A 144,179-nucleotide genomic window follows, 5' to 3' on the forward strand; every position below is an offset into this window, starting at 1 on the left:
TCAAATTTAACACGTTAGAGCTAGGTAAAAGTGAAGTTAAATTTATTTTTGGATTTATGTTAAATTATGGTACTGAAACACTATAAAATTGTGTGTTTCAGTGGAAAAGAATACCGGAACAGAACCCGAGCAGTCGAGTCAAGGCCAACAGGTGACTCATTTGAGGTTTGTGCACAACTAACTCTTTTGTTGTTTTTCAATTCCAAATTGATTTGAAATAAATTATTATATGATTCATGATTTTTGTTGTGTTGAGAATTTTAACTTATGGAATGAAATTGTATAATTTGAATATAAATTTTCTTATGCATTTAAGGATTTATTGCATTGCTTTGATGATTGTAAATATTAAGTTTGATGTGTTGCCAACCTTGAATATGAATTTATGATGATTAAATATGTTAATGATTTGTAAACACTTTGTAAATAAAAATTGTTTTGAATATGATTTGAAACCACAGTTGACATGACAAAATATGTTGTGAATTCTCATTAGCTTGTCTAGTGAGATAACTCCTCCACTTGATGGGGCGAGTTTCTTCCTCTCTGGCTTGCCAGTTGGGGAATGATGTGAATGAGTACTCATATATACTAGCTAGTCTTTGTTTCTCCCTTTTAGCCTCGGTTATTGGGAGAATGTGAAATGTCGTGGTGTACAACACGGCATCTATTCGAATTTTGGGTCATGGGTTCGACTGTGTGTATTGTTGGCAACGCCCTTTAAATTATGCATGATTTGATAAATTGTGATTGAAATAAATAATTTGTCAATGATTCAAAAATTTTTGCATTGTCTCGGAATTTCAAAGAAATGTAAATAAATAGTTACTATTTGATCAAAATGTTATTCGAATGAAAAATTTGCATAAATGAAAATATTGATTTCTGAAGGTCATGGATTTTGAAGAATTTAGAAATTTTAAAATTCTATTTGTTATGAATTGTCAAGCATAAATTGTGTTAAGTTTTAAATTGTTAGTTTGTGCACCACTGAGTTCACCACTCAGCGATAGCTTTGTATGCTGTCGCAGATATAGGGACTAGAAGAGCAGCAGATTGAGCTGTTGAGGACAGGGGAGTTACCTGCTAGAAGCTATCGGGTATAATTTATACCCTGACTGTAAATACTTCTTTTGATGTATATATTGCACATAAATGTATGGACATGTAAAAATCGGTCTTGAGCAGCTTGTATAAAGTTTGTATAAAGCTGTAATAAATTTTAGTTTGGATTTTCTTAATGTAAATTTCTTGTAATGATGTATCTAAATTGTTTTGTTTCTAAGGAAATATGAATGATATTGATTGACAGTATTTTGAGAATTATTGAACTTGTGAATTTGAGAAATTGGTTGAGATTGGGTATGAATTTGAAGCAGTGGTTAGAAAATTATTGGAAGTGCTTTTATTTCAGGTATTTGAAGAACTGGTTTCTCAAAATACAGAGGGAACTCTGTCAAAATTTTTATAAAATTTGCTTAAAAACAAAATGGACCAAAAATATTAATTTGATTTACTTTTAATCATATGTTTTAAATACCTATTGGAAAATGCTCACCACTTATCAAAAATAAGAAAATTGTTTTAAAATCCCTTGTAGGGTACTTAATGAGTTATCGGTAGGTGAAGTTCGGTAGTTCATTAGGTATTCTATGGGATCATGTTATACCTTACAGAGGGGTAAGGTGTGACATCCATGCAATCTGACTATTTCTCGAATGTAGAGTCGGGCGTACTGTGCCACAGAATATGTAGTCTTCACAGGCAAAAAGTGAGCTGATTTGGTTAGACGGTCCACAATTACCCATATCGAATCATATCCTCGCGTGGTACGAGGCAACCCAGTCACAAAATCCATAGTGATCATTTCCCACTTCCATTCTGGGATAGGGAGCTCTTGCAACTTCCCTGACGGTCTCTGGTGTTCAAACTTCACCTTTTGACAAGTCAAGCACTTGGACACAAAGTCTGCTATGTCTCTCTTCATGCCATTCCACCAATAACTATCTTTCACATCATGGTACATCTTGGTGGAACCTGGGTGGACACTGTACAGGGTATAGTGTGCCTCTTGCATGATTTCATTTCTGAGATTGTCCACATCGGGCACACATATCCTAGAACCTTGCATAAGGGCGCCATCATTGGTAAACCTGAACTCACCACCTTCACCTTGCTGTACTTTTTCTATGATCTTCATCAATTATTAGTCTCTGTGCTGGGAAACTCTAACTCTGTCTCTCAAGTCTGGCCTCACTGAAAAATGAGCCAGCAATACCCCCTCATCTGAAAGATCTAGGATTAAACCTTGATCCATCAACTCATGTACTTCCTAAATCAACGGTCTCTTCTCTGCTGAAATGTGCGCCAAATCGCTGTAAGATTTTCTCGCTCAAAGCATCTGCTACTACATTGGCTTTCCTGTGGTGGTACCGATGGTGCAATCATAGTCTTTCAGAAGCTCCATCCATCTCCTCTGTCTCAAGTTTAAATCCCTCTGTTGGAAGATGTACTTCAAACTCTTGTGGTCGGTGTATATCTCGCACACTTTACCATACAGGTAGTGTCTCCAAATTTTTAGTGCAAAGACTACAGCCGCCATTTCCAAATCATGGGTGGGGTAGTATTGCTCATGCCTCTTCAGCTGTCTTGAAGCATAAGCTACTACTTTTCCATTCTGCATCAAAATACACCCTAGGCCAACTCTGGAGGCGTCACAGTACACGGTGTATCCTTCACCACTCATAGGTAGTGTCAACACAGGGGTGGTGGTTAGACACTCCTTAAGCTTCTGGAAGCTCTTCTCACAGTCATCTGTCCAAATGAATGGAACATTCTTCCGAGTTAACTTAGTTAGGGGAGCCGCTATGTAACACCCTAGGCAAATCCCACATCGACAAAACACGGGAGAGATGCTGGATTTATAAGTTGGTGGTTCATAACCCCTAGTGAAGCGTTTTAAAACCGTGAGGGCTTCGGCCCAGAGCGGAAAATATCACTAGTGGGCCGGGCCGTTACATTTGTGGTATCAGAGTGCTCCGCGTGCAACCTTGAACAATGGTGGGGCAAACCTCAGCGAGGACGCTGAGTCCCATAAGGGGGGTGGATTGTAACACCCTAGGCAAATCCCACATCGGCAAAACATGGGAGAGATGCTGGGTTTATAAGTTGATAGTTCGTAACCCCTATTGACGCGTTTTAAAACCGTGAGGGCTTTGGCCCAGAGCGGACAATATCACTAGTGGGCCGGGCCATTACATCCATGAGGGCTTCGGCCCAGAGCGGACAATATCACTAGTGGGCCGGGCCGTTACATTTGTGGTATCAGAGCGCTCCGCGTGCAACCTTGAACGATGGTGGGGCAAACCTCAGCGAGGACGCTGAGTCCCATAAGGGGGGTGGATTGTAACACCCTAGGCAAATCCCACATCGGCAAAACATGGGAGAGATGCTGGGTTTATAAGTTGGTGGTTCATAACTCCTAGTGACGCATTTTAAAACTGTGAGGGCTTCGGCCCAGAGCGGACAATATCATTAGTGGGCCGGGCCGTTACACGTTCAAATGTAACGGCCCGGCCCACTAGTGATATTGTCCGCTCTGGGCCGAAGCCCTCACGGTTTTAAAATGCGTCAATAGGGGTTACGAACCACCAACTTATAAACCCACCATCTCTCCCGTGTTTTGCCGATGTGGGATTTGCCTAGGGTGTTACAATCCACCCCCCTTATGGGACTCAACGTCCTCGCTGAGGTTTGCCCCACCATCGTTCAAGGTTGCACGCGGAGCGCTCTGATACCACAAATGTAACGGCCCGGCCCACTAGTGATATTGTCCGCTCTGGGCCGAAGCCCTCACGGTTTTAAAACGCGTCAATAGGGGTTACAAACTATCAACTTATAAACCCAGCATCTCTCCCGTGTTTTGCCGATGTGGGATTTGCCTAGGGTGTTACACGCTATCCTGGAAAAATCTTGCACAAAACGCCTATAGTAGCCAGCTAAACCCAGAAAACATCGCACCTCAGTGACTGTTGTAGGCCTAAGCCAATCAGTTACAGCTTCAATTTTCTTAGGATCCACTTGAATGCCGTCACTAGAAACCACATGTCCCAAGAATGAGATGCTTTCTAGCCAAAATTCACATTTCGAAAATTTGGCATATAGCTGGTGCTCCCTCAAAGTCTGCAATACCATTCTCAAGTGCCACACGTGTTCTTCCTCGGTCCGAGAGTATACCAAAATGTCATCTATGAATACGATGACAAAACGGTCCAAAAATGGCTTGAACACCCGGTTCATCAAGTCCATGAAGGCTGCTGGTGCATTAGTGAGTCCAAAAGACATCACCAAGAACTCATAATGACCATATCTTGTCCTGAATGCCGTTTTGGACACGTCCTCATCCCTGATTCTCAACTGATGGTAGCCTGATCGCAGGTCTATCTTGGAAAAGAATCTAGCCCCTTGGAGCTGATCAAACAGATCATTGATCCGAGGAAGTGGATACTTGCTCTTCACAGTCACCTTGTTTAGCTGTCTGTAGTCAATACACAACCTCAATGACCCATCTTTCTTTCTTACAAATAGCACAGGAGCGCCCCAGGGTGAAGTGCTCGGACGTATGAAACCTTTGTCCAACAGCTCCTGTAGTTGCTCCTTTAACTCTTTCAATTCTGCTGGGGCCATCCTGTAAGGTGGCATTGATATGGGATTTGTACCCGGAACAACATCAATGCAGAACTCTATTTCCCTTTCTGGTGGCAACCCTGGAAGCTCTTCAGGGAAGACATCCATAAATTCCCTGACAACAGGAACATTTTCCATGCTGACACCTTCTACAGATGTATCTCTCACCAATGCCAAATACCCTTGGCATCCACGCCTCAACATTTTTCTAGCGCTAATCGCTGACACCAAATTATATGGAGCCACGCTCCTGTCACCATCAAAGCTAAACTCTTCCACACCAGGTATGTGGAAATACACCTTTTTGTTTCTGCAGTCTAAGGTGGCATAATGAGTTGCCAACCAATCCATCCCCAAAATTACATCAAAATCCATTACTGGTAGAGGAACCAAGTCTGCTGGGAGGATCTTCCCATCCACTACCACTGGGCTACCCGGAAAAACCATATCTATATCTATGTTGTCGCTAAGTAGGGTAGCTACCGACAAAGGGCATTCTAGAGTTGTAGGGTTTCTACCCAATCTCATGGCAAACACAGGGGAGACAAATGAGTGCGTAGCACCCGGATCTATCAAAACATGAGCCTCATGGGAACAGACCAGAAGAATACCTGCCACAACTGCATTTGAAGCTTGAGCATCCTGGTAGGTCAGGGTGAAAACCCGAGCTTGACCCCTACCCTGAGTGACAGAACCTTGATACTAACTTCTCCCTCCTGATCTGCCCCCAAATCCACGTCCCCCTTGTCCTCGGCCCTGTTGGCCATCGAATCGATTGCCGCCATGCTGGAAGCACCCGGATACAACTGACGAGGAACATTCGCAACAGAACCCTGTGACCCCATCTGTGGCTCGCTGAACACGGGGCATTCCCTAGCAAAGTGACCTGGTTGGCCACACCTGAAGCATACTCCTGAACCCATCAAACAAGGTCCTGAATGTCCTCTTCCACACTGTGCACAAGGTGCCAAGGAGGATCCTGAACTGCACCCAAAAGCTGTACTCGAATCGTGACCATCGCTAGATCCGTATCCTGGTCTGAACCCTCAGGATTTGTGTCTAAAACCACTCCTCTTATTCCTGCTTCTTCCTCTGTAAGTAGTTTGGCCACCACTATCCGTAGTACCCATGTGGGGAACACCTGAAGAACCCTCTGCTCTGTTTTTCTTTGCTCTTTCGCTGTCATCCGCAGCATAGCTAATCTCTATCTGTCTGGCTCGATCAACTACCACATCAAACGACTGATCAGACATCATGGCCAGGTTTGCATACCTCCTGTCAAGCCCCTTTAGGAATCTTTTCACCTTCATAGTCTCTGTAGATACTGCTGTGGGGGCATACCACCGCTCGAGAAATTCTCAGAGCATACTCATCTACAGACCTGCCATTCTGTCTTAAGGCCTCAAAGGCCCACTGCTTTTGATCCCTGAAGCTTTCTGGTACAAACCGGTTGATGAACAGTTCCACAAACTGAGTCCACGACAAACCCTCCATCCGAGGTAATATGTAGTCATTCATCCATTGTCTAGGCATAGGCCCCATGACATGCTGCATACACTCTATTAGTCTTCTATCAGCCAATCGCACTGCTCTGCTGTCAGGAATCCAAAAACCGATATGCATCGTCTGACACATCATAAGTACCAGGCACTAACTTCTTGAAATTGATGATCTGTTTGTAAGGTTCCCCTCTTGGTATAGTGGACTGCTGCTGCTCTGGAGGATGGACCATATACTGCACCATCATATCAATGGTCCTCTGCAAACCAGCTAGAGTGGCTGCCATGGGGTCCATGGGACCCTGTGCTATGAAAGACTGATCCTGAACTTTTGGCAGCTGCTCTTCTACTTGAGCAGCTCTAGGCCTCCTACCCCGCCTCCTTGGGGCAGGCGCCTCATCCTGTGCTGACACCTCATCAGGCACATCTGGTTCTGGTGCAGTGGCAGCTCTCCTGCTTCTACGCATTTTTCTGAAATTCAGCAGTATTAGCCCACAAAATTCAAAACTGCACGTTATATAGCTCTATAGACTCATATTTACACACAATATATGAAGCAGAAAATAGAAGCAAAGATGAAAATGCAAGACGAATGTGGACCCTATTTTTCCGCATGTGACTCCTAGTAGACTCTTCCCAACACTTTAGATGAACATTCCCTAAGAATCTGGAGCCTAAGCTCTGATACCACATTTGTCACGACCCAACCCATGGGCCGGACCGGCACTAGGACCTGGGCCAACCTAAAGCCCCCGAGGCCCGTAGTAAGCCTAACTATTCACTTAACCCAACTCTAAGGCCCATTTGGGCCCAATTTCAAGAAATCAACCGGACAGAGTCCGGCCATAAAATGGACCTACCAACGGGGAGTTTATGACTCACCCGCAGTAAATACTCAATTGAGGAGCTCAGCTCACCCTTCACATACTCATCAGCATAAAAATAAATGGGAGCTCAGCTCCCTCATCCAATCCATCAAACATGCATAAAATATTAAGTTTACAGACCCAAATCAAATAAACATTTCTAACACATGCGGAAATTTTAAGATTTAACAAGTTTATACAAACATTAATAATCGACCTGCGAGGGAGAAAGCAGGTTAGCCTCAAAAATATCTTCCTGTGGCCTGGAAAAATATTGAACAGGAGTGAGCGTTCGACTCAGAGAGTAAAATATCAATTTTAACCATAATCTCTATAACTATCTAGAACTAGTGCACCCTATAGAGTGAAATGCAGCATCAGCAATAAATTCACATCATAACATCAGAAAGGTAATTTGGAGCACTCCCGCATCCAGCAATATCAATCATATATATATGGGAGCTGATCCTATCTGACTCTCTTTATTCCAATCATGCGTGAAGAACTCAGTTCGGACTTCCACTTAATAACCAAATCGGGGTTCCAGCGAAGAACTCAAGCCGTGTCTACCCCGAAGGACCGGGTCCCAGCGAAGATCTCAAGCCGTGTCTACCCGTCCTATCCATAGTCCACACCACATCACACGCACGCCAACGCACGCACACTGCTCCAAATTACCACAACAACATACATGGCACTTTCACAGTTATGAATGCAACATAAATCGTGCCTAAAGTTTATCTACATAGATATATACATATAAGTGATGCATGGGCATGCTTGAACATATAATAATAGTGAAATTACAATTAAAATTAATATTTTACTCACAGACTTGACAACGGTCACTGTGGCGGCTGGGCGGAGGAAGAAGGCTGTCCCGGCTCACCTGATAATTACATTACAATTATTTAATACAAATGACTCAATACAAATCAAGAAAAGACCAAGTACGTCCTAAGTCGTGCCGAAAATCCGGCAGAGTCTCCCCTATACCTAGGACCTACCCAACCTGCAAAAGGGCTCAAAACGCACTTCTATATTCACAATCCATATATCCACAACTCAATCACATCACACAGCCCCTCCTGGGCCCATCAAATCAATCATCCATCACAATATGTAAAATTTCAATTTAGTCCTCATAATTGATCATTTTTGCAAAAACTGCCCAAATAAGCTCTAAAAATTCTAAAACTTTGCCCCGCGGTCCTTAGCAATATTACTAGGCTATTGCAAAAAGAATCGTAATTTTCTGAGCTACCACGAATATTTTATGAATTTTTAATCCTATTTAAGCACTAAAAAATTACGAAAAAGCAAGGTTCGGGTTTACCTTTGCCAATTCCGACTTCGGGAACGCGATCGGGATGTCTGACAATGGGGGGTAGCCAAAACCTCGGTCCAATTCGGAGACTTTTCCGGTAACGGGTCTGTCTGGCCCGAAATTTGCAGACCCGGTCAACTGTCGAATTTCCGCGAATTGAGGATACCTACACGAAGCCCACAACACGAGAGTTAGTACATAAATTTTTCAGAATTTTCTAAGCTCATTTAATGCTTGGAAAAACACTGCGAAGTTTCATGGGACCCACCAAAAAACGGTGTCGGAAAAATTTGAAATTTATGTCGTCGCGAAGCTCTCGACGAGTGGAGCGCTCTGGTACTCTCGGTTTTCTCGTGGGATTCACGGTTTGCGAGAAAATCTAGCCCGAAAGTCAAAATGGACTAAAACTTCCCGGGCAAAAATTGGACAAACCGCTCGATGGATTTCGGCGTTCTTGGTGTCTATGGAAAGCTCTCGACGAGTAGATGATTTTAGACACAAGACCCGATCTGATTGGTGGCCGGATCGGCCGGGAAGTCAAAACATCGCGCTCACGAGGGAGGGACGTTCGCGGGCGTTTGGCCGCTGCACTGGCAATGGGATTGGGGCCTGCAAAGTCGGGAGGCAGGGAGGTGGTGGCCGGTGGTGGAGGAGAGAGAAAATGGGAGAAAGAGAGAAGGGGGAGGAGACGCGCGCGGGAGGAAGAAAAAGGGATGGGAGCCGGTCCGATTCGACCGGTTCGATTTGGTCTGGTTCGATTCAACCGGTTCGATTCGAAATACAAAATTTTGAATTTTTACTCTGCCTCGAGACCGAAAACGATGTTCAAAAATTCCAAAAAAACTCAAAAAAATACATAGACTCCAAATATATTTTTAGTTTTGCTACGTGGTCTTTAAATAAATTTTTAAAAATTATCAAAGTTTATATTTTCGGAAAATCGAACCCGATTTTTAAAATCCGAATAATCTCAAAAAAATTCCTAAAATTTAAATAAAATTAAAATACCAATAATGATCATAAAATAATAAAATTTGAAATTTTGGGGTGTTACAGATAATATTATATCTTACTTGGTTACTTGATTTAAAATAAAATAAAATTACTTTATTATGATAAATAGAATGATTTAATGAAATTTTATCATTTATTTTATTAATTTTGTTGTAAAATAATCAATTATAAAAAATTTATTAAACGAAAAAAAAATATTTAATTTTTTAAATTATCATATTTTTTACAATATCTTAAATTTTAATCAAAATAATATATGTTAAATGTGAAATATAAAAGAAGTGTATCTTATTTATTTTTTATAATATTTTTTAATATTATCAAAAAATATTATATAAGTTCTTTTAGGTGAAGAATTTCTTTTTAAAATTAATAAATTTTTCGTAATTAATTACTTTATAGAAAAAATATAATTTTATAAAAATTTAATGAAATGGATCATAAAATTTTATTAAATTACTTTATTTTTTATAATAAAATAATTTTATTTCATTTTAAACCAAGTAATCATACAAAAGAAAATAATATGTGCTAATATCAAAAAGTCAACGACTTCTAACGGCAATTTTAGGGAGATTAACTGACTGAAAAAAAAAAATGCTAAAATAAAATAGGAATGATTCTTAAGTAGATTTAATTTACCACTTTATTTATAGATTTAATTCATTCATATATATTTATAACTATATAAATATTTAAAATTTTAATTATATATTTATTTATAATTATATTACTATAAAATGATTTCATTAATTTAATTTTCTAATAATCTAAGTTTCTCTTTGTGGCTGGCAGTAGTTATCTAGAGGAGGGTTGGAAACTTTGGAAAAATAGACCATATATGACATTTACTGCTCATTCAAATCCAGACAAATATGTTACCGGATCTGATAGAAACACATCCAAACAAGCATGCCATTAAAGCTTGCATTCCGCGCGGAGGAAAGCTGCCTTACAGCACCCTGTGTAATGGAGACTTCTCTTTCTTTCTTCCCCTATCATCTCCTCACTTTTGTCAAAGAAATGAAAATGACTCAATTGATACACCTAATTAAAAATTGTGCTTCACCAATTGGTCTATTGTAAATAAATAAATAGCCACCTTTTAAGGTTCAAATCTTCATTTTCTGATTCATTACATAAGAGAGAATAGGGAAAGAGAGAGACTTCGGAGGTATGAAAGAGATAATAATGTTCTCCTTATCTCCAAGAGGTTATTTGTAGAAATTTTGTTGCATCAACAAACCAATAATTTTCTTTTTTGGAAGAAAGATTCAAGAAATTCTATTTCTGGATCGGCCAGCCAACACATATGGAAACCCCACTTGTTTTTCCTTGCCAAGATTGAAATCTCACATGCGAATTTTCAAATCCCAGTGCGTTAAGTTGGTGGTTGGTCTCTCTTCATTTCAATCACAAACGTTTATCATATTTTCCGGCAAAAATTGAGAGAAACTTGATATCCAGCCCTGTTACCTCTGGAGAAGAGAAAATAAGAGCTTTGGAAGATGGCAGGAGGAGCCCTAGCGCCGGCCGGTGTGGCCAAGGAGAGAGCAGAGCAATATCAAGGGAGAGTTACCTTATCTGTGATCATTGCTTGTGTTGTTGCTGCTGTTGGGGGGTCAATCTTTGGATATGATATTGGAATTTCAGGTACTTTATCATTTTTCATTTCCCTTATGCAAATTGAAGTTGATAGATTAATTCTTCAATTCTTCATTGTTGAATTTGATGATAACTATGTTTGAGAGAATCTACCAAGAATCTACTAGTTAGGTGTTGAATCAATGGAAATTAGGTGAAAAGTTGTGTCAAAGTTGATGAAAAAATAAAAGGCAAAAAAGGCAAAAGAATATAGCAGTCGCATTGAATTTTTAGAGTGGGTAGGAATTGCCTTGATCTTCTTGTTCATCAATCATCTGTGCATGTTAATTTTGGATGTAGAATTGCTAATAAAATAGAAAATCAGTGACTGACAAGATTAGATAATATTTAGAAATTAAGTTATATGATAAACTCAGCAAAGGGAAAAAAAAGATGGTAATATAGAACTGTTAAGATGCTGGATTCCTTACAATTGTATTACTTCAAATTCTGCTCCAAAAATGAATATTCAATTATTAACAGGAGGAGTGACATCAATGGATGAATTTCTTCGGAAATTTTTCCATAGGGTATATTTAAGGAAGCAGCATGCACATGAAAACAATTACTGCAAGTATGATGACCAAGGGCTGGCAGCTTTTACCTCTTCTCTATACCTGGCTGGTCTGGCTGCATCTCTGATGGCAGGTCCTGTTACTAGAATATATGGACGACGTGCGAGTATAATTTGCGGAGGAATTAGCTTTCTTATTGGAGCAGCACTAAATGCCGGAGCTATTAACCTGGCAATGCTTCTCTTAGGCAGGATTATGCTGGGTATTGGCATTGGATTTGGAAATCAGGTATCCTGTTATGTTTCAAGTTAATTTTTTTAACAGAAATGTAGACTGCAGTAGTGTTAGGCACTTGGGCTGACCATATAGCTCTTCATTGCATTTGCTTTGAAGGCTGTTCCAGTATATTTATCGGAGATGGCACCGACTCACCTTCGTGGAGGACTAAACATTATGTTTCAGCTAGCAACTACCACTGGGATCTTTACAGCAAACATGGTCAATTATGGAACACAAAAGCTTAGACAATGGGGATGGAGGCTTTCCCTGGGACTAGCAGCAGTCCCAGCTCTATTGATGACCGTGGGAGGGATATTTCTGCCTGAGACACCGAACAGTTTAATCGAACAGGGGTTTAATGAGAGAGGGAGGAAAGTATTAGAGAAGATCAGAGGAACCAAAAATGTCGATGCAGAATTTGAGGACATGCTAGATGCTAGTGAGCTGGCTAAATCAATCAAGCATCCCTTCAGAAACATCCTGGAAAGGAGGAACAGACCACAATTGGTTATGGCAATCTTCATGCCAACATTCCAGATCTTAACAGGCATAAATTCAATTCTCTTCTATGCTCCAGTGCTGTTCCAGAGCATGGGATTTGGAGGAAATGCTTCCCTCTACTCCTCAGCTCTGACTGGAGCAGTGCTCTGTTCCTCTACCTTCATCTCTATATTAACAGTTGACAGATTGGGTAGAAGATTTTTGCTTATCAGTGGTGGGATACAGATGATTACATGCCAGGTATAACATTTATTACTGTTAGCTTCTCAAATTGACTTTAATCTCATATAATCATTCCTTAACTTGCAATGGTGAAACAGGTAATAGTGGCTATAATCTTGGGGCTGAAATTTGGAGACAACCAGCATCTATCAAAAGGCTTCTCAGTGTTGGTTGTGGTTGTGATTTGCCTCTTTGTGGTAGCTTTCGGATGGTCGTGGGGTCCGCTTGGCTGGACGGTGCCAAGTGAAATATTTCCACTCGAAACACGATCAGCTGGGCAGAGCATAACGGTAGCTGTAAACCTTCTCTTCACTTTCATCATAGCACAGTCTTTCCTTTCCCTCCTTTGTTCATTGAAGTTTGGGATCTTCCTCTTCTTTGCTGGTTGGATTACTGTCATGACCATCTTTGTTTACTTATTCCTGCCTGAAACCAATGGAGTTCCCATCGAAGAGATGATATTTCTCTGGAGAAAGCACTGGTTCTGGAAGAGAATAGTGCCTGGGGATCCAGCAGAAGTTGATGACAGCAGGCAAAGACATTACATGGAATTGGGTGAAGGTGTTACTAGCACAGCTATATAGCCGATGGACTGATACAATAAGCAATTCAGCTCTGGAGATATTTCAATATTTACACATCTGCTTTTCACTTCACAACTCACAACTGATGTACCCAGATAGCTGATGCGTCAAGAAAGTGTCTGAAAAGGCCTCAGCCATGTATATTAATGGTTCCATCAACAAAAACTTCCGTAAGTTTGAAATATACTGTAGAGTTCCAACTTCGACGCTAGCTCGCCTCACATGACAAGTAATCAATACTGAATAACAAAAATAACCAGTAAATATCAACCATGACCTCCAGCCCAAATGGTAGATGGGCATTCCAAAACCATTATGGCTATGCTGTCCATGGAATTCCCATACGTCACCATCTCTGGGCATTAAGATTACAATGTTTGAGACTAGGGAAGAAAATAAGTAGAAGAGAGAATTCCAGCATCAAGCATTACTCACAAATTCACAATGTGAAGGCAGAGGAAATTGGAAAATTAAGAAGCGCACAAATAAAATTTCCAGGTCGATTCCATGGATCCTAAAAATTTTGTGGAATTCATTTTCAATTTGCTTCTCTACGGTCTTCCAGTCAGGTCCCCGTTGAGACGTGTATCCCAAATCAGGATCTGCATTCTTTTCTATCTTCAGCCTCGGCTTCCCATTTTCCCTCAAATTCAAATTGGTGTCTGCTTGTTGTTAAATGCAATTAAATTATAAGCTGGCTTATATGAATATGCCTAATTCCATCTCAAATGAGTCATAGTGGGAGGTTGGCAATCCATATATATAACACCCAAAAATTTCAATTTCCCTGCAAAACTGGCGTGAGACGCATTATGACTTACATAGCCAGGCCAAGCGGCGCATGATGATGCTTAATTAATTAATAGAGGTGAAAAGCAGGTGGTTGTAGGTGATTTATAGGGGCATCTTTGTGGTTAGAGATCTGAAGGTACGTTAATTGTTAGGGCCATTATTCTGTTATCATGAGGAGCTAATTATGTGGCCTTTAACACGTGAAATAAAAAGAAAAGCAAAGGCAAGCTGAAAAAGGCATTAATAATCATAATATAAAGCAGAAATGAAAAGTCAGTGGCTTTGGGTGGGTGCGAAGTAAGAACAGTCCATGGTTGGACAAATTACAACTATTTTAAATTTATAAAATTATAATATCATAATCTTTTAACTTAAAAAAATAATATAACTTTTTTTAAAATTTTATATAATAAAATTTCTCAGTTTTAATCATCAATTTCTCAGTTAAACGTTGATATAGACAAATCTAACACCTCTCATATCACATTCAATAAGACTATCATTTAATTTTATTTGTTATAATATCATTATTCTTTAATTTTATTATTTGTAATGTCGTTGTCCTTCAATTTTATCATGTGTAGTACTATAATCTTTCAATTTTATCATTTATAATACAATTATCTCACAACTTTATAATAATATAACACAATTATCAATGTAACACTATTGTGATTCAAAACCACATTTTCATGACCCTATTCAATATAGATATACTATAGTTAAAATTTTTAATCTTAATTTTTTTATTGAGTAATAATATATATTTTTAATATATTTTTTAAACTGTTGTTAATATATATAATTTTTTTATATATTTTTTTATTATAAATAGTATATTCTTAAAAAAAATATAGAGAAACTATTGTTATATTTAAGCGAAGGGATTGTAATGTTATAATCATGTAAGATAAGGAACAATTACAATTGTTAAAATTTATTCTTTAATGTATGCTACATAACATGTACATAATATTTTTTTTTCTAGATCTTTCCATATTAAACTGAATTTAAAAAAAAAATACATGTATGCTAAACACAGAAGCACATAATTACAATAATTAACAATTAATTCTAAATTTTAAATTAATTAAAATTAATTATATAAATTATTTTTCATCGTTTAACTCTGCTTAGATTAGTTTCACATCATAAAAACCATTGCAGTAATTGAATAATCTATTATATAGATAACATCTACACAAGATGAGTTAATATGACTTTTTATTTTTCCATTCATTCGGTGTTTTTGTTTTGTTTAAATTTCAGTACATGTAAAAATATGTTGAAAGTGTCAAACAAGAATGTAAACTTCAACAAAAATAAATTCACATTCACAGATGGTATGCCATTTTCTGCAAGAATTTGCATATTATCATCTCAACCAAGGATGTGTTTCGTAGATAATTAAAAAATTAAGAATTAAATATTACTTTTATAAATTTTAACTTTTAAGAAGAGTAATTATTAACTTACGCTCTTCAAATTTAACATTTAATCTTTGTATAAATATTAATGAAGTGAAAAGTAACATAATCTTTTTTAAGTATTCAAATAACATTAATGAGAGTTAAAAGTTACAAGGGTAATAATTATCCATATTAATCTCATACCAAATAACCGACTATAAAGTTTGTTTGTATCTTAAAAAAAGAGTGTATTTTATGATTACTTGATTTAAAATAAAGTAAATATTATTTTATTATGAAAAAAGAGGTGATTTAACGAGAGTTTACAACTCATTTCATCTAATTTTTGTAAAATGATGTTTTTTTTTTTACTGAACTCTAATATGATAAGTTTGGATAATATATAATTAGGTTCTAATTAAGTTTAAATTTTATATATTAAGTATCTGTTATTCGAACTCGTTTATATAAATAATTAATTAAATATAAAATATATTTTTATAATAATATTTATAAATTTTTATATATTAAATAGAATTTAAATATTTTATAGAATTATTAAATTTTCTAAATATAAATTATTAATATAAAATTATATTTTTATATAAATTATTAATTAAAATATATAAAATTAAAAGAATTTAGGTATTTTACTAAAATAGCCAAACAATAAAGAAATATTGAAATAATGGCCAAACAGAGAAGGTTTTTTTTTATATATATATATATATATATAAAAGAGAAGGTCATTGAGAGAGAGAGTTTTTGTCTTATGATTGATGAATCGAATGTGTCCTTACATACAGAAAAGAGGAAAACCAGAATCTTCTGATATGCTAGCTGTCCCATTAATAAGGGGAAATTATATAATAAAATAATTATTTTATATAGAATATTTTACATATAATGACAATAAAATAATGAGTGTATATGTAAGTATGTGTGTATGAGTGTGTCTCACAATTTTATAATTATTTTACAATTTTTTTTAAATATAATCATATTTATATATTTATCTAATCACTAGTGATTTACTATTTCATATCAAATGTTAACGTGAAATTACTATAACATTATATAATTTCTTAGAGAAAAAATTACTAGCTCACAATAAATCTCTACAACAAATGTTTTTGTGCTCTCTCTTAATAAATTATATTGTACAATCATTTATAATTTTTTTGGATAATAAATTTTTGAATTGGTACGGGCTCAAGTAGTTAAAGGTAAATTTTAATCAAGTTTAAGATGAATTTAAATATTATTAATAATAATTGAGTTTAAATTGTCTGAAACTACACTTAAACTATAGTAAAGAGTCATAAATTGATGAAATAAATGTTAAGAAAATATAGAAAAAAATTTAGAGAAAATAAAATAAAATTTAGAGAATTTATTAATTGGTACAAAAATAAAAAAAATGCCCGATATGCACTATAAAGGGCATTTTGGTCATTTCACCCTAGAAGTGAATTTTAACCTAAATGTCAAATTAAAATTTGAGAGAATTAAAATAATTAAAATAAATCAAGATTATAAATTTATGAATTTGAATTAGAAAAAAGAAGAAGAGAAAAGAAAAAGAAAAGAAAAGAAAAAAGGCTTATGAAATTTTAAAAATTTAAGTACAACATATAGGATATATAAATACCCATAAGAAGACAAAACCCCACTAACCCATCTTCTTCTCCACTCCACTTCTTCTCTCTCCCTCTTTGAACCGGCTGCATTGGTTCCTCCCTCCACCATTGTTGTTTAAGCTTTGAGCTTGAATCCCACCTCATTTCCTCACTAAAACTCTTAGCTCTCTTCATAAAAAAATCCTCTCCACTTCATAAGGAAGCTCTAGATATCTATAAGAAGAAGAAAAGTTGAAGTTTGAAGTTCGGTCACAAAAGGTTAGCGCATAATCTTCCTTTCTCCCTTTATTAATCATTGAGTTAAGGTTAAAATGAAGTGAAATTTGTAAGAAACTAAAAGAAATTGGTGAGTTATGAGGGGAGTGAATTTTCGGTACCCATAGTAAGTGATGGTCTTTGATGACTTTAATGTATATAAAGTGATTTAGTGATGTTGGTTGATGCTTTTATAAGTATTAAAAGTTGATTTACATTGAGATTTCATGAGGTTGAAATTGTGAGTTAAGGTTTGACCTAACTTTGGTACTTTGTATTATACCTTGTAATTGGGATTGTTGAGATGTGTTGATGATATTTAGAAGTGCCATAAATATCAAATTGAAGTAAGGGAGTTGGAGGAAATTAAATATTTGGGAGTGCCATTTTCTGTAGGGTTGGGATATAATGAGTCCAGTGTGTTTGATGAATCATAATTGAAATTATGTGACTCAAATTGATATGAGGCCAATTGAAGATGAAACTAAACCCAAAATAGCCCATTTTTCATGAAGAAACTATGCCCAAATTCTGTCCAAAACTTGACCTAAACACTGCACATATCTGGATGACCCTGCATAAAATTTAGAAATGACCAAATGAACAGTACATATTCATTTGGTCATAACTCCCTCTATACTGGTCCAAATGACCTGAATTTGATACCATTGGAAAGCTTGGATATAAGACTACAATTTTTATGAAGACCACTGAACCCATAAATGTCAAAAACCAAATCAAATTGCTGGCCCAATTTGGGTCACAAAACCGCCCAGAATTAGGTTGTCTAGAAATTACTGGATATAAACTTACCAGACCAGTTTTGGAAAAATGACCATAACTTGGTCTACAAGAACTCAAATATAATGAAACTTGTAACACCCCTATTTGTATAACCTGGTATATTTCACTATTCCGATGACCGGAGTCTGTCTGGACAATTAAGGGGATTAGAACCACACTTAAGACAACTAAATAAGCTATAAACACAAATAATTAGTAATTGCCAATTAGTTAAGTATAAATAAGAAAAACAGAATATAAAAAGTTAAACGAGCCGAGAGTCACAGTGATGGGTGACATTCTCGGGAAGTATTGCGAGGTCGATTTAAACTCAAATTTCGAACAGTAAAATGTGACGCCGCGGTCCTTAGGACTATTGTGAATACAGTGGAAAAGAGAAAATCATGAAAAAAAATTGTTAAGTCAGTCAAATAATTAGGTCAGGGAGCCGGAAAAAATATTGAATTATTTATAAATCGGGTTGAACCGGTGAGGGGCAATTTGGTCAATTGACCCCGAGAGCTGACTCCTGACCTAACTGTCAAATAAAATCAGAGAAAAGAAAATTTTGGAGTCGGGAATTAATTAAAGAACTAAAGAAAAAAAAAGAAAGTTAAAGCAATTGATGACATCACCTAAAATGACCTAAGCAATGACCTCATAATTAATTCTCATTTAATTAAATTTTGACTAAGTCAATTGAGGGGATAAAACAAAAGAAATAAAAAAATCAATTTTTTATTTCTTCTTCCTCATGTAGCCGGCACCACTTCCTCTCCCAATTCTCTCACTATACACCTCCTTGGAAGCTTACTCTCAAGCTTCTTAAACCCCAAAATTAACCATAAATTTCACAAATTCCTTCATTAAACTTTGTTTTTGAAGCTTAGTAAAACTATTGACAACAAAAAGAAGAGGAAAGAAAGGAGATTTGAAGAGGGAGAAATTCAACAAAAAAAGGTTAGTAATAAACTCTAAATTATTTTTTCAAATTTCATATAAATATGCTTAAAGTAACTTAGAAATTAAAGAAATGAAATGAAATTATTTGTTGAGGTACCATGAGTGAATTTCTGCCAGCATGTGTATGGGGGTATATTTGCATGGTCTAATAGATTTAAAAGTACATGTGATCTTATTTGAGATGAAGAAACATGTATATAGGCATTGAATCAATCAAATGCAAAGAATTAGTAAACTAGGGTTTGGACACTTAGGGTTTTGAGAAAAAAATGTGAGAAATTGATAAATAATATATTTGACCTAGTTTGAAATGGGAAATGGTCAATGGTGACCAAATGAAGTATGTTGAAAGTGTTGGAGTTGAGATTAAATTCGGATTGAGTGTGGTCATGCTGCTGGCAGCATGACCAAGGTTCCTTTGAGGGACCAAAAATGAAAATTTACAAGTCCAATTAGTATGAGACCAATTGAAAATGAAAATAGACACTAAATGACACAATTTTTATTTAGGAACCATGCCCAAAAAGTGATCAAAACCTAGTGAACAAATTGACCAAATCTGGAAAATCTTAGTCTGCCCTGTATAAACTGACCAAATGAACAATTCATTTGGCCATAACTTGAGCTAGACAGGTCTAAATGACCTAAAATTTTACCAGTGGACAGATAAGATATAGACCTAAAACTTTTATGAAGAACACAAACTCAAATTATGCCATTAATTAAGTCATTTAGCCACCTAAAATTGGTGACCTAAAACTGCCAGAATCAAAATTTGCCCAGAATTCCGAGTTAAGTCCAATCCGGAAGCCATGGTTCAAATGGCTATAACTTGAGCTGCAAAACTCCAATTGGAGTGATTCAAAAAGGAGAATAAACTTAAGACAATAGGAAACATTTTCTGTGAAGAAAGTTTTGCCAAATTCTAACAGTAAAATGACCAATGGAACAGTGCAACCTTAGACACAAAAACTGAAAATTTTCAAATTTGCCTAAAAGACTTAGAATTTGAGTAAACAACCAAAACCAATAAATTTAGTGACCAAAATGTGGTATGTGGGTGAAGTTGGAATTCTCATACCTATTAAGCCTTAGAAAGTCAATAATTTGACTTGAATAGTATAGTGAATAGTAACCCTGAAACACAAAATTTAAAGAACATCGAGTTTAGCACATTAGAGCTAGGTAAAAGTGAAGTTAAATTTATTTTTGGATTTATGTTAAGTTATGGTACTGAAACACTATAAAATTGTGTGTTTCAGTTGAAAAGAACACCGGGAAAGAACCCGAGGAATCGAGTCAATGCCAAGAGGCGACTCGCTTGAGGTTTGTGCACAACATATAATTTCTGTAAATTATTTTCTGCATATTGTTTTGAATAATTTGAAATAGTGAATTTGTGACATTATTTATGATGCTTTGATTTGAATTGTTGAAAGTTAATTGTGTATATTTGAAATGGCAATGTTTAGCAAATTGTTAAGATAAGTTTTGAAACCATAGTGTCATGATCATATATTTGAATACCTCACTAGCATGACTAGTGGGGGTAATCAGTTTCGAATTTTGATTCCTTCTTTGGATGAAGTGTTGAGGTGTGCTAGTAGAAGAGGAATTTGAATGGATATCCATATATTTGAGCTAGCTAGCCTTGTGATGTGATTTCTCCTTAGCCTCTAACTATTGAGATTATATTTGTTTCGAATAGCATGATTTAACTGTGGGTTTTATGAAATGTGTTTTGATACCTTGAAATGAGATTGTTTGGATTAAAATCTCATAATTCATGTTCAGTCCATTTTTCGAATAAATGTGATTTAAATTCTACATAAAGTTTATTTTAGTATGTTGTGCACCACTGAGTCCTAGTACTCAGCGATAGTTGTTATTGTTGTCGCAGATATAGAGATTAGAGGAGCAGCAGATTGAGCTGCTGAGGACAGGGGAGCTACCTGCTTGAAGTATTCGGGTATAATTTATACCCTGACTGTAAATATTTATTTTGATGTTTGTGATTCACATAAATGTATGGACATGTAAATTCGGTCTTGAGCAGCTTGTACAAAGCTTATATTAAGTTTGTAATAAATTTTAGTTTGAATTTCTCTCAGTGTAAATTTTTACAGTGATGTATATAAATTATTTTGTCATTAATGAAACATGAATGGTAGTATTTTATTTTGAATTGAATGAAATTCATTAGTGGAATTTGATGATTGTTGAATATTGAAAATGGTGGATTTGATTTTTGGAAGTTGAGAAATGAGTTGAAATTGATTGAGATTGATTGTGAAATTGAAGAAGTGGTTAAGAAAATTTATTGAAAGTACTTTTTACAGGTATTTGAAGAACTGCTTTCTCAAAATCCAGATGGAACTCTGCCAAAATTTTTATAAAATTTGTGAAAAAATAAAATGGGCCAAAAGTTTTAACTGATTTTTAACTTTAATTAAATGTTTTAATATCAATTTAGAAACGCTCACCACTTAACAAAAGTAAGAAAATTGTTTTAAAATCCCTTGTAGGGTACTTAATGAGTTATCGGTAGGTGAAGTTCGGTAGTTCATTAGGTATTCTACGGGATCATGTTATGCCTTACAGAGGGGTAAGGTGTGAATGTCCACTAGACACAGACCTACAAAATTGATATTTTGACCAAAACCCAGAAATTAAGAGAACTAGGTCAAATGTTAGAAAAAGTCACTGCATCAAAACTTGGAATCTAACCAAATTTCATTTGACCCCAGAATAGTCTTTTAGTCATATCTCCCACTAGGAAAATCCAATTGGGATGAGTCATACCTTTCCAGAAACCTAAGAAATATGGCTCCAACTTTGTTTTAGAAATCTCCCTCAAATTATACCTATAAGAACCTTAAAAATTGACTTGCAGTCATTGACCTGAACTGAAATCCTGTTGACATAGGGTGCATGAGCTCAGGTCAATTAATTGGCCATAAATAATTCTAAAAAACTTGAAAAATTTGTGATACAAATTTCTCAATGATCATAAGACATAGGACAACAAATATCTATAAAGATCACCATACCTAAAAGTGACCGCAAAATGTTCCATTAATTAGGTAAAATTTAAGTCCAAAAGTTGCCTAGTTAAGGAACCAGAATCTAGAAATGAATCAGTTATGGTTATCTGACCATAACTTGAGTTCTAAATATCCAATTGACATGATTCAAAAGGGAGAATAAAGATAAGGCATAGAGGAACAACTTCCATGAAGGAAATGCGGTCAAACAATGGCTACAAACTGATCAAATTGATAGGTAAAAGTTAGTGCACAAAAACTGGAAATGGCACAAGTGACCATTAAACCCAGCATATTCATTTAAGCATATTTCCCACTAGAAGTCTTCAATTAAAATGAGCTATACCAATATGGAAAGCTAAGAAACAGACCTAAATTTTAGACATCATTCTCAAATTATAAATGTATGAAGCCTAAATTTAAGGTCAAAAGCTGTTGACCTAAATGAAAAGCATGTTAATATAGGCTATTTGAATTCAAGCCCATAATGTGACTATAAATAATTTCATAAGGCTTGAAAAATTTTAATTAAAATTTCTAAATGACTATAAGACATAGGGCAATAAATCCTATGAAAAATATTAGGCTTAAATATTACTACAAGCTGTCCAAATAAATTGTTCAAATTGATTTGCAAAAATTTAGATACAAAAAAAAAAAAAAAAATTTGAACCTAAAGAAAGGTTCTTGAAATAAATTATTTACTTATTCCTAATAAGTTAATATATGCCAAATCACATAAAATAGTTATGTGTGACTCATTTTCCCACCATACATAGACATATAAATTCTGTTAAATAATTATTAATACTTAATTGCCAATAGTAAACCTAGACTTGTAATTATATAGTTGGATCGATTGGTATACCAATTAGGGACTACAGATAGCAGTACTGCCCACAGAGAAAATCATGAACTGATAATATATGTCTGGTATGATTGTTCTACAGGCTATATGCCTACTTATTGGCCATTGTGCCTAACTTTATTTCTGGCTTTACAAGCCTAACTTAATTTCTGGCTTTACAAGCCTGACAGCTGGCCTCGTGCCTGACAGATGTATACCGGGTAGACATATGGCTGTCTAACCCGTAGATTCTCATGTATCCAGCATTATAGTTTATTATAGGTTACTTGGGCATAAATATACGGATATGACATGAAATACACTGATATGACATAAAATATATTGATATGATTCCAAAGACTCTGATATGAGTTTAAAAAAGCCAGAGAATAAAATTGATACATAGAAAAGATACTGATAATTAATTTATTTCCAAAGTACAGAAAAATCATAAATAACTTGGACTATATAACAAATGAACAGAAAGATACTATTAAATTTAACTGTTCCCAAAGAGTAGGAAATTTATAAATGTCTTAGAAGTGATGACAAATTCACTGAAATGAGTTTAAGGAGACTGAAAAAGAAATATATACATAGATAAGATCCTGATAAATATGTTGATTCCAAAGTGCTATAAAATATGCAATTGACCTAGAATTATGAAATTACACATATTATTGCCATTTTAAATCATTTAGTTATTCTGCTTTAAGATTATGCACCACTAAGCAATTTGCTTAGTACGTTGGATTTTCCATCGCGTAGGTATTGGAGACTAGACCCACCAGACACAACAACAGCCGCTACAGTAGTGTATCGACTACACGCTGACCAGATCTGTCACACCTTATCCCTCTGTAAGGCATAACATGATCCCGTGGAATACTTAATGAACTACCGAACTTCACCTACCGATAACTCATTAAGCACCCTACAAGGGATTTTAAAACAAATTTCTTACTTTTGGTAAGTGGTGAGCATTTTCTAATAAGTACTTAAAACATTTAGTTAAAATTAAAACTAGTTAATATTTTTGGCCCATTTTATTTTTACGCAAATTTTATAAAAATTTTGACAGAGTTCCCTCTGTATTTTGAGAAACCAGTTCTTCAAATACCTGTAAAAAGCACTTCTAAAAGTTTTTCTCAACCACTACTTCGATTTCACAATCAAACTCAATCAATTTCACAATCATTTCAATAAATTTCTCAAGTTCAAAATTCAATAATCTTTAGCATACTAGCAATACATTTCATTCAAATTAAATAAAATAGTTCCACTCATATTTCATTAAAGACAAAACAATTTATACACATCCTTACAAATTTATATCAAAAGAAACACAAACTAAACTTTATTACAAACTTCATACAAATTTTTGTACAAGCTGCTCAAAACCCATTTACATGTCCATACATTTATATGCAATACATACATCAAAAGAAATATTTACAATTAGGGTATAAATTATACCCGAAGACTTTAAGCTGATAGCTCCTCACACCTCAGCAGCTCAGTCTGCTGCTCCTCTAGTCTCTGTATCTGCGACAGCAATAGAAGCCATTGCTGAGTACTAGGACTCAGTGGTGCACAACATACTAAAATAATCTTTATGCAAAAATAAAATCATATTCATTCAAAAATTTGACTAAACATGAGCATTAAACACAAAACATGAATTATGAGATTTTAATGCAAACCACGTTCATTTCGAAGTATCAAAACACATTTCATAAAACCCACAGTTAAATCATGCCATTCGAAACAAATAGAATCTCAATAGCCAGAGGCTAAAGAGAAATCACATCACAAGGCTAGCTAGCTCAAATATATGGATATCCATTCACATCCTCTTCTACTGGCACACCTCAACACTTCTCCAGAGAAGGAATCAAAATTCGAAACTAATTACCCCCACTAGTCGTGCTAGTGAGGTGTTCAAATATATGGTCATGACACTGTGGTTTCAAAACTTATCTTAACGATTTGCTAAACATTGCTATTTCAAATATACACAATAACTTTCACAGTTTAAATCAAAACATCATAAATAATGTCACAAATAAACTTTCAACATTTCCAAATCACAAGTAAAATACATATTTCGTTCACTTTATCAATGAATTTTAAAGCATGGAGATGTTGTGCACAAACCTCAAGCGAGTCGTCCCTTAGCCTCGACTCGGTTCCTCGGGTTCCTTCCCGATATTCTTTTTAACTGAAACACACAATTTTACAATGTTTCAGTACTAGAACTTAACACAGATCCAAAATAAATTTAGCTTCATAATTACCTAGCTCTAACGTGCTAAATTCGACGTTCTTTAAATTTTGTGTTTCGGGTTACTATTCACTGCACTATTCAAGTTAAATAGTTGACTTTCTAAGACTTAATAGGTATGGGAACTCCAACTTCACCCACATACCACATTTTGGTCATTAAACTTGTTGGTTTTGGTCATTTTCTCAAAGCTTAGGTCATTTTGGCAAAATTGCAAATTTTCGGTTTTGGTTCTCCGAAGTTGCACTATTCCATTGGCCGATCTACTGTTGGAATTTAACAAAACTTCCTTCATAGAAAATGTTCCTTATTTTCTTAAGTGTATTCTCATTTTTGGATCACCTCAATCGGAGTTTTGTAGCTCAAGTTATGGCCAAAATAATTTTACTGTTCATACTGGTATTTTGGGTTCTGGCAGATTTTGATCCAACTTTGGTCAGTAATTTGATTAAGTTAAGTTCATAATTTGGTCTAACTTTCTTCATATGAAATGTTCTACTATGTCTTAGGTTTCCATCGGTTCAAGAATCGCCTAAATCGGAGTTTTCTAGAGGGAATTATAGCCATCCAAACATTGTCACAAGACCGAAAATTCTGCAGAGTTGCAGGTTTAGTAACCTAACTTTGCTCAATAATTTGAATGGGTTAATGGCATAGTTTGGGGTGATGTTCTTTATGAAAGTTTTAGATCTATATGCCCTCTAACCCCTGGCCAAATTTCAAGTCAATTTGACCTGTCTAACTCGAGTTATGACCAAATGAACAATTACTGTTCATTTGGTCAGTTTGTGCAGTGGCAGCCTGCTCTTATTTCACTTTGGTCAATTGGTTCACTAAGTTTTGGTCAGTTTTTTGCCATGGTTCCTTAATGAAAATTGTGCTATTTTATGTCTGTTTTCATCCCCAATTGGTGGCATATCAATTGGACTTGTAAAATTTTCGTTTTGGTCCTTCAAAGTTGGCTTGGTCATTCTGCTTGCCCTACGAATTTAACTTGCATTCTCACAATTTCCACACATCTCTTTTGGTCATTTTTGATCATTTTTCATCTCACAATAGACCAAAGTCATCATTTAAGCATTTCTCCAAAATTTGGTTCACAAACCCTAACATTCAAACCCTAACTCATCCATCTCATGCATTTAATCACAATTAGTGCACTTAATCTTAACCATTCAACTAATCAAAGCTTTTAAACTCATTCTAATGCATCAAACCATACAATTTCATACTCCCCTCAACCAGGCCGAAATTTCAGTTTGGTCCTTCTCCCATGTTTTTATTTCATTTCATAAATTCTAAACTCATTTCAATCATTACATATGCATTTAAAGAAGTAAAATGGTAAGTTAGCACACTAACCTTTCTTAAAGCTTCAAGACCCTATCTTTAAATCTTCTTTCTTCTTGTAATCTTCTTCTTAAGTTGCAATAACAAGCTCTAGGGAGGTTTTTAAGGGAGTTATTTGGATTAAGTGAAGAAAATTAAGCTTAAATGTAAGCTTAAATGGAGGACCATTCATGGAGGAATTTGGGAGGAAAGTGGCGCGGCAAGGAAGAAGAAAGAAGACGAGATTTTCTATTTTTTTTTTCTTTTGTTTTCTTTATTTATTTTAATTATGGAAGACCACAAAATTTCTAATTAATTAGTTTAGTTATGGCATCATGCATGAGGTCATGTATGATGTCATCACCTTTTTACTTTTTGATTTTTTTCCTTTTTTTTATTAGTTCTTTAATTTAATTATTGATTCTGAAATTTTCTTTTCTCCAATTTTATTTGACAGTTAGGTCAGGAGTCAGCTCTCGGGGTCAATTGACCAAATTACCCCTCGCCGGTTCATCTCGGTTTGCAATTAATTCCATATTTCTTCTGACTCCCTAACCTAATTATTTGACTGACTTAACAGTTCTTTTTCGTGATTTTCTCTTTTCCACTGTGTCCATAAGGGTCCTAAGGATCGCAACGTCACTTTTTACTGTTCGAAATTTGAGTTTAAAATGACTTCGCAGTCGTTCCCGAGGAAGTCACCCATCGCTGTGACTCTCGGCTCGTTTAACTTCTTATGTTCTGTTTTTCTTGTTTATACTTAATTAATTGAACATTACTAATTATTTGTGTTTATGGCTTCTCTAATTGTCTTAAGTGTGGTTCTAATCCCCTTAATTATCCGGACCGACACTGGTCACCGGAACAGTGAAATCTACCAGGCTATGCAAACGGGGTGTTACAAAATCTGCTACAGTTACAGCTCAGTGTCCATCTCAGCAGTGTTTTATTTTGGTAGGGCCCATGTAATTAGGATTTTGCATTTTGTATCATGTACAGTCTAATGTATATTTAGTTTGAACTTTGTAATAAATTATAATTATATTTTGAGACTGTGAATGTATGTATATAAATTCCGATATAAATGGATGAATGAAATGTATATTCACTTGAAACTGTATGAGCAAGAAAAGATATGTCATATGACAAGATGAACATATATGAAATTGTTTTTAACAGGTAGCTAGTGGAACTAGCTAGATGTTAATAAAATAAAGGGGACTCTGTCTGGGTTTCCACAGAAATAAATTATGATGAAAAAAAATTTTCACATGTTTTCTATAAAGTTTAAAATTAACAATGGACATGACAGGATAAGATAGGGTGCTCCGACACCAAATCTGGCACTCCTCACTCGGCTACACTGTAGATGGGTGAGGGGTGTTACAGCTAGGACTTGGGCCAGCCTAAAGCTCTCGAGACCCGTAGTAAGCCTAACTATTCCTTAATCCAATCCTAAGGCCCACATTGAGCTCAATTTTAAGAAATTAACCAGACAAAATTCGACTAGTGCAAGCATATATTCTCTCTAAATTCTTAAATTTCACTATTTAAAAAAATTTAAATTTAAATTTTTAAGATAATACTATTTATTAATGCTCTTGATATTAGAATTATCAATTGTTTCTAAATTTAATCTAATTTTTTTAAATTAGTACTCCCGATATTAGAATTATCAATTATTTTCAAATCTAATTTAATTTCTTCAAGCTTAATTAATTTTTCTTGATCTCATACCAATTTCGATATTGTGCGGAGTGAACTGTAGCAAATCTCCTAATTTGCTTCACATAATAATATATTATTCTTTTTTTATTAAAAATAGTTTATTTTTATGTATTATATTTTTTACCTTATATTTTCTATATTATTAAAAGTAGGCGTAAAGTTTGGCAAAAACTCACCCGCCCCGTTAGTCGGCAAAAAGTCTCCACCCAACCTCAAAAAGTTTCCACGTTGTCATTCTCGTATACAGTAATTTTCCATTGGAACGCACACGCCATTTGACCCCACGAAAACGACTTGTCGCCTTTAAGCTTAGACCCTGTTGGCTGTTGGTATTAGTTGTCAAGCTACTCAGGCAACTAACAATCGGAGACAAACGACTGTCATCTCTGCATCCTTCCCTCTCTCAATACTTCCGGATTTGAGTAAGCCCTAACTGACCCTGTGATTAAAAATGGAAAAATCTATAGAGGCTAACACCACCACGGAGGTCATCGTTACGAAGGCTGCAGGAGGCGAGACATCGGAGAGGGATGGCTCCAATGCTAGCTCTGGCAGTGCTGGTGCTCTTCTTGATGACAAGGAGAGAGGGATTTTGGAATATTTTGGTTGGGTTTATCATTTAGGTACCAATTCTATTGGCCATGAGTATTGTCACCTCAGGTTTCTGTTTATAAGAGGCAAATATGTTGAGATGTACAAGCGTGATCCTCATGAGAACCCTGTCATTGTAAGCACTTTTTCATCTTGAATGCTCTTCTTCTCTGTTTTCTGTATTGCATTGATTTTACCAATATCAGAAACGTCTAAAAATATATGGAAAATTTGTTCTATGTGTAGTCAAAAGCGCCTTTGAGAAAAAAAAATTGAGACATTTAAATGAGTTAATTTGTTAGTCTCTTGGAGCTGTAATTCTAGCTTCAATTTTTATTCTGATAGTTTGAAAGCCAATTCAAATAAAGAAAAGAGAAGAAAAATAAGTCCAATTTTTGCTATTGAATTATTTGCCCTTTTTTTTTTTTTATGGGAAATGGGTGAATTCAAGCTACGAAGCCTTTAAATCACAGATTTATGATTAAGTCAAGATGAAATTGGAGCATATGTTATTGTAGGAAGTTATGGATATTCTGCTTAGCGATTCCCCCTGGATTTCTCATTGGTGATAGCTATCTGACTATGATCAGGAGACATATCTGGCTGTAGAACTCTCTGGACATGTTATATGCAGAAATAGGTGGTAACTTAAGAAAGCTAGGATAATTTTCTAGAGCGTTTGATAGCCATACTAGGTTAAGGCCTTAAGCAATCTGTGAGTTATAGTGAGATGTTATGAGTACTTGGAAACTTGTATTGTGCCAGTAGTTGTATTAGGTGTTGTGAACTGTATTTTTCCCTGAAAATTTAAGGGGATTGGACCATTTATTGCATCCAGCATAAGCATGATAACTTGAAAGGGGCTGCTGCATATCTGTGGTTAGGAATATTGTGCAAAATGTCTTGTGAAGTGCTAATCAGGGATACATTTTGGTTTGAATTCAATTGTACTTGTATTGTTGACAGATGATTTAGCTGTAATTTGTTTGTTTGGAGATTGATGATGAGGGTTTAACTTGTCTTGGTTAAGGAGGTCTTTAAATTGCCTCATTCTAAGGGCCTGTCTACTAATAGCTTTAGAAGAGAAGAATAAATAATTTATAATAAAATAACAGACAGATGCAATGCAATTATGCAATTATATTGAAATATGATTGTGCAAATAATTTATTTTCTGATAAGTCGTTTGCTCTTCAGAGAATTTCTTGCACCCTACTTTCTTCCATGCACATGGGATTTCATATTTTTGAGGCGCTTCACTCTTTGGTTACTGTTGCTATAAGGCCTTTGCAAACTGTTGCCCTTTCTTTCCATTTCTCTTTTCTTATCCTTTAAGCGGAAATGATGTCTCCCTGTTGTGTGCTGTCTCTTGTAACTGCTAGTCAACTAAAGGAAACAATAATAAACTTTCTATAAAGAATAGAAAGGTAGAAAAGCTATTATGCTTTATGGGGCTGAAAGGATACAGAGAGATGAGAAGGTAAATGAGGTGGCAGCTAGAAGAGGGCAGTATAAGGGAATGACAGAAGTTGATATTATTGGTGGATCGCCGATATTTATTTTCTTTTTTATGAGTAAAGCTATTAATTGAGATCAATTCAAAAAGTATCAGATTTTAGGAATGCACATTCGGTTAATCGAACTGAACCAAATTTCTAACTAAGCAATTTTTTTTGGCACTTCTAAAATACTAGTTGAACCAACATTTGATGGACAACCAATTATAACTGAACTGAAATATCTGGTTCAGTTTTCGGTTTAATTGAATTAACAAAAAGAATATAACTTATATATTGTTTGATATTAATCTATAAATTTATAGAAAAATAAAATTATAATTATATATTTTTAATAAAAATAATACTAAATCTTTATCATTAATAACAATAATTATAAATAATGTTATAATTTATATTATTAATTAAAGAAATTTGGTTAGTTCAGTAACCATTTCAAAGGTAATTGAACTGAACTGATAACTGAATACTGAAATTAAAAAAAAAAAAGACCAAACCTAACAGAACCAATAACCGAATTAACCTTTACCAAATAGCCAAATTTGGTCAATTTGGTTTATTTTTTTAATTATAAACAAATAATAAACCCCTACCAGATTAATGTGAATTTGACACTTTATTTGACTTCCAGTAACAGGGATATTTATTGAGTACAAAATGAGTTTGTTTTAAAGCAAAATTATTAATTGAGGTGAGCCAAATTGTTTGTTGATACATTTGTTCTTTCTCCCATTCTTTCTATCTGTTTATGCACCATAATTATTCTAGAATGAAGGTGTTACAAGTCTATTGTTCATCATTGTATGATATCTTCTTATTTAATATTACAACATTGAACAAGAACATAGTTAATGCTTATTTTGTTGAAGTTCTTTGTGCAATATGGAGTCAGAATGCTATTATAACTATTTTATGGTGTACAAAATTGAGCTTTTGAAAAAATGTCTAATTTGTCAGAAGTTTGAGGCTGGCGTTTAATTATATTGCTTGTAGGCTAGAAGCTTGACAATGTGGTTTTGTGCAATTTGAATGATAATGGTGTGTATGATTCTTTTTTCCCTCAATATTTAGTCAATGCCAACAAATCAAAAATGGATTTTTTTTTTGAGGTAATGTGATTTGGGCTTCCGTCCTTGGTTTATTCCTGTGCAAAATGAATACCTTTTCAATGTTATAACATTGTTGATCTTGGACCCAAATTTGAAAAGCCAATGTTTTGTTTATTTTGTGAGTTCCACCATGCTTGTAATTGTTTAATTTCTTTTATTTACATTTAATGCTAAACTTTTGTTCTCCAGAAACCTATTAGGAGAGGTGTAGTTGGGCCTACAGTCATGGTGGAGGAACTAGGGCGTCGAAAGGTCAATCATGGGGTGAGGCCCTTGTTAATCTATATTTTATGTTTATTATAATATATATCAATTTTTTTGGATTCTTGTACTTTCAGATGTTAGATTTGATGTTTTCTTCCCATGCAATGAGTCTTTCTCTTTCCATGTTAAAATGATCCTGATCACAAATAGCTTCTTATTATTTCCTTTCATGATTTTTATAAGCTTCATTCTTTTTTTTTTTCCTTTGAATTTTTTTTGTAGGACGTTTATGTACTACGGTTTTATAATCGATTGGATGAGACAAAAAAAGGAGAAGTAAGTTGCATCTCATTGCAATTCAGTTGCAAAATTTTTACTGCCTGTGATCTAAGAAATACCAGCAATCATTATAGGTCCCGATATTCTCATGTAGTGGATATGACAATTCAAGTGAACTAATAAGCATTGTTGGCTTGTTCATTCATGCTACAAATCATGCTTGTTTTGCTTGTAGACAAAATGCTGGTGCAATTGAAATTTTTTACTTTGTGTCCATTTGTTATCAAATCACAAAGAGCATTTGGTAGTAGTCAGCATGAAAGAAAGATTCATTAACTATAGTAGTTGAAGGAAGATTCATTAACTATAGTAGTTGAAGGCCTTAACAAGTCTGGACTTGAGCTGATAAAAATATTCGCAAAGCACACACTAGGAGGAGATCAAGAATTGCATGAAACCAAGCATTTAACAAGAGAAGGAAGATCAGAGCTAGATTATCTTGGCATAAGTAATGTTTCTGTTGTAGAGTCTAGATCTAGAGTTAGCTATTCGCAGAACTTGATATACATTCATGATGAGCATTGCCATAATATCCATACCAGCAGCACTATTCTTCTTGTTACCCAGCAAAACTCTCCTTTCCTGGGTTGCTATTGTGCATAAATGGCAGAACCTTCCATGACTTTTTGTACTGCAGAACTAATCAAACCAAGGCATCTTAGCTAAAACCACCATTATGAATGGCCCCCAGGAAATATTAGGCCTATGCAGTATTTGGTTCAATTGGTTTGGTTTTTCAGTTTAAGCGGTTCGGTTTGGTTTTGAGTTTTAGATATTTTTGGTTTTCAATTTGGTTCAGTTAATTCATTGAAAAAACCGAACCAATTTATTACTCTTGCATATGTGCTGTTGTTTTTTTTTCCCTTTAAAAAGAAGCTTGAAGCTTCTAGACCTATGTCTACATAGTCCCTCATTTCTCAGAGTCTCATATGCTGGTCCCTTCTCTCCCTCACATCTCTCAATCCATCTCCCCTGTGATTGGAGATTCCATGGCTCCACTTCTCCACCTTGTGTTGAATCGATGGTTGAAGCATAGAGATGTTGTGCGTGTTGAATCGAAGGTGACTTTGAACTCATATTAGACAATAAAATGGCATACACCAGAGAGGCAAGTGTAGGAGACATCTGTGTCTCTGAATTTGACCAAGATGGCACTGCAATATGTTTTAGAGTCTATGCATTAATGGGTGCTTCTTGACCCTTTCAATTGCAATATGGGTTTAGTGTGTTTGTTTATTTTTAATTGCAATTATTCCTTTCAAGCTTTTTGGGTCTTCTCTTCTTTAATGTGATTTTGAAATTGTTACTATGATTGTGAAATTTTGAAACTATGATTGTGAATGAAAATTGGAAATAGTTTCTGGGTACAGTGTGTGTGTTTGATACTTATTTGATTTAATAGGAACACCTACTCTTTTACTTCCCAGTTATGTTTAGATTTTCTGGAAAAGAATTCGTGTGAATCTGCATATTATAGCACATAATCGGAACTACCATATGATTGAGAAATTAGAAAATGATTCAACTGTTGGTCCGTTGTATAAAGGAATTCTAGACATTTGCAAACAGGATTTAGAAAGCAAAACATTAGATAATTGGAATTAAATGGTTATCACTTATTAGGAATGAGTGGAGTCTTTGATTGTGAATTGTGAATGTTGAGAATCTTTGATCAAGAGAGAAAACTGCATTTGAGTTGAAAAATGAAAATGGCAGTTAAGGTGTGTTGTTCATAAATTTGGTTTGCTTTAAACCGAACCAAGCTGAATTGATATTTGTCGGTTTGGTTCGGTTCGGTTTAAATTTTTTGTTAAATTCCATTTTTAGTTCGGTTCGGAATTGAACCGACCATTTGCACATCCTACCCAAAATGTCAAACCTTTTGTGGTGGAAGTGTACTAGATCTGTTTAAAAAGAAAAACAGTCTCTTGTATCTTGAAACTCCTCAAGGACCATGCTAATGAAGAATTCTATAGTCCTGATTCAACAATGTTAATATTGCCTAACAGTTCCTAAATATCCTTTAATATTGCTGGTTTAAAATCTTTATATCTGAACCAGTAGGATAGAACTGTATGCCATTGTGATTTAGTGCAAAATTGTGTGACACCTTGCAAATGACTGGGACTCTGGATTTGACTTGGAAGGATATCAGTGATTCTACTTTTGCCATCCATCTAGTATGTTCTCTCCTACACATAAGAATGGTTTGTGGAATAAACTATAAAGGCAATGAAGGAAGATAATATCCATGGCAGAAATTACAATTTAGATATGAGTTGCTCTTAGTGAGTGAAGACTCAGAGAGAGAGAGATAGAGAGAGAAATAGAAGCTGATTTGTTAAGAGGAAAGGACTCTTCTTTGAACAGGAAAAAAAATTGTTACAAAAAAAGGACCTTTATAAGTATTTGCACAAATGCCTGTCCTACTCATGTGCACTGTTTTATGCTCATATGCATTCATATTCTAATATCCTGGCTTTTAGATCATATATTAAATCTATGATTTGGATTGTATGTACCAACTACCAAGTATACAGAAATTTTTTTTTTAGGTTTTCCTGCATTCATATCCCTATCAGTTTTCTTGTTGAACAATTTTATATTTTTCCTTCCATTTCTGTTCTTGCTTTTTTTTTTTTTTTAATTTAGGGGAGGATAGCTTACCTACCTCTTCTAATTATTAATTTCTTCTTTTTCTATATGTAAATTCTTCATAAAAACAACTTATAACTAATTCCTTGTTTCTTTTCAAGATTGCTTGTGCTTCAGCTGGAGAAGCTCGGAAATGGATGGAGGCATTTGATCATGCAAAGCAACATGTAATAGGAATCCACTCGAATATTGTGAATAAAATGGTTTCATGTTGAATTTATATAGAAATGCATCATTTGATGTATTTTATCTTATTATTTTCTTCAATCCTGACATCCAACAGCTCTATGTGATTAGCTATTTTCAATAATATAGGCCGTCCTTTGTGTTAAAAATGGAACTTCATGTGTGTTTTAAAAATGTAGCACTTAATGGAGATTAATGTTTGATTTACCAAGTTTTTCTCATGTTTATCTCAGTAACATTCTTCTTTTTGACAGGCTGAATATGAGCTCTCAAGAGGAGGTAGTACCAGAAACAAGTTGAACAAGGAGACTGAGTATGTGCCAAACATGTGGATTCTATCTTATAAATAATTCATACTAGTTAAGTCTATCTGCTAAAAAGCTTTTCTTGGAAAACCATGTTAAACTATTATTTTGAGGATTTGGCAGAAGCAATCTGTGAAAACTAGGTAGATTTTGTTCTGTTAAAATTAAACAAAATATAAATTCTGCAAACTAACTTCAGGAAAAAATTTTTTGTTGTTGGAAAAGGTTTTCTGACCATTTTAACAGACTAAAGTGTCCAAGTGTTTTTTTTGTGTTGATAAAATTAAATTTCTTGTAATAATTTATGTAATAAAATTAATATCTTATTTTTGCTTAAAGAATTGTTCTTTTCATTAATTTTATTATTTGTCTTGGATTTGCTATGTTTTGTTCTTGATTCTTTTAATTAACAAATAGAGGTAATGGTTGATGTGGTTGGGGACAACCAAAATATGGCTTGGCGGTTGATGCTTTTATTCTCTATTCAAGAATATGGGTTTTAACACTTGTGAATTTGTGTTTATTTGAATTGGAAGCTGAGGCAACTAATCAGGTTCAGGCAAGTGTACAATACAATCTGTGGACAACCCATGGTCGCATTTGATTAATTTGTGCATTAGTTGACTATACTCTAAATCTGTGAAACTGGAGTTGGATGGAATTCTTCTCTTTACTTTTTCTTTTTTCTTTTTCCATCAATATTTTTTGGCGTAACTAAAAAGGCATATTATTACTTGTCTTCTATGTAGTTTATTTGTTTTTATGTGTGGCTTGACAAGTGAAATTCGGATGGACTTATAATTGTTTTCTATTTCATTATGTATTGGAAAGGATCAATCTAGAAGGACATCGGCCTAGAGTGAGGCGTTATGCACATGGATTAAAAAAGCTTATAAGAATAGGGCAAGGTGAGGTGGTATGCAGTATGCACCTGTCTTATTTTTTGGTGCTTGTAAGATAAAATCTTAAGAAATTTAGTCTATATTGTTCTTTTTTTTTTCATAAGAAATTTTGGATACTCATCAAACTAAGATGTAATAATTAGGAAAACATGAAAGGACAATGCTAAATGAAAATTCTAATCCCTATAAATACTTAAGTGTATATATATTGTATTTGCTATCCACTAATTAGAATATTGTAATTTGTAAGTTATTAGAGCTATTCTAATGATTTTATGAATTATTGAGGACTCTATGCCTAAAATTTTTTTAACACCGAGCCACTTTAAAATACTAATCATTTTATCATGTGCATTTTACGCGATATTTGATGATTTTTTAATGCGAGTAATGCTATGTTATAAAATAATATAAATATTTTTAAAATTGTATTTTTTTTGTAGTTTAATCATTTTTCTTTGCAGTATCAAAATAATATAATATCAAGTATCAACAATCAAACAAAGAGTGTGTGTGTGTGTGTGTATACATCTATAAGCATATGTATTTTCCAAATGGGCAATCAAATAGCGGATGGGATGGCTAATCAAGCGTTCTTTTTTACCAGTGGATATCTTTTATTTAGAATAGTCACTTAGAAAAACTAAAAAAAACATAGAATCCAACAACTAAGCCTTGCATACTTGATGAGTTAATTATTAATCCCCTAGGAAAAAAGGCTAAGCCAATTCTAAACTTTGTTGTTCTTAACTCCGTTAACCCACTTTCTTATAAGAAGTAGCTAGGGCTGTGTGATCATATATTTTCTTTTAACTATTAAATTATGTCTTTGTTAGGTGAATAAATTTCATTAGTTAGTTCAATAATATAAAAATGAGTTCTTTTTTGTCCTATCAAAAGTTTTCCCCTCCATGGTTCTTCTATGTAAATATAGATTATAAATTTATAAGTAGGTTTTTTTTAACAGAAAAATTCACCTAAATTATATATAATAATAACATAGAATATTAAGTAGCCTTATTTTGTGTTCGAATTATAATACTTCATTGTGCTTTTTCGTCCCTTCAAAAGTTTCCCCCTTCTGTGTACTTTTATATATAGTGTGGATAATGTGGATTTGTTATTTGTTAACTTGTAATACTATATGTCCTTGATTTAAAATACCTTTTCAACCAATTTATATATTGATGTTGCTAACTGTCTAGTTTTCTTTTATCTTTTATAGGTCCAGAGATGCTGTTGCGTCAAGCATCAGCTTTGCACACTACTGCCAAGTCAGATACATATTATGAGGGGGAGAATGGAGATGCAATTGAAGCACATGAATGGAAATGTGTTCGTATGATAAATGGTACTTAGTTGATTAATTGTAGCCTATCAATTTTCATTTCTCATTAGCATCCATATTCAATATCGTCTATATCTGTAGTCTTCAAAGCTCTTTCTTTCACCCTTTCTCACTTACGATTTATTTAAATAGAACAGTTTAACTTGTTGCTTCTGAAGATGTAGCCCTAAATTAAGTAGTGAAATGAATGAAACTGATCTATATAACTGGCCCCAATTAGTTTGGGACTAAATCTTAAGAGAGCTGAGTTTATATTGTGCCTGATCTTAATTTTGATAAATATCTTTTTAAAATTTGGATGTCTAATTCTCATAGGCCATTCTCATGATGGTGTCCACAAAGCTTTATTTGCTTTTGAGAAGAATGACTTTTTTGGGTTTAGTCATCCAAAAGATCCTGAACTTTACCATAGCCTATACTTTGGGAATGCCAATTTTAGCCTATACTTTTAACTATTGTGTTTAATCATGGCCAGGCACTACATCTAAAATTAACTTGTAGAAGGAAAAATTAAGCAAAATATGATTAAAAATTTAGTGACCGCTGACTATGGATAGAGTCTTTTTATTGGCATATATATTCTTCTACCATGGCTATATTAGAAGCAATTTACTTATAAATTAATGAATAATAGTTTTCAATTGCTTGGCTGTGATTTTACCTCATAAAATATGCACTATGATTGCAAATTGGGTAAAAGTTAATGGACTTTTTTGTGATTATCCTATGTTTTACTGTAGAGTATGTAATGCATTTTTGGTTGAGTTTGGAAGAAAAATATTATTATGTAAAATTTTGTTTCTTGGGTAAATTTATGTGAAAAACAACAGATAAGTCGCAAAAGGTTAGGTTGGGGCAGTTTGGCATTTAATCAATTATACATATATACACACACAAACAAACTTATTGATAACCACTCAGATGGTAGGTCAGTGAACTAGGAAAGAAGATTAAACTTCTTTTTGCATTGAGAAGTAGCATAAACTATAATGTATCCTTGCTCATAGCTGAGATTCTGTTTGTTTTTGATGCTTATTGGGCCTACAAGAACCTGCAATAAGTAACTTGTGATCACTTATCACCTAGATACTTTATTGTCATGTTGTTGTCTAGCACAATAACATGATAAGAAAAATTGCTATGGTCCTTTTGATATACGTATTAGTAATAGATGAGGGAAAGAAATAAATTTCACCTTTTAAATAATTTCTGTTCTGTTGGGTTTCAGGCGTTCGAATCTTTGAGGACGTGTCTGATTCCAAGGTATTTGTAATTATTTGTTTCATACTGTTATTAATATTGTAAGCATTGTGATGCTTGTGTCTAAAAAGAGAATAACCTGCTTCAGGAGATAATTCTTCTATGCATGCTAGTGTGCAAGATAAAGAGCTTTTGATTGGGTTAACATGGAGCATGCAAGTTGTTCAGATTGGGCGAATCCAATTACATTACCTTCTTTTTCTGATCAACTAGGAGCAACCTCACATATCAGAATAGAAAGCTAGCCGTTGATTGTATAGGTATAGGCTTGCTTTAGAGTACCATAGTTTTCTAATGGATGAATACCCATGGAGGGTGCACATTAGAGTTTGGAGTAGATAAGCAAGTGAATGATTCAATTCAACCAAGATCTTTTGCATCCAATGCCAAGAATGCCAATTTCCAAAATCTCTATCCAATCATGATAGAAAAATTTCCCCTTCTGCCACTTTAGGGCTTATATATATATATAAAGTTGTTTGGTGAACCAATTTTTTGGATAATATGTCATCGAGAAGTTCAAAGGAATCATATTGTGCATCATCAGTATCCATATAGTTATTGAAAGAACAGCAGCCACACAGATTTTCTCTATATCTTTATTTTCAGTAATGATTCAAATATATATATATATATTTTATAGAGAGCTGAGGTTAGTATGAACAGGAACTCTAAAAAGAAAAAAGTGCAATGTTGATCAAGGACCCTCTATTTGTGTAAATGTTTCAAGATTCCCTCCCCAGGAGAGGGGAAAAAAAGAGATGAATTTCTTGCTTGTAGAAGAGATAGGTTCTGCTTTCCAGTCTTAGCAGTCAGCACTAGTGAGAACGAGGAGTGCGGCATGGAAAATGTTATTCCTTTCATAATAAACTATTCCTCGGTTACACAAATTTAATGTTAAAATTGTGTGGGATAACAATTGCAATTTCATTGTGTCCTGATATTCCAATTCCTTTGTTTAGCAGGTTTTTATTAATAAAATTGCTGAAGTTGTATGATTCATGTGAGTTTATAAATATCTATTTGGATTTGAATATAGGCTATCCTATTTATTTTGCATCTTAACAAGCCATTTACCCAACTCATTATGGATTTCCAGTGAATAAATTTTGACAATTGTCCCTGAACTTATCTAGTTGTAACATTACAGTCCCTCAACTTAAAATTGTAACATAAAACTCCCATCAACTTTCAAATTTTGCACAATAAAATCCCTCTAACCTCCAATTACCTGTTTTTCAGTTAAACACTGACTTGGACAGTTTCAATATGGAACTTAGTCAGTATTTCTCTTTTCTCTCTCAAGTCGTGTAAATTGAATCCTTCTTCTCTCTATAGACAGAATAAATTTTCACATGTAGAGAGAATAATTTTACACTTTGCATAAGAGAGGAGAGAGAAATGTTGACTAAGCACCATACGGGAGTTATTCACATCAGTTTCTAACTGAAAAACTAGAAATTGAAAGTCAAAGAAATTTTACTGTGCAAAATTTAAAAGTTTAGGGGGTTTTATGTTACATTTTAAAATTGAAGAACTATAGTGTTACAGCTATATAAGTTCAAAGACAGTTGTTGAAATTTATTCGATTTCCAGTTTTCAAGAAATTGTTTGTGTGACTAGATGCAATTAAGTTGATGCAGTAATTCCTTATTTTTTGAAAAAAATCAAACAGCATAAAAAAACATGCAGTAAAACCAACAATTAGAAAAGTAACATAATTTAACCCAACAATAAGTATCCCCCTATATTCAAGCTAAATAGTACTTAAAGATACTGCTTTGAATATCCGTTAAATTAATCATTAAAAAAATATATGGAACAAACAAGAACCTTAAAACACAGTCTTCCAACATGATAAATTTGTACGAGTATACTTTTATTTATATGCTTGTGAATTTCTTTGTTTCTTTCCATGATTATCTGTGATGCTTGTATTTTCGGATAAATTTTGACAACTGTCCTTAAACTTATCTAGTTGTAACAGTACAGTTTCTCAATTTAAAAATGCAACATAAAACCCCATCAACTTTCAAATTTTACACAGTAAAATCCCTCTAACCTCTAATTACTAGTTTTTCAGTTAGACGTTGACCTGGACAGTTTTTCAGTATTTCTCTTTTCTCTCTCAAGCCATATGTAAATTGAATCATTTTTCTCTCTATAGACAGAATAATTTTTCATACTTAAAGAGAATAATTTTACACTTTGCATAAGAGAGGAGAGAGAAATGTTGACTAAGTGCTATGCTGGAGCTATTCATATAAGTTTCTAATTGAAAAATCAATAATTGAAAGTCAGAGGGATTTTAGTGTGCAAAATTTGAAAGTTTAGGGGGTTTTATGTTACATTTTAAAATTGAAGAACTGTAGTGTTACTACTATATAAGTTCATGGACAGTTGTTAAAATTTATCCATGTATTTCTGATATCATTTTCAATTGAACTAAAAGTGGAACTCTTATTCATTCCATGAAGAGCCTCAATTCCTTCTTTGATAAATTTGTAATATTTGTAGAATAATAGAGGTGTTCTCGTAAAGGCTGTTGGCGTTATTGATACCAGTGCTGATACCATTTTTGAAGTCATTTTAAGCATTGACCGGCATCAAAGATACGAGTAAGTTTCCTAGAGCTCTCTAACATGGTCATTACATTTTAAACTACTCTAGCTTCTTCTCATGCACATTTCACATGATCCATTGTGATTTTTAAGTCGTGAAAATATATATTTTTATAAATTCTACATTTATTATAGAGAAAAGTACAATTTAGTACCCTGATTAAGCATTTTGTCAACTTTTAGGCTGCGGTTATTTTCGTGACAAATGGGTACTTGTGGTTGTCATTGTTAGCAAAATCAGGACAAATCTCTAAGCATCGCCTAATTTTTAAAAATTTTTTAAAAATTTGTTATTTAAAAAAAAAAAAAACCCTATTTCCCCAAATGCCCAATGCCTCACCCATTCTCTGTTTCAAGAAAAATTCTTGGGCGGTAAATGGCAATGTTGTTAAAATTTGGAGCCACCGGAAACATAGTTTTACGGCATCATTTTCGTTTGGTAAAGTAAAAAGAAACCTCTATGAGAAAGTGATTGCTTTATTTAGGGATGTTCTATTTCTTTTAATTTTGTTTTTTGTTCTTTGCTTTGTTCTAAACTTAAAGAAAACTCAAAAACTCCCCCCACTCTGACTCTTCACTGTTCAAAATCTAGGAAACGACTTCTCTCAAGACACCACTAAATTCAACGTTAATTCTTCAAGTTTAATCAAAATTCCACAACACAAGACACTTTCAATCAAGCTAGAATCATCCAAATTTCAGAAGGAAACAAAAAGCCGCAAAAAAAGAGGAAATGATGAGAGAAAGTTTGTAGTTTTAACAGACAAAATCAGATTCTTGTTTTAGTATTCTTAAAGAACCAAAAGAAATAAAAATCTCTGCTGATAAAATCAGAATTCTGGATCACAAGAAGATGGAAGTTTTGGGATTTTGCAGATATGATCATTGGGCAAATTTTGGGTTTTCCTCTAGGTCTTGAATAGGAAACATTGGGATTTGAATTCTTAAAAATTTTAGAGATTTCTTGAACCTTGGATTGAAATCCATGAGGATATTTCATCAGGATAATTGATTTTGAAGTCTCGGTGCTCAAATCCATAGGGAAAATTGGGGGATAGTACAAAAAGAGAGAAATTTGGAGAGAATTCGGTTTCTTTGATTGATCGATGAAATAACAATGAATGGGGAATAGATGAAGAAGGGAAAAAGAAAGGGAGAATGTTGAAGTGGTAAGAGCAGAGGGTGGGGAGGGAGGTGTACAACTCTAAAAATTTTTTAGGGTTTTTATTTATTTTAATTTGTGTGTGGGGCCCACATACTGACATCAGATTTTTTTTTATAATAAAAAATGACACATTAGCAAAAAGAAGAAGGTGTTAGTGATTTTTCCTGATTTTGGTAATGGTTTCAACTAGAAATATCCATTTATCACTAAAAAACTACATCCCAAAAGTTGAAAAAAAAACGTAACCACACGGTACTAAATTGTACTTTTTCCTTTATTGTAATTAGTAATTCCATGATGAAATTATAATTTTCTAATATAGTTGTATTAAATCGGTTGGAGATTGTAGAAAGAGATGATTCTCATTGATTTCAATTAATCTGTACATGGGTATATATATACAATTGATTCCTATAATTGTATTCTACTAATTAGGAAGAAATCCTAAATAAGAAATCCTAAATAGGAATACAGAATACAGAATATACAGAGAAATAATATAGTGATTGACTTTCCATAATATAGTGATTGACTTTCCATAATACTCCCCCTCAAGTTGGAGCATAGATGTTAATCATGCCCAACTTGTTACAAATGTAGTCAATCCTAGCTCCATTCAGAACTTTTGTGAAAATATCTCCTAACTGCTCTCCAGTTTTGATGTGTCCTATTGAGATGATCTGTTGTTGAATCTTTTCACGAATAAAGTGACAATCAATCTCAATATGTTTGGTCTGCTCATGAAACACCGGATTAGAAGCAATATGAGGAGCAGCTTGATTATCACACCACAATTTCGCAGGCAGGGAGGTCTTAAAACCTGTCTCATCTAGTAATTGAAGTATCCACATTACCTCACATACTGATTATGCCATGGCTCTGTATTCGGATTCAGTACTAGATCGAGAAACTACACTCTGCTTCTTGCTTCTCCAAGACACCAAATTTCCTCTAATAAAAACGCAATATTCAGTAGTTGATCTCCTGTCAATCTTAGATCCAGCCCAGTCGGCGTCTGAAAAACATTTAACATTCAAATGCCCATGATTACCATATAGCAAACCTCTTCCTGGAGCGCCCTTCAGATAACACAAGATTTGTTCCAAGGCTTCCCAATGAGCAACAGTTGGGGAAGACATAAACTTACTTACCACACTAACGGCATAAGCAATGTCAGGACGAGTGACTGTAAGGTAGTTCAATTTTCCTACCAATCTCCTGTATCTCTCTGGATCTTCAAACAACTCACTATCCCACTACTTGATTTGTAAAGTTGGAGTCATTGGTGCGCTACAAGGCTTAGCACCTAATTTTCTTGTCTCTGTCAATAGATCGAGGACATATTTTCTTTGAGACAAGAAAATACCCTTCTTACTTCTCATAACTTCGATATCCAAGAAATACTTTAACAATCCCAACTCTTTGGTCTGAAACTGAGTTTGGAGGAAGGTTTTAAGAGATGAAATACCTGCAGAGTCACTCCCAGTGATGACAATGTCATCCACATAGACTACCAAGAGAATTAGACCAGCCTCAGATTGCCTATAAAATACTGAGTGATCACACTTACCCTTTTGCATACCAAATTCCTGTACTGCTTCACTGAATCTCCCAAACCATGCCCTAGGATTTTGTTTCAAGCCATAAAGAGACTTCTGAAGCCTACAAACTTTACCCAACTCCCCCTGAGCAACAAACCCAGGTGGTTGCTCCATATACACCTCCTCCTGAAGATCACCATGAAGGAAAGCATTCTTGATATCCAATTGATGCAGGGGCCAATCATATGTAGCTGCTAAAGAGATAAACAAACGAATAGAAGTAAGTTTAGCTACAGGAGAAAAAGTATCAGAGTAATCAACCTCATATGTCTGAGCATATCCTTTTGCTACAAGGCGTGCTTTTAACCTAGCCACAGAACCATCAGGATTTACCTTTACTGTAAATACCCATTTGCAACCAATAGCTTTCTTATCAGTGGGCAAGGGTAATAGTTTCCATGTACCATTAACATCTAAAGCCTCCATTTCCTCTTTCATAGCATCACACCAGCCAGGATGAGACAATGCATCATCAACAGTATTAGGGATAGGAACAGAGTCTAAAGAAGTAACAAAACACCGAGAACAAGAAGACAATTGATTATAAGAAACAAAAGAAGAGATAGGGTAAGTACATGAACGTTTACCTTTACGAAGAGCAATGGATAAGTCTAGATCAGAATCATGGTCAGTATGAGGTACAGGATCTCTCAACGAAGTAGCTAGTGGAGGATCTGAGTCAGGAATCTCCAATCTCCTGGAATAAACATGAACAACGGGAGGTCGAGTAGGTCTAGAGACAGAAGGAACAGGCTGTGGGAGAGGACTAGACATTGGTTGGACAGTATATATTAACAGATCATTCTTCTCCCCCTAACTCTCATACACAGATGATGGAGGAAAAAATGGAGTGGACTAAAAAATGTGACATCTACAGAAACAAGATAACGATTAAGAGTAGGAGAGAAACAACGGTACCCTTTTTGGAGCCGGGAGTACCCAAGGAAGACACATTTGAGAGATTTTGGATTCAATTTAGCAACCTGTGGACGAACATCACGCACAAAACAGGTACAACAAAAAATACGGGGTTTAATAGGGAACAAAGATTTTGTAGGAAACAAAGTAGTATAAGGAATATCCCCATTAAGGACAGAAGACGGCATACGATTGATAAAAAAACATGCCGTAGAAACTGCATCCGCCCAAAAGTGTTTAGGTACTTTCATCTGAAAAAGAAGAGCACGAGTTACCTCAAGAAGATGACGATTTTTTCTTTCGGCCACGCCATTTTGGGATGGGGTATCCACACAGGAAGACTGATGAAGAATGCCATTTTGTGTCATATAAGGCTGAAATTGTGCTGAAAAGTATTCTTTGGCATTGTCACTTCTTAATATGCGCACAGAAATATTAAATTGAGTTTTGATTTCATTATAAAAGGCACAAAAAATAGAAAATAACTCAGAACGATTCTTCATTAAATATAACCAGGTAACACGAGAGTAATCATCAACAAAAGTAACAAAATAACGAAATTCAGTTTTAGATGTAACAGAACAAGGACCTCAAACATCATAATGAAATAACTCGAAAGGGGATGAAGCTCGTTTGTTGACTTTAGACACAGAAGGCAAACGATGATGTTTTGCAAACTGACACGACTCACATTCTAGTACTGATAAAGACTGAAATTGAGGACACAGCTTCTTCATGGTAGACAAAGAAGGATGACCCAATCTACAATGAGCTTCAAGAGGTGTTAAGGTACTGGAGCAAACAAGCGACCGCGGTACATGATTTTCCAAAATGTAGAGACCACCTGACTCACGTCCTCTACCAATAATCTGCTTCGTCGTAAGATTATGAAACAAACACTGGTCAGGAAAAAAGGAAACAGAACAATTTAAGGTACGAGTAAGTTTGCTAACAGAAAGTAGATTAAAAGAGAATTTTGGTAGACACAAAACAGAAGACAAAGAAATTGACGAAGCCGAGTTCGCAGTTCCAGAACCCATGACACAAGAAGTATAACCATCAGCTAAAGTAACAGTAGAGGAAGTGAGATTAGACTGAAAAGCAGATAGAAGACTAGAATTACCTGTCATGTGATTTGTCGCACCAGAATCAATAACCCATTTGGATGAAGAAGACACAAGGCATGTAGTGGATTTACCTGACTCAGCGATCGCAGTGACAGGGGAACTAGTAGGCTTTAGAGATGCATGATACTGGGAAAATTGTGCAAATCCTCTGCAGATACCAAAATAGTTTTCTCAGAGGAAGATGCTGTGGAATTCTCTGCTGCCATATTTGCCATCTGTGATCGCTGATTTTTCCTCTGAAGTTGCGGACAATTATATTTTATATGGCCAGGCTCATGGCAATAATAACAAATGACTCATCTTGAGTCCTGATTAGAACTAGCCTCTCCATTACGCTGATTACTTCTGTTGCCTGTAATTCCTCCTCTACTTCCTCTTCTATTACCCTGTTGTCCATTTGGATTACGGCTAATAAGAGCACTACTGGCAGGCTGTGAAGATTGAGTACTCTCTGTACGAAGGACCCGTGTGAATGTTTCATGCAAAGAGGAAATCTCAGGACTGGAGAGAATCTGAGATTTAGCAGTCTCATACTCTGAAGGAAGGCCTGCAAGAAAACTCATAACAGCCAGTTGCTCCCGTTGGGCCTGCTGAACTTTCACATCAGGACTAAAAGGCAACAATACATTAAGTTTCTCATATACCCGTTTAAAATCCATAAAATAAGCCGTAAGAGACTTATCCTTTTTCTCAGCACGGTAGAATCCCTTACAAACATCATAAATACGGGAGATATTTCCTTTACCAGAATACAAAAAATCTAAGTAATCCATCAATTTCTTAACAAATTCACATTGATTAATTAAACTAATTACCTCACTATGAATCGAGTTCCGAAGCTGCAAAAACAAACGAGCATCCTCCCTTAGCCAAGTTTGTCGTGTATCATCAGTGGGTGAATCTTTAGTAAGGTCATCATCCTTATCAATGCTACGCAAATAGACCCTAATAGTCTTACTCCACTCCAGGTAATTCGAACTATTAAGTTTGTGTTCCGTGATCTTAGTCATCACCGGAATCACATCAGAAATAACATTTTTATTGTCTGCCATTTGTTGAGACAAAAAAAAACTAATCGAAACACTAATCCAAAGTGCTTATAGCAGCAAAATAACCCAAAATCACAAATCAAGCAAATACCGAAATAGGATCTGAGAGTCAAACCTCAGAAGTCCTTTAATGTTATACTGGATCAAGCAACAGCACACAGTGGTGGAATGAGGTGGTTGAGGCGACGCCGGCGATGTTGATCGGGGTTGAAACGGCCTGTCGGCGGCCAAGGTCTCTCCTGAGCTGGGTAGTGAGAACAAATAGTCACCCTAGATTGATGACCTGCTCTGATACCATGTAGAAAGAGATGATTCTCATTGATTTCAATTAATCTGTGCATGGGTATATATATACAATTGATTCCTATAATTGTGTTCTACTAATTAGGAAGAAATCATAAATAAGAAATCCTAAATAGGAATACAGAATACAGAATATACAGAGAAATAATATAGTGATTGACTTTTCATAACAGAGTGATTGACTTTCCATAATAGAGATGATTGATATATATTGGTGCACCAATTTTTTATTTATTTGCAGTGTTTGTTATTTTAAGATGATAATTTTTTTATATATATTTGGTATAAGGTGCTATTTGTTTGTGGTGAGATGATACCAAGAAAATAAACATATAATGAAAAAAGTTGTTGATTGATACAATAAAAGGAAGAAAAAGAAAAATAAGATCAATAAACGCGCCAAAAGCAAAAGAGTGCGTTGCAGTTGTGAGTGGTAAATAGTATTCAATTCACCTTGACTTGAACTATTGGTCTTGACTGTTTTCTAATCACCATAGTCTTAATTCTTTTGCATTTCAACCTGTACCCATACAAAATAGCCCTACTATTAGAATGCTGGCTATGATGAGTATTGTGATTGAGTGAATTAGTGTTGTGATTGTGTGCTGTGTTTATGCCTGTAAATGTGCGTATAAATGTGTTGTAATTGTAACATACCATTTGTAGTTTGTGTAATAGTATATATACCTAGAGGCTGCAGGAAATGATCAAGCAAATTTTCTCTCACACTCTCTTTTCGTTTCTTCTTCTTTTTCTACACCTACTAACTACAAATCAAATAAATGCCAAATACGATGTACAAAAGGTTGGATTTTTTTTTTTGTTAATTAGGTCTTTTATCCCAAAAATAAAATAATTATTAATTCTTCCATGTCACCTTGCCACATTTAATGGGGCGCACACCTTTGGGAACCCACCGACACGATGGTTAAAATTGAAACCAATCTTAAACGTTATAATTTTTTTTTGTCATTTGCCCTAGAAAATTTTATACTAGTTTTTAACATCTAATTCCTGTGATTGGATTCCTAATTACTTTTAATATATCAAAGCGCAAAACACCTATCACATGACCATGTTTCAATAGAAAATTTGAAAAAAAAAAAAAAAGAAGAATTAACAGAAATAGATAGAAGAAACTTAGATGGCCTAACAAGGTACTAATTGTGTACAAAAGAACTATGAAACAGTTTTGGGTTTAAGGCAAATATGTTACATTTTTGAGATAAGGAAACAAGAAGAACAATAAAGGCAAAAAAGACACAGTGAATATGTCTCCAAGAATGCATAGTAAATAATGACAAAATAAATTGACCTTTATGCAAATTATCAATTTTATCCAATCCTTTAATATTATTAATTTTACTATTAGCCGTTAGGATTGGTGTCAATTCTTGCATTCAATTTAAAAAAAAAAATTATTGTTGAGTTATATATATATATATATATATATATATATATATATATATATAGTTGTAGTGACAATTTAGAACTCTCACTCGGTCATTCCTTCCCCACCACGCCCTCTTTGTTGCATGTGTTCAAGAGTAAAGGACAAAATGCACCCTGAAAGCTTACCTCAAATCCATGCGCATGTAAGATCAGTTTATTTCATGATTACTATCATTTGCAAATCTAACTGAGATTTCACATAGATTTTTAATGATCTCATATCCATAGGAATTCTTCCAGTGAAGAAATTTTGAAAGTGAAGAAATTTTGGAATGAAAGATAGGGTGAGAGAGAAGGGGAGGGAGACTGAGCATGGAAGGAGTATAAGGGGGAGAGAAGGGAAGCAACTAAATTGTCATTTTGGCTTAAAATTAATATTTATTTGACCCAGTAGTTAAATATATATATATATATATATATATATATATATTAAATTGGTTGCTAAAGTTGAAGCGAATCCTAAAGGTTGAGGTTAGAATTGATAAGTTTAAAATTTTAATTCAAGCAAAGGTGATGGTGTTTTTTTTTTTTTTTTCTTCCTTTTATCATTATTCTTTAGGCCTTTACTTTACAATAAAATTTCCATTCAATTTTAGTAACTCTTTATCTCATAAAACATTATTTGCTAGAAACATGGCAGAGTAGCGTTATGAATTTGATTCCACGTGTTTAGAAATATTAACTTTTGATATATATATATATATATATATATTAAATTGGTTGCTAAAGTTGAAGCGAATCCTAAAGGTTGAGGTTAGAATTGATAAGTTTAAAATTTTAATTCATGCAAAGGTGATGGTGTTTTTTTTTTTTTTTTTTTTCTTCCTTTTATCATTATTCTTTAGGCCTTTACTTTACAATAAAATTTCCATTCAATTTTAGTAACTCTTTATCTCATAAAACATTATTTGCTAGAAACATGGCAGAGTAGTGTTATGAATTTGATTCCACGTGTTTAGAAATATTAACTTTTGAGTTTAATTTAGCAGTATGATATATTAAATAGTCCTCCTTTGTCAATTCTTTAATATTCGATTATACTTTTGTGTCTTTTGAAAACTTTCCTCTTTAGATGTCATAAATAAATATTTCTTTACATTTGACTTGTTAAATGAAAATTAAAAAAAAAAAATCTTTACAGGTGGGATACTTTGGCAGGTGACTTGGAGCTGTTAGCTTCTTATGATGGACACTATGATGTTGTCTATGGGACATATGATCCAAAATATCTTACTTGGTAATGTTGATAGGCAAGAATGACCAGTTCTTTATTTTTATGGTATGCCTTTTAGTTGTTGGTGTTTTTGTGCTTTGCTGCCTAAGTTGGTATTACTTTCTGTTTGATTTGGTTGACTTTAAAGTGTAACTACATTTAAGTTAGTGGAGATGCATTGTTACTTTATTTCCACTTTTATTTTGATGGCCAAACTCCTAGTAAAATATCAAAATGTACCTTTTTTTTATTTGAGTTCCTATGATGAACAGCAAGTTGGGGGTTACAATTAGGCTTTGGATTATGAAAGTCTTTAGTTTTAATGAGAAGCTGTAGGTAGTTGAATAGTTTTGAAATTATAATGGGAGTTAATGTGTAAAACCTAAAATGATTGAGGCTCTTGATATCTGGAGGAAAAAAAAAAAAGAAAATTTTTGAATTATTCATGAAAGTGTTCTGCTTTCCTACAAATACATGAAACTTCCTTGGTTCAAATCTGTTATATGTTGTCTACCAACAAATTTCATTACAGCACTTCAATTGGTGGTACTTAGATCCTTATTATTTTCATTTTCATCTGGAATCTGGATATAAATGTGTAACTCATCAATAAATGAAAGGATAAGGGGAAAAAAAAAAAAGTTTTGGTTAAACACTGATACCCCTACTTGCTAGAATGCTGCTCAGCCTCATGTGTTGTCTCCAAAGTAACAATCTTGTGATAATTGTGCACGTTGTACCATCATTATACCCAATGCAAAAATGGTCAAGCAAATGTGCTAGCCTGTTTGGACAGGTAATGTGCTTCAAATAATCATTATGTATCACTAATTCACTATATGTATCCTTCAATTGCCCATACCATTACTAGCTTTTGCATATTATAGCTTTCTTTTTACTTTGTTTTTGTCATCATTGTTTAAAGCTTAAATGTATGAAAACTTTCCCTGTGTGTCATGTTTTAGGTTTCTTGAAGATCACAAGGCATCCGTTATTGAATCCTTACTACAATGAAATTGACTTTAACTTCAGCTTGTTCCTATCCTATGTCATTTTTCTTTTCACTTGACTGACAATGTCTTTCTCAGGTGGCAATCCAGAAGAGATTTTCTCTTCTCAAGGCAATGGTTTAGCAGCCAGGATGGAACATATAGTAAGCAAACATCATTATATTGCTTAATTTATGATTACTTCTTAACATCAAGTTACATGCAATGCAATATCCTGTGAACCTTTTGACGCTAGGTGGATTAGCTTCTGTCTTCTCAGTGTCAGCACCACATATACTTTTTGTGCCAAACTTTCTGTTGCTGAAAGACAGCTATGGTAGTACTGATCCTATTACAGTGGCATAAAATACTTGGATCATTTGCAATGGTGCTTGGTTGAAGTTGGTTTTGAAGACTTGGACAGTCTGTGGGACTGTAACCTTGGCCCATAGAGGCGCCACTGATGTATACCAAACATCAGCATAGATTAATTTGCTCACACGTGTCACTACATGTATGCAGAGGAACAGCCCACATTACAATTGCAATTCAATTGGGCAACATAGTATTTAGTTGTGTGTCTGTTATCTCATCAATTTTTTTTTGGCCAATATTTTTTTATACTTCTCTGTGGATTATTTCAAGGATTAAATTTGCCACCTATGTGGTTAGCTGATGCACATTCATTTATTTCTCCAGCCATCTTGCAATTTCCAGCTGTACATAAGACACGACCTCCTAGATCTGGATATCGACGTACAAAAATCAACCGTAAGAAGATTCATTTTCTGAACTGGAAAATTTCTTGAATATTAAAAGCATTTATTATGTCCTTAATGCTTACTGCTGCACAATTTATATACCCTTTTTTAAAAAGCAAGGAAAATATTATTAAAAGATTAAAAGAGTGAGGGTTAGAAAACCACTCACAGAACACTAGAACAAAGAAAACCTAATCAAAACAACCAAAATCTCTCTGCTAAAACAAACAGCTAAACTACCAAGAGAAGAGTTCTGAAGAAATCAAAGAAGTTAAAAAATAATGGGATACACTATGACATATTTGGCTGGAAATAGGATTTAAATGTTTAAACCTGGCTCTAAATTCCTAATTAAAATGGTACTTGAAAAGCTTGCGTATCACTTATTTCTCTCTCCAGTTTTCTCCTATAAACTTTTTTGGGATTATGGGTCCATTTTTCAAATGTTTGATGTGGATAATTCAATTATGTTGCTAGCATGGGTGTTTATACTGTCTTGATGCATGTTTATATGTGTGCATAAAGAATCTTCTTTGTATTGATCATCTCTGATTTCAGTTTATTAGATATCAATTTTGAATGTTTTATTCGCATGGTGAAAATCAATTATCTGCTTGATATTGAAAGCTCTCCATTAAATGCATGATATTTTACTTACTGACTTTTTTTTTTGTGATTTTGACCTGTAGCTTCTACTTGGGAGATTAGAAATTTAAACACACCCTTGGATTCAAATACTATGAGATGTATTGTGACACGAACGTTAGAGATACATCATGCAGGATGGTGTAGATGGAAGAGAAATCGCTGCTCAAAGTTTGAAAAGACTCTTCCTTACGCATTGTTGTCCCAAGTGGCAGGTTAAGTAAAGTATTTATTATCCCTTTTTTTGTACATTACGTGAAGCTTTTCTACGGGCTGAAACATTAAATATTGGTTGCCTTTGAGACCATCAAATGTATATTATTTGATCCAAATGAGGTTGGTGATCTGTTTCAGAAGTTTTTATTAGTTTATCAGAATTTTGGACACTTGCCGGGGAGTGTATCAGCCAAGCAACTTTCTGGGTCTTAGGACCACAATTTCTACAAAAACTAATCTGATATTTGCAGCCCATTTGCCATTTATCACTTGATTTTGCGTTATACATTGTATAAAATAGTTGTCAAGTTAAGGAAAATTACATTTTCGTTTGGAGCTTCTGTTGTGGTGTACTGGTGTTATCTTGTCTGACAAAATATCTGGGAAGCCTCATGCACAGGCACCCTTTACCTTTTGATAAAATTTGCTTTTTGAACCTTATTGGTATTATTCCTTAACAAGGACTCTGTTTGTATTGCATAAATAATTTGTGGAGAACTTTTCTGAGAAAATGAATTACCTGTCATTTGGTTTTAATAATTTAAATTATTTGGTAATTATTTTCTAGTGTTTGGAGTACTTTGGAAAAATTAATTTCCTTTCAATGAAAAAGACAAATGAGAATGTGAACCTCTAGAGCTTTTTTTTTTTTTAATTTTTGTATTTAGGGTGGTTGACAAGGTCAACGATAACTAATGATAGCTGATAGTAGTTAGAGGTGGACTTGGGTGTATATATCTATGTGTTTCTTCGCTAGGAATTTTTTCCTTTTTCCTTTATATGTTTATGAAAGTTTGGCAAATAATTTTCCCTTTGTTACAATAAACCATTTTCTATGAGAACATCTTAGCTTTCCCTTTACCAAGGAAAACATTGTCTGTTAAAAATTTTCCCGGGCACATTGAAACACTGGAAATGCTTTCTAGTAACATTTTTTTGCTAAACAATTGCAGTCTTGGTGGTGGAATCATATGTATTTGTGGTTTTGTTTGGACTGATTGGGCCTGCCTGCCAACATATTCCTTACTATAAATTACTTTTTAAGCTTGTTTTCTAAATTTAGAAAGTATTGCCTTGAGAATGGAAAATGGAGGAGAAGAATATAGTCATGTTGTTTGTAGATGGCTTGTGATGATGACCATTTAACTAGAAGAATAACATGCTTTTATATTACTGTTCATTCTCAGGGAAAATAAGAATTTTGAATATGAAAATCTGGATGTGATTTTTAGGCACATTTTCAAGAATTACTATATTTCTTCTACATGACATTCTTTAAATCCTATGAAGTTGTTTATTCTTGGTTTATTGTCAATCAGGTTTGAAGGAATATATTAGAGCGAATCCAGCTTTGGAATCTAAATATGCCACTATTGTTGTCCATTCCAAAGATTTTGATGATTCAGTCTCTAGTAGTGAATATGATGATGCAGAAGTAAAGGATGAGTTCTATGATGCGATTTCTGCTGATTCATCATCATCTGAAGGGAGTGATGATGAAGATCATCTAAAGAATGAGGTTGTTCTCTTTTATTTATCCTTTTATTTTTCTTTGCCTTGTTGGCATTTGAAAATAAGTACTATTAGGTTAGTAAACCTCTGTTGTGCCTTGTGAATTTCTTGTATAAAATCTAGAGTGCTGGCAGTGGCAAAGGGAAGGGGAAAATGGGAGCATTGGCCCCCAAACACTTGTAAAAAATCTTTAGTATGTGTATTGGAGTGAAGGGAAGAGAAACAATGACTTGAATAGATGTAGCAAATTTTAATTTTTTGTTAATTGGCCCCTCAAATTTTCTATTAAACTTTAATAGTTTATAATTTATTATGATTTAAGTTGAAGCATTATAATTATTTGATTGTCATTAAATAAGTACAAAAGTTGAATTAAAAATTAATTATTTAAACTTTTATATTTTCAAATTAAAATTCAATTGGTAGTTGTTATTTGAAAGTTAAATACAAGTCAATGTAGTAATTCCCTATTACACCATCCCAAATCAAATGGGATTTCTTAATTTAGATTTTTTTCCCTCTCTCATCCTATAGGTATAATACAATTTTTTTCCTTTGTCTCTGCTTTCATTTAAATCGTCTCTCCTTCATGCCGTTCAAACTAAAAATTTACCTTGTATCTATACAAGTATACAAAGCTAGTGGTGTTAACTAATATAAATTTTGGATTGATCAACTTAAATGTACATTTATCTTTGTCTTACATTTGCTATTAAGTTGTTAATTACTTATTTTGTTGTTTTACTCTAATTTTTCATGTCTTTTTAATTTGGGCAAAAGGTGCTTGTTATTATTTTTTTTTTTAAATTTATACGATTATGCTATCTAGTCTAACTATTTGGAGTTTATGTTAATGATTTTGCTTTTGATATGTAAATTTTATGTGTAAATTTTATGTTAGGATTTGGTATAATACTGCATGAGGGTGAAGCTTTTAGAAAGTAGCAATAGATATAATAGGCACTTCCAAAGGTAGAGGACCACGCCTATAAGAGTTTTAGTGGTGGGGCAAGGAGGTTCAAAAAGCTATTAAGATCGAAAGATAATGGTATTGAAATTTACCTATAACAAAACATGGGGATGCCTTTGAGAACTATAAGTTGGCAAGGAGATAAGCTAAGGAAGCGGTTAGTGAGGCAAGGAGAGTTTTTTATCTACTTTTTAATGTGAGTCATGGGGATTACTTTACAAACTTTAATCTTTCTCTGACAAAGAATAACCTTAACTACACTCTTAAAATCAAGTTTGTTGAAATTAAAGCGGCCATGAAGAATCTAAAGATAGGGAGAGCTTATGGCTAGATGTTATCCCTATAGAAGTATGGAAGTGCCTTGGGAGGTTATTGTAGCTTGGCTTACCAAGCTATTCAATGGCATATAAAATCTGGAAAGATGCCAAATGAGTGAAGGAGTAGCACTTTGGTTCTTATCTTTAAGAAGAAAAGAGACATCAAAAGTTGTACAAACCTCTGGGGCATCAAATTGATGAGTTACATAATGAAGCTATAGGAAAGAGTAACATTACTGAGGTATTAGAAGGCCAATTTGGCTTTATACTTGGTAGATACAACAAAGCTTGGTAGATCTACAACAAAGCAAGAATATTAATGAAAATTTATAGGGAGAGGAAGAAGTATCTCCACATAGTATTGCTCATTGACCTAGAAAAGGCATATGATAAAGTATTAGGAGAAGTTATTTGGTGGGTTCTAAATAATAAAGTAGTCAATCTCTAATATTAAACGTCATTAAGAACATGTATGAGTGGGTGATTACAATGTAGAAACAATGGGAGGGGATACAAACGAGTTCAACATAATAGTGTGTTTACGTTAAGGATTATCTTTGAGTCCATACCTATTTTGCCTTAGTTATAGATGAGCTAACCATCCGTATTGTCCCATGGTTCATTTTATTTGCAGATAATATTGTCTTAGTGGATAAAATTAGTCAATGAGTTAATCAAAAGTTAGAATTGTGGATAAACACTTTTGAGAGTAAGGGTTTTAGGTGAAGTAGAAGTAAGATGTAAAATATATGCATTGCAAATTTAGTTCTCATGAAAGGAATGGAAGGGAGGTTCAATTGGATGGGATATTAGTGCCAAAATGCGACCAATTCAAGTATTTAAGTTCTATCTTCCAAAAGAACGAAGTAATAGATGAGAATGTAACTCATAGAATTAAAATGGAATAAAGGAGTGTGATGGATGTGTTATGCAATAGTAAAATCCTTTACAAAGCAAAAGTTTTATCGAACTAAAGTCATGATGTATAGGAGTGAATGTTGGGCATGTAAAGTACAACATATCTATAAGATGAGCGTGGTAGATGTGGATGTTAAGATTGATATCTAGTATTACGATAATGGATAAGATCAGGACTAACCACATTTGCCCGATAGTACATGTAGAACAAATCAAGGATAAAATGAGACAGTATCAATTAAGATGGTTTGGTCATGCCCACCGTAAATAATCAAATGTTTTAGCACAAAAATGTGATAAATTAGTGATGGGAAGTGGGAAGAGAAAAATAGGGAGGCCTACAATGACGTGGAAAGGAGTAGTGTTAAAAATTTACAATTTTTGAATATTGATATGGAATTGGTCTTAAATAGAGCTAAATAATAAAAAAGGATCCATATAGCGAGTCAAACTAGTTTGTTATTAAAGTTTAGTTGTTGTTATTGTTAAATAATGAAATTTATATTTTAAAGTTTTATAATAATGGAAACTATATCATGTAATACCTATTATAAAAATTTTGTTATAATTTTTTTGAACTAGTAAAAAATTCTTATTCTTTGATATTATGTGTTGTCTTTATTTTCTATGTATTTTATGCACTATATATATATATATATATATATATATATATATATATATATTAGAGTTTGTAATATGAATAAATGTTTTGTTGATGTATTATTGTTGGCTTGGCCCCTGCAATAAAATTTTTTGGCCTTCGCCCCTAGTACTGGTGTCTGAATCAACACCCTTTTTTGTGGTATCTGATTGAATTCATCTCTTTTATTTATGGAAAACAAAATAAATCCATCCATTGAAAACTGTTGCATTATGTAACAGGAAAAGATAGTGAAATTGAAGAATGTTTCATGGGCCATCACAAGCTTGGCTTTGAGGCGAACTTCAGGTCTTTTCTCGCCTTGATACATGTAATTCAATCAATCATTATTTATGTAATGGCATATTAATATCTTTAATTGTCTTGTGATACCATTTGTTTTGCATTGGTTTTTTGGTGTTCTAATGTTATTAAGGGTTCAAGCCAAAGAAGTAGCCTCAAAGGTAGGGGGAATGTTGCATACATTGAACCCTCTACAAATCTTGTGAAGTGGGAAGTCTTGTACACTAGGACACCCATTTTTATTAGATAAAATTTTTGTTGATAAAGTATAAGTAAAGCACAAACTTTGAGGAGTAAAAATTGTATATTTGCATTTGGTCATATGTTTTGCCTTTTCTTTGTTGACATGCTTTGAGAATCAATGTGGTTTACAAAAAATGAATGCTTATGCATGGATAGGTCGTTAATGATAAATCTATTGACCTGTAACATCCAAAATTATAGGTTTATTGTTGTAGTCATTCCTAGAAAGGGAAACCTCTTGCCACTACGACTATATCAATTAATGAGAGTTAATGGCCACTATTGATAACTTTGAATAAGTAGCAATAGTTGACAAAACATTTACAGTTTTCTATTTATTGGCTGTTAGACTAAATAATATTACATTGTTATTTCCTTTTCCACCATCTAGTTTCTGTACTAAATTATTGTGGATGCAGTTCTGGATGTAAATAAGGAATTGGATCCTTGTGAAACTCTAATGGATATTGATCTAAGCCAATTCCATGGCTCCCTACCCAAAGGGAAGGATGAGAAGGACTCAAATTGTTGGACCTCTCCAAGTGGCATGGGATTTATGATTAGAGGAAAGACTTACCTAAAGGATAACTCTAAGGTTTGTTTTTCTTTCTAAAACATTATTTATGGTACTTTATGTATCACATAGCTCCAAGGTGTGGTTCTCTTAAATTCATTTGTTTATGGTACAATCAGTATCTTATTGCAATACCAAAATGAAATATCTTGCTCCTTATTTTGTTATGGTACACTGAAAAATGTACTGCAATTGCATTTTTAACTTGTGCTTTATATACAACACCAATTACTATTCCAAACTAGTCCAAACTAGTTAGAGCTGGCTATATAGATCTTTTTTCACCATTTAGCTATATTTGAGATTAGTTCTACATTAATATTAAATTTTTTTTAAATTACTTCCTCCATGAGGTTAATTGCATCAACCGTCTCTTAATTTAGGTAGTTGTTTCATTTCAGTCACTCAACTTAAATATGTAAAAATAAAATCCCTTAGCTTTAGTTTTGTTTCAGAAAATGTTCCCATGACTTGCAATAACAAGTTTTCAAGTAAAAAATGAAAAACTACTATTTTATCCGTTTCCCAAAAATAAAATCACCATTTTATCACCTTACTCTTTTCTTTTTCCCTTCTCTTTCACATTATTAATTTCTTATGGTCGAATTAATTGCTACTTATGTATCAATAAAATTATTTTATTTTTAATAAATTATTATTTATTAAATTTATTAATAAAATTATTTATTAATTTATATTTTTTATTTGTTATTAATTTTTATTAAACTTTAATTGAGTTCATTAATAAATAATTCTATTTGCCCCTTTAATTTTAGAACACTATTTTCTAAAATTCTTTTGTCAATTAAAAAATTTAATTCAAGTGCCAATTAATTTACTTGGCCAATTTAATTTTAAAAAATAATTTTCTAAAATATAATTTGATTTAAACAATTAAATTCAAGTCTCAATTTAACTAGGACTATAATTACAATTTCAGTTTGTTTTAAAACAAAATAAATTAATATTTAAACTTTAATGGCAGTCATATAATTAAACCATAATGGCAAATCCATAAATAATCTGAATTAGGGTTTAGGGTTTGCCATTATGTTTTAACTACATAATTTCCATTAATATTTAAATTTAATTTATTTTGTTTTAAAACAAACTAAAATTGTAATTATAGTCCTTGTTAAATTGAGACTTGAATTTAATTGTTTAGTTCAAATTATTCTTTAGAAAAAAAATTTTAAACTAAAAAGAGCAAATAAATTAATTGGGGCTTGAATTAAAATATTCAATTGAAATTAAATTTTAGAAAATAGTGTTTTAAAATTGAAGGGCAAATAGAATTATTTATTGATGAACTCAATTAAAGTTTAGTAAAATTTAAATTAATGAAAAATAGAAAATATAAATAAATAAATAATTTTATAAATGAATGTAATAAATAATAATTTTATTAAAAATAGAATAATTGTATTAATTTGACCATAAGAAATTAAGAATGTGAGAGAAAGGAAGAAAAAAAAAAAAGGAAAGGGAAGAAAAAGATTTTTTTTTTTTTTATAGAAAAGAGGGCTAAAATAATAATTTTTTTTTTCTTTTTTACTTGGAAACCTATTATTGCCAGTCAGGGGAACTTTTTCTTAAAAAAACTAAAGGTTAGGGATTTTATTATAACAAATTGAAGTTAAGTGATTGAAATGAAACAATTACTTAAGTTGAGGGACAATTGGTGTGATTAACCCCCCCTCCATGTCATTTTAGGTCTCCACCTTTTCCTCCTTGCTCCTGTCACTACTAATTTATTACATTTCCATACAAAAGCATTGGAAATGACCAAATTATCTTAAATGAGACTTTCATTTTATCCGAATCATAGTTATCAGATTTGTTGGATCCCTTGAGTTCCGCGTTCTAGTTCGTCCTTCCCAATTCGTAAGGGGACGCGACCTAGGTTGCCAAAATAAGCAAGTCCAAAAGTTTAAACAGAAATTACAGAAAAGAAAGTTGATAGAAGAAGAAAAAGAAGAAGAAGAAGTCAAAAGCAAAAGAAGAAGAAGGAGAAGTCAACAGCAGCAGCAGAAGAAGATAGCTTTCTTAGCTCTTCGTCCTCGGGAGACTCTTCTGCTAGTTGTGGGTGGAACTTCGACTAGAAGAGTGAAGAACGTCTTCTTTAGAGGAAGAAGAAACATCTGCATGTATTTTACCCAAACGCCAAATATGATGGTTTAGTGAGATTTAGGGCTTAATATAAGGTCTATTAAAACAATTCATAAAGCCTAAATTTGTATAGCCTATTAAATTATTAAATTTCAGTTAAACTCCTTTATATTTAAGATATTATTATATTTTTAAATTTAATGGATAAAAATTGATAGTATATTAAAAATAGATTTTTAAACTTTCTTTTTGTTAATACTAATCTTACAAAAAAATATAAATTATAAAAATAATAATATAAAAATAAAAGAAATTATTATCTGATTGGGTTTTTTTAAACTTGGGATTATACAATTGAGCATAATTCAAGTAACATGAACCGAATTGATACAATTCATGTACTGATGTACCACATTCTAAATCGACTTATCAACTAAACCTACCCCTACGTATCCTATAACTAGCTAAGTGGCATTCTGCGTACCTATACTCATACCCGTACCACAACCCAATACGTACCACGATCTATGTAACCATGATCTCAATATGTGCTACTTGCGCTCTTTGTTGAGTGTAGTCATTCTTAACTATTGAATTTTGAAATCAGGAGTGTGAATATCAAATTGGTAGGCTTCATGCTGAACTGGGCTCGGCTTCATGCTGAACTGGGCTCCCTATCACCAAAATAGCCATTTTGGTTTGGTTTGCCAACATTTGTATACCCTTAAATTTTCTGGTACATTGCTAATGTGGGACTTATTCCCACAAGTGATATTCCAACACTAACTTTATTTATTATTGTATATTAGGCATCTATCTTAAAATCAAAATCTTTGCCACTCTCATCTTGTGAATATGTTGATACACACACATACACACGTGCGCGCGTGTATATTTGTGCTTTAGAGTTTAATATTTTTTCTTCATTTTCTTGACTACTTTGTAATTTCACAAGAAGCTGAGATAGTTCATATAATATATTATACTGTATTTCTATAATTCTATCCCTTGTCTTCTGTATACTTCCCTATACTTGAGTCATAATTTCTTTTACTTAACTGGACAAGTTGGCCAAAATTCACCTCTGAAGGTGAAATGACCAAAATGCCCTCCGTTTGGCTTAACAGACTAAAATTATCTGTACCGATTGAAAAATTTTTCTAAGCATTTTCTTGGCATTTTAATGCCATAGAAACCTCAATGACCCTTCTCTGGAGTCTCAAAGATTATTTTATGAATTTTTCCCCGGGTTTAGGGCTCCTAGTTGCGAAAACCGCAACTTCCCACCGGGTTACCCATCGCTAGGCACCGGCCTGCTTAACTTGGTTGTATTTTATTTCTAAAATTTTTTCTAAATTTTTCTTATTAATATTTGAGTTAATTATGATTCCTCGCTTTAGTTTAGCATTTTTTTAGTATTATATTATTTACAAAAACTTCAAATTTCTTTATCCTTTTTAGATTGTGTCAAGGGTGGCCATTGTTTTTCTGTTGAATTGTGCATAATTTTCATAGGAGGTTGGCAGATCAATTCTTAGTACATAGATTGTTTGATTTTGTGATTTGCCTCCAATTGGCTTTTTTTTTTTTTTTTTTTTTTTTGAGTGGCTAAGTTTTTTTATCATAAAAAAGTTGAAACTTAGCACTTGGAATTTATGGATTCCATTAGTGCACCTTGGTGTTCTTTATGTTGTGGCTCCATTTATTTTTCATGTGGTTTATGAAATGTTATATTCTCGAATCAACAATTTCATAACATTTTTTGGGAACAATTTTCCAATGTGAATTCCTTGTAATCTCTAACTTAATATTAACAAGTGCATCGCTGCCCCCACAACACCACCCCCTTCTCTCCCCCCCTCCCAACTTCTCTTTTTTTCTCTATTGATGTGAATTTCATCATTAGCCTTTTTCAGGTAATGGGTGGGGATCCCCTTCTCAAGCTCTTAGCTGTTGACTGGTTCAAAGTTGATAGTCCCATGGATAGAGTTGCATTGCATCCCGAATGTCTAGTGCAGGTAAAATCATAGTTTGAGTTTCAATTTATTTCAAATTGTAGGCGAAGATGTGAAACAAATTATATCCTAACCTTTCTATTTCACAATTTACTTGTAGTGCTCCAAAATTGGCTTTCATTTTCAGACAAGTCCTTTGTTGTTTGATAGTCTGCTATACCTTGTTAAGTAATTGTGGATAGCTGTTCTAAAACCACTATATGTGATACATAGAATAGCTTGCATCAAGCTATATGCTCTAATTAGGAACTTGGAATTTTTCATAAATGAGGTAGTATATAGAACCAGTCTTCCATGCTACACGATATATGGCTTCATTTGTTTCAGAGAAGAGATGCCTTTCAGAAATACTCTGTAGAATGCATTTTATGAGTGAATTATATTCTGTTGTTTGATTGTAACATTGAAAATGGGAGACTAATTTTTGGTGTTCAGACTTCAGAGTACAGTTGAAAAATTGATTTCCTTTCAAGGAGAGTAGGAGACCATGAGAAAAATCTGGATCTATGAGGTCTATTTTTTTCTACTTGTTTCTGATAAACTTGAATGAATTAGAAAATTGCAGAAAAAAGGGTTAAATTGTGACTGACAGCCAGTAACAGTAGTTAGTGATGGGCTGGCGTTGTAGTAGCGGCTATATGACAATTGTCTCTTACAGGTTCCCTTTCCTTTTCACAAGTTGTATCAGCCCACAGAGAACATCCTGCTTGCAACATGTTAAACTCGTTTTCCTAGAAGTGGGCTTAGTTATTTCTTTGATTAGGAAAACTGTTAGAATAGGAATGTAACTATTGTGTTTGACTTATTAGTGCTGTAATAGGAGGTTAAATCCCTAAAATTAGGGAATTCCTTGATTAGGGTAATCATGTGTAGTTTCCTATTTAGGTTCATTGAAATTGTATATATAACCCCACAGGCTTGAGGGAAATAATCAAGCTATTTTTCTCTAAATCTTTGTTTCTAAATTTCTACAAAATCGGGTTGTCACGGCTGTTACAGATGACAAGTCTTTCACTGTGATTTCAAAATCCACATCACTGGGTGTAACAGAAAATAGGCAAAAATCTGTTACATATTGATCGAGATATCACCAGAGACAGACTTTTACCTGTGAAGGAATGTTACATAGTGGCTCTTTTGTCTCAAAGCAGAAAGGGAGAACAGTGGACTGAGTAGTAGCGTGCTTGTTATTTGTCTATTTCTTCATTTTTTTTCCAAAAAAAAAATAGAAACTCAATTTTGAAAATCCAACTCATATTTGGGCTTCTTTTTTTTTTTTTTTTTTTTTTAAATCCATGCTAACGGGTCTTCTTGTGAAGTCCCATTTAGGTTAAGTTTCGCCTGCCCATTTATGTGAAAAATTATGTTCCACAAAGTTGCTTTGTAATTGTTTTTTGAAAATTTTAAGATTTTTTTTTGTCATTTTTGTAATGAAGGCTTAATAGTTAGTTAATTTAGAACATTTTCATTTCCATATGAACAATTTTTTACCACTATTAGTCAATTATGACTAGAAAATCATATTTATTTGGATGTTTAATTAAATATATATTAAACTATGAATTTCAGTGATTTTTTTACTTTAAAAGATTCACAGTAGCATCAGCAACTTCTATACTCTGACCAATATTGTTGTTTAAATGGTAAGGATTAGAGACAATAGTGAATGTCATCCATACCAAACTTATGAAGTTTCTTTTTATTAAGTATATTTTTACTTGCTTATTTAAATATAAATGGAGACATGTTTCTGGAAATTTTCATTCTTTAAAAATCTCAATGATAGGGAGATGGCAAATATTACATTAGTGAATAATATGTTTGAGTTTTTTCATGCTCATTTAGTCCAATTGGAAAGTTTGGACTCAAGAGGCTTATAGAACATATTTCACGGTCGTCTTTGTTCACATTTTCTATTTGCTTTCCGGATGTCTGCCCATTTCTATTAGCAAATATCATTTGAAAGACCACGATTCCATCCCAAACTAGAGCCATTTATGAGGTCAATGGCCCTCCATAATGTTGCAAGTTAGTGGACTAACAACATGATTCATAAACATGTGTATTGTGCTAAAGAGATAGCGGGTCTCACGCTTAGCTCTTGTATGTTGTCTTATTTCTTATTTGATATGGGATTAGCAATTTGTTGTTTTTGAAGAGCATTAGGATTTTTCCAAGCGCCCACGGAGTTTTGATGCTCATGAATATAGGGCTTCTTGTATGGGTAACAAGGTTAAGAGATGATCTCAGTTTGCTAAACTACTTGGAACATTGTGATATTTGGCTAAAGAAGAATAATTGGAATTAGGGTTAAGTTTTACCTGTCCTGATTTTGTTTTGGGATGAGATTATTAACCGATGATGGGCGTTTGCTTTTGGGGCTTTAAGGAGCATCTCTTGCTACTATTTAAAATAGGTTGGGGAGCCATACTTTTTTTTATCTACTCCTTGATTCATGTAGAGTAGAATAACTTATTCTCCCCCCCTTGTAATTATTACTTTCCCCTCTTTTGTTTATAAATTTTTCTTTTATATTTAACAAAAAAAAAAAGAGTGGATTTTAGGTATGAATGGACCTCTCTATATCTTCTCATTCTGCAAATTAATCCTGTTTGGTTTATCCATTTTATTGTCATCCTAACTATATTGCTAGATCATATGTCTTTTGGTTTCTGTAGGAAAAGAATCATGAATTGTTTAGTGCATTAGATTTGCATGGTACCTCTTTTACCTTTGAAAAAGGCACATTTTGTACTATTTGATCAAAATACTTGCAGTTTTGTGTACTTTGAGTAGCTATATATCCTTTAACTGCATATTCTGAATTTCAGACACAGGCCGGGAAGAAGCTTCCATTTATACTTGTCATTAATCTTCAGGTATGTAGATGGATGCATTTCAATTTCCTTCAATTTGACATGCTTTGAAAGGGTGAATGACCTAGGAAGTCTGAAAGCTTTTTTTCTCTTTTAATTGTGACTACCTCTTGCAAAATTATCATTAGCATCCAGGAACCTGTTGCCACCCTTTAATTTCTCTTTCTACAGTATGTGCCTTACAGAACGGTGCACCGACATGATTTGAATAATTTTTTTAGATGAATGAGATCTAGCTGTGAAAATGAGGGAAAACAGAATTTTTTTTTCCTCCTTCTTTCAGTTATCCTTATCTTACTCAAAAAAATTCCACTCAGCTTTATCTCATTCTAATCAGCATTAAGAATTACTAAATTAAACCACATTGGCAAGCAATTTTAGCAGGGCACATCTTAGTGAGATAAACTAGGCACAGGCTTCAATTGCTTCAATGTCTAAAGCTTATAGTCCCCATTGATAATTTTATAAGTGTTCACAATCGAAAAGTGAGTAAAATCTTGAGTTTTTCTGTCATTTGTCCTTTTATAAATGCAGATTCAAGTCAGAGGCGGATGCACAAAATAGGGTTTTTTTTTTCTTCCTTTTTTTTTTTTTTGTTTTGGTGGGTGTGGGGCACGGGGAGATGTTTTTTTAATTATACTATAATTATTTTTATTCTAGATCCTTGGCCGCCCCCCCTTCCTTTCCTCCTAGGCCCAAATTTTAAAAAATAGATAAATATATTGTAACCATAATACATTGCCTCTAAGATAATATTATTAATAATAAAAATAATAATGATAATCAGTTTATGGAATTTAGACATTATTATGCAAAAGAAATATTTTAGAAGTGAACGGAATAATAATAATAATAATAATAATAATAATAATAATAATAATAATAATAATAATACTAAATGTAAAGTGTGAATATCTATTTAGAATGCTCTAGAAATAAATAAATAAATAAATATATATATATATATATATATATATATAAATGAAGATATAAAAGGAAAATAGAAAAGGACAATGGAAAATGGCGAGGGGAAAAAAAAAATAAAGCCTCCAAGCTTCTTATATCTTATTTTGTATTATGAAGTCTTTGTGCCATGATTTTTCATTTAACATTTTGGATGCCAAGTTTAGTTTATGGTTTTAAGTGTTAGGTTGAGTGCATGGAGTGTATCCACTAACTTGGGTGTGACATATACCTTCTTTGTTAATTTTTTTTCTGGTTATTTAAAATTTATAAAAATATGATTTATATATACAAAATGAACGCTAATTATTGTTTGATAAAAGTTCTCTTTGCACAATTTTATTCATTATAATAATTATATGATTTTAAATTTTGGCCCCTTAATATTTAATCCTGCATCTGCCCCCGATTCAAGTGCTTACAAGGAGTTACTGCTTACTCTTTTTTAATTGTCCATTTGTTTTATGTGAGAATTCATTTTTGTTTAACATTTAACAGCAGAACTTATAGTTTTAATGTTTGTGGAATAAAGATTTGAATTTCCAAAATGGATGAAGTCATTTGAGAGATGCAATGAACTTTATACTAAAATCATGGATGAAAATATGCTTCTTGAATGTTTCACATGATAATTGTCATTAACTGGAACTCCAAATATATTTGTGCAATAATGGAACCATCATTATTGGTAATAATGTGAATTAATTCATGCTACTTACAAGTTACAATGTGAGGTTCTTGGGTGAATGAGAAGGCAGGAGTGTAATTTTATCTTCCATTAAAGCCAGTAGTACTTTGAGGAAAGGAGGAAAACCACTTTTGAACATTAGAACATGATTCATGCCATCATGCAAACCCCAAGTTTCACAAAACTTGAGAAGGCCTGCTACATTTTATGGTAGAACTTTGACATAGCCTCTATTTATGCTTGTCTGAACTTTATGCCAAAGTTAGTTTTTGTCAGTCACATGAATCCTTTTTCTTTCATCCCTATTCAGAACCATATTTTTTATTGAGATACTTAGGTTAGGAATCACATCTGAGTCATCCATGTTTAAAAGACAAAGATATAAAATATACCACAATAAACTGCAGTTTTCATTTTATCTGATTTTACATACATTAATATGCAGAAAAAGATTGAATTACTTCCTGAGTACCCTAAACAAAGTAGCCTTTGGTCCTGCATGATAACGCTAATTTGTTGATTAGGTTGTTGATGAATGGGATTGAGAGACATCATTAATCTGATATCTTAAAATATTACTTTGTATTAGAAGTTTCATCTGTCTTCTAAAAAAGAATATGCATGTCATAATTTTTGTTTCAGATTCCAGGAAAACCAAACTACAGCTTGGTACTCTACTATGCTGCAGAAAGGCCAGTAAATAAAAGTTCTTTGTTGAGTAAATTTGTTGATGGGACAGACATGTTTCGGGATTCAAGATTTAAACTAATTCCAAGTATCATTGAGGTATCAAACACTTTTAGAATAATATTAGATTGTGGGGAACTTAAGTGACGTTCCCCCGTTTTGCCTTTGATGGTGCAGAGCAGCTTATTTCTCTTTAATATTGACAGGGATATTGGATGGTCAAGCGTGCTGTTGGGACAAAAGCTTGCCTTTTGGGGAAAGCTGTATCCTGCAAGTACCTCAGACAAGACAATTTTCTGGAGGTGATGCTTTTCCATTATTACTTTCCCCCTTTATAGCAGCCTTGCTAGTGGTCTCCTCGACTTTTTATATTCTCAATTTGAAAAGAAGCACTATCATTTTGGTAGTTTTCAGGATTTAATGTATCCTGGTGTGGAATTTATCTTATATTTATTTTATTGGTAGGAATCCGAGTGAAAGAACTGGTGGTTAAATAGTACTAAAATTGTTTCTCTTTTTTTTGTGTTTCTATAGATATGTTCCATTTCTTCTTTTGCCCCCTCTATTATAACATTGAATTGCATATTCTCTAATAAATAGTCTAGCATGAGATTTAACAGTGCACTTGGAAATTCTTTGTATTTCTAGAAACATGATTTCATGAAAAAAAAAAGGAAAAAATGTTATAAACCATTACTGCAATCTACCAATCTCTCAATATTTGCCTACACCATTCAGATTAGTAAAAGTCATTCAGATTCGTTTACTTAATTTTGCTAGCAGGTTGGAGATTCAGAACACTTAGTTGTGCTCCTTTAATTTACTAGATTATTGCCAAAATCTCTATTCTGCAGATTGATGTAGATATTGGATCATCCTCAGTAGCAAGGAGTGTAATTGGCCTTGTCCTTGGATATGTCACGAGCTTGGTTGTTGATCTGGCAATTTTGATAGAGGTTTGTCCTGTTATGGCATTTAGTCCTGAAAATTTTCTTCTTATATGTACTTGTATGTACTCGATATCTTAAATGGCTATGGACCATGACTTGTTGTGCAGCTTTTCCCCATCTAAGAAACCTTTTCCATAAACAAATAAAGTAACCACTGATGCTTTTCTGCTGTTATAGTAATCAAATTATTGGTGGTTTTTTGAGAATTTTATAAAGGCTTAGTTGAGATGAGTTGAACAGCTCATTATTTCTAGGGTGCATATATTACATGTTAAAATACAGCAGCTTGTTGCTGTCAAATACTTGGAATCTTGAAATGAATTTTCATATTTGTGGCATTTAAATTATAATGTTGCTTTTGAAATAATTATGTTTTGGAATTAATTTACATCTCATAACATTTAGAATTCATTTGTATACCCCAAAGTAATCACTTTAAATATCTAGGCTCAGTCCTTCAAGTAGATGGGGGATGTGAGGAGGATGTTAGTCATAGGATTAAAGCCGGATGGTTGAAGTGGAGACGTGCCACGGGAGTTTTATGTGATCGTAAGATTCCCAATAAATTAAAAGGAAAATTTTACCGTACAGCTATACGACCGGCTATGCTATATGGTAGTGAGTGTTGGGCACTGAAAGAGTCCTACGCATCTAAGATAAGAGTTGCAGAGATGAGAATGTTAAGGTGGATGAGTGGCCATACTAGACTAGATAAAAGTCCGTAATGAAAGTATTAGAGAAAAGGTAGGAGTGGTGCCAATTGAAGATAAGTTGAGAGAAGGGAGATTGAGGTGGTTTGGTCATGTGAAGCGTAGACATACGGAGGCCCCAGTTAGACAAGTAGAGCACATTAGGCTAGAGGATAGAAAGAAAAAAAGGGGTAGACCTAAATTGACTTGGAGGAGAGTAGTACAGCATGACTTAGAAGCATTACACATTTCTGAGGATTTAACCCAAAATCGTTCAGAGTGGAAAAAGCGAATCCATATAGCCGACCCCAAATTTTTGGGATAAAGGCTTAGTTGAGTTGAGTTGAGTTGAGTTGTATACCATTCACATTTGGCTTCATGTGGTATGAAAGCAGCAGCAGACAATAACGTACCTTATGAGGAATGATTGTGTTCACAAAAGCCAATTTAAAGTCTCTGAGAAAGGAAATAAATAATTATGTAGAAAGAGATAATTCTTTTGATTTCAATTAATCTGTACATGGGTATATATATACAATTGATTCTTATAATTGTGTTCTACTAATTAGGAAGAAATCCTAAATAAGAAATCCTATATAGGAATACAGAATACAGAATATACAGAGAAATAATATAGTGATTGACTTTCCATAACATAGTGATTGACTTTCCATAACACTCCCCCTCAAGTTGGAGCATAGACGTTAATCATGCCCAACTTGTTACAAATGTAATCAATCCTAGCTCCATTCAGAGCTTTTGTGAAAATATCTCCTAACTGCTCTCCAGTTTTGATGTGTCCTGTTGAGATGATCTGTTGTTGAATCTTTTCACGAATAAAGTGACAATCAATCTCAATATGTTTGGTCCGCTCATGAAACACCGGATTAGAAGCAATATGAAGAGCAGCTTGATTATCACACCACAATTTCGCAGCAGAAGGTCTTAAAACCTGTATCATCTAGTAATTAAAGTATCCACATTACCTCACATACCGATTGTGCCATGGCTCAGATTCGGATTCAGCACTAGATCGAGAAACTACACTCTGCTTCTTGCTTCTCCAAGACACTAAATTTCCTCCACTACAAACGCAATATCCAGTAGTTGACCTTCTGTCAACCTTAGATCCAAATTTCAGTCGGCATCTGAAAAAAATTCAACATTCAAATGCCTATGATTACCATATAGCAAACCTCTTCCTGGAGCGCCCTTCAGATAACACAAGATTTGTTCCAAGGCTTCCCAATGAGCAACAGTTGGGGAAGACATATACTGACTTACCACACTAACGGCATAAGTAATGTCAGGACGAGTGACTGTAAGGTAGTTCAATTTTCCTACCAATCTCCTGTATCTCTCTGGATCTTCAAACAACTCACTATCCCCTGCTAACAGTTGTAAAGTTGGAGTCATTGGTGCGCTACAAGGTTTAGCACCTAATTTTCCTGTCTCTGTCAATAGATCGAGGACATATTTTCTTTGAGACAAGAAAATACCCTTCTTACTTCTCATAACTTCGATACCCAAGAAATACTTTAACAATCCCAAGTCTTTGGTCTGAAACTGAGTTTGGAGGAAGGTTTTAAGAGATGAAATACCTGCAGAGTCACTCCCAGTGATGACAATGTCATCCACATAGACTACCAAGAGAATTAGACCAGCCTCAGATTGCCTATAAAATACTGAGTGATCACACTTACTCTTTTGCATACCAAATTCCTGTACTGCTTCACTGAATCTCCCAAACCATGCCCTAGGACTTTGTTTCAAGCCATAAAGAGACTTTCGAAGCCTACAAACTTTACCCAACTCCCCCTGAGCAACAAACCCAGGTGGTTGCTCCATATACACCTCCTCCTGAAGATCACCATGAAGGAAAGCATTCTTGATATCCAATTGATGCAGGGGCCAATCATATGTAGCTGCTAAAGAGATAAACAAGCGAATAGAAGTAAGTTTAGCTACAGGAGAAAAAGTATCAGAGTAATCAACCCCATATGTCTGAGCATATCCTTTTGCTACAAGGCGTGCTTTTAACCTAGCCACAGAACCATCATGATTTACTCATCAGAATACCCATTTACAAGCAATAGCTTTCTTACCAGTGGGCAAAGGCAATAGTTCCCATGTACCATTAGCATCTAAAGCCTCTATTTCCTCTTTCATAGCATCACACTAGCCAGGATGAGACAGTGCCTCACCAACAGTATTAGGGATAGAACAGAGTCTAAAGAAGTAACAAAACACCGAGAACAAGAAGACAATTGATTATAAGAAATAAAAGAAGAGATATGGTAAGTACATGAACGTTTACCTTTACGAAGAGCAATGAGTAAGTCTAGATTAGAATCATGATCAGTATGAGGTACAGGATCTCCCAATGAAGTAGCTGATGGAGGATCTGAGTCAGGAATCTCAAATCTCCTGGAAACATGAACAACGGGAGGTCGAGTAGGTCTAGAGACAGAAGGATCAGGCTGTGGGAGAGGACTAGACATTGGTTGGACAGTATATATTAAGAGATCATCCTCCTCCCCCTGACTCTCATACACAGATGATGGAGGAAAAAAAAGGAGTGGACTCAAAAAATGTGACATCTGCAGAAACAAGATAACGATTAAGAGTAGGAGAGAAACAACGGTACCCTTTTTGGAGCCGGGAATACCCAAGGAAGACACATTTGAGATATTTTGGATCCAATTTAGTAACCTATGGACGAACATCACGCACAAAACAGGTACAACAAAAAATACGGGGTTCAACAGGGAACAAAGATTTTGTAGGAAACAAAGCAGTATAAGAAATATCCCCATTAAGGACAGAAGTTGGCATACGATTGATCAAAAAACATGCCGTAGAAACTACATCCGCCCAAAAGTGTTTAGGTACTTTCATATGAAAAAAAAGAGCACGAGTTACCTCAAGAAGATGCCGATTTTTTCTTTCAGCCACGCCATTTTGGGATGGGGTATCCACACAGGAAGACTGATGAAGAATGCCATTTTGTGTCATATAAGGCTGAAATTGTGCTGAAAAATATTCTTTGGCATTATCACTTCTTAATATGCGCACAGAAATATTAAATTGAGTTTTGATTTCATTACAAAAGGCACAAAAGATAGAAAACAACTCAGAACGATTCTTCATTAAATATAACCAGGTAACACGAGAGTAATCATCAACAAAAGTAACAAAATAACGAAATCCAGTTTTAGATGTAACAGAACAAGGACCTCAAACATCAGAATGAACTAACTCAAAAGGGGATGAAGCCCGTTTATTGACTCTAGACACAGAAGGCAAACGATGATGTTTTGCAAACTGACACGACTCACATTCTAGTACTGATAAAGACTGAAATTGAGGACACAGCTTCTTCATGGTAGACAAAGAAGGATGACCCAATCTACAATGAGCTTCAAGAGGTGTTAAGGTACTGGATCAAACAAGCGACTGCGGTACATGATTTTCCAGAATGTAGAGACCACCTGACTCGCGTCCTCTACCAATAATCTGCTTCGTCGTAAGATCCTGAAACAAACACTGGTCAGGAAAAAAGGAAACAGAACAATTTAGGGTACGAGTATGTTTACTAACAAAAAGTAGATTAAAAGAGAATTTTGGTAGACGCAAAATAAAAGACAAAGAAATTGACGAAGTCGGGTTCGCAGTTCCAGAACCTATGACACAAGAAGTAGAACCATCAGCTAAAGTAACAGTAGAGAAAGTGAGATTAGACTGAAAAGCAGATAGAATACTAGAATTACCTATCATGTGATCTGTCGCACCAGAATCAATAACCCATTTGGATGAAGAAGACACAAGGCATGTAGTGGATTTACCTGACTCAGTGATCGCAGTGACAGGGGAATTAGTAGGCTTTAGAGATGCCTGATACTGGAAAAATTGTGGAAAATCCTCTGCAGATACCAAAATAGTTTTCTCAGAGGAAGATACTGTAAAATTCTCTGCTGCCATATTTGCCATCTGTGATCGCTGATTTTTCCTCTGAAGTTGCGGATAATTATATTTTGTATGGCTAGGCTCATGGCAATAATAACAAATGACTCCTCTTGAATCCTGATTGGAACTAGCTTCTCCATTATGCTGATTTTTTCTGTTGCCTGTAATTCCTTCTCTACTTCCTCTTCTATTACCCTGTTGTCCATTTGGATTACGGCTAATAAGAGCACTACTGGCAGGCTGTGAAGATTGAGTACTCTCTGTACGAAGGACCCGTGTGAACGTTTCATGCAAAGAGGAAATCTCAGAACTGGAGAGAATCTGAGATTTAGCAGTCTCATACTCTGAAGGAAGGCCTGCAAGAAAACTCATAATAGCCAATTGCTCTCGTTGGGCCTGCTGAACTTTCACATCAGAACTAAAAGGCAACAATATATTAAGTTCCTCATATACCCGTTTAAAATCCATAAAATAAGCCGTGAGAGACTTATCCTCTTTCTCAGCACGGTAGAATGCCTTACAAACATCATAAATACGAGAGATATTCCCTTTACCATAATACAGAAAACCTAAGTAATCCATCAATTCCTTAACAAATTCACAGTGATTAATTAAACTAATTACCTCACTATGAATCGAGTTCCGAAGCTGCAAAAACAAACGAGCATCCTCCCTTAGCCAAGTTTGTCGTGTATCATCAGTGGGTGGATCTTTAGTAAGGTGATCATTATTATCAATGCTACGCAAATAGACCATAACAGTCTTACTCCACTCCAAGTAATTCGAAGCATTAAGTTTGTATTCCGTGATCTTAGTCATCACCGGAATCACATCAGAAATAACATTCTTATTGTCTACCATTTGTTGAGACAAAGAAAACTAACCGAAAAGCTAATCCAAAGTGCTTATAGCAGCAAAATAACCAAAAATTACAAATCAAGCAAATACCCAAATAGGAACTGAGAGCCAAACCTCAGAAGTCCTTTAATGGTATACTGGATCAGGCAACAGCATACAGTGGTGGAATGAGGGGGTTGAGGCGACGCCGGCGATGTTGATCGGGATCAAAACGGCCGGTCAGCAGCCAAGGTCTCTGCTGAGCTGGGTAGTAAGAATAAATAGTGTTGATCGGGATCGAAACGGCCGGTCGGCAGCTAAGGTCTCTTTTGAGCTGGGTGGTGAGAACAAATAGTCACCCTAGATTGGTGACCTGCTCTGATACCATGTAGAAAGAGATAATTCTTATGATTTCAATTAATCTGTACATGGGTATATATATACAATTGATTCCTATAATTGTGTTCTACTAATTAGGAAGAAATCCTAAATAAGAAATCCTAAATAGGAATACAGAATACAGAATATACAGAGAAATAATATAGTGATTGACTTTCCATAACATAGTGATTGACTTTCCATAACAAATTAGAATAAATGCATCTATCAGGGGATTGGCCCCGAATTAAGGCTGGCATCAAATTTACTGTTTCATTGTGCATACTGAATACTGGTAACTCGGACATGGTGAAGGAAAAAGCTTGATTCAAAGTTGAAACTATGCAATTGATGAGGATATAAGTTTACATAGGTGTTAATCTGATCTTGTTCTTGAAAGGATCAAATTCTTGAGGGATTATTGTCTAATGATCATGATATCTCCTCTGATCTTTTCCTAGCGCAGGCTTTTTTTTTTTTTTTTTTTTTTATGGCCAATTGAAAAAAAAGTAACGGGCACTATGGTTCATTTATAACTGACGCATTTGAGTATAGTGTTACCTATTTTTAAGTAATAATGCTAGGAAGTGGTATTATAATTGGAAGAAATTTTCTAATCATTCTGTTAACATGTCCCACTTGCACAGCGATGATAACTATTAGTCCACATTACTGAATACATGCAAGTCATAGACAATTAGATATTGCTTGTCAAGGAAACAAACATATTACCGGCTGCTGCTGCTATGTTTGCAGGCAAAAGAAGAAGCAGAGTTGCCTGAATATATTCTTGGTACTGTCCGGCTAAATCGGGTGAGGCTTGACACTGCTGTACCTTTGGAGGCTTAGGGTTTTCATTTGTCAACATCCTTTATTCATCATATTCTCCTTGATTAATGCTGTTGTAGAAATCAGGCAACACATCTTCAATTTTTCCGATTTAGATTATTAGGTCATAACAGTAAGGATTTGGCTTTCACAAGTACTACACATACACATGAACGAAAAAAATGAACACCTGCCCATATTGTGGGTTTCATCCACCTGTTTGGTACAACGCTTTGAAAGTTTTTTTCAATTTTTGAAGATGTTTTGAGCTAATGTTGGAGTCATCTTTAAACTTGTGAGGTCCTATTTATTTAATCGCTGTGTTCTCCAATGGATGGCCATTTGGTTGGAAATTGTCATATGTTCTCTTTGGAATAGAGTGTAATAACCCTTTCTCCCTGTTTGTTCGTTGAGCTATCTTTTATTACTTAGCCATGGGGTTGGGTTCATAAGAAATTGAACTAAACTTCGGTTTTTTATTTTTATCAGAATCGAAACTGAATTCTTAATGTAGTTTGATTAGATTTGATGTTTTGATGTTGATATCTGAAAATTTTTATTAAAATAGTTAATACTTTGATATATTTTAAAATTAGTTGTCATTTGAATTACACTAGAATTTTTGTATATATATATATATATATAAATATAAAAAGTTGAATTGCATTTATTAAATTACTGTGTATAAAATATGTCAAAATCATTTTTTTTAGCAACTTAAATTATATTTTATTAATATAAAATAATTAATAACTATTAATTAAGACCTCTACTTGAATTATCCATAGAGTTGATGACAATTAAAAAAAAATAGAGTTAATAGGTGATAAGTAACTAATAAGAGTTATTAATTATCTATCACTTACGGATTGTATTAATTTTATTTTTAAAATTATTTTTCATCTGATTTAATATTATTTTTTACTTATTATATTATTTTTTTTTAAAAAATTATTAATTATATAATTTTTGTATCTTTAAAATATTTTTTTATGGATAGATTATTTAAAATTATAATAAATAATAAATAAATATAAAATATTATAAATATAATAATTATTTGGTTATTTTTATATATACTTAAAATTTTATATTTTAATATATTAAATAATAAATTAATAATTATATATCTATTTCAATAGTAAAATAAATAATATAATATATATCCTTATTAGTTATTTTATATAATAATTACGTAATTTTTAGGGTATATCTATTATAATTGGCTATTAGTTATTATTTGTTGTATTCAGTAAAAAAAAATACTTATGATTACTTTGTAAAAAGAAATAAAATAAAATAAATATATTGTTCTTTTGAAAGAGTTCTTATTTCAAAGCCAATTCAAACGAAATTTTAATAAAATATAGAGATAAAAATATAAATATAAAATATTAAGAGATCAAAATTAAATAATATAAAAAAATTACATAAAAGGTGTAGGGATTAAAACAAAAATAAAATTATTGAAGGGCTAAAAAATAATTTTTTAAAAAATATATTAAAATTTGTAAGCAACTTTTAAATTTTTTTAGGAGGTAAACAGTAATTTTTTAAAGAAATATTAAAATTTATCGATAAACTTTTAATTTTGAAAACTTTTGAGGGTCAAGGCTCTACCTATTATCAATTATTTTGATAATTTTGCCAAACATATTAACTTAGTTGTTTAGATATTCAAACAACCCTTAATAATGATAAAATTTAGAAATAAAATAATAAGATTATGCACAACCACATTTCAAAATGCGTTTTGTGCTTCTTTTTTTTTTTTTTAACAGCAAGTTTTCATTAGAAAAACGAAGAGATATTCAGGTCTACAAAATGAGCAACATCAAAAGAAGTGTCCACCCAGACCTGCTCCTATATTTCTCCCTCCGCGAAATGAACTCTGGCCATAGCATGAGTCACAGCATTACCTGAGCGGCACACAAAAGACCATGAACAACTGCCAAAATTCTGCATCAATTACAAACGATCTTGACTGAAGCAATTGCACCACATGCAGACAACTGATTCAACAAGAAGACTCCGGAAGCTTAAATCCACAGCCAATTGCAGACCATAGGAAATTGCCATTGCCTCTGAAACTGCCGGCCCCCAAGACCCACACATGCTGTTCGAAGCAGCTGCCAAGAAAAGCCCACGAGCATCCCGAAAGACTACACCCAATTGAACCATATTTGGTGAAACAATGGCAACATCCGTATTCAACCTAACAATGCCTTGAGGATGAGGCGCCCAAGAGGAGGTATGAGAACGACCCGAAGGCCTCAAAGCATCACCCTCACCCCTTCGAGTTTGCTGAAATTCAGAATTAAGAGCACCAGCTCTAGCAACAACCTCGTGAAATGATCACTGACGCTGCTTAAAGACCCACTTATTCTTTCCAACCCAGATGAAATAACAAAAACATGCAATCTTTGCCAACTCTTCACGTGAGCATTTTTCTAGCAGACCCAACCACCATAAATCCCACACACTACACACCTGTGACCAGTCACGACATAGGTGAATAGGAGATTCTTCAGGAGTACATAAGGAACAGATAGGACTGATAGAGGAAATACGTCTATGTAACAAACCTTTCGTTGACAAAATCCAAAGCGGCTCTCCATATAAAATTAACAATCTTGGGTGGAGCATCTAATTTCCAAATTGATTTCTGAATTCTAAAATTATTCTCCAACGAGGAAGAACCAGGTTATTTGATTCGAAGATTTCAAAATCAACGTCAACCGATAGCCACTTCTCACCGAATACACTCTCAATTCATCCTGAATGGATTGTATAGCTCCACATCAATTGGATAAAAAACCTTCTGCTAAGAGATCCATTCTCCACACACGATTTCGCTCATCAATTAATTATGAAACATTAGCATTGAGGGGAAGAGTATTAGGTGGAGAAATAATACGAAAACTATCCCGAGGATAATACCTAGATTTTAACACTCTAAAACCAAGAGCTCCTTACTCCAGACGACAAAGCTATTGCCACAAGCATAAATACATCCATTTTTCCTCCATTCTTTGCCCCCACCAAGACTGACTAATCATCATACGCAATTCATCACAGAAGGATGATGGTAAACGGAAGTATTTCATCAAATATGATGGAATGGCTTGGACTACAGTCGTCATCAAAAGATCTCTAGCAACAGTAGATAGAAATTTGTCTTTTCACCCCTGTAATCTTTACCAAAGCCTTTCCTTGATTTTGGCAAAGACTGCACCTTTCGATGACCACCACAGTAGGCAAACTCAAATACAAATCATGTCTCTCTACCACACGAACACCCAATGAGGTAGATAAAAATTGACCCAAATTAACCTTTTGATAAAGGGTACCCTTTATATCCTATATCCATCAAACCCGTATCTGAAAGAACTTCCTGAAATGCATGAAGATGCTGATCCGGTCTTGGAATTCCTCCCACCTTCTCCAACTAAAATAGGATTTCATTAAAATCTCCCATTACCACCCACAGAAGATGAGATGCAGTATATGAACTTCTCAATAATTGCCAAGACAAACGCTTATTAATCCTTTCTGCCCAACCATAAAACCCAGTGAACCTACAGGACTCAATACCACTCTCCATGCTAACACCAAAATCAATGTGATGAGAAGAATAAGAAAGAAGACGAAGAGAAACTGTCTTATCCTAGAGACAAGCTAAACCACCACCACCCTGCATACCAACATTTTGTGCTTAATTACTCCAATGATTAGATTAGATTAGATTAATTAAAAACTTAGAAATCAAATCATATGATATCAGGATTCAGGCCTTATGTTCACGTTTTGACCAGAAAATGGGATTTTTTTTTATTAAAAAAAACAAAAGAAAGAATGCATTTTTGTTTTGTTTTTTCACCTAAAAAGAAGAGTAAGCCCCAGCCTTCACTTCAACAACCTTCCTTTGCTTAGGAGGAAATTTCTATCTTCCGCTAATTCTACACTCACTCAAATTGGTGTAAAGTAATTTGTTGTTCTGCCAATGTCACCAGAATTTCGTAGCAAGCAAATTAAGTAGGTATTTCATTTTTTTTTTTTTTTCGGTTTTGAACTCAATTCAAAGAAGGAAATTTAAATTGTTTTTCTTTTTTACTATTATGTTTTAGGAATGTGTGATTTTGGTTTTGATTCGCCGTCTTCCTATGAATTAGAACTAAAATTAAACTTTTGATACAATTTTGATACGATTCTTCAATATATAAATTGTGATTTAGTCCTTCAATTTAGTTCTAATACTATAATATATTTTTTAACTATTTATTAATTATATAATCTTTAACTATAAAATATATATAATTAAAAATTAAACATATTATATTAATTAAGAATTATAAAGTATTTTAATATATTTAAAACTAAAATTATTAAGAAAATGTTAATAAATGAAAGATAATAATGCATTATATATTCATAATTATATTATATAATTAAAAAATTATAATATTTATACTCGATTTTTTAGTTTGGTACGAAGTTGATATAGATTCAATATGATTTTAGTATGATTTCAATTCATTCTTAATAAATAACCAAAACCATAAAATAAGTTGAATTTGATTTTACTCTAATTAGATTTGGCCAAGGGCCGATTCCTAGTCAGAGCTGCTGATTTCTTGACCCTTGGATGCTTAAACTGAAACTGCCCCAAATTCAGATGGTTACCAATTCTAGTTTAATTACAGTTTCAGGCCGGTTCTGGTTAGATTTTAAAATAGTTATGGTTCCATGTTTTATAATTACGGTTTCGGGCGGCCCCTGATTTAATCTGATTCAAAACAGAACTGGTCCAGTTTTAGTGCTGGTTCAATATAAATTTTAAATCAACATTCTTGAAAAAAAAAATTAATTTAATAAAGTTACAAATAAAATATCAACATTCATTTTTAATTAAATAATGTCATATTTAGACATTTAATAATTGATCAAATCCATCAACCATTAATTAGTTCACACCATGATCCATAAAATAATTTCATTTACAAAAAATTTAATAAATATTTATTCATATCTCAATTCACATCAATTATATTCCAATAAAATTCTAACAGTACCTATTTTAAATCAATTAAAAGAAATTATCTTATTTAGTTCTAATATTATTCCATCTCAATTTCCAGTTTCATTTAATTCCAAATACAAATAATTTCTCATAAATAGTTTAAGAAATATATAAAAATTTAAATTTCCACACCAACATATCTTATATAATATGCATGCACCAATATAGCATTTTAACAAATAATAAACTCATTTCTTTAAAGAAAAATTAAAAAAAATATATTCGTATGTAAATATTTTTTCAAATAATAATAATAATAATGATAAAATTTATAAAATTCACCAATTAAAAAGAAATCTTGGAATTTCTCACCTTAAGCACACAAGAGTATATTTTTAATTCATTGAATTTTAATAAAATTAAAAATTTTAAATATGCTAATTAATTTCAAAAATCATGGAAATTATTGTGTGCCTTATTTGACAATTGTCCAAGATGTTCACTGATATATAAGATACTTATAGAGTAAATTTTATTAATTTATGTAAATATTTAGTCTTTTAATTAATTTTTATTTACATTTTATAGTTAATTAAGTTAAAAGTAAATTTTTTTAGTCTAATTGAAGTTTGTCCATTTTAAGCAAAAAGTGGTGAAAAATGGAGAAAGTCTCATAGTGGCAAAAGATCTCACCACTAATTGTGAGATGTCTCATGGCTCCCTGTAAGGTTGTAAAATGCGCATGGCCAGCTACGGGATTCACTCCAGGCACACCGCTAGCTGTGAGATGTAGGCTTATGACAACTCACCAAGAGGAGGGAAAGAGTCGTTTGGTTGAGGATCTCTGCAATTTTTAGGGAGGAGAGACATTCTTGACACTTCCAAATACTCAAAACTCACCATTTTTCTTCTGGAGCAAGGATCTCGAAAGGGGGATTTTGAGAGCTTAAAGAAGGAGACGCCAATTTACATCCTATAGAGTTTCATTTTCTTCCCTTTTAATTTCTTTTTTTTTTTTTGGGGAAAAATTCATTTTTGTTGGATAATATTGAGTTTTAATGATTTGAATTGTATTGTTGATTTTGACAATATGAGTGGCAAAATATTTTAGCTAGAGATTTAATGTAGCTTGACCTGATTTAATCTCTAGATTTTGATCTAATTTTTCCTACTCTGCTAATAGTTGTGGTTTTTTTGTTTAATGCTTTTGAATATTTTGTCCAAATATTTAAATGATTTTATATTTGTAATTTATGGTTAGAAAATATGATTATAAATTGATTTAATAACAACTATCATAAATTTCAATTAAAAGTAGAAACTAAAATTGGGTCTATATGGTTTTGTTGAAATAATCTTATCTTAATGCTCTAATTAATTGAATAACTCTCTATTGAAAAATAGGGTTAATTCATTAATTAGAAGATTTGATAATACCTAGAATGAATTATTAAATGCTTTTAATTATTTGTGTAGTTAAAATTGATTATTAGACAAAATTAATTGAGATTAATTATTGACTCAAGTAAAATTAATATCCTAGCCATTTTTTTTACTTGATTTTAAACCCAAAATTTTCATTGCTTTTATTAGTTAATTTCTAATATTAGTTAATTTCATTTTTAATTTAATTTTAATTTCTTAAATTTAATCCATTTTGAAGGTTTAGTACTAGTAAAATTGATATAAAGTTTAGTAATTAAAGATAAAACCTATGGACGATACTTTACTCACTCTTTATTACTTATATAAATTTGTACACATGCATATCATTCACAATCATCTATATAATCTAGAAAAATATTAAAAAATATAAAATTTTAAAATTTTAAATTGAATCTAAAAATCTAAATATGCTATTTAACATTAAAAAAATTCATGAAAATTATTGTGCACCTTATTTGAGAATGGTCACAATCAAATGTTAAAAAAATAGAATTTTAAAAATTTCAAATTGAACCTAAAAATCTAAAATAAACTAATTAAATTCAAAAATTCAGTAAAATTAATGTGTAACTTATTTGAAAATGGTCAAAAAATTAAAGACACTCAAAATAATATATATAATCTAGAAAAAAATATAAAAAATAAAATTTGAAAAATTTTAAATTTATCTGAAATTGATTCGAAACGGCTTGTTCCGGTTTTGTTTTACGAGAGGGAGAACCGCAACCACCTCTACAGTTTCAATCCAATTTAAAAACAAAATCGTTAATCTAATCTAATTATGAATGTGACTAAGATCGATCTCAGTCCGGTTCACTGTCTAAAGTAGACGGTGGCCAAGGCTAACTCTAATTATTTGATCTTTTAATTTTATCGGAGATTCTAATAAACATGCATACCCTATCATATTTTGCCTTTTTATGGCATTGGAACCAAATCTTGATAGTCCTATTATTTTTAGTAAGAAAGTTGATTATTAGTATCATTTCAATATGAAGTCTTGATAACAATGAAGACCCCTAATCATGTGCTTTTATTATTGCACAATTAGAAAATGTTAATATTCTCTCTCTTTCTTCTGATATTAGCAATCTAATATAATCACTTCATAACGTTTAATTGAGGGAGAAAAATGGAATATACCGTTTGAATTCCCTCAAGTTGATTTTGCCAATTTGGGTCCTCCAATCTTTTCCGAAATGAAGGCCCACTTTTCATATACTTGCTTTTATATTTTTAAGAAAAATGGGTCTCCTTGCTTTATGATGTAATAATTAATCAAGTTTAATATCATGTAATCATTTAAGAGTGAAAACTATAAATGTATTACATCAATAACAACAACTACTTACTAATTATAAATTAGTTTGGGTTGTTATATAGATTTCCTTTTTGTCATTAACCCTGATTAAAATTAATTTCGCATTAAAATTAAAAATTATAAATTTTTTGATATTACTTTTTTTTATGTTGTTTTAGATGTATCTCTTTTATTTCTCACTTTTTTAATAATTAATTTATTATTTTTTTCGTATAAGGACATTTAATATTCAACGTTTGATATAATCAAATCATTTTAATCGATCCTTTTTCATTTTTATCCTCGATGTGTTACATGCACTTTCTTATAAATGTAAATATTAGTAATCTTATCAATTATCTTATTATCAAACATTCATGTTAATACTTATTTCAGTCCATTTCTTAATAAATAACCAAAACTATAAAATAAGTTGAATTCGATTTAACTCTAATTAGACTTAGCCAAGGGCTGGTTTCAGGTCAGAACCATTGATTTCTTGACCCTTGGATGCTTAAACTAAAACCGCCCCAAATTCAAATGGTTTGAACTAGTTCTGGTTCAATTACGATTCCAGTCCGGTTTTAAAATAGTTATGGTTCCATTTTTTATAATTATGGTTTTGGTTGACCCCGGTCCAATTGGGTTCAAAATGGAACTGGCCCAGTTTTAGTTATGGTTCAACGTGAATTTTAAATCAACATTCTTGAAAAATTTTTAATGTAATAAAGCTACAAATAAAATATCAACATTCATTTTAATTAAATAATGTCATATTTGGACCTCTAATAATGATTAAACCGACCATCCATTAATTAGTTCACACCATAATTCATAAAATAATTTCATTTACAAAAAATTTAATAAATCTTTATCCATATCCCAATTCACATCAATTATATTCCAATAAAATTTTAACACTATCCATTTTAAATCAACTAAAAGAAATTATCTTATTTAGTTCTAACATTATTCCATCTCAATTCCCAATTTCATTTAATTTAAAATACAAATAATTTCTCATAAATAGTTTAAGAACATATAAAAATTTCAATTTCCACACCAACATATCTTATATACATATCTTATATAATATGTATGCACATTATATAGCATTTTAACAAATAATAAAAACATTTCCTTTAAAGAAAAATAAAAAATTATTCGTATGTAAATATTTTTTCAAATAATAATAATGATAAGATTTATAAAAATTCACCGATTAAAAAGAAATCTTGGAATTTCTCACCTTAAGCACACAAGAGTATTTTTTAAATCATTAAATTTTAATAAAATTAAAATTTTAAAAAATGCTAATTAATTTCAAAAATTATAGAAATTATTGTGTATCTTATTTGAGAATTGTCCAAGAATTAAAGATGTTCATTGGTATATAATGGACTTATAGAGTAAATTTTATTAATTTATGTAAATATTTAGTCCTTTAATTTATTTTTGTTTACATTTTATAGTTAGTTAAGTTAAAAGTGAATTTCTCTTGTCTAATTGAAGTTTGTCCATTTTATGCAAAAAGTGGTGAAAAATGGACAAAGTTTCATAGTGGCAGAAGAGAAGATCTCACAGCTCTCTGTAGGGGTGAGCAATCGGTTCAAACCGGACCGAACCGAACCAAATTAAATTATAAAAACTGAACCGTCAAATTTAGAAACTGAACCGAACCGAAATTGATGAAAAATCGAATCGAACCGAACCGCTTTATTTCAGTTCGATTCGGTTTAAACCGATCGGTTTGATTTTTGATTGATTTTTTAATTTATACTTGATTTTCAAGTTATTTGGTCTAATTTTAACTTTGGTTTGAACCTATTAACCATTAATCATTGAAATTAAACAATTAATATATATATATATATATATATATATATATATATATATATATAATTAAATATAATTCATAAATTTTCCATAAAAATAAATTAATTCAAAAATGGATTCGGTTCGATTTGACTATATAAATCACTATTCTGTTCGGTTTGGTTTAACCGATTTTTTTCTCTTCAAAACCGAACCGAACCGAAATAATTGAAATTTTTATAAATTAAAACCGAACCGATTAAATTTTAAAACCAAACCGATTGAACCGAATTGATTCGATTCGGTTCGATTTTTCGATTTGAACCGAATTCTGCTCAGCCCTAGCTCCCTGAGGTTGTAAAATGCGCATGACCAACTGTGGGATTCACTCCAGGCACACCACTAGCTATGATATGTAGGCTTGTGATAACTCACCAAGAGGAGGGGAAGAGTCCAAGATAAAGTTTAGTTGAGGATTCCTGCAATTTTTAGGGAGGAGAGATATTTTTAACACTTCCAAATGCTTAAAACTCACCATTTTTCTACTGGAGCAAGGATCTTGAAGGGGGGATTTTGAAAGCTTAAAGGAGGAGACACCAATCCACATTCTATAGAGTTTTATTTTCTTCTTTTTTAATTTATTTTCTTTAGAAGAAATTTATTTTTGTTGAATGATGTTGAGTTTTAATTGCTTGAATGTTATTGTTGATTTTGATATTATAAGTGGCTAAATATTTTAACTAGAGATTTAATGCAGCTTGAGTCGAGATTTTTATCTAAGTTTCTGTACTTTGCTAATAGTTATTATTTTTTAGTTTAATACTTTTGAATATCTTAACCAAAAACTTAAATGATTTTAGATTTATAATCCATTGTTAGAAAACATGATTATGAATTTGATTTAATAACAACTATAATAGATTTCAATTAAGAGTGAAAACTAAAATTAGATCTATAGGATTTTATTAAAATAATCTTATCTTAATTCTCTAATTAATTTAATAACTCTCTATTGAGAAATAGGGATTAATTCATTAATTAGAAGGTTTAATGATACTCGGAAGGGATTAATAGATGCTTTTAATTATTTATGAGTAGTTAAAATTGATTATTATGCAAAATTAAATGAGATTAATTATTGAGTCAAGTGAAATCAATATCTAGCCATTTTTTTACTTGATTTTAAACTCAAAATTTTTATTACTTTTATTAGTTAATTTTCAATATTAGTTAATTTCATTTTTAGTTTAATTTTAATTTCTTAAATTTAATTTATTTTGATAGTCTAAATATTAGTAAAATTAATATAAAATTTAGTAATTAAGGATAATACCTATGGACGATACTCTACTCCTTATTTATTAATTATATGAATCCGTACACTTGTGAATGCATATCATTCACAATGATCTATATAATCTAGAAAAATAGTAAAAAAAATAAACTTTTAAAATTTAAATTAAACCTAAAAATCTAAATATGCTATTTAACATTAAAAAATTCATAAAAAATTATTCTATACCTTATTTGAAAATAGTCTAAGAATTAAAGATGTTCACAATCAAATATTAAAAAAATAGAATTTTAAAAATTTTAAATTGAATCTAAAAATCTAAAATGCACTAATTGAATTCAAAAATTCATAGAAATTAATGTGTAACTTATTTAAAAATGGTCAAAAAAATTAAAGATACTCAAAATAATATATATATATATATATATATATATATATATGTGTGTGTGTGTGTGTGTGTGTGTGTGTGTGTGTGTGTGCGCGCGCGCGCGTGTGTGTATAATAAAATTTGAAAAATTTTAAATTTATCTGGAATTGATTCGAACTGGATTATTCTAATTTTGATTCATAGGAGGGAGAACCATAACCGCTTCCGTAGTCTCAATCCAATTTAAAAATGAAATAGTTAACCCAATCCAATTATGAATTTGACTCAGACCAATCTCAGTTCGGTTGATTGTCTAAACCAAATAGTGGCTAGGACTAACTCTAATTAATTGATCTTTCAATTTTATTGGAGATTCTAAGAAACTTGCATACCCTATTATATTTTGCCTTTTTATAGCATTGGAGCCAAATCTTGATAGTTGTCACGACCCAACCTATGGGCCGGACCGGCACTAGGACCTGGGCCAGCCTAAAGCCCCCGAGACCCGTAGTAAGCCTAACTGTTCATTAACCCAACTCTAAGGCCCATTTGGGCCCAATTTCAAGAAACCAACCGGACAGAATCCGGCCATAAAGTGGACCTTTCAACGGGGAGTTTTTGACTCACCCGACCTGTAAACAAAATATATCATCAATTGGGGAGCTCAGCTCACCCTCCACATACTCATATCGGCATAAAAATAAATGGAAGCTCAGCTCCCTCATCCAATCCATCAAACATGCATATAATTTTACAGGTCCACATGACAATTTATATTACAGACCCGAATCATTTAAATATTTCTAACACATGCGGAAATTCTAGGAGTAAATAAAATTACAAAACTATTGATAAACAACCTGCGAAGGAGAAAAGCAGGTTAACCACAATAAAATCCTCCTGTAGCCTGAGAAAAAATATTGAACAGGAGTGAGCATTCGACTCAGAGAGTAAAATATCAATTTTAACCATAATCTCTATAACTATCTAAAACTAATGCAACTCGTGGAATGAAGTGCAACATCAAGAATAAATTCACATCATAGCATCGAAAGGTAATTTGGAGCACTCACACACCTGTAGTATCAATCATAACATATGGGAGCCGATCCCTATCTGACTCTCTTAAATCCAACTGGTGCCGAATTACTCAAGCTCGGACTTCCACTTAATAACCAAATCGAGGGTCCCAAATAATTACTCAAGCCGTGACTACCCCTCGAAGGATCGGGTCCCAATTACTCAAGCCGTGACTACCCCGTCTATCCATAGTCCACACCACATCACACGCACGCCAACGCACGCTCCAAATTACCACAACAACATCCATGGCACATCAACAGTTATGAATGCAACATAAATCGTGCCTAGAGTTTAACTACATAAATATATGCATATAAGTGATGCATGGGCATGCTTGAGCATATAATAATATCGAAATTACAATTAAAATTAATATTCTACTCACAGACTTGACGACAATCACTGTGGCGGCTGGGCGGAGGAAGAAGGTCATCTGTCTCATCTGACAATTTTATTACAATCATTTAATAAATCTGACTCAATACAAACAAAGAAAAAGACCAATACATCCTAAGTCGTGCCGAAAATCCGGCAGAATCTTCCCTATACCTAGGACCTACCCAACCTGCAAAAGGGCTCAAAACACACTTCTATATCCACAATCCATATATCCACAACTCAATCACATCACACAGCCCCTCGTGGGCCCATCAAATCAATCATTCATCACAATATGTAAAATTTCAATTTAGTCCTTATAATTGATTATTTTTGCAAAAACTACTCAAATAAGCTCTAAAAATTATAAAACTCTGCCCCGCGGTCCTTAGAAATATTACTAAGCTATTGCAAAAAGAATCGTAATTTTCTAAGCTACCACGAATATTTTATGGATTTTTAATCCTATTTAAGCACTAGAAAATTACGAAAAAGTAAGGTTCGGGTTTACCTTTGCCGATTCCGACTTCGGGAACGCGCTCGGGATGCCTGACAATGGTGGGGTAGCCAAAACCTCGATCCAATTCGGAGACTTTTCCGGTAGTGCATGCGTAGGAAATTCACGCATCCCACAACTGTCGAATTTCCGCGAATTGAGGATACCTACACGAAGCCCAATAATAATATATAAAAATCAGGGGTGTTACAATAGTCCTATTATTTTTAATAAGAAAGTTGATTATTAGTATCATTACAATATGCAAGTCTTGATAACAATGAAGACCCTTAATCATGTGCTTTTATTATTGCACTACTAGAAAATGTTAATATTCTCTCTCTTTCTTCTGATATTAACAAACTAACATAATTACTTCATAAAGTTTAATTGGAGGAGAAAAATGGATTATACTGTTTGAATTCTCTCAAGTTGATTTTGCCAATTGAGATCCTCAAGTATGTTCTATTTTAGATGTTCGATATTCACTCTCATACAAAATAGCTAATTTAACCATAATTTTATAATACTTACATTTCGTTTTATTTAATTATCATATATAACACAACGTATATAACATAACGCATCTGTGGTATTCTTTTATTTCATTCATTTTGCCGACAAAATTTTTTGAGAAGAAAATTTTAGTCTTCATTGGCATAAATTAACTTGTCTTGATGTATTATTTAGACACGAGGACATGAAAAATTAATCTCAATATGGAGAAACGGCCTTGAAAAAAAACAGATTGTACATCAATTGCATGTAACTTTTAAAGCATTCATTTATTTGCAGAGAAACGAATACAGAAGAAATGGCCAGAGATTTTTATAGCACATTAATTGAGAAATAATTAATGGCCGAGCCACCTTCTTCCCGGGATCATTTTCCGCGGCCTTAGTGTGCTACAAAGGGTTGGTTGCTGGAAGTTGCGGCCCGCACTAGCACTGGGGGTGTGCAAACGGTCGGTTCAGTTTCGAATCGAACTGAACAGATAAAATCGAAAATTGAAAATTAAAAATTTTAAAAATCGAACCGAACCGATTGATAAGAGAAAATCGAATCGAATCGATAAATATCGGTTCGGTTCGATTTTAAATCGATCAAACCGAAATTTATAAAATTTCATATTTTTAACATTAAATCTAAATAATAAAAACATAAAAACAAAAAAATTAGAAATCAAAACTCAAAAATCTTAAGGTTTGGTTCGGTTTTCTTTGATTTCGGTTCGATTCGATTCGGTTCGATTCAATTTGATTCGATTTTTTTATTTCTTATATATATTAATAATTTCGGTTCGGTTTTTTTATTTTTTTATGAAAATAATCGAACCGAACCGATTAATCTAAAATTATCAAAATTATAAACTAAACCGAACCGATTAAATTTTAAAACCGAACCGATTGAACCGAATTAATCGATTCGATTCAATTTTTTGATTTAAACTGAAAACTGCACACCCCTAACTAGCAGGGACTCTCCTGATGTCATAATAATATATTAGTTTATTAATTTATTTATATTTAATATACATTAAAAAATAAAATTTATTAATTTAAAAATATGAGAGCATAGATTTAAAAAATAAATAAAGCTTACTATTTTAATTATATTTTTAAAATTATTTAAAAACTTAAGTAAATTTATCTTTATAAAAATGAAAAATCAAATTATGATAATAGTGTTTAAAAATTATTTTCTTTTATGCAGTGCTCCCCATGTGTATGTGGACAAAAATTTTCTCACCCAATGAAGCTGAAAGGAACAAAAATCTTTGCAGTAACGAAACTGAAGGACATTTGCCATTTCTATTCTTGTTTCCATGTCCAAACAAACCCCAGTAGGACCACAGCTCTGCAGCATTTCAGATTTAAGTGGCTATTAAAAATAGGATTAAATTACAAGTAGGTCCTTGAGATTTAGCAAAAATTTATAAGTTACCCCTAGTGTAAGTTTAAATAATAATTCTGTCCCCAAATTTTAAATATATTAACAAATTTGTCTTTCTATTAATTTTTAGCCCAATTTATCGTTAGTCAAAGAAAAAAAGTCCACTAAAATTTTTTTTAATGGCAGAAATGCCCTTTTACTGGTTTTCTCGCCATCGAAATTGTGAGTTCACCCGAGTGCATGACCATGATGAGCAATGACATGACCCTTTTGGCAGGAACTCTCACTTGTAGGCTCGTTGTGGTTGTTGGCAGGCGCAGGTATAGGTTTTCGATTTTAGATCTGGGCAAGAGATTGGCATCATCATTTTCTAGGCTTGCATTTATAGAAGAAAAGTTTAGATTGTCTGAATGTGAGATTGGATCACTGGAGAAAGAGGGCAAAGGCGGGTCGAGGGAAGGTGGTGGATGGGGTGGGTCTCTCTAGTCACTGGGCAATTTTGTCATTTCATAAATCATTAACGGTAGACTGGTCTTCATGTTAACAGAAGGACAAATTTATTAACTAAAGCAAAATGAAAGGATCAAATTATTAATTAAAATTACATTAAAAATTAATTTATAAATTTTTTTGAATTTTAGGATTTTAATTATAATTTACCTTAATTTTAAATTATTAAATCTTTGCATTTGGACTCCAAAGAAGCATTTTACTGATAAGTTTTTTTTACACGAATATCTAGGGCACACAGGGGACTACCTAATCATATTTTTAAATTGGTAGAAAGAGATTTGCTTTTCAATCACACGTACAGTACAGTTATATCCATTGTCTTTATTCTTCTCTATCTTCGCTGCACTTACCACTACCAATTCAATGCCGGCTCAAAAAACTAACTACTGCCTTTCCCTCTAATCAATACCCATGTGCAGGAGAAATTTGTCTCTCAAATAATTGAACACCTACATAATTTTTTTTCAAAAAAAAAAAAAATCAAATCTTAATTTAAAGAAAAAAAATATATAGCCATTTAATTAAACCCTTAAATATATATATATATATATATATATATATATATATATATATATATATATATATATATATATATATATATATTTACATTTTCAAAATTAGATGATATATTCAATTATCCATTTAACTCTTTAACGTCTTCACTTAATTTAATGAAAAAAGTATAATAATCGATCTAACTGAATCAAATTCGAATCCCGATGCTCCAATTCTTTCTATCTAATAAAAAAAAAACCCTTTCACTATTCATTATTCTTTAATCACTAACAATTAATTGGCAACGAAAATTTTATAGTAATATATGCAAATTCGTATGCACGCAGAGTGTACTCAATACTATATATGAATTGTACTCCTTTTGAAAGTATAATTGAGGCAAGCAAATTTGATATGCGTTTTTGCAGCCTATGTTGCATGAATTACATTACTAATCTGTTGTGACATTATTGATGCTTTTACATACTCCAAAAACTAGCTCATAGAGGTACTTATCATGATAATTGCCTAGTAGTTAATTGTATGCTTTCCTTAATCCTTATATATATATATATATATATATATATATATATATTTGTTTTCCTTTTCTCTCCATTGAAAAGCGAGGAAGAGATGCATCCAGTCGGAAAAAGCTATCCTCTTTAGTGGCGAACACCATCCAAGTAAACTATGATCCTAAGGGTCCCTTCTTGCCCCAAAATCCACACGATAATATTCTCAAATATCAACTAATCCCCATGCGTCATTCCCTCCCTCCCCTCCTTTTATGCAATCTTTCTCTAGTCCCCATGCATCTCTCATCCAACAAAATCACAGACGTGAGACATCCAAAGCAAAACACTGAGACATTCTTTTTCTTTTAAATCCAGGGCTGGTATCCATAGTTGTCTTCCCTCCTCTGCTGCGAGTTCCAATGGAGATGTTCCATTTCTTGTACCCGAAGGTTTTCTTGGCCTTGATGTTTACTATAGTGGTTTTGGCCACTGATCCTTACTCAGAGGCGCTTTTAAGCTTAAAATCTGAGCTTATTGACGATAGTAATAGTTTGGCTGACTGGTTACTGCCTTTTGGAGGGAACCCATCAGAGAAAATTCATGCGTGTTTTTGGTCTGGTGTCAAGTGCAACAAGAACTCCACTGTTGTTATTGCTCTGGACCTTTCTGCCAAGAATCTTGGTGGCGCATTGCCGAGAAAGCATTTTGGTGTCTTCACTGAGCTTGTTGATGTCAACCTCAGTCACAACTCATTCTCCGGGCATCTTCCTTTGGAAATATTTGACCTCACCAATCTGAGAAGCTTAGATTTCAGCAGAAATAATTTTTCTGGCCAGTTTCCAGGTGGAATCTCCAGTCTTCGAAACCTTGTTGTACTTGATGCCTTCAGTAACAGCTTTTCAGGGCCATTGCCAGTAGAAGTTTCCCAGCTTGAATATCTTAAGATTCTTAATCTAGCTGGGAGTTTCTTTGATGGACCAATCCCACCAAAGTACGGTTCTTTCAAGAGCCTGGAGGTTATACACCTGGCAGGTAATTTCCTCAGTGGTGAGATACCACCAGAACTGGGCAGACTCCAGACAGTGAACCGCATGGAAATTGGCTACAATTCCTATCATGGAGGTATCCCTTGGCAGTTGGGTAACATGAGTAAGCTTCAATATCTTGATATAGCGGATGCAAATCTCTATGGTTCGATACCAAAGCAACTCTCCAATCTCACCAAGCTCCAGTCATTATTCCTTTTCAAAAACCACCTCACCGGGTTGGTCCCATGGGAGTTTAGCAAAATTGTGCCACTTAGTAGCTTAGATATTTCCGATAATCAACTTTCTGGGCCGATACCGGAGAGTTTTGCAGAGTTAAAGAATCTTAGGCTGCTAAGTCTCATGTACAATAATATGAATAGCACTGTCCCACAAGGCATTGCACAGCTTCCATCACTGGACACCCTACCAATATGGAATAATTTGTTCTCTGGGTCTCTTCCACAGGACTTGGGCAGGAACTCAAAGCTCAAGTGGGTGGATGTTTCCACCAACAATTTGGTGGGCAGCATTCCACCAGATATTTGTGCAGGAGGTGTACTGTTCAAGTTGATCCTTTTTTCAAATAATTTTACTGGCAGTCTTTCACCATCCATTTCCAATTGTTCTTCGCTTGTGCGTCTTCGAATTGAAGAAAATTCCTTCTCAGGTGAGATACCCCTGAAATTCATCCATCTTCCTGACATCACATATGTGGACCTTTCGAGGAACAAGTTTGCCGGTGGTATTCCCTCAGATGTCTTTCAAGCTTCAAAGCTTCAATACTTCAATATCTCCAACAATCCAGGTCTTGGAGGTGTCATCCCAGTGCTTACATGGTCTTTGCCACTTCTCCTAAACTTCTCAGCATCAGCTTGTAATATCTCAGGCAACTTTCCTCCTTTCCACTCTTGCAAATCTGTTATTGTTATTGAGTTGCACGAGAACAACCTAGTAGGGAATATCCCAGAAAGTATTTCTCATTGTCAGGCTCTTAGGAAGATGGATTTAGCTAATAATAAATTTACAGGAAATATTCCTGATGAGCTTGCAAGTCTTCTAGATTTAAGTTTCATAGACTTATCACATAATAACTTCAGTGGTCCAATCCCAGAAAAATTTGGTGACTCTTCAAGCTTAGCACTTTTAAATGTGTCATTCAACAATATCTCTGGATCCATTCCCTCCAACAATGTGTTTAGATTAATGGGCAGTAGTGCATTTTCTGGAAATCAAAAGCTGTGTGGAGCACCCCTGCGGCCATGTCATGCTTCAATGGCAATATTCGGCAGCAAAGGCACGAGGAAGCTTACATGGGTTATTCTGCTGTGTGCAGGGGTGGTTATGTTCATTGTAGCATCAGCTTGGGGGATCTTCTATATTCAAAGAGGAAGTAAAGGCCAATGGAAAATGGCCTCCTTCAGTGGCCTCCCTCAATTCACAGCAAATGATGTTTTGAGGAGCTTTAGTTCCACAGAGTCCAAGAAAGCTGTGCCGCCTCTATCAGCTTCAGTTTGCAAAGCAGTTCTACCCACAGGAATAACTGTTTCAGTGAAAAACATTGAATTTAAAGCAAAGAGAATGAAGATTGTGACAGAATTTGTAACACAAATGGGAAATGCAAGGCACAAAAATTTGAACAGATTACTGGGATTTTGCTACAACAAACAACTAGCTTATCTTTTGTATGACAACTTGCCTAATGGAAATTTGGCTGAGAAAATTAATATGAAGAGGGATTGGGCAGCCAAGTACAAACTTGTGATTGGCATTGCAAGGGGACTTTGCTTTCTTCACCATGACTGCTATCCAACAATGCCCCATGGAGATTTGAGGTCGAGCAACATATTATTTGACGAAAATATGGAACCACATTTGGCTGATTTTGGGATTAAGTGCCTTGCAGAAATGACTAAATCCTCATCTCCAGGATCAATTTCAATGAGAGAAACAGGTATTCCTTACTACCACCACTCTGTTGCATATATTGTTTCATGCCATACATGCACAGGATTTTTTGTGCTATGAATTCCTGTTTTTGAATCATCTTACTTTAAACGTCAACGTTCCTAGTTTAGTTAAAGTTGTAAGAATGTCAGGAAACCAAATGGAAGTAGCAAGGACAGAACCTTCTGGGCAAACTACAAAAAGTCCAACAAAGAAACTCATTGCTTGTCTAAGTACAAAGAGAATCACAGTCAATATTCCACACAAACATAAATACATAGAATGTTACAGTTTATACATAGAATCACAGTCAAGATTAACAAACTTGCCACCATTTAAAAAAAATGAAAATAATTCTAACTATTTTCACCTTAATATATTTTAAGCAGCAGAAGTAGTAATTAACATTTGTCTTAAATTTTTCTAACAGGCAAATTCAATAGCAACATAAAAGAGGCGCTCTACATGGATACATACAATTTTGGAGAGATCATTATAGAAATCTTGACTAATGGTAGACTGACAAATGCGGGAGGAAGCATACAGAGCAAGCCTAAGGAGATACTTTTAAGAGAAATTTATGATGAGAATGAAGCCGGTTCCTCTGAGTCAATGCGAGAAGAGATAAAAATGGCTCTTGAAGTTGCTTTGCTCTGCACAAGAAGCGGGCCAGCTGATCGGCCATCTATGGAAGATGTGCTAAAGCTTCTATCAGGGTTCAAGTCAAAGAGAAAATAACAGAACTGATGAAGCCATATAGTATACTGTCAATTTCACATTATCATATGAATGGATAATTTATGGATATAACAAGTAGCTAGGTGATATGAGTGTCTGTTTCTGTTTGGTATGGATCATAGTCAGTTTGTGTAGTGATTACAAGAATTGTTTTGCTGCAATATACTGCCTATAAGTTTGTGTATTTTTTAAGATTTTATCATATTCAAAATTTAATTACTTGTATATTTCTCTTCTAATCAGTCTTTTCATTTACAATGTTTCCTGTAAAATTACAGGCATTACACAGTTGATTTTTTTTTTTTTTTTTTGTAGAGTAATACAATGGTTAAAATTTTTCCCATTAATTTCTGGAGATAAATATGATGTTGATTAATTTCCAGATAAAATAGCAGTACTAAGTACTAACACATTATTGAATAACTCCTCCCATTCAAAAATCATTTAGAAAGCTTTCACTTCAACTATCAAAGAAAAAGTTCTACAAGATGGGACTTGAGTGCTGATACCAGATTTTTATTTTTTTACTTTTTAGACAAGTACGTATGCAGAAGATAGCATATCTTGACATATATCTTCATGTTTCAACCGGCAACTTCTTTTTCTCTAATTATTTTCACAGCTATAAATGCCAAGGGAAGTTCTCTAAATAGAGAGAGGAAAGGGTTAAAATAAGCAATAATAACAATGATTGTAACGTTAACAATAACAACAATAATGATAATGAAAAGAACAGGAAAATTTCAGAAAACAGATGAATCAGACTGAAGATAATTAGTGTACACATCATTGTAAGTTTTTCACAATTACAAACAGTTTCCACATTCTTGCTTAAGCAGGAAAAGGGAAGAACAGGACACCACTTTCTTCTCATTGAAGCCTTCTAACATTGCTCATATTCTTAAAGCATCTTAGCTAAAGTTCCCCACCACAATTACTCAACTTTCTGTCATCCAATCTTTTGTGTGTTTTGTTACATCTAAAGTGAATCAAACTAGGATTAGCTCGAATATGATCCAAAAAATAAATAAATAAATAAATAACTTTACAAAGGCAATACATAGTACACTTTTGTGCTTTCTAGTTTCTATACAGATTAAAGACATTAAAGGTGATAAAGGCACATCAGAGAATAAAAGTGTCAACTTTAAACATCATTACTATAACGTTAAAAAAAATCTAATGCCATCATTGTTTTTAAAGATTATGTGTGATTAACTGATTCTGTACAGCTTCTTTCTGTGTCTATCACCTAGCAAAACGGTTTAATAATTTATGAACCGAAAACTGTTCCCCACAATGTGAAAGATAGTAGGAATATTTGGCTTAGAGAAAATAACTATTCTGCAATCGAAATTGCAAGTGCGTAAGTTTGCAATCTGTACAGTTGGTGCAACGCATGCATGCATGATTTATTGATTTTGATTGTTTAATCATTTGTAGTTGCATTATAAGTTCAGAATTTAGCAATTATAATTAGTATACCCCAAATTTTCAAACATGAACAAATAAATTCATGTTTTATTATAAGAATTAATAACTAAGAAAAAACACAAAATTTTTGTTTTTCATTTAGACTAATTCCCATACAATTAGAACTCAAACCTTTAACCTCGAAGCCTAGTATGCAGAGCATCCACAACGCCATCAAAACTCTCAAACCTGCCACTCACAACATCAACATCCACGCTCAGCCTCTCAGCACCAGCTGCCGTGACTGGCCCATGTGCCGCCACCACCAAATCCGGCCACCGCCGCCTCACCGTCCTCCAATCCCACCCAAACTCACTCAAGCTCTTCAACAACCCTTCCACTTCCGCACTACTCGTGAACACCACTGCGTCTAATCCATTTCCTTCCTTTTCACTCTTTTCCACTATTCCCTCCGCACAGGTAGGTCCCAACCACCGAGTCTCGTAAGCATCCACCCTAACAGGAGCCCACCCCGCTGCCTGCAGATCCCGGAGAAAGTTTGGAACCACCGGAGGCTCCTCCAGTCCGACTACCTGCGGAACTAGACACATCACCCCCCGACCGCGTCCAGCCCCCAGCGATTGCACCAGCCCACTCGGCGTCGCCGTTGGAGGAACTACAACCCTAATCCTATCGATATTAGAACAAATATTAAGCAAAAATTTAGTGTCAATCAGTTCTGCGTCTTTGCCCAGAGCGCCGATGATGAATGCGTCACCGCTCGGAGGTAACAGAGGAGTTGTGAGTGAGAGTATGGCGGTCGAGAAGGCGGTGATTGCTGTGCGAGAAGGTAAGACGATTGCGGAAACAGGAGAAATGGTATAGGGGGCAAGGTGGCGGGCTAGGGAGGAGAGGGTTTGCGAAGTGGGTTCGGTGATAATGGTGGGACACCATAGGGGAGTGAATGACTTGAGAGCAAGGAGATGAGAGAGTCTGGTGGCGTAGTTTTGCGGAGTGGTGAAGGACACGGTGGGCTTGGCGGTGGCGATGGGGCTGCGCACAGTGGCCATTGTTAGCTTAGCCGTTATAGCCGAATCATTGGAGTCAATAATATTTTTTTTTTGTTATAACATTATATTGAAATTTTTTTTATTTAAAATATCTATTTTTCTATTTTTTTTATATAATAATATAATATTATAAAATTTTATAATTAAAAAGGAAAGTTACCTTTTATTTCCTGCTGTGGCTGTGAAAGCTCTACTAGAATTATACAAATTGCATAAAGTGAGTCACATTTGTTTTATTTGAGGGATAAATTTTGAAAATTTTACTTGAATTTATTTAGTTATAATATTATAATTTCTCAATTTAAAAATATAACGTAAAATTTTATTAATTTTTAAATTTTATATAGTAAATTTTTTTTAATTTTTAATTATTAATTTTTAAGTAAGACGTTGATCTGGACAGTTTCAGCATAAAGTTTAGTCAGTATTTCTTTTTTATCTCTCAAGATATGTATAAATTGAATTATTTTTCTCTCTATAAACAGAATAATTTTTTATGCGTAAAAGAGAATAATTTTACACTTTACATAAGAGATGATAGAGAAATATTGACTAAGTATCATGCGGGAGCTATTCACATTAGTTTCTAACTGAAAAATTAGTAATTGAAAGTCAGATGAATTTTACTGTGTAAAATTTGAAAATTTATGGGATTTTATGTTACATTTTAAAGTTAAAGGACTATAGTGTTATAACTATATAAGTTCAGAAATAGTTATTAAAATTTATCAATTATTTAAGTATCACATTTTTAAAGGATGAATTTTAAAAATTGCCCATGAATTTATATAGTTGTAACATTACAGTCCTTCAACTTTAAAGTATAATATAAAATTCCATCAACTTTTAAATTTTGCACAGTAAAATCTCTCTAACGTCTAATTTTTTTCAGTTAGACGCTGACCTGAATAATTTCAGTATGGAGCTTAGTCAGTATTTCTCCTTTCTCTCTCAAGCCATGTGTAAATTGAATTCTTCTTTTCTCTGTAAATAAAATAAATTTTTACGTGTAGAGAGAATAATTTTACACTTTGTATAAGAAATGAGAGAGAAATATTAACTAAGCGCCATACGGGAGCTGTTTACGTCAGTTTCTAACTGAAAATTAGTAATTGAAAGTCAGAGGGATTTTACTGTATAAAATTTAAAAGTTTAGAGGATTTTATGTTATATTTTAAAGTTGAAGGACTGTAGCGTTACAACCATATAAGTTCAGGGACAGTTGTTGAAATTTATCTCCTTCTTAAATAGTAATTTTTAGACATGTAATTAATATAATATTAATAGAATTGAGTTTATTGATAAGTACTGTTTTCTCGTAATACTATCACTATACCAAGGATTTATACAATAAAAGCATATTTAGATAAGAGTCGTCACTCGAATAATAACTGGGACATATTCATTATTTCTTCTGAGGTACATTTGATTAAGGTATCAATTTTTGAATGGACAACCAAAAGGACTTGATTGATGCACTCAATTTTCTAATAGGGTTGTGGATAGCAACTTACTCTTTACAAAGGTTCTACAACCGTTCTCACCATAGTCCAATGTCTAAGTTCAGAATAGTGAGTACGTAACGGGAAAGTGTTAGGCACCCTTACGCTTGGTCTAAACTTATTAATTAGTCCTCTACTAATATTTTTAAAAGTCTTATTTATTATTTTTGTATCAAAATTCTTATCTAAAAATACAATTTCTATACTTACACACAAATAATTCATTGTTTATGAATAAGTTTTGTGCACGAGTACTCCTTATCTATAGAGTTGCTAAATTAAATTAAGTGAAATTTAATGAATACTCAAATTAATTTATTATTAACAATTTAATTTACAAGCAAATTTAATTTACAAGAATTAACGTATTTTATTTATTTACCAAGTTACTCTAAAGGTAATTAAACTAAATTTATTCTAATAAACACTCAAAAGGTTCCAAACAATTGCAACCTAAAAAAATTATTTTTAATATGCTAATTTATTTTATAATTTACCAAGTATTTAATTAAATTTAATTTACATACCAAACATGGGTTAAAATACAAACAAAACTGATTTTAGTGTTTATCTAATAAATTTCTATTATTACTATATATTATATATGAAATTGTTATCTCAAAAAAGTTTAAAGGGATACTTATCTTATAATTATTGCAGTTGCCATTAGAGTAAGTTACTCTGAAAGAAGAACCTTATCTTTTAATATGACAAGTTAATATTTGTCTTACGTCCATTAAGTTCCACTTAAATTCCGTGTAATTATTGTCCTTTTTTATACTTACTTAAATTCCGTGTAATTTATTTTTTAAAATAAAATAAACATTATAATTAAAAATTTAATCATTTATAATATGGCATTTAATTGGCCAAAATTATACAATAGTCATGAGTCTATCTAATCTAATTCTAATACTTCATAATACCATGTCACATCATATATATCATTGAAATAATATCAAGATATAATTTAAAACTTGAACACAAAAAAAAAATAAACAAAATGAAATTTTTAGATATGGTAGATTCATTGTCTTTGTTTTTAAATTTTTAAAAATATCTAAACAAATATAAAAATTTAAGAAAAATTACAGAAGCAAGATAAATTATAAAATTAATAACTAGGTCAAAATCATTACCACATAATTTATAAAAATCGAAAATTTTAATAGTGACGGATTTACACTACTTTTTTAAAATTGCGATATCTCTCAAACTACAAAAGATTTTTTTGTGAAACCAATGGAAAAAGTTAGACAAGATCTTAAATTTAATTTTAGACCCAAGAATAGTAGAAAAAGATGAAGAATTAAGGGAGATATGAGCCCTAAAAATGGGCTGCATTGTAAATCATGATATGCATATACCATAATTTTGATAGCCATAACTTACTTAATTTAATAACTTTTTTCATGATTCTTGAGACTAAAATTATGAGAATTTTATGAAAATTAGAAATATAGTTTTTATACAATTTACAAAAATAGAAGTAAATGAAAATTAATTAAAAACAAAGTAATAGAAAAAAGAATATGTGCAGAGTTGTTATCACCCTCAAATTTATCATATATATACAAATGTTATGAACATATGAGACTATCTAAAGACACATAAATATGAAAGAATAAATGTATGGCATATTTCATAAATATTCATAAATTATAACATATATTTTAAAGAAATCTTGAAGAATTCTTAAAGAAAAAGGAAAAAAGTAAGAAAAAAGAAATAAAGAGGGAGTTGAGGCAAAATTATCAAATTAGAGAGATAAAGTGAGAGTTTTTTCTTGTATTGTATTGTTCTTTCCTCCCCTCCCTCCTTTTGTTTTTCTTCTTTTCTATGAGATATTTATAGGGTTTAGGTCAAAAAATTATATAGAAACTCTAAGTAATACCTAAATAAAAAGATTTAAAGAGTCTTAAAAGAGAAAATTTTTCTATTTACTTTTTATTTTCCTTTAAATATACAAAAGAATTATGAAATTTTATTTATTTAATTAAAATACCCTATTGGACCTTATTGGCCTTAGAGAGCCCAATTAGGTTCAATTAGGTTTTTTAATAAAATAAATTTTCAAAATTAAATTTAAACAAAAAATAAATTTTATTTAAATTTAATTAAACATTTTTTGCTCTTTAAAAATATTTTCTTCAAGAAACATGCTATTCGTATGATTATCCATTTTTAACACCTCTAAATATATCTTACAACCATACAAAATTTTCATTATCAAATTCCTAACGACCTCAATATACATACCCATATGGTCACAAAAATAATTATCTACGCTAAGATATAATTTCATCCATACTTCCGTTAATTGAATGTAAGAAGACTCAAATATCCTCTTGTTCTTCTCTATTGTATTCTAGTAATTAGAGTTTCTCTCGAACATTTTATAAGTAAGAGACACATTACATCAAGAGAAGAAAAATAGTAAAAAATTTCACAAAAACAATAACCTTCGAGTTATAGTTATTAAGCCCAACTCGAAGCTTGACCCAACTAAATAACCAGATCGACGAATCACCAGTGAGTCAACAATTTAATCAATAGGTTATTAAAAAATTAATTAAATATATATATTAATTAAATATTACACTTATTAATATAATTAAATAAGTTTAATTAACTAAATTTTATTTTTAGAATGAATACTTCAACATTTATCAAGCTATATTTACATATAGCTTAATAATACTTTTATTAAAAATATTTAAATTTTAAATGTTTTTTATTTTAAAGGTTTATAATTAATATATCAATTTAAAATAATTTTATAAACGAGTAACTATCTCCTTAATATTTGTGAAATATTAACTATATATTAAAAATAAAACATAAGCATATCATTTATAAAATTTATTGTATTGCTATAAATAAAAAGATAATAGCTAAATAATATCTTATTCATTGACTAAATATGAGTATAAATTTTTTAATATTAAAATGTTAATATCATTAATATTTTTTGAAAAATTTTAATTTGAAAAAATTTAAATTAATTTAGTTATTAGGTCAATGGGTCATCCGAATTTTTTTGGGGTCAACTTCTTTTCGGGTTAAATGAGGGAACTAGCCTGATTTTATGTTCGGTTCACCAGGTCAACTAACTAGGTCGCTCTGTAACACCCCTATGTTTGGTAGTGCATTCTACTGTTCCGTTGACTAGTATTGCCCAGACAGCTAGGATGCCTAGAACTACACTTAGATATGGGTGAGAAGACATAAAATAATGAAATACGTGAAAAGAAAATATAAGAAAAACAAAGGAAAAATAATAGCAATGAAATGTAACCAAGTTAAACGAGCCGAGAACCCTAGCGATAGGTGACTGCACCGGGAAGTTGCAGCGTGGACCGTTGACTAGCCCTGGACCGTGGGGAATCTTGAAAAATATTTTTAAGACATAATTAAAGACTTATTAAAGCATAAATATCATTAGAAATATCAAAGAAAAATTAATTAATTAGTACAAAGAAAAATGAGAAATCGAGAAAACGACAAAACTCGGTGTTACCGAAAAATTGGGAATGTAACCCGAACAGGGGCATTGTGGTCATTTGACACCCTGAGTTGTCTTTTGACCTAAATGTCCATTAAAAATAAATGATGTTACACTTGGAAAATGTCATGAAAAATTAAATTGGTGGTATCTAATCTAAATAGCAAAAGATAGAAGTTAAATGTGGGAATTTGGAAATTTTAGAATAAAACAAATATTAAACCCTTACTTAGTGCTCCACTAACTCCATTAAGTGGACCATTAAACATCATATGAAAATAGATCACTCATCTTCCTCACCTTGCCAAAACCAGCCGAAACCAAGAAGAAGGGAAACCTCCATGGCCAAAGCTTCCAAGCTCCATGCAAGCTCCACTCTCCCATCTTCAAGCCATGATCCTTACATTTTCCTTCACTAAAGTTGTTCTACAAAACTTGGGCAGTAGATAGGCAGCAAGAAAATTAAGTTTTGGTGAGGTTTTGAAGAATTTCAAAAATGGTAAGTATGTATTTTTAATTCTTGTTTCATTAAACTTTGAATGGGTGTTGTGGGTAGTTGATTTGTAGAAGGATTTTTGAAGTTTGATGAGTTAATGGAGAGGTACATTTTGGCAGCCATGGAACTTCAATAAGAACAGTTTATACTTGCATGTAAATAGTAGTTTGAATGATGATTTAAATGTTTGATTGTATTGTACTTGAATTCCATGTGTAAGGTATGATTTGGAAGCTTAAAAAGTGAAAATGGCAATTGATGGATATGTGTAAACTTATGGCAGCCTTATGAAGAAGATCAAAATGTGTTGTTTCATGGTTTGGTTTATGGAATTATATTGTTGAATTATGTTGTTATGGATGGTAGCATGTATGTGTGTATAAAGGTTTGAATTTGGACATGTAAATGAGGTGCATTCATGTGTTTAATTGTTGTAATTAGACTTGGAAAATTCTGTATTATATTGTGTATGTTAAGTGTGATTACAAACTGCCAAAATGACCAGAAATGAGTTGCTAAATGTGTTTATATTATGGTACAAACCAGAAATGACATGGAAGAGTGACTTGGTAAGCATAGGATGTGTAATTGGTAAAGGGTGAACAATGTACAATAGGGCAGTGTATGTTTTGGGCTTAGAACCTTAAGTGTGTGACTCCAATTGGTATAAGACCAATTGGAGGTGAAACTAGGTACAAAATGTGCCAACTTTCATGAAGGAAGCTTAGCAAAATTCTGCTTAAAAGGTGACTTGAAAAATGACCAAATCCGGATTAGTGCTTTGAAAACCTGAAAATTGACCATTTGGGCAGCAGTTAGTGTTTATGCAATAACTCACTCAAAACAGGTCCAATTGACCTGAAATTTTTACCATGAATAGTTGAGACATATATCTACAATTCTTATGAAGACACCAAAGCCCAGAAATGGCCATAATCAAGCCAAATAGCTTGCACAATTTCAGGTCCAAAAACTGACCGAACCAAAAGTGACCTAAAAATGACCTAAAGCTACAATTTTGATGCATTCTGACTAGCAATTGTAGATTGACCATAACTTGGACTACACAACTCAGAATGACCTGAAATTTTGCCCCACGTGCAATAAGACATAGACCTACAAGTTTGTAGTTTTGATCGAAACCCGAAAACCGAGGGAACTAGGTCATCCGGCTAGGTCAAATTAGTATAACGAAATCCAGTAAATTGCAATAAAATGCAATATACATGGAAATGAATTTTGTAACATGTACCAATACTAAAAGGCTACAAATGTGATATATTGGTAACATTAAAACCTAATTCACCTAGAATGCATTGAGGGTCAACATCTTAGGTTGACTAAAGAAATAATAGAATTTAATAAATTAATTATTGAACCTTATTGTTAGAGACAGTTTAAATGAGTACTGAAACACTTCAAATTGTGTGTTTCAGTTAGCAAAGACTCAGGGAAAGGGAAGGAAACACTGAGTCAGAGCCAAGAGACAGTTATCAGAGGTTTGTGCACAACAGTTATTTCTTTTGAAATTTTAATTGAAATAAATTATGACTATTTTTATATTATTGTTTTAAATTGTGAAAAATTATTTGAATGATATTTGATGGATACTTATTGATTGAAAAGCATTGTAAATGGTTTGAAACCACATCTATCATGTATATTAATTGAATTCCTCGCTAGCTTGTCTAGTGGGATGAATTGAATTCCCTCTCTGGCTGAAGTATTGAGGTGTGTGCCTGTTGAGGACGAATAGAATGAGTACTCATATTATTGCTAGCTAGCTATGTTATTCCTCATTAGCCATCGGCTTTTGGGATGAATTGAATTCCTCACCAGCCATCGGTTTTTGGGATGAATTGAACTTTGGCAACATGGTTAAGCTGTGTGTGATTTATTGATATTTATTGTGATATTGTGAAATAGAGTTTAAATTCTTATTGACATTCACTGTCTTTCAATTTAACTATGGTTTTAAGTATCCACTATTTATATGACTTATGATTTGTGATTTAAAGTTGTATTTGGTTAATGTTGTGCACCACTGAGACAATGGCTCAACGATAGCTTTTCATTGCTATCGCAGGTAGACAGACTGACAGGGTAGCAGACTAGGCTGCTAGTACTACACTGAGAGATCATCAGGTATATTGAGTATACCATATTTTGTATTTTGTATTATAATATATGTTCACTGTATGTATATAGTGTTCTTGGTTTTGAGCAGTTATAAATTAAAATTGTACATTGAAGTTGTAAAATAAATTGTAAATTATTTTTGTTTGTAAATATTGTGATATATTTCCTTTATCTCAGCCTTTGAAAACACTGAAAATTTATTGTGGATTTGAGTTGACAAATGTTGAGAAACATATTGTGTTGATTAAATGTTGGAGTTTGAGATTGAGAAATATATTTGAAGTGCTTTTTATAGTTTTTTGAAGAAATGTTTTATTCAAAATATAGATGGCACTCCTCCAAAATTTTCACAGAAATTACTAATAATTCAAATGTGTTAGCTGTTTTACTTCAGTTCAAAAAAATTTTTTAACACCTGTAAATGGTGCTCACCACTGTAAAAAAAAGTAAGAAAAAGTTTTAAAATTCCTTGTAGTGTATTTAATGGGTTATCAGCAGACGAAGTTGGTAATTCATTAAGTATACTACGAGATCATGTTATGCCTTATAGAGGGGTAGGGTGTGACATATTTTAGTGGTATCAGAGCTAGTTTTTAAATTCTGTTTTCACATGTTATTTGAATATTCTTTCTTCATAGTACAACTGCTCAATATCATTGTTTGATACATACAGTACATTACATTATAAATATGCACTAACAGGAGGAAATCTCCTTGTGTAATTGTTCAGGAGGTCTAAGATTCTCAAATTGACTATGGAAGAGGGTGATCATTCAGTCGATCAATCTATAGAGGGTGAGGTACAAGGGGATGCCTCAGCCCCTCAAAGAGTCGGAAGCTCGACTTTACCAGCCCCACCTACACAAATTACTGCACAAATGGCCCAACAAATGGCCACTTTTTTTCAACAAATGGCTGATAATCTGTCAGTCCAAGCCCAAGTACAAACCAAACCCCCACAAGGGCAGTGTGAAATAGAGAAGAGGGAGAAACCTATGGGTCAGAGCTCGAGCAGTAATTTGGGGAAGAGAAAAGAATTTGAGGAGCCCCGAGCCCAGAGATATAACAGAGGTGGATCATCAGGGCAGAGACCACCAAGGTCCAGTCATCGAACAACTAGAATTTCCTACCCTCCCCGCCAATGTGAAACTTGTGGAAGAAATCATGGTGGGGTATGCTACAAGGCCATAGGAGCCTGTTATAACTGTGGAGGCACAGGGCACTTTGCCAAAGACTGTACCAGTACTCGCAGAGTTGGACCACCTCCTACTACTGCAGAAGGGTCAGTTCAGAGCCCTGTCACCAGAGGTTCACAACCACCTAGTAGAGGTAGAGGCAGGGGTAGAGGTAACCCAGCAGGCAGCCAAGGCACTGTGAATCAATCAGAGCAAGGCAGTGCTCCAGTCAGAGTCTATGCAATGAGACAGAGAGAAGAGGCCGAGACATCTGATATTGTGGCTGGTACCTTCTCAACTTTAATCAAGATGTGTTTGTGTTATTTGATCCGGGTTCTACCCATTCTTATGTGAGTGCTAGCATCATTGATTGCATTGCTGTTCCATGTACAAAAATGGACTTTGAGGTGCTAGTAACAAGTCCGTTAGGACAAGAGGTCAGGGTTAATAAAATGTATAGAGATTGTTCTTTGGTGATCCAAGGACACACTTTTCTATCTGATCTTATTGAAATGCCCTTCAGAGATTATGATATCATCTTGGGCATGGATTGGTTAGCCAGGCATCACGCCATGATTGGTATCAGAGAAAGATCACTTTTGGTTTCCTCGATGCTGATGTGGTAATACATGGGGAGAGGCAACTATTGCCATCAAACGTCATTTTGGCTACACTAGCTAGAAAAATGTTTAGAATGGGGTGTGAAGCATACTTGGTACATGTGGTAGACACCCAAGTGGGGAGTCCAGCATTGAGGGACATCCCTACAGTATATGACTTTTCAGATGTGTTTCCTGATGAATTGCCAGGATTACCTCCAGAAAGAGAGGTGCAGTTTGAAATTAATGTTATGCCTGGTGTGGATCCAATCTCCATAACACCATACAGAATGGCACCAGTAGAGTTGAAGGAGTTGAAGGTATAGTTGTAAGAACTACTTGAAAAGGGCTTCATCCGCCCTAGTGTGTCACCTTAGAGAGCGCCAGTATTGTTTATTAAGGAGAAAGATGATACCCTTCGCTTATGTATTGACTACCGACAGTTGAATAAGGTGACAATAAAGAACAGATATCCATTGCCTCGCATTGATGATCTGTTTGATCAGTTGAAAGGTGCAGCTGTATTCTCCAAAATTGATTTGCGATCTAGTTATTATCAGTTGAAAGTGCAAGAGCAGAGTATTCCAAAAACTGCTTTCAGAACTCGATATGGCCACTATGAGTTTCTGGTAATGCCATTCGAGTTAACTAATGCTCCAGCTGCTTTTATGGATCTGATGAACACTATCTTCAGACCATATCTCGATCAGATTGTGGTGGTGTTTATTGATGACATTTTGATATATTCGAGGAATGCAGAGAGCATGACAAACATCTGCGGATTGTACTGCAGACCTTAAGGGAGAAACAGCTATACGCCAAATTGTCGAAATGTGAATTTTGACTGAAAGAAATCTCCTTCTTGGGACATGTTGTGTTAGCTGAAGGGATCAAGGTAGATTCCAGTAAGGTAGAAGCTATCCTTAATTGGAAGCTGCCCAGGAATATCACAGAAATTCGTAGTTTTCTGAGTTTAGCTGGATATTACCGTAGGTTTGTGAAAGGGTTTTCTATGTTAGCTTCTCTACTGACCAAGCTGCTTCGGAAAGATGTAAAATTTCAGTGGACAGATAAATGCCAGCAGAGTTTTGATGAGTAGAAGAGGTGTTTGACTGAAGCTCCATTCCTTACTTTACCTACCCCGGGTAAAGAATACACAATTTATAGTGATGCTTCTCACAATGTGTTAGGTTGTGTACTAATGCAAGATTAGAATATCATTGCTTATGCATCACGCCAGCTGAAACCGCATAAGAGGAACTACCCAACACATGATTTGGAGCTAGCAGCTATTGTTTTTGCTCTGAAGATCTGGAGACACCATTTGTATGGGGAGAAATGTTACATTTACACAGATCACAAGAGCTTGAAGTATTTGGACACCCAGAAGGAATTGAATTTGAGGCAGAGGAGATGGTTAGAACTGATTAAAGACTATGATTGCTTAATAGACTATTAGCCAGGGAAAGCAAATGTGGTGGTTGACGCCTTAAGTCGCAAGACTATGGCAAGTCTCAGAGTTTCTTCTTTGTCCATGGTACATGAGTTGAAAGCACAGCATGCCAGTTTGGAGATTGATGATGAGGGACAGACAGTAGTTGCATGGCATATATAGCCAGTGTTGATTGATCAGATCAGAATGGCTGCTCAGAGTGATGAAAAATATCAGAAGCTACTGAAAAAAGTCCAGCAGGGCAAGAAACCTAAATTTTCTGTGAGAAATGATGGTTTATTGCTACATCAGGGCAGAATGTGCGTTCCTAATGATGTAGAATTGAGACAGATCATTATGAAGGAAGCACATGAGTCTCCTTTTACTATGCATCCTGGTGGAACTAAAATGTACAGAGGGCTGAAAGAGCATTACTGGTGGATGGGTATGAAGAGGGATATAGCTGACTTTGTTTCCAAATGCCTAACTTGTCAGCGAGTAAAGGCAGAACATCAAGTTCCAGCTTGTTTGTTACATCCATTGCCAGTACCAGAGTGGAAATGGGAATGGATAACTATGGATTTTGTTATGGGACTTCCGAGGACACAGAATAGTCATGATGTAGTATGGGTTATAGTTGACAGACTGACCAAGTCTGCTCACTTTTTGCCAGTTCGGATGGACTATAGCCTGGAAAGATTGGCCAGATTGTACATATATGAAATTGTAAAATTGCATGGAATGTCAGTATAAATTGTATCTAACAGAGATCCTAGATTCACTTCTAGATTCTAGGGTAGTCTCCAGAGAGCCCTAGGAACTAGATTGAACTTCAGCACCGCATTCCACCCACAGATAGATGGCCAGTCTAAAAGGGTAATTCAGATATTGGAGGATATGCTACGGGCTTGTGTGATTGAGTTTGAAGGTAGTTGGGATACACACTTGCCTTTGATTGAGTTTGCTTATAACAACAGCTACCAATCAAGCATTGGGATGCCTCCATATGAAGCTTTGTATGGCAGGAAGTGCAGAACTCCCCTATGTTGGGATGAAGTAGGTGAAAGAAAGATGATTAGGCCAGAAATTGTTCAGCAGACAGAGGAAAAGATCAGATTGATCAGAGATAGACTCAAGGCTGCATCAGACCGTCAAAAGTCCTATGTTGATCTGAAGAGAAAAGATATTGAATATGCCGTGGGTGATAAGGTATTCCTCAAAGTTTCTCCTTGGAAGAGAATTATGAGATTTGATAGAAAGGGGAAACTGAGTCCTCGTTTCATCGGACCATATGAGGTTCTGGAAAGAGTGGGTCCTTTGGCATATCAGTTGGCATTACCTCCGGAGCTAGAAAGGATACACAGTGTCTTTCATGTGTCCATGTTAAGGAGGTACAGATCTAACCCATCTCATGTATTATTAGTTGAAGAGATTGAGGTAAATCCAGACCTCTCATATGAGGAAGAACCCATAGAAATTCTAGCATATGAGGTGAAGTAGCTGAGGAATAAACAGATACACCTGGTTAAAGTGTTGTGGAACCATCATTCAAGCTAGGAAGCTACTTGGGAACGTGAAGAGGATATGAGGAGATAGCACCCACAACTGTTCAGAGACTAATGCCAGGTAAAAATTTCGAGACGAAATTTATTTTAAGGGGGGGGGGGGGAGAATTGTAACACCCCTATGTTCGGTAGTGCGTTCTACTATTCCGGTGACCAGTATTGTCCGGACAGCTAGGATGCCTAGAACTACACTTAGATATAGGTGAGGAGACATAAAATAATGAAATACAAGAAAAGAAAATATAAGAAAAATAAAAGAAAAATAATAGCAATGAAATGTAACCAAGTTAAACGAGCCGAGAACCCTAGCGATGGGTGATCGCACCGGAAAGTTGCGGCGTGGACCGTTGACTAGCCCTGGACCGCGGGAAACCCTGAAAAATATTTTAAAGACATAATTAAAGACTTATTGAAGCATAAATATCATTACAAATATCAAAGAAAAATTAATTAATTAGTTCAAAGAAAAATGAGAAATCGAGAAAACGACAAAACTCGTTGTTACTGAAAAATTAGGAATGTAACTCGAACAAGGGCATTGTGGTCATTTGACACCCCGAGTTGTCTTTTGACCTAAATGTCCATTAAAATAAATGATGTTACACTTGAAAAATGTCATGAAAAATTAAATTGGCGGTACATAATCTAAATAGCAAAAGATAGGAGTTAAAAGTGGGAATTTGGAAATTTTAGAATAAAACAAATATTAAACCCTTACTTAGTGCTCCACTAACTCCATTAAGTGGACCATTAAACATCATATGACAACAGATCACTCATCTTCCTCACCTTGCCAAAACCAGCCGAAACCAAGAAGAAGGGAAACCTCCATGGCCAAAGCTTCCAAGCTCCATGCAAGCTCCACTCTCCCATCTTCAAGCCATGATCCTTACATTTTCCTTCACTAAAGTTGTTCTACACAACTTGGGCAGTAGATAGGCAGCAAGAAAATTAAGTTTTGGTAAGGTTTTGAAGAATTTCAAAAGTGGTAAGTATGTATTTTTAATTCTTGTTTCATTAAACTTTGAATGGGTGTTGTGGGTAGTTGATTTGTGGAAAGATTTTTGAAGTTTGATGAGTTAATGGAGAGGTACATTTTGGCAGCCATGGAACTTCAATAAGAACAATTTATACTTGCATGTAAATAGTGATTTGAATGATGATTTAAATGTTTGATTGTATTGTACTTGAATTCCATGTGTAAGGTATGATTTGGAAGCTTAAAAAGTGAAAATGGCAATTGATGGATATGTGTAAACTTGTGGTAGCCTTATGAAGAAGTTCAAAATGTGTTGTTTCATGGTTTGGCTTATGGAATTATATTGTTGAATTATGTTATTATGGATGGCAGCATGTATGTGTGTATACAGGTTTGAATTTGGACATGTAAATGAGGTGCATTCATGTGTTTAATTGTTGTAATTGGACTTAGAAAATTCTGTATTATATTGTGTATGTTAAGTGTGGTTACAAGCTGCCAAAATGACTAGAAATGAGTTGCTAAATGTGTTTATGTTATGGTACAAACCAGAAATAACATGGAAGAGTGACTTGGTAAGCATAGGATGTGTAATTGGTAAAGGGTGAACAATGTACAATAGGGCAATGTATGTTTTGGGCTTAGAACCTTAAGTGTGTGACTCCAATTGGTATGAGACCAATTGGAGGTGTAACTAGGCAAAAAATGTGCCAACTTTCATGAAGGAAACTTACCAAAATTCTACTTAGAAGGTAACTTGAAAAATGACCAAATCCGGATTAGTGCTTTGAAAACCTGAAAATTGACCATTTGGGCAGTAGTTAGTGTTTTGGCCATAACTCACTCAAAATAGGTCCAATTAACCTGAAATTTTTACCATGAATAGTTGAGACATATATCTACAATTCTTATGAAGACACAAAAGCCCAGAAATGGTCATAACCAAGCCAAATAGCTTGCAAAAATTCAGGTCCAAAAACTAGCCGAACCAAAAGTGACCTAAAAATGACCTAAAGCTACCATTTTGATGCATTCTGACCAGCATTGGTAGATTGACCATAACTTGGTCTACACAACTCAGAATGACCTGAAATTTTGCCCCGCGTGCAGTAAGACATAGACCTACAAGTTTGTAGTTTTGACCGAAACTCGAAAACCGAGGGAACTACGTCATCCAGCTAAGTCAAATTAGTATACCGAAATCCGGCAAATTATAATAAAATACAATATACATGGAAATGAATTTGGTAACATGTACCAATACTAAAAGGCTACAAATGTGACATATTGGTAACATTAAAACCTAATTCACCAATAATGCATCGAGGGTCAACATCTTAGGTTGACTAAGAAAATAATAGAATTCAATAAATTAATTATTGAACCTTATTGTTAGAGATAGTTTAAATGAGTACTGAAATACTTCAAATTGTGTGTTTCAGTTAGCAAAGACTCAGGGAAAGGGAAGGAAACACTGAGTCAGAGCCAAGAGACAGTTATCAGAGGTTTGTGCACAACAGTTATTTCTTTTGAATTTTCAATTGAAATAAATTATGACTATTTGTATATTATTGTTTTAAATTGTGAAAAATTGTTTGAATGATATTTGATGGATACTTATTGATTGAAAAGCATTGTAAATGGTTTGAAACCACAGCTATCATGTATATTGATTGAATTCCTCGCTAGCTTATCTAGTGGGATGAATTGAATTCCCTCTCTGGCTAAAGTGTTGAGGTGTGTGCCTGTTGAGGACGAATAGAATGAGTACTCATATTATTGCTAGCTAGCTATATTATTCCTCATTAGCCATCGACTTTTGGGATGAATTGAATTCCTCACTAGCCATCGGCTTTTGGGATGAGTTGAACTTTGGCAACATGGTTAAGCTGTGTGTGATTTATTGATATTTATTGTGATATTATGAAATAGAGTTTAAATTCTTATTGACATTCACTGTTTTTGAATTTAACTATGGTTTTAAGTATCCACTATTTATATGACTTATGATTTGTGATTTAAAGTTGTATTTGGTTAATGTTGTGCACCACTGAGACAATGGCTCAGCGATAGCTTTTCATTGCTGTCGCAGGTAGACAGAGTGACAGGGCAGCAGACTAGGCTGCTAGTACTACACTGAGAGATCATCGGGTATATTGAGTATATCATATTTTGCATTTTGTATTGTAATGTATGTTCACTGTATGTATATAGTGTTCTTGGTTTTGAGCAGTTATAAATTAAAATTGTACATTAAAGTTGTAAAATAAATTGTAAATTATTTTGGTTTGCAAATATTTAAAACTCTATAACATAACAACTGTAACACATACAAACGCTTATCACTATTTCCACCTTCCATTAAACCCTAAGTTTCACAAAAAATTCCCATCAACGGCAGAAATTTCGACCTCAAAAATAGTGGATGTTACATTGCCACTAAGGAGCTAGAACTCTTAGATTTGCTTTTATCCTTATCCTCCTTTCCTCCTTTCAATTGGATCAGGCTCTATTTTCGATCTTCTCCTATCAAAAGGTTCAGGACAATGTTTAATTGAGAAAATGGGTCTCGGATTAAGAATAAAAGTAGTTTACCCCGCCTAAAAGGCCAATTAGCTCCAGCCAAAGCCCAATGCCTTTAGGAGCTACCTTAAGCAAATCATCATCAGTGGCACAAATTCCTCTTCAAGTCTCAGGGAATAATTATTCTACAATTACGAGTCCCACAAGATCGAGACTATTTGGACCAATATGGTCTTTTTCAATTGTGCTTATTGTTGTAGGAAATAATTATTGTTTACAAACATAGAGATGCCAACCGAAACCCAGAAAGGAATGGCATTGGATGAATGGGAATGAAAAAAGAAAAATTAGAGATCATGAGGATATTTTTGAAATTAAAATTTATTATCTCTCTTTCCCAGATTTGAATCGTTGACTAACAAAATATATGGATGTAAGGACTTCTAGTTTAACAGAATCAAAACTCAAGAATGAAACTGTTAACTTTTAAAAATAGAATTACAGATGTACTAATCATGGCATACCTTAGAAACTAAAAGGTAATTTTATCCAATAAAAAGTATAATAAAAAATTCATTGGGTATTACAATTACCAAAAAGCTTTTTTTTTTTTGAAGTAAAAAATATTCCGCTTCTGACCAAAAAAAAAATCAACTTAATTTGACAATGGTATATATTTATTTTTCACAAAAATATAATTATTTATTAATTAATATGTAATATAGCCTCTTAAAGAGGTTTTGAATCTTATTTACACTGAATAAAATTAATCAATGGCATATTTTTCTTATGTTACTCTATTTATGAAGATATTTTATGTTTGTATATAAGTATTATTTAAATGGACATTTTTTAAATCTCATCCATAACAATACTTATATCTATGTTCAATGAAAAAAAATGAAATTTATTATTTTAGTCCTTGAATTTTAACAATATTACAATTTGAATTCTGTGTTTTTAAAATTGAAATATATACTCTCTTAATTTTACTTCTATCAAAAGTAGAGACTTTCGTCCTATTTGACTATTAGTCTTACCGACTTTAATGATCCAAATTGAGAGAAAACTTCTAAATTACGAAATTACCTTTAGTATTTCTCTACCTTTCCACTTCTATTTCTCTCTCCCTCTCTCCACGTTTTTCTCTTTACTTTTTTTTTTTTCCCCCCCATCTCAATCTCTCCTCTCTCCTATCTCTGCCCGAACAATGTCCAGCCAGCGAATTATTACAGCAAAGTAAACAAAAAACAAAGAAAAAAAAATTACAATCCCAGTAAAAGTGCAGTGCCAATTCCAGGATGTTGGTTAGCTAAACTCTTTAAGAATACTTAAGATTGAAGAAAGTAGCAGAACCAAGTAGATGTTGGCCTTGGTCAAAAAGTGTGGCTGCAATTGGGCAGCTTGCCTCTTGCATGTGAGCTGGAGATTTTAAGGAAATGTGCCGCTATGTTTGTCTTCTATTCAAAAGGAATGACGGTTCCCATTAATTTTATTTACTTCACATTTAAGAATAGCTAATATTGGATAGCTTAACAATGTGGAAATGCTAGCAATTGTTAGCTGGAAAAAGGAGGCAATATTGGTCCTTAACCGTCACGTATTCTCCTATATAGGGAGACTTGGTGCGGCATTTGTAACAAAAGGAAAATTAAAAGTTAGCTCCGGTGAAAGTGAGAAAACTCTTTCGAGCTGAGAGGGTGAAAAGTTGTTCAATTAATAAAATTATTTGAGTGTTTGTGTATGAATTAATTAAATCCATTTTATCTAGGCAAATTATATAGTCTTTTTAATTACCAGCGCAGGAGAAATTTGGATGAAACTCAAATTGCGGATAAATTTTGACAAACCAAGAGACCGAACTTGTTAAAGATACAAAATTTCCAAGGAAAATTGATAATAAAGGGAATGAGAATGCACATGAAGATATAAAAGCATCCACAGAAAAAGTGAAAAAGAATTGCAAAGATAATTGGTGACCAGCAACTTTCCTACACAAATACTGCACTATTTTTTTTTTTAATAGTTAATATTGTAGTTCCACAAACTGGAGCAGTGCACTGCAGCATCTACAACACCAGTAGGAACATCACAAATACTGCACAATTGAACACCCAAGTCCCAACAAATGACTTCAGCATAAGAGGCCAATTTTTAGACAGAACTCTAAAAGAAATAGGAACATCACCTTCATATATGAGAATATTGAATGGATAATCCAAAGAAGATTATCTGAATAAAGTTCAGGCCTTTGAAAGAGTTGTTCAGTGCTAATTTCTTCTTGCAAAACATAGTAGTGTGCTTCTTCCACATGTTATTTGTATGAAACAAATTATGAATCGTTAATCCATTATCCCTCAATGTCCACATTTTCTCTGAAGTAAGTTTGAAATCAATGCATTCCCCCTCCTCCAATACTGCACTAGAAGCTCCTCATTGGTCCGTAGAAACAAATAAGCTCAATTGAGAAAGTGGGTCAATTTCTTGCATTCCCATTTTCAGGCGCCAGTTTGCAAATCACAAGACACAGAAAAACAGAGACTGAAGCAAAATGGAAGCTCCAAGTACAATTGGATATGAGACCATCTTCAATAGAGACCAAACAACTATGCTACCTTACCCATCCTCGCTTTTTGCAACTCTCCACTATTTGAAGTGGAAGAACCAGATGAGTTGATGCGACGGAAAGTAGTCTCTTCCCAACAAACCAATACATTCTATCCCAAAGAATAGACCACCACAATGAAACCCACCTCTGAAATTCAGCTTAGCATAGCTGAGTTTGTCGAGGCAGGTGTTAGGGATTGCAAAACATATATATATATAAATTAAAACTCATATATACCCATAAACTTATAAATAAATGTCACCTATTTAATTAATTAACTTAAAAATATATTATTTATCAATTAATTGTTATGATTTTTTATTGATTTGTATAAATTAATTAAAAAGAATACCACTTCCAAAGCATATTGATTAATTAAAATGTCACGTGGCAAAAGATATTAATTAATTAATATACAAATGAGAATATAAAAAAATGATTATTTAAAATTTAATAATATATATATATGAACTAATTAAAAAATATAAAAATTTTATTATTTATTAAATTTCAAATTTTAAAATTTAATGAAATTTCTTAATACTAAAATATAAATTAATTTTTCACTTTTATTAGATATTAAATATAATACTTATTAAAATATTTCTTTTTTTACTCACTGATTTCGGTAATTTAATTATTCTTTATATAATTATTTTTTTATTATTTACTTTTTTTTTTCAAAATCTTATGTTTGATAAACTATTTGTCAAATATATGTTTCTATAAAAGATTTCATAGTTTGAAATTATTTAATATTTAGAAAGTTAACTTTTATTCACAATTTAAAAATAATTTATAGCTAAGGCAAGATCATGAGACTTATAGTCTCTAAAAGGTTTTGAATTTTATTCACAATGAAAAACGTGAATTAGATTAATCAATGGCATATTTTTCTTATGCTTCATTTTATAAATATATTTTATGCTTTTATTTAAATATTATGTAAATGGAATTTTTTATATCATCCATAAAAAGGGTTAAAATATAATTGTTGAAAATAATTTGATGAGATCTCTTTAAAATATGTATAAGTGTTCATGCCATACATTTACGGCAATTTAATAAAACTCCCACCATTAAGCAAAATTCATTTGTTTATATTTATTTATTTAAAAATTAAATTAAATTAAATATTACTTAATTTAATAAAGTACATAATCTTTTTACTCAAAATTTTCATTTCTCATATTTTTCCTCATCTTCCAAACAAGAAAAACAATGGAATCTTTTATTATCTTATTTTTCTCATTTATTTACTCTCTTTTTTTATTATTATTTTCAAAGATAAGTTAAACGAGGCCCTTTTTTTTTTTAATTGCAAGTCCTGCATTGCATTAAACAATCCTTTAGGCATCAAGATACAAAAAAGAGCTGAGTTTCAACAGTGGTATTAGAAACCCAATTACAAAGAAGTCAATCATTTAGACAAAGCTTGGTTGTGCAGTCAGTAGCCTTGTTTGCTTCTCTATTAACTAAAGCAAAAGAGACACATCTGAAGCCTAACAAAATAGATTGAATAAAAGCTATATTAGCTCGAATTTCCCAACCAACATAATCTCTAGGATTGTTGATGGCAAAAATAAAAGTAGAACGTGATACACTTGTATCATATAGATATTTTTAGGCATAATTGTATTATATTTCATAACATATAGGTAGTTAATCACATGCATTTTTATTAATTTTATTAGTTTTTGTTAAAGTAGTTGATCTCCACTTAATTTCATATGTTCTGTATCTTTTTAGGTGTTCTAAAGGAAATCCAAGGCATAGGAGCAAATCAGACAAGTTTAGAAAGAAAGAGAAGCATAGCAAGTTGCTGCACCAAAGTAAATGGGTCATGTAAACATAGCCATGACCAGTGTAACCTTTTGCCTGGGGAAAATTGAAGAAGTCATGAGAAAGCCTTAGTACACGAGTTGTGTAAATCACCCCATGTACCATTCAAGGACCCGTGTAACCTTCTGGTCATCGAAGCTTGAAAAATTAAAAGAAAGGAGAAAGTACATGGGACGTCTACCTAGACCTGTGTAAACTTTTACACTCTGTATAACCTTCTGGCTCCCATCTGAAAAGAAGCCAAATAAAGTCCAGGGACTTACACACCTTAGGCCGTGTAAGAATACACGGGCCATGTACTATGCGATATCCAGTTTCCTAATTCGATTTCAACTATAATTTTCGCATGCCGAGCAGACTTCTACTACCCTTGGGACTCTAAAATATGACCCTAGGACACCCAATATAAATACCAGTAGACAGAAAATAAGAGAGACACCATTGACAAAAAACTTCCACTTTAGCATAGAAAACCCTAGTTCCAAGCCATTTGAAGGAGAATTGCACAGCACTAAAGAGGAGATTTTTTCTCTAGGTTCTTTTATTTTAATTCTTTAGATTGATTTTATGTTCTTTTACTTTAATGACATTATGTTTGTTAAACTCACCATGAGTGAGTAGTTCCTTTAATTCTAGAATTAAGAGAGTAGCACTCTTAATTTTTGTTATGGATATACTCTAAGTTTTATTTAATGGAATTGAGTTTTGTGCTTTGATTCAATATTTTGTGTTCTTAATGCATGCTTTGTGTTGGCACCCACCTAGCTATGATCAAAGATACTAATTGAAGAACTACAAGCTGAAGATTAGGATTAGAAAATCAAAATCTTAAACCTAGGAAATCTGACCTAGAGAAAGGCTGATAACCTTTGTGGAATTTCATAATTAATCAAAGATCTTAAAGGGTTTTAATTAAGATTGATCACCATGAAAATAGGGTTCAGATTAATTAAAACGCACCTTAGATACCTCGAGAGAGGATCTAGAATACTTTAGGATTAATTTCCATCAAAGTAACAACACTCGATCCAGTGAATGAACAAGGTTAGAATCATAACATGATTAAAATGTGAAATCTTAATTCCGAAATTGTTTACTTCATAAAATCTTTTAAATTCTCAACTTTATTTTCTCTTGTTTTCTAATATTCTTAGTAGTAGTTTAAATTTAATTCCTTCATAACCTTTGGTAGTTTAACTAGTCAAAATTACTGTTTAGCTTAGTACTTATGCCTATAAATTCCTCGTGGGAATAATACTGTAACATCCTTACTTTAGCTAGTCCGTACAGTCTACTATTTCGGTGACCAATGTCGATCCGAACAGCTATAATATTTGAAATTATAAATAGATTAGAGTGAGGAGTTATAAATAAACCAAATTATGCTCATAAAAATTAAGAAAAATTTTTAGGAATGAAATGCACTAAGGTTAAATGAGCCGAAACCCCAGTGATGAGTAATCCGAAGGGGAAGTGACGGTGAAGGCCGTTAACAACCCTAGACCTAGGGAAAACTTCATAAAATAATTTTTGGGATCTCAGGGAAGGATTATTGGGGTTCCCATGACAATAAAATGTTAAGAAAACATAAGAAAAATTTAATCAATCGGTACACACAATTTTAGCTCAATAAGCCAAACAGAGGGCATTTTGGTCATTTCGTCTTCAGAGATGATTTTTGGCCAACTTGTCCAGTTAAATAAATAATTTATATGAAATAAAATATGAATAGATATTGTTAAAAATTTAATTGAAAATGAGTAGAAAAGAAAAGAAAAGAAAATGAAAGAAAAGTAGAATTATGACATCATATGATGTCATTAATGAGCTCTCCATCAATCACAACTTAACAAAATTACTTAAGAGATAAAATGAACAAAAAATAAGATAAAAACAAAAAAGAAAAGTCCAGCAGCCATTTCTTCTTCAACCAGCCGAATTGCTTGAGAGAGAGAGAGAGGAGAGAAAAACCTATATGAAAGCTTGATCAAGCTTGAATCCCCACCCTTTCTCACCATAAAAGCCCTAGTTGTCTTCACAAAAAATTCACCCCACACCTTGAGGAAGCTTTGGGCAGCAAAATTTTGAAGAAAAATTGAAGTTTTGCAAGACCCAAACTTAGTTCCAAAGAGGTTAGTGACTAAACTTACCCTTTCTCTTTCAATTCATGTTGAAGGAGTGAAATTGAATGCAAACTTACAAGAAAATTTAATAAACATCATGTGTATGTCTTGCTTAAAATTCCAGTAGCCTTGGGCTTGGTAGGGTTTTGAAGATTTTCTTGAATTAAAATAGTAGCCTAGCTGCCCTTAATACTAACCTATTGTTTAGGATAGTGAAAGGCAAGTGAATGCATGATTTGAGATGGAATGGGTTAGGGTTTGGGTATGAAATTGAGACCTTGATTATGTAATGGTAAAAGTAAGTTTTAATGGTCAATTAGTGACCATTTGGTTATGTGTAAATAAGAAATGAAGTGGTTTGTTTAGTGGGAATTGAAGTTAGTGTTGCTGCCTTGGCTGACCTGCAGGACTGAGTATGATTCTAGCAGGTTTGGGTAGCAATAACTGGAGTTGTAAAGGTTCAATTGGTGCAAGGCTAATTGAAAATAAAACTAGACACATAGTGGCACAACTTTGGTGAAGAAACCATGCCCAGAAAATCAAACCAAGTTGACCTAAAGATTGCCCTAATCCGGGTGACCTGCATTTTGCCTGGGCAAAATGACCAAATGAACAATATTTATTCATTTGGTTATAGCTCAGTGTAGAAAAGTCCAATTAACCTGAAATTTTACCAACAAAAAGCTGAGATATAGACCTACAACTTTCATGAAGAAACCAAACCCAAATTGTGACCATAACATATTCAAAAGGTGACCTGCAGTCACTGTACAAAACACTGTAGATTTGGTCAGTCCAGAAAGTCTGAAAAGTTTGCAATCCGGCCAGTTATGGTGTTTAGGCCATAACTTGAGCTACAAAACTCCAAATGAAGTGATTCAAAAAAAGGACATATAACTAGACACAATAAGGAACAACTTTCATGTTGATAACTTTGCCAAATTTCCACTGTAAAAATGACCAATGGAACAGTAAACACAAGGCTTGAAATCTAAAAATTTTGAACAACTAACACTAAGCTTAGAAATGGTATTGGCAACCAATACCAACAATTTTTAAATGCAAAATGTGGTATGTTGGGAGTATTAAAACCAATATACCTATTGCCTATGCAAAAGTCAACATTTTAGTTGACTAATGAAATAAATAGTAACACCTAAACTTAAATTTCAAGAATTGTAAAATTTAAAAGTGTAACATGCCCTAGTACGCCTAACAAGATTGGTTTGGATAGGTTGGCATGCCAATAGGGTTCTGTTAGCAGTACTGCATATGGCTTCATGTCATTTTGTGTTTTATGGCCTCACGTGCCATTCTGTGATATAATAGCCTTTGGCTATGTTGATTGAGTTGTTATACTTGGATTTTATCCCTGATAATTATTACAACTTATTAGCTGTTCTGTTGTACACCGGGAGACACAATATGACCAATGGTGTGATGGTCCGAGGTACTTGATACCCAGTGCCAGTTTACCCGTTTATCCAGTCCAGTCGAGTATTATAGGTTACTCGGGCAATTAAAATAAATCTTACCAAATTTTAATCGAATAATACTGCAATAAATATCAGAAATTAAGTCTACATAAAATGTAAACATACATTCTGCATATTTATTTTATTTTAGTTATTTTATTTTATATTGTCACCACTAAGCAGAATTACTTAGCGCGTCGCTTTTACCACGCGCAGGTACTGGAGACATAGCTGGGGAGTCCAGCAGACCTCAGACCGGGTTAATTGTCAGATCTGCACATAGAGTCCAGAGTCATCTCACATTTGCAGTGCATTGATAGGACATTAGGCTACTTTTGGCATTTTGTATTTTGTAAACTTTTGTAATTAGACTTTTATTTTGCCATGTATATTTTAAACTCATGTCATTATGTTTTGATGTAATTATCTATACATCATGTTTAGTAATAAATTAGAGTATTTCTTATTGAGTTAAGTATGATATGAAACGAATTAAATTTTGAAATATTGAAGTCATTTGAGAAATTGTGGAAATATGTTGGTGGTTGATTGAGACTGATAATATGATTATATTGGAAGTGTTTTTAACAAATTCAGAAGAACTGTTTTTCCAATTTACAGCCGGCACTCTGTCGAATTTTCTATAAAATTTATGAAAAATTCAAATTAATCAAAATTATAAATAAATGAATTAAAAAGGGTAAATTGTAATGTAAATATGATTTGGTGCTCTGGCACACTGTGTGGCATATCTTGCTTGGCTACACTATAGATGGGTAAAGGGTGTCACAAATACTCTACTCATCACTGTATTACTTGTTTGCGATCTGTGCACTTGCAGAGTTGTAAAACTAGCAAATAGAATGTTCTGATTCAATTACAATGTCAGTAAAACCCATAGAGTGGGCCAACTAAAAAGCAATAATCACAGCTTAAGCTTCTCCTACTAAAGGAGATGTTGTTGCACATTTCTTGACTACTCCTTTAACCAGATTCCCCACCTGATCCCTAACAATAACTGTAGCAATAGTAAAGGAAGTGATATTACAATCACTAAAATAATAATGAGAAGCGAGTAACAGGTAACCAAGTAATGGGTAGTGAACAGTCCAAACCAGGAAACTATGTGATACCTGGACATTTGGATAAGAAAGTTACTCACCCAATTATACTAGCGATACTTGGATTACTTTCAAGGATAAGGATCCTGAGATATCCGCCATGATCAGAATTCTATCTGTATGAGGACTCAATCAGAGAAGTAGACTTCAAGTTTTACTCAACCATAGACTCTTAATCCCAACAGGAATCTACATCAAAACCTTAGATAAGGGCTATCAAGTATGTACATTACTAAGTTTTTACCCATCTATTCTATTATGCAGTTCTCATTACTGACTTAGGCATCGGAGCAGTTGTCATCTAACCCACCTGGAACTATTCTCTCTTGCAGATCCTATGACACCCCTTACCCGACTACAGTGTAACCGAGCAAGGTGTGCCACATTCGGTGTCGGAGCACCCTATCTTTTCTTGTCATGTACATAGTTAATTTAAAATTCATTTATTCATGTTTCCCATGTTATGGAAATTTTTTTTATCATAATTTATTTCTATGGAGACCCAGACAGAGTCTCTTCTGTTTTAATAGTGTTTGGCGGGTTCTACTATTTACCTGTTAAAACAATTTCATATTTATCTCATGTTTCTATATGTCATAACATATCATTTCTGCTCATACAATTTCAAGAAAATATGTGTTCCATTTATTCATTCATTCATATAAAATTCATATATAATAATTTATAATTTATTTACAACCTCAAAATGTAATATACATTATTCACTTATGTACAATGAATAAAATACCAAAATCTAATTACATGGGCCGTACCAAAATATAGACTATAGAGGTGACTCTCATACTAGAGCAGATCTGGTCAAATCTCTCTACCAGAACATTACTGCTGCTGCTGCTGGTGGTCCCAAGTACCTACGTGATGGAAAACCAACGCGCTAAGTATAACGCTTAGTGGTGCATAATTTAAAATAGGAATAACTAAATAATCTAAAAATATTAATCTATGTATAATTGCATAAATTTTTGGTCATTTATATATTTATTAGACTTTGGAAAGAATTAAATTTATCGGGATCTTTTCTATTCATTTCTCTAATATTCTGTTTTATTAAATTCATATCAGTGCCCAAATAACTTATAACAGACTATAAAGACTGGATACATGGGAGTATACTAGTTAGACAGCCATATGTCTAACATGTATACATCTTTTATGTCTAGCACAAGGCTAGAGGGCAGGCATTAAAGCTAGAAATTATGTTAGGTACAATGGCCAATGGGCAGGCATAAAGCCTGTAGAACAACCATATCAATAGATATTGTCTATCAATGATTATTCATATAGGCAGTACTGCTATTTGTAGTCCCTAATTGATATACCAATTGATTCAAGTTATATACATAAGTCTAGGTATACATTGGGCAATTTAGTGTAGTTATGTGGTCAACAAATTATTTTGGTTAATTTCATATCATGTAACAAGCCATTTTAAGAACCTTTCTCAAGGTCCAGACTTGGTGTCCTAACTTCACCTAGCAAATTGATCAAAAAGTAACCACTGTTTGGCCACACTTCTTTCATGGAAGTTGCTCCTCTATGTCTTATCTTTGTTTCCTTTTTAAATCATGTCATTTGGAGCTTTAAAACTCAAGTTATGGACAAATAACCAAAACTGGTTCATTATCTCTTTTTGGTTCCAAAACCAGGTAGATTCTGGAGTCAAATTTTATCTAATTATTTGGACATGTTACAGCCACTTTTTGGCCTAATGTTCTTCATAGGAGTTGTTACCCTATGTCTTGCATCACTCAGATTTAAGATTTACAATTTTTCAAGTTTTGTAGAATTAATTATAGCAAATTAATTGGCCTGGACTCAGGTACCCTGTGCCTTCAGGATTTCAGGTTCATGTCAGTGGCTTTGTCTCCCATTTTAGGGTTCATACACTCAAAATTTGAGGCAAGTTCCTAAATAAAAGTTGGAGCCCTAATTCTTAGGTTCTCAGAACAATTTGGCTCATCCTAATTGGGGTTTTCTACTAAAATTTATGGTATAAAAACTGTTCTGGGGTCAAGTGGTTAATTGGTTCAATTTTCAGGTTTTGGCATGCTGGCTTGACCTAGCCAATTGACCAAGTTTCATTTGGTTCTGGGTTTTAGTCAAAATACCAAAATTGTAGTTTTAAGTCTTATAGAGGTTTTAGCTTTGGTTTCACTACATTTTCAGTTTTGTGGACCAAGTTATGGCATTTTTTCCAAAACTGGTCGGATAGGTTCAAGTCCAGAATTTCAGGTCAGTTTGGTTCTAAATAGAATTGGTGACCTAACTTGTGCTAGCAATTTGGTTGGGTTAGGGGTAGAATTAGGCTCTATGTTCTTCATGAAAAATGTACTCATATGTCTAGCCTTTCCGATGGTTCAAAAATCAGGTCATTCTGACCTTTCTAGAGTAAGTTATAGGCATTTGAACATTTACTATTCATTTGGTCATTTTCCTAAGTCCATATTAGAGTTGTCCAGATTCAAGTAGTTTTTAGGTCAAGTTGGGGACAGTTTTTGGGCATGGTCTCTTCATGAAAAATGGGGAATTTTGACCCGTAGTTTCATCTCCAATTGGTCTCATACCAATTGGAGCAATACAACTCTAGTTATGGCTCAATATTCACACTGGACTCATAAGTTCCAAAACCTGCATAAAAATGTAACACTCCCAATTTCAATTCCTCTAACTCCCAAACTGCATTTGACATACATGGCACTTCTAATGGTCAACAAATCATCTCAACAATGCCAATTTCAAGCTATAATACAAAAGTCTCAAAGTTAGGTCAAAATCCTAACTCAACATATCTTAATTCATGTAACTCACATCTAAACATCATGGCTATCAAATATACATATCAAACACCATCCATAGGCATGTTTAATATCAATTAAACTCATTATATCCTCATGACTCAAGGCTGTCGAAATTTGGTCACCTCACATATCCATTATTTTCTTAATTTTTCATGCAAAATTAACTCATTTTAACTTCAATTCAAAGTTTAATGAATGGAGGAAGGAAGAATAAGCACTAACCTTAATGACCAATGCTTGGGCTTGCTAAAAACCTCAATTTCTTTTCACTTCTTGGCAACCACTATCTTCCTTATGGTGTGTGATTAATTTTTAATGAAGATGACTTAGGGTTTTAGGGTGAGAAAAGGGATGGATTTCAAGCTAAAAAGCTTAAAAATGGTGGGAGCAAGGATGGCTATGGTGGACGGCCAAGTGAAGAAGAAGAAGAAGAAAATGGTTTTGATTAGTCAAACTTATCTTATGTTATAGTATTTATCCCATAGTAATGTGTATTAAATTTTTATGAGGTAATTTTTGCATCATGCTTAGGGTAGGCTTAGGTTAGCATGAGGTCATGCTTACCTCATAATTTATTTCTATTTTTATTTCATTTTATTTTCTTTTCCCATTTTCATTGCATTTTCCATGATTTTAATTTATTTTATGTGTTTTAATGTCTTTCATTTTAATTGATATTTAGGTTAAAATTCAATACTGAAGGTGAAATGACTAAAATGCCCTTCGTTGAACTTATAAGGTTATATTTCTTTGTACCAATTAACTTAATTTTCTTAAATTTTTTTTGATATTTTTAATGTCATTTAATCCTCATAAAACCTTCAAATTAATTCAAGATATTTATTTTATAGGATTCCTCGAGGGTCTGGAGTTGGCAACTATTTTCACAGTCGCTTCCCAGTACAGTCACCCATCACCGGAGTTCCGGCTCCTTTAACCTATTGGCATTTCATTTCTTATATTTTTTTCTTAATTTTCCTTCGTCTTAATTTAATCAATTTATGTCTCCTCACTCTAGTTTAAGTGTAGTTTCAGACATCCTGGTTGTCCGAACATACATCAGTCATTGGAACAGTAGAATGTACGGACTACCTAAAGTGAGGGCGTTACAGATCCAATTCCTGAACCTAGCATCCATAACCTGCTAGAAGAGAATAGCATCATTGGTATTGTCTGTGGGAAAGATTACTTTGATAATCTTTTCTCGTAAAAAACAAATTTGTGATGACTGTTTCTTCTTCTCACTGTTACCATCATAACCTCAAACCTTTTACTCATGGAACCACCACCAATTCCTGTTGACCCTCCTACTAGTGATGGTACCACTAACGGTGCCACTATGACCTTCAAGCAGTTGACATACTGTATTAAGGAATTAGAAATAGAAAATGCTGGCTTAAAAACCAGAATGCTCAATTAGAAAACACAAGAGCCCATGAAAACAATGACATCCCAGATCCCCCAAAACTATAATAATCGAAGAGCAAAGAAAAAGTTAGTAATTTTGAATCAAATTCCATAAAAGAAGGCATCGACTGGGGCAAAGTTAAAGCCTTGCCCAAATTTCAAAACAATTTTGATCCGAACGAAGATTCTGGTGTGGGCGATTATGAATGAGCGGAAGCATGGTGATTGGTTCATTAGAGCATTGAATTTCAAAAATTTTCTTCTAGGGTTACATGCATCATACCACATCTCTTATGTGCCTAATTAATTTCAATGCTCAATTGCATATTAAAATGCTTTTAATATGTATTAGGATCTATGTTTTCCATTCAAGATTGTGAATTAACAAATTAATTAATTTAAACCCTAGTTTAAAAGAGGAGTTTGAGCACTAACCTCTTTGATGCACTATGTATGTAATTGGCACCTTTAGGAAGCACCTAGGACCCCAAGTGTTGTGCCTCTAACTTATCCACACTAAGATCACCAATGGATAGCCCCCAAATCAGCTTCTCAAGCCTTGCCAACTAATTATAATTTGAGTTTTGCCTTTAGAGAGGTTGTATGTGTGTATAGGACACTAGAAACAATTTCTAGCAATTTTAATTCAAAGGAATTTGGGCAATTCTCTTTGAATTGATGAGAAAAGAAGAAGAGGAGAAGGAGAGCAAAGTGTGCCACCACTTTGAGGAAGAAAGAATGTTGTGTTTTATTCTTTTTTCTTTTCCCTTTTATAATTAGGTCATTAAGTCACTTAAACCTTATGCCACATGTCACCACCACATTGCATCTTATTTTTAATTGACTTAATCACATTAAGCCAAGTGTCAAAGCTAGACTTAATCTTGACTTTGATCATCTTACATGATAGGAAGACAAATGGCAAGCTTATATGATGCCATGTGTTATCATCTCATGGTGCCACATGTCACCATGTGAAATGACCAAATTACCCTTATGTTGTAATTTTGAGTTCTCAACCCAAAATCATTATTTCTCCTCTACTAATCAATTTATATCAAATATAAATCAATTAATTATTCTTCATTAATTAAATTCTCATAATTAAATTCATATTTAAACACTTTAAATATAAATTCAACTTATACTATACATCCAATAACCTAGATTTAGTTTCAAGCCATGCTAGGGATTTTGCAAACTTATTGCAAACCAAACCTATTTAATTAATTAATTACACTCTTTAATTAATCAATTAAATCAGATTTTACTTGGTGATTATCTTATGAATGTGTGTGACTCACTAGGCTTATCACTAATTGGGAATGAGATATGTCATTAACTCTTAATATCATCAGAACTCTTTTTTACCATAAATGATTTCTCTAAATCATTTTAGGCATCTCATAGACCATGGTTAACACCTAGCATAGCGTGCCATGGCCACCCAATCAGTAATAAGGAATACCTTAAATGAACCTATAATCATATGTTATCATACATTAGAATCTCTCTGTTACAAAATCCCAATTCGAGTTGAAGTCATGGTTTATGTCAAACCCCATTTGCTATGAATATTATGTTCTCTTTTAATTCCAGTTCTTGATTAATTAGATTTTCTTGTAAGAAACTCTATTTTGACTAAATTTGTCTGTCCTGGACAGAAACTTGAAACATCAAAAATAATTAAATAAACATAGGATTTTATCCCTATTTACTTAGGGTAACAGATTCCATCTTGATCAACATTTATCTCCATATATAACTAATAGGAGTCAACACATGCCCATACACCCATACACAGTACAAGTATGAAAGTAGTATCAAACTCAAACTACCTATATACAAAATAACTGTGTTATCTCAGGTCTAAAGATTATGTGCACTGATATGATATATGACAATGTATTGACAAGAGTAAACTCCATGTGCTTGTCATATGCGTCACTGGTTCGGCCTACTTATCATGTATAAGTGCCTATCATGTTTATTATATGACATGAGACTCACCATTCTATCTTATTTATATCTCATATAAATACCTTGGGAATAAACATGAATACAATCTTTCTGGATAAGTCATATCCTGTGTGAAGTATCTTCAATTGTGAACCAATTTATGATACTTTGTGCTAGAAATACTGTCACTCATATTCTTAACAACTTAAGAATAGAATTTCTAACAAAATATCAATGGACATTTTCTATTACACATAAATACATTATGTAAACGGAAAAGTGAAATTGCTTTTTATTAATAAAATATGTATAAGATACATACTAAATGATATGCTCTAGGGCATACTACTAACAGACTATTCTCCTTTAGTGGATGAAATCTTAGTCAAACCCTTTCTCTCAAAGTTTAAATTGCCCACTTTAGACAAATATGACGGCAAATCTGACCTAAGGAGTCACTGGCAAATTTCAAAACTATAATGCAATTGCAAAATGTTAACGAATTCATCCTATGTAGGGTCTTCCCATCAACCCTGATGAGACTTGCTTAGAAGCGATATCAACATCTCTGCCCTAGCTCAATCTTGAGCTTACAGCACTTAGCCTCAGAATTCAAGCCAAGATTCATCACCTGCATGCCACTGAAAAAACTATCGTCTGACTTACAAAAGGTTAGGCAAAATTCGGGCAAGTCCCTAAGAAGTTATATTGATCATTTCAATACAAAAGCCATCCAAGTCGAGCAATTGAATCATGAAACTGCTTGTGAAGCCATCAAAAAAGGGTCCACCAATGTCAAATTTGTAGATTCCCTCATAAAAAATCTAGCTCATAATTATTATCAGCTCATGGAGCAGGCCTAAAAGTATATCTACCTAGATGATGAAAAGTAGTTGTTAAAGCTAGATAAGGAAATCAGAATTAAGGAGAAGAAGAGTAGCCAAGACAACATACCAAAGCGACAAAGCAATTTTGCTTATGACAACGATAGAGGGCATGACAAATACGGAAATTACACTCCTTTGAATGAGTCTTGGTCTAGAGTACTAATGTGTATATAGAAGAATGGGAAGTCAATCAAATACTTAAGAAAGTTGAATCCTAGGATCGCAGATAAGTGAGACCAGAATAAATTCTATAGATTTTATAATGATTTTAGCCACAACATTAATAAATGTAGACAGTTGAGAGATGAGATTGAAAGGCATGGCACACTAAGGCGTTTCATTCGCCATACTCTATTCAATCATGACAGAGATAGGAGGGAAAGATTTAAGCATAAATCAAGATATGATAATGATGAAGAATCCATTAGCACTATTAATATAATAGCAAGAGGTCCCAATCCTGCTAAGCAAGATGAAAAGAAAAAGTCAACAAACAGCTCAGACATAATAATTGTAGTGGAGGAAATATGTCAGTTGCCCATAACCTTTAGCAAGGAGGATGATAAAATAGCTCGCCCACACTCTAACCTTCTGGTTATCGCCATTCGAATGAATAAGTATATGGTGAAACATGTTCTAGTTAACATCAGAAGCTTAGTGAACCTTATCACTTTATATATGTATGAGAAACTTGGGCTCTAGAGAAAAGGACTTATCAAGAGTCTCGTGCCCTTTATTGGGTCTAGGTGACAAATCTGTCGTTGCGCTGGGTACAGCAAACATAACTATGGTCATCGGAGATGAATAATTCAAATGGAGATGTATGTTGAGTTTGTTGTGGTTGATATTCCTTTCTCTTATAATGCAATTTTGGGAAGGCTAGTTTTGAGTAACCACAGCATAATTAGTAACATGGAGATGTTGTGCCTAAAGCTTCCTGCAATAGGGGGAATAACTGTTACTCAAAAAAGTCAAAAGTCTGCCCAGGAATGTTATAGACAGTCTACTAAAACCTTTCCTAACTCTCATTCCCAATCGAGTTATTAGAAAAACCAAAGGACAATATAAACGCTGAGCTAGCTAATGATATTAGTGAAGTCAAGTTGGAAAAGGGAAAAAAGGTAAAGCTCATATCAGCACTCACTTGTCCAAGCAGGGATGCAGTAATCCAGATACTCAAATCCAGGATATTAACTTTTTCCTAGAAACCAGAAGATGTGAAGGGAATAGACCCAATGCTCATGACACGTAAGCTTAAATGTTGACTTAATAGTCAACTTACTAAAAAGAGAATAATAATATGGAACCTATTCTTTGCAGGTAACATCTGCATGAATTTTAAGACTCCTGGTTGGGAAAGAGACCAAACATGAGGAACAAACTCTCTAGGGAGAGCCAAACCAGCATTGATTCAAATATTTTTAACTTAGAGGAGCTCCTTAAGATTAAAATAGATACTTTACACTGTGGAAACCGAGTTTGACTCACAATGGTCAAAAAATAACTTTGTTCTTTGCCTTCCAAATCATCCAACATGAAATGGCTGTAGAATCCAAAATATCCATATTCGATCAAAAGGCTTGAGAAATAAAGATTCACCAATTTCCAAAGGAAGAAAAGCTGATTAGGTTTCGTTTGTTAGAGCAAGGTATCAATCCTTAAGAGTTGGGTGTGCAAGAAAGGCTAAGGTAAGTGAAACAATTTAGTAGTGCCTTGCCAAAATTTTCTAGGATGTCAGAGAAGTGCCCAAGATGTGCTAGACACTTGGGGGAATTTTTGTTGGCCAAAGCATAGGAATAAGGCTATTAGAACGTTCCAAAATTATGGGGAGAGTTTTGAGGCATACTGGTCGGTACTGGAGTATTCAGCATGCTAGAATTGGGTAGAATGAGCTATTGGAAGGTGCTAGGAAGCTTCCCTTAGTCTGGCAAGATTGCTAGAGAATTTTAGAATTGCCTACAAGGTGCTGGCTATTTACACAAGTGCTAGATGTTTCTAGATTCTTCCTTAATGGGTTGTATGCTTAAGTAATTGCTGGAGATGTATAGAATATTCTAAACAACTACTAAGGAAGCTTCCCTACAAGGCTTCTCCACAACACATTTAAGGAGGTGGAAGAGAACCATTCTCCAGCCCATGTTAAGGAGGTGGACTACTTATAAATAGGAGAAGGCTAGAACTTAGAATGCTACTGTGAGAGTAAGTCCCTACTCTTTGTACAACAAACTAATTATAAAGTTATTATTTGTAAATAATATACTTCCTCTTTATGTAATTCCCTACTCTTATGCATTGTGTGCGTAAGTGAGGGTTTGCCAAAGCTTTTAGTTGGTTAGGAAGGCTGACTTAGTTCGATTTAAGGGTGAAAATCGAGCAAGTGCCATACATTTACAAGTGGAGAAACTCTTGGTGTGACACTTAGTATTAAAGCCTTAGTTAGATCAATTGGGGGAATTTGTAACTATGACAAGCAAGATGAAGCTAGCAACCTCGCAAAGGTGTAAGAGGAAAGGAGGCCCATGTATAGCCAAAGAGGCATGGGAAATCGAAAGAAACTCTATAGGATGCTACGGCTACCTCTATGGATATAGTGGAGGCCTTCAAAGTAAGGTTGGCCAAGCTAGAATTAGCCATGGCTGATGTCTTAGAAACTATTAACTCTAAGGAAGAGGGGCAAGAGACTATGAAGTAGAGCTTAAGGGGGCATTGCAAGGTGCTTTTAATGTGTTCATTAATTTAATGAACAAGACAATGGAGGAATTTCAGAGCATTGTTACTATGAAAATTCAATCCCTATATAAGGAGCTACAAGAAACCAAGTGGGATAATAATTTGTGCAAGGCTGCCTTTTCTATAGGTGTCATAACTAATACTAACCAGAAGATCAAAATTCTAGAGCCACCAAAATTCGGAGGTAAGTGCAATGTTAAGGAACTTGATAATTTTATTTGGCAAATGGAAAGATACTTAGGTGTTATGAATTTAGTTAAAGATGCTGCAAAAATTAGCACTACCACTCTTTATCTTGAGCATGATGTTACCCTATGGTAGAGGTGTCATTACAAAGAGGTGGAATGGGGCAAGCTAAAATTTGTACTTAGGAGGCATTTAAGGGGAAGTTGAAGAAATAATTTTACCTTGAAAATGCTAAGGAGTTTGGCAGTGAAAAGCTCCATTCTCTCAAGCATACTGGGACTTAAAGAATATATTTGGGATTACTCTTTCTTGATGCTGGAAGTCACCAATCTTTCTGAAGATGTCAAGTTGTAATATTTTCTTGATGGGTTGCAACGATGGGCAGAACAAGAGCACAAGAGAAGGGGCATTCAAGATCTTACTGATGCCATTGTAGTAGCTATGTAACACCCCCTTATTCGAACTACAGTGTAGTCGAATAAAGGAATGTCATATCCTGTACCAAAGAACCTAATCTCATCCTATTCAATTGATGATCAGTTTAATTTCATCATAATTTAATTAAGGAAATTTTAAATGGAAAACTGCAAGAGTTTCCCTGTATTTTTAACATTTTACCTGTTAAAGAATTGACCTGTTACATTTATCCAAATTGGAAAGTTTCAAATCTATAAGAATTTCAACATCATAATTCATATTTCCTTTCCTAATCACATCCATTTCTATACATAAAATTTTCTTTCATTACATTCATTTGCAAAATGTGTACATTTATCATACATTGCAAAATTTAATTACAAACTTTGTGTTTGATTTCAATACACAAGATCTTGCACTATCGTGGACCAATAATCTATACCAAAATGATGTGTAGAGGTGACAAGGATCACTACTGCAGATCAGTCCCAAAATCTCTGTCCAAATCTATTGAGTCTTATCGCCTAGACCTGCGCTAGGATAAACCATCGCGCTAAGTATTTCTGCTTAGTGGTGCACTAATATAATAAAAATACCATATACAAATAAAAATAATTTCATGCTTGTATGAAATAAGAAAATACACATTTAAATATTCATGAATCATTTTAAGAAGAATATAGAGTTTATAACCTCATATTTTTGTAGTCATTTCACAATATTTTTCTCTTGTTTTCTTATATTTTCACGATCTTTGAAAATAGTTATTTTTATAGGATCTTTCCTTTTCTTTATTTTGATATTCAAATTCTTAATTTATTTCAATGCCCAAAGTAACCTTTAACAGAACTATCTAGACTGGATATGCAGGTTTTACTAGCACTGGACAATCGGCGTCTCAGGCTGTCATACCGTCGGACACATCGATGCCTGCCAGGTATGCAATATAATTAGGTATAAAAGCCATAAAAATAATCATATCGAACACTCAGTGCCTGCCAATGATTATTTAAAGAAATCATGAATAAGGAATAATCATATCAGATACTCGGTGCCTGCCAATGGTATCCAGGCATAGAAGCCATGGGCAGTACTACTAGTCTCATCCCTTCTTGGCATGCCAATCTATCTAACCTATTCACTACTTTTTCGGCATACTTGGGCTAATTTATTATCATTAACAATTCAATATTCTCATTATTTTATCATAATCTCATTCATCATGGGAACATAAATCCCAAACACAATTTCATATGCCATTCATGCTTATCATGCTATTGGCATGAATCGCAATTCACATTTCAAACAATTATGCTTATATTTCATAAATTCTAGGTTTGGTACCTTAACTTAATAAATTTGAATAAGGTACAGTAGGAATTAGGCCATACCTCCTTCATGAGAATTATAGATCTACGCCTTATGTTTATTTTGGCTTTGAAATCATTCAATTTACATTTGTGTAATTTAAGTTATCGTCATTTTGCCAAAACTGTTTTGGTGACCAGTTTTCAGCTTTTAGGTCACTTCCAAAATCCAGGCAATTTCTGGACTCATTTTGTCAAGCAATTTTGGATAGGTTACAATCATAATTTAGCATCATGGTCTTCATATGAATTATTTCCCTGTGTCTCAGGATTGCACAGATCCAAAAATTACTCAATTTAGAGTTTTTGTAGAGTGAGTTATGCTTAATTTAGTGTGTACTGTTCATTTGGTTATTTTTTAGGGTTTCACTTTTGCATTGCTGGATTCCAGCCTTAATTCAAGCATCTTCCAGTCAGTTTCTGATCAAGGGTTCCCCATGAAAATGGTTCCTCTGTGTTCTAGGTTTCTAATAAGGTAAAATTTAACTCATTTGGGATTATATACAATGAATTATGTCTAAATAAACAGGACATGTTTATATGCATTCTTTACTAATCGCAGGACAGGTTTTGGACAGTTTTTGGAACCCAGATTTGATTAAGTTGCAATTAGAATTTGTCATTTTGTTTTTTAGGAAAGTTGTTCCTTTATGTTTTAGTTTTTAAAAAAATCAAGAATTACCTAATTTAGAGTTTTCTAAAGTGAGTTAGACTCATTTTAATATGGACTGTCCAGGGTGCCCTGCACGTAGGCTTCAGGTATTGTAACTTAACTCCTAGCAATTATCTTCATAAAAGTTTTAGTATTGTCGCAAGGGATTTTGCGGTCGCCTGAACGAACCCTCACCGAAGTGGGAAAGAGTGAGGAGTCGCCACCTTAGTTTTGAGGGAAACTAAAGAAAACCGTTTGAGAAGATGGATTGAAATGAAACCACTTCAAGACAGAGATTCTAGGTTCGGGGTCCATAAACGGGTGGAGAAGGTGTTAGGCACCCCACCTCGTCCCTCAATAAGGGTAAGTAGATTTAACTTCGCGTTCTTCATAAATTAGTTAGGAGGGCTTGGATGGAAATGTTAATCCTTTTGACAAAAGGAAATTTTAATTTTTCACTAAATTCGGATCAACCAGATACATAAGTAAATGAGACAACCTTAGTGAGTTGCTGTTGTATGTTAATTTTATTTGAAAGGGATATTTTATTAAAATTCAATTTAAGAATCGGATAAGAACTCTTCTCCCAACTCTTTAATATTTATTAAAATTTTGAGTTGAGACCGGATAAGAACTCTCCTCCGATCTCTGTTAAATATTTATTAAAATTTTGAGTTGAGACCGGATAAGAACTCTCCTCCGATCTCTATTAAATATTTATTAAAATTTTGAGTGGAGACCGGATAAGAACTCTCCTCCGATCTCTTTAATACTTTGATGGGGATCGGATAAGGACTTTTCCGACCTCATAAAATTTTACATATCGTGGGAGCCTAAGGTCAAGGGTTTTGGCATTCGAAGATTCCGAGGACCAGAAAGAAGGTTCTTTTTAACCCTTTGACAACTCAGGATTAGACAGGGGACATTAACCGAACTCTACAGACCTCCTATGTGGTTGCCATGCCAATACCTTTCAACGGGCAATACTCGATCTATTTTCTTTATTTAACTGAGATTCAGTTTTATTTCGCCTTATGGCGTTTAACCCAATCACATTTCGTACTAGCCTAGTAGTTCAACTAATCCATTTCCCTGACTTATTACTCAGACATTTTATTATTTTAAAGGAACGCTTAAGATACAGTTGTTCACAGTTTATCCAACTACTTGCATGTTGCTCGGGGCTAGAACTCTTGCATTTAGAGGTAACAAGGGATGACAAAAGAACGAACTGATCAACTCAAGAATGAACTCGGGAGTAACTTTCTTCGTGAAATGTAAACTTGGTAAAAATTATAAACGTAAAAGCAATAGAAGTACGTGAAATGAAAAGAACACTCGATAAAGCTACGATATAAACACTTACCTGTAGGGAACTAAATCTATTGAACCGACAACGAAATCACCAGACGTGATAGGTCGGCGAGCTGATGGCCCGATGACTAAAGTTCACCGTGAAATGAAGGACACTTTGCTAAAATGGAGTGAAAATAAAGATGACAAAGATAGACAGCGAGAGTATCACAGGATAATGAACGGCCTGAAAATGGAGTTTCAGTATTCAAAAATCCCCTTTTGCAAGAAAATACTTTAGAAAACTAGTTTCAAAAGTCTTTCCACTAGCAGAGTAACAAGCTGAATTAATTTTCAGAGTTCTTCTACTATAATTACCACCTCTTCAATATTTTTCGTCCGTCCCCTTGAATAGTTTTTATGCAGGTATTTATAGGAACCGGGTACTCTCCATGAAGTGTTAAGATCTATTTTGAGGGAGATGGAGGGTCAAGATTTCAAAGGACATGATCGGATGCTCGAGAATTAAAGAGAATCAAAATGAACGGCCGAGATCATTCTCAGGATACTTGTCCTTTTCTTCTTCTAATCTGACGGCCCGAAACTTCGTTGACCTGGGCGATCCAAGGGCTGGGAATAAAAGGTGCCGGTCATGTCGTCTTCTCCCTTGATCTAAAGGCTTTGGACTCGTCCTTAAAACTGGTAACAAAGATTTAGTGTCAGTTCGATTTCATTTGTCAAAAAAAAATCAGGAAAATACTTGACTGGTCAGGAGATTGGACAATGAGTTCGAGAGGTCGGTGAGTGATTTAATAGACCGGTGAGGCTTCATTGGATACGAGGGCTTAGCATTGATTCAACTCTCTCTGTGAAGAGAGGTCGGAAATGTGGTTAAATGGCAAAGAGAGATCGGAAATATAATTGGCTGGCAAAGGGAGACTTAGTGCTGGGGATCGGTTTCGAAGTTTATTGATTCTGGGGATCGGCCAAAATATGGTGTCGACAGCTGCCCCTCTTTACATAATTTCTATTAAAGGGAAAAATTTCCCGTGTAGGAATTATGTAAAGATTCAGACTCATATTTTGGACGATTAGGTGTTCGAAGTTAGGGAACTAAAGCATACCTAAGTTAGTGACCTGTAGGTTGGCAAGAGGAATTAAAATCCAATTGCAGGTAATTAAAATCAACTTAGATCAAGGAACCAGAGGTTGATAACAGGAAATGTAAATTGCTGGAAATTAAAATAAACTTAGATCAAGGAACCAGAGGTTGATAACTGGAAATGTAAATTACTGGAAATTAAAATCAACTTAGATCAAGGAACCAGAGGTTGATAACTGGAAATGTAAATTGCTGGAAATTAAAATCAACTTAGATCAAGGAACCAGAGGTTGATAGCAGGAAATGTATATTAAAATCAACTAAGATCAAGGAACCAGAGGTTGATAACAGGAAATGTAAATTGCTGGAAATTAAAATCAACTTAGATCAAGGAACCAGAGGTTGATAGCAGGAAATTTAAATTGCTGGAAATTAAAATCAACTTAGATCAAGGAACCAGAGGTTGATAGCAGGAAATTTAAATTGCTGAAAATTAAAATCAACTTAGATCAAGGAACCAGAGGTTGATAGCAGGAAATTTAAATTACTGAAAATTAAAATCAACTTAGATGAAGGAACCAGAGGTTGATAGCAGGAAATTTAAATTGCTGGAAATTAAAATCAACTTAGATCAAGGAACCAGAGGTTGATAGCAGGAAATTTAAATTGCTGGAAATTAAAATCAACTTAGATCAAAGAACCAGAGGTTGATAGCAGGAAATTTAAATTGCTGGAAATTCAACTTGGATCAAGGAACCAGACGTTGATAGCAGGAAATTTAAATTGCTGAAAATTAAAATCAACTTAGATCAAGGAACCAGAGGTTGATAACTGAAAATTTAAAAGTGCAGGAAATTAAATCGCACTTACATGGCAAGCCTAATCCGGACACAGGAAGTTCTTTCCCAATGAAGTGTACTTAACAGAATCTCGAAGGTCAATGATAAATGGAGGATGAGTTACAAGACTTGACCTATGATCCCATTTTCAAATGCCCCTCTTCTGTTTTTCAACTTTCTCCCGAGATGTGCCCTTACGGGTTTTCACTTCTCCTTTGTCTAGAAGCGCCCTTCTGGGTTTTCACCTCCAGTTTTTTTTTTTTTTTGGTACCCTTTTCCTGGTCATTCCCTGCAAATCTCATAGTAAAGTACGTGAGGTTATTAATTGTTAAATCCTAATCCTATAGCAAAATTTTAATTGATTAATAGCGCATTAAATAACAAGATTACAGAAGGATAATGTTAAAGAATGAATATAAAGGATAAAAGCATTGGGAATGAAGTATGACTTTATTACGGTTTTAGTAAGAGCAAAGATAGAGTATCAAAGAAATGGGTCCAAGGTTAGACCTCACACATTCCTTATGGTTAGCTTTGAAGTTCCTTAACTGCCATTATTTCAAGTACTCTGAAGTCTCATGCTATGACGGTTTCCTCTTCATCCTGGTTTCATGCCCCCATTCCTTTTTTCTCCCTTTTGTTCTTGGTATGCCCTTTTGGGTTTTCACCCCTAAGCCCCCCCCCCCCCTTTTTTTTTTTTTTTTTACTCGCTCTTTCAGGACGCCTTTTAGGGTTTTCATCCTTCACTCATTTTTCAGAAAGTGCCCCTTCGGGGTTTTCGCCTTCTTTCACACATTTTGCTAGGAGCGCCCTTTTAGGTTTTCACTCCTATCTCTCTTTTTTTTTTTTTTTTTTTTTTAGGCATAGTATCTCTTGACAGTGTCAGCATTCACCGGTCTTGGAAATTCTTTTCCATCCATGTGGGTCAAGATCAAGGCTCCTCCAGAAAATGCCTTTTCAACCACATACGGTCCCTCGTAGGTTGGTGACCATTTGCCCCGGGGATCGTTTTGATTCGGCAGCACTTTCTTCAGAACTAGGTCCCCGGGTTAGAATTCGCGTAGGCGAACGCTTTTGTCAAATGCCCTAGCCATTCCATTCTCCTCTGGTATAACTGCCCATGACATGCCGCTGTTAACCTTTTCTCATCCAGCAAGTTTAACTGATCCAACCTCGACTGGATCCATTCTGACTCATCAATCCCCGATTCCCTCAGAATCCTTAGGGAAGGAATTTCAACTTCAATAGGTAATACTGCTTCCATCCCATAAACCAGTGAGTATGGAGTTGCCCCTGTTGAGGTTCTCATAGAAGTCCGGTATGCGTGAAGAGCGTAGGGAAGCATATCATGCCAATCCCTATATGTGACTGTCATTTTTTGGATTCTCCTCTTTAGATTTTTATTTGCGGCTTCCACCGCTCCATTCATCTGGGGACGGTATGGGGAGGAATTGAGATGTCGGATTTTGTATTGATCACACAATTTTTGAATCTTTGGACCATTGAGATTCGTGGCATTGTCAGTGACAATTTTATTGGGGAGACCATGCCGGCAGATGATATTGCTTCTGAGGAATTTGAGAAACGTGTTCTGTGTGATGTGCGCATAGGATGTCGCCTCGACCCACTTGGAGAAATAGTCGATGGCTACAAGGATGAATCTGTGCCCATTGGATGCCTTGGGATTGATGGGACCAATCACATCGATGCCCCACATTGCGAAAGGCCATGGTGAGACGAGGTTGAACAACTTGTGAGGTGGCACATTTATCGGATCGGCATAGATCTGACACTTATGGCACTTTCGGAAATACTCGATGCAATCCTTTTCCATTGTGGTCCAAAAATACCCCCGTCGCATGATTTGCTTAGCCATCATGTGCCCATTGGCATGGGTTGCACAATTTCCCTCATGAGTCTCAAAAAGGATCTTCTTCGCCTCTTTTGCATCCACACATCTCAACAATTCGCCGTTGGAGCTCCTCTTGTAAAGGACTTCTCCACTGGGGAAGTATCCTAGTGCTAATCTTCGAATCATCCTCTTTTCGTTTTTGCTTGCCCCCGAAGGGAATTCTCTGGTTCTGCAGTAGGCCAGGATATCAAGATACCAAGGCTTACCATCGGGCTCTTCTTCAATCATGAAGCAGTAAGCTGGCTCATCCCTTGCTTTAATCCTCAATACTTGAGTTGTCTGCCCTTCTTCCATTTGGGCCATAACAGTTAGAGTAGCTAAGGCATCAGCAAATTGATTCTTGTCTCTACTAAGGTGAGTGAAAGAGATTTCTTCGAATTTCTTAATCAGCTCCAGTAAGTACTTCTGATATAGGATTAGCTTGGGATCCTTGGTTTGCCATTCCCCTTTGACTTGATAAATAATCAGGGCTGAGTCTCCATATACCTCCAACTTCCTGATTTTCATTTTGATTGCAGCCTGTAGACCCATCACACAAGCTTCATATTCTGCGACGTTGTTGGTGCAGTCAAATCTCAACTTAATGGCTATCGGAAAGGGGGGCTTAGGGGTGAAAACCCAAAAGGGCATACCAAGAACAAAAAGGGAGAAATAAGGAATGGGGGCATGAAACCAAGATGAAGAGGAAACCGTCATGGCATGAGATTTCAGAGTACTTGAAATAATGGCAGTTAAGGAACTTCAAAGCTAACCATAAGGAATGTGTGAGGTCTAACCTTGGACCCATTTCTTTGATACTCTATCTTTGCTCTTACTAAAACCGTAATAAGGTCATACTTCATTCCCAATGCTTTTATCCTTTATATTCATTCTTTAACATTATCCTTCTGCAATCTTGTTATTTAATGCGCTATTAATCAATTAAAATTTTGCTATAGGATTAGGATTTAACAATTGATAACCTCATGTACTTTACTATGAGATTTGCAGGGAATGACCAGGAAAAGGGTACAAAAAAAAAAAAAAAAAAAAAACTGGAGGTGAAAACCCAGAAGGGCGCTTCTAGACAAAGGAGAAGTGAAAACCCGTAAGGGCGCATCTCGGGAGAAAGTTGAAAAACAGAAGAGGGGCATTTGAAAATGGGGTCATAGGTCAAGTCTTGTAACTCATCCTCCATTCATCATTGACCTTCGAGATTCTGTTAAGTACACTTCATTGGGAAAGAACTTCCTGTGTCCGGATTAGGCTTGCCATGTAAGTGTGATTTAATTTCCTGCACTTTTAAATTTTCAGTTATTAACCTCTGGTTCCTTGATCTAAGTTGATTTTAATTTTCAGCAATTTAAATTTCCTGCTATCAACCTCTGATTCCTTGATCCAAGTTGAATTTCCAGCAATTTAAATTTCCTGCTATCAACCTCTAGTTCCTTGATCTAAGTTGATTTTAATTTCCAGCAATTTAAATTTCCTGTTATCAACCTCTGGTTCCTTGATCTAAGTTGATTTTAATTTCCAGCAATTTACATTTCCTGCTATCAACCTCTGGTTCCTTGATCTAAGTTGATTTTAATTTTCAGCAATTTAAATTTCCTGCTATCAACCTCTGGTTCCTTCATCTAAGTTGATTTTAATTTCCTGCACTTTTAAATTTTCAGCTATCAACCTCTGGTTCCTTGATCTAAGTTGATTTTAATTTCCAGCAATTTAAATTTCCTGCTATCAACCTCTGGTTCCTTGATCTAAGTTGATTTTAATTTCCAGCAATTTACATTTCCTGTTATCAACTTCTGGTTCCTTGATCTAAGTTGATTTTAATTTACATTTCCTGCTATCAACCTCTGGTTCCTTGATCTAAGTTGATTTTAATTTCCAGCAATTTAAATTTCCTGCTATCAACCTCTGGTTCCTTGATCTAAGTTGATTTTAATTTCCAGCAATTTACATTTCCTGTTATCAACCTCTGGTTCCTTGATCTAAGTTGATTTTAATTTACATTTCCTGCTATCAACCTCTGGTTCCTTGATCTAAGTTGATTTTAATTTCCAGCAATTTACATTTCCAGTTATCAACCTCTGGTTCCTTGATCTAAGTTGATTTTAATTTCCAGCAATTTACATTTCCTGTTATCAACCTCTGGTTCCTTGATCAAAGTTGATTTTAATTACCTGCAATTGGATTTTAATTCCTGTTTCCAACCTACAGGTCACTAACTTAGGTATGCTTTAGTTCCCTAACTTCGAACACCTAATCGTCCAAAATATGAGTCTGAATCTTTACATAATTCCTACACGGGAAATTTTTCCCTTTAATAGAAATTATGTAAAGAGGGGCAGCTGTCAACACCATATTTTGGCCGATCCCCAGAATCAATAAACTTCGAAACTGATCCCCAGCACTAAGTCTCCCTTTGCCAGCCAATTATATTTCTGATCTCTCTTTGCCATTTAACCACATTTCCAACCTCTCTTCACAGAGAGAGTTGAATCAATGCTAAGCCCTCGTATCCAATGAAGCCTCACCGGTCTATTAAATCACTCACCGACCTCTCGAACTCATTGTCCAATCTCCTGACCAGTCAAGTATGTTCCTGATTTTTTTTTTACAAATGAAATCGAACTGACACTAAATATTTGTTACCAGTTTTATTGCCGATCTCCCATTTCAAAAGTTTAAGAATAATCAAAGGTTCCGTTTCGGTTTAATGATGCCCCGATCTTAAATGTTCAAGCCAGATTTTCAATTTTAATTAAGTTCTGTTTAGCGTTGGTTCTCTACCGATCTCATGCTCATTGTGTTTTCCGATCTCTCACACTTGGGTTAATAATTACTTTCAGTTATTTCAACATACTCAGGCAATTAAGTGTTCCGATCACAACCATTCATCGAACAAAAGAGGCATTCCGTTTCATTTCATTTCAAAATTTGTACAAGTTACTCAGCTGGGGGATCACCCCCAGCCTAATCTACATTTTGTCCGTTCCCCCTCTCACCCTCAGCCTCCTCCTCACTCTCCTCATCTTCATCCTCGGGAGCCAGGTTGGCCATCCAGGAGAAGTCCTCCTCAGGGTAACGCTTCTTGAGCTCAGCCAGGAGATCTCTGTGGGCGTTCACATAAGCACTGGCCACTCCAGTCACTATCTTTTCTTCTTTCGCCTTGAGCTCCTCAGTGAGGTGAGCGATGTGAGCGGCTTCGTCGGCCCGAAGTGCTTGAACTTCTTCCAGAACACGAGTCTGCTCGGCTAGCTTATCCTCATAAAGTTTCATCTGCCCCTCGATATCGGATATATAGTTTTGAGGGGATAAAATCTGGGATCGAAGGGAAGACACTTCATGACTCTTCAGCTCGACCTCCTTACTCAGGCGGTGAGCCTTTTTTTGCACTATGTGCTGGTTCACCAAACACTCCACATTCAGGCTCATGGATCTGGTCAAAATGTTATCAAGAGAATCCGGAGACAGCCTATCCCGGTCTTCCCGGAGGCAGATAGAAGACGCCAGGACCTTTGCAAAATCGGGGTTCTCCCGAACAGTCCGGTTCTTTTCTAGGGAAGTGGCCAGCACTTGAGC

The 144,179-nt window shown here is 33.8% G+C and overlaps 4 protein-coding genes across 7 annotated transcripts; 3 read left to right on the forward strand and 1 right to left on the reverse strand.

The window, feature by feature from the left end:
• The first annotated feature begins 10,481 nt into the window (after positions 1–10,481).
• Positions 10,482–13,341, forward strand: LOC110669443 (sugar carrier protein A). Its single transcript, XM_021831117.2, has 4 exons — positions 10,482–11,045; positions 11,520–11,839; positions 11,945–12,571; positions 12,652–13,341. Exons 1-4 carry the CDS (start codon positions 10,901–10,903, stop codon positions 13,135–13,137), a joined length of 1,578 nt encoding a protein of 525 aa, XP_021686809.2. The 5' UTR covers positions 10,482–10,900; the 3' UTR covers positions 13,138–13,341.
• A 15,124-nt stretch (positions 13,342–28,465) lies between these two features.
• LOC110669440 (protein ENHANCED DISEASE RESISTANCE 2) lies at positions 28,466–75,503 on the forward strand. Of its 2 annotated transcripts, XM_021831113.2 has the most exons (22): positions 28,469–28,938; positions 31,618–31,692; positions 31,915–31,968; positions 34,728–34,793; positions 35,067–35,125; positions 35,949–36,025; positions 37,245–37,370; positions 38,596–38,630; positions 41,145–41,245; positions 50,005–50,100; positions 51,165–51,229; positions 51,765–51,836; positions 52,516–52,686; positions 54,007–54,206; positions 57,287–57,353; positions 58,010–58,185; positions 62,190–62,291; positions 65,120–65,167; positions 67,458–67,601; positions 67,709–67,804; positions 68,357–68,458; positions 75,079–75,503. In XM_021831113.2, the coding sequence occupies exons 1-22, from the start codon at positions 28,663–28,665 to the stop codon at positions 75,169–75,171; spliced, it is 2,301 nt and encodes a 766-aa protein (XP_021686805.2). In that variant the 5' UTR covers positions 28,469–28,662; the 3' UTR covers positions 75,172–75,503. The 2 variants fall into 2 exon arrangements, 1 of the variants encoding a protein (XP_021686805.2); XR_002497685.2 differs by lacking the exons at positions 67,709–67,804; positions 68,357–68,458; positions 75,079–75,503 and having other exon boundaries at positions 28,466–28,938; positions 62,180–62,291; positions 67,458–67,553.
• Positions 75,504–91,892: 16,389 nt separating this feature from the next.
• On the forward strand, positions 91,893–95,714 carry LOC110669442 (leucine-rich repeat receptor-like protein kinase TDR). The gene is made up of 2 exons (XM_058139225.1): positions 91,893–94,744; positions 95,168–95,714. Exons 1-2 carry the CDS (start codon positions 92,185–92,187, stop codon positions 95,473–95,475), a joined length of 2,868 nt encoding a protein of 955 aa, XP_057995208.1. The 5' UTR covers positions 91,893–92,184; the 3' UTR covers positions 95,476–95,714.
• On the reverse strand, positions 94,198–98,034 carry LOC110669441 (uncharacterized). Of its 3 annotated transcripts, none has more exons than XM_058139228.1 (2): positions 97,081–98,034; positions 94,198–94,333 (listed from the first exon to the last, which is right to left on the reverse strand). In XM_058139228.1, exon 1 carries the CDS (start codon positions 97,956–97,958, stop codon positions 97,083–97,085), a length of 876 nt encoding a protein of 291 aa, XP_057995211.1. In that variant the 5' UTR covers positions 97,959–98,034; the 3' UTR covers positions 94,198–94,333; positions 97,081–97,082. The 3 variants fall into 3 exon arrangements, with proteins under 3 accessions (XP_057995211.1, XP_057995209.1, XP_021686807.2); XM_058139226.1 differs by lacking the exon at positions 94,198–94,333 and adding an exon at positions 94,739–94,931; XM_021831115.2 differs by lacking the exon at positions 94,198–94,333 and adding an exon at positions 96,137–96,454.
• Between the last annotated feature and the right edge of the window lie 46,145 nt (positions 98,035–144,179).

Source organism: Hevea brasiliensis, chromosome 17 (assembly GCF_030052815.1).
Source record: "Hevea brasiliensis isolate MT/VB/25A 57/8 chromosome 17, ASM3005281v1, whole genome shotgun sequence".
NCBI lineage: Eukaryota > Viridiplantae > Streptophyta > Magnoliopsida > Malpighiales > Euphorbiaceae > Hevea > Hevea brasiliensis.

Excerpts from the sequence above, each read along its gene's own strand:
- LOC110669443 (XM_021831117.2), top strand. The coding sequence starts at position 10,901 with ATGGCAGGAGGAGCCCTAGCGCCGGCCGGTGTGGCCAAGGAGAGAGCA. Across the intron at positions 11,840-11,944 it reads GCATTGGATTTGGAAATCAG|GCTGTTCCAGTATATTTATC; the intron begins GTATCCTGTTAT and ends TTTGCTTTGAAG. Across the intron at positions 12,572-12,651 it reads TACAGATGATTACATGCCAG|GTAATAGTGGCTATAATCTT; the intron begins GTATAACATTTA and ends ATGGTGAAACAG.
- LOC110669440 (XM_021831113.2), top strand. The coding sequence starts at position 28,663 with ATGGAAAAATCTATAGAGGCTAACACCACCACGGAGGTCATCGTTACG. Across the intron at positions 41,246-50,004 it reads GACCGGCATCAAAGATACGA|GTGGGATACTTTGGCAGGTG; the intron begins GTAAGTTTCCTA and ends AAATCTTTACAG. Across the intron at positions 62,292-65,119 it reads ATCCCGAATGTCTAGTGCAG|ACACAGGCCGGGAAGAAGCT; the intron begins GTAAAATCATAG and ends TCTGAATTTCAG.
- LOC110669442 (XM_058139225.1), top strand. The coding sequence starts at position 92,185 with ATGGAGATGTTCCATTTCTTGTACCCGAAGGTTTTCTTGGCCTTGATG. Across the intron at positions 94,745-95,167 it reads AATTTCAATGAGAGAAACAG|GCAAATTCAATAGCAACATA; the intron begins GTATTCCTTACT and ends TTTTTCTAACAG.
- LOC110669441 (XM_058139228.1), bottom strand. The coding sequence starts at position 97,958 with ATGGCCACTGTGCGCAGCCCCATCGCCACCGCCAAGCCCACCGTGTCC.